Source organism: Polyodon spathula, chromosome 10 (assembly GCF_017654505.1).
Source record: "Polyodon spathula isolate WHYD16114869_AA chromosome 10, ASM1765450v1, whole genome shotgun sequence".
Lineage (NCBI taxonomy): Eukaryota > Metazoa > Chordata > Actinopteri > Acipenseriformes > Polyodontidae > Polyodon > Polyodon spathula.
Genome location: NC_054543.1, coordinates 7367335 through 7509681, shown reverse-complemented (window position 1 = coordinate 7509681; position 142347 = coordinate 7367335). Strand labels below are relative to the sequence as shown.

At 41.6% G+C, this 142347-nt stretch overlaps 6 protein-coding genes across 23 annotated transcripts in view; 2 read left to right on the top strand and 4 right to left on the bottom strand.

Moving 5' to 3' along the window:
- Positions 1 to 75148, top strand: part of LOC121321765 (cadherin-23-like) — a 162653-nt gene extending 87505 nt beyond the window's left edge. The window contains exons 15-67 of one of the 4 annotated variants that reach the window (XM_041260921.1): positions 34 to 139; positions 553 to 680; positions 3447 to 3519; positions 3764 to 3880; positions 4930 to 5042; positions 6353 to 6460; positions 9434 to 9623; positions 9967 to 10112; positions 10270 to 10489; positions 11073 to 11225; positions 11912 to 12025; positions 12399 to 12547; positions 18964 to 19024; positions 20226 to 20374; positions 20641 to 20776; positions 24609 to 24997; positions 25603 to 25704; positions 26561 to 26710; positions 27515 to 27643; positions 28109 to 28237; positions 28852 to 29079; positions 48870 to 49091; positions 49721 to 49840; positions 50679 to 50859; positions 51055 to 51188; positions 53728 to 53937; positions 54677 to 54784; positions 55139 to 55241; positions 55625 to 55750; positions 56032 to 56235; positions 58398 to 58856; positions 59391 to 59507; positions 59651 to 59875; positions 60757 to 60926; positions 61252 to 61389; positions 61686 to 61805; positions 62183 to 62360; positions 62556 to 62767; positions 62917 to 63111; positions 63417 to 63530; positions 64017 to 64146; positions 64739 to 65002; positions 65199 to 65360; positions 65626 to 65882; positions 66265 to 66362; positions 66774 to 66894; positions 67074 to 67153; positions 67696 to 67736; positions 68779 to 68839; positions 70452 to 70581; positions 71774 to 71896; positions 73088 to 73198; positions 73916 to 75148. In XM_041260921.1, coding sequence (XP_041116855.1) covers positions 34 to 139; positions 553 to 680; positions 3447 to 3519; positions 3764 to 3880; positions 4930 to 5042; positions 6353 to 6460; positions 9434 to 9623; positions 9967 to 10112; positions 10270 to 10489; positions 11073 to 11225; positions 11912 to 12025; positions 12399 to 12547; positions 18964 to 19024; positions 20226 to 20374; positions 20641 to 20776; positions 24609 to 24997; positions 25603 to 25704; positions 26561 to 26710; positions 27515 to 27643; positions 28109 to 28237; positions 28852 to 29079; positions 48870 to 49091; positions 49721 to 49840; positions 50679 to 50859; positions 51055 to 51188; positions 53728 to 53937; positions 54677 to 54784; positions 55139 to 55241; positions 55625 to 55750; positions 56032 to 56235; positions 58398 to 58856; positions 59391 to 59507; positions 59651 to 59875; positions 60757 to 60926; positions 61252 to 61389; positions 61686 to 61805; positions 62183 to 62360; positions 62556 to 62767; positions 62917 to 63111; positions 63417 to 63530; positions 64017 to 64146; positions 64739 to 65002; positions 65199 to 65360; positions 65626 to 65882; positions 66265 to 66362; positions 66774 to 66894; positions 67074 to 67153; positions 67696 to 67736; positions 68779 to 68839; positions 70452 to 70581; positions 71774 to 71896; positions 73088 to 73198; positions 73916 to 74248 — 8337 coding nt within the window. In that variant the 3' untranslated portion in view covers positions 74249 to 75148. Of the gene's footprint in view, positions 1 to 33; positions 140 to 552; positions 681 to 3446; positions 3520 to 3763; positions 3881 to 4929; positions 5043 to 6352; positions 6461 to 9433; positions 9624 to 9966; positions 10113 to 10269; positions 10490 to 11072; positions 11226 to 11853; positions 12026 to 12398; positions 12548 to 18963; positions 19025 to 19411; positions 19755 to 20225; positions 20375 to 20640; positions 20777 to 24608; positions 24998 to 25602; positions 25705 to 26560; positions 26711 to 27514; positions 27644 to 28108; positions 28238 to 28851; positions 29080 to 47290; positions 48781 to 48869; positions 49092 to 49720; positions 49841 to 50678; positions 50860 to 51054; positions 51189 to 53727; positions 53938 to 54676; positions 54785 to 55138; positions 55242 to 55624; positions 55751 to 56031; positions 56236 to 58397; positions 58857 to 59390; positions 59508 to 59650; positions 59876 to 60756; positions 60927 to 61251; positions 61390 to 61685; positions 61806 to 62182; positions 62361 to 62555; positions 62768 to 62916; positions 63112 to 63416; positions 63531 to 64016; positions 64147 to 64738; positions 65003 to 65198; positions 65361 to 65625; positions 65883 to 66264; positions 66363 to 66773; positions 66895 to 67073; positions 67154 to 67695; positions 67737 to 68778; positions 68840 to 70451; positions 70582 to 71773; positions 71897 to 73087; positions 73199 to 73915 lie in introns of those variants that run through there. The other 3 variants (XM_041260918.1, XM_041260919.1, XM_041260920.1) reach the window with 3 other exon arrangements.
- LOC121321767 (uncharacterized protein C10orf105-like) lies at positions 13573 to 16715 on the bottom strand. Its single transcript, XM_041260926.1, has 2 exons — positions 16610 to 16715; positions 13573 to 15254 (listed from the first exon to the last, which is right to left on the bottom strand). The coding sequence occupies exon 2, from the start codon at positions 15247 to 15249 to the stop codon at positions 14806 to 14808; it is 444 nt and encodes a 147-aa protein (XP_041116860.1). The 5' UTR covers positions 15250 to 15254; positions 16610 to 16715; the 3' UTR covers positions 13573 to 14805.
- Positions 34997 to 47019, bottom strand: LOC121321766 (V-type immunoglobulin domain-containing suppressor of T-cell activation-like). 3 transcript variants are annotated; one of them, XM_041260924.1, is made up of 8 exons: positions 46741 to 46829; positions 45778 to 46026; positions 40408 to 40788; positions 39683 to 39751; positions 38341 to 38451; positions 37064 to 37091; positions 36096 to 36274; positions 34997 to 35051 (listed from the first exon to the last, which is right to left on the bottom strand). In XM_041260924.1, exons 3-8 carry the CDS (start codon positions 40772 to 40774, stop codon positions 35014 to 35016), a joined length of 792 nt encoding a protein of 263 aa, XP_041116858.1. In that variant the 5' UTR covers positions 40775 to 40788; positions 45778 to 46026; positions 46741 to 46829; the 3' UTR covers positions 34997 to 35013. The 3 variants fall into 3 exon arrangements, with proteins under 3 accessions (XP_041116858.1, XP_041116859.1, XP_041116856.1); XM_041260925.1 differs by having other exon boundaries at positions 45778 to 45899; positions 46741 to 46828; XM_041260922.1 differs by lacking the exon at positions 45778 to 46026 and having other exon boundaries at positions 46741 to 47019.
- A 1137-nt stretch (positions 75149 to 76285) lies between the features above and the next one.
- LOC121321764 (prosaposin-like) lies at positions 76286 to 88983 on the bottom strand. Of its 3 annotated transcripts, none has more exons than XM_041260915.1 (15): positions 88858 to 88983; positions 85833 to 85966; positions 85454 to 85528; positions 85161 to 85286; positions 84034 to 84234; positions 83141 to 83284; positions 82433 to 82489; positions 81568 to 81573; positions 80521 to 80658; positions 79765 to 79857; positions 79198 to 79381; positions 78731 to 78894; positions 78476 to 78556; positions 77935 to 78045; positions 76286 to 77524 (listed from the first exon to the last, which is right to left on the bottom strand). In XM_041260915.1, exons 1-15 carry the CDS (start codon positions 88892 to 88894, stop codon positions 77489 to 77491), a joined length of 1587 nt encoding a protein of 528 aa, XP_041116849.1. In that variant the 5' UTR covers positions 88895 to 88983; the 3' UTR covers positions 76286 to 77488. The 3 variants fall into 3 exon arrangements, with proteins under 3 accessions (XP_041116849.1, XP_041116850.1, XP_041116851.1); XM_041260916.1 differs by having other exon boundaries at positions 78731 to 78891; XM_041260917.1 differs by lacking the exon at positions 81568 to 81573.
- A 736-nt stretch (positions 88984 to 89719) lies between these two features.
- LOC121321763 (nucleolar and coiled-body phosphoprotein 1-like) lies at positions 89720 to 100062 on the top strand. 5 transcript variants are annotated; one of them, XM_041260911.1, is made up of 14 exons: positions 89720 to 89859; positions 90483 to 90538; positions 90977 to 91107; positions 91226 to 91350; positions 91764 to 91887; positions 92036 to 92148; positions 92330 to 92486; positions 93066 to 93176; positions 93283 to 93366; positions 94346 to 94453; positions 94812 to 95699; positions 97124 to 97245; positions 97886 to 97969; positions 98635 to 100062. In XM_041260911.1, the coding sequence occupies exons 1-14, from the start codon at positions 89749 to 89751 to the stop codon at positions 98791 to 98793; spliced, it is 2373 nt and encodes a 790-aa protein (XP_041116845.1). In that variant the 5' UTR covers positions 89720 to 89748; the 3' UTR covers positions 98794 to 100062. The 5 variants fall into 5 exon arrangements, with proteins under 5 accessions (XP_041116845.1, XP_041116844.1, XP_041116843.1 ...); XM_041260910.1 differs by having other exon boundaries at positions 97121 to 97245; XM_041260909.1 differs by having other exon boundaries at positions 97115 to 97245.
- Positions 100063 to 102392: 2330 nt separating this feature from the next.
- On the bottom strand, positions 102393 to 141277 carry LOC121321761 (calcium uptake protein 1, mitochondrial-like). Of its 7 annotated transcripts, none has more exons than XM_041260902.1 (15): positions 141100 to 141277; positions 133567 to 133731; positions 132030 to 132213; positions 126895 to 127057; positions 123635 to 123678; positions 120603 to 120626; positions 120032 to 120043; positions 114595 to 114603; positions 112705 to 112819; positions 110506 to 110588; positions 110012 to 110209; positions 106785 to 106922; positions 105004 to 105112; positions 103406 to 103495; positions 102393 to 102770 (listed from the first exon to the last, which is right to left on the bottom strand). In XM_041260902.1, the coding sequence occupies exons 2-15, from the start codon at positions 133728 to 133730 to the stop codon at positions 102607 to 102609; spliced, it is 1497 nt and encodes a 498-aa protein (XP_041116836.1). In that variant the 5' UTR covers position 133731; positions 141100 to 141277; the 3' UTR covers positions 102393 to 102606. The 7 variants fall into 7 exon arrangements, with proteins under 7 accessions (XP_041116836.1, XP_041116835.1, XP_041116838.1 ...); XM_041260901.1 differs by having other exon boundaries at positions 133567 to 133734; positions 141100 to 141276; XM_041260904.1 differs by lacking the exon at positions 114595 to 114603 and having other exon boundaries at positions 133567 to 133734; positions 141100 to 141276.
- Positions 141278 to 142347: the final 1070 nt, after the last annotated feature.

The following is a 142347-nucleotide window of genomic DNA, read 5'->3' as shown; positions in this document are numbered from 1 at the left end:
AGCATATAGTTATTGTTTCTCTCTCAATCCCAGGCTACAGATGAAGACTCCCCACCCAATAACCAGATCACCTACACCCTCACCTCAGCAACTACCTTCCAGAGCTACTTCGACATCTCTGTCATCGAGGGCTATGGAGGTCAGGACCCCCCCCCCCCCCCCCCCCCCCCCCCCCGATGCGGCTGCGGTTGCTGCTGCTATTGTTTCTGTCATTCATGCTGGCTTTCTGGATTGCAGACTATGCCTTATGATTAGTTATAATAGAAACATGATGACGAGATGGACTTGCAGTGTTTAATATCTTTACTATTTAGTTAAGATCATAATGACTAACCAATGGGATTTTTAAAGTACTAATATAATATTTAACAACATTTCCAGGTGAAAATATATTTGGGAACAGAAATCTGATGGGTAATACCCTTAGAAAAACTCAAATCACAGTCCTTAATGTATTTCTAACCATTACCTTTAACTGAACCTTTATCCCAACACCATAGCCAGCCCCTGACCCCTCTCTTCTCCTTCCCTCTCTATCTCTCTCTGTGTCAGTGATCAGTGTGACACGCCCCCTGAATTACGAGCTGGTTCCGGGCGGAATCATTTACCTCACCGTCATGGCAAAGGATGCTGGGAATCCGCCCCTGAACAGCACGGTTCCAGTCACCGTTGAGATCTTTGTAAGTACAGACACTTCACAGCACAAATACCGTAGCAGTTTCATGTGTGCATACTTTTTTGGATTTTTCCCTTTGCAGTTTGTGAGTAGGGTTAGGGTTAGAGTTAGATTTAGAGGTTTAGGGTTAGGTTTGGAGTTAGGGTCAGAGTTAGGGTCAGGGCAGAGATGATGCTTTGCACACCAACTCTACAGAAACTTTTATTCGCAAACTCATAGGCCCCGTTTGATTGAGACATTTTGATTTGCGAGGATATGAAGACCCTGAATATGTGCATGCACTGCTTTTAATACAGTAATCTTTTACTGCATTACTTTTTTCATTTGCTAGAACTTTGTGTTTAGCACTGATGAAGGCATAAGCCCAAACTTTCTGCAGTCATGGCTGAGGGCGATATTGCCAATCCCTCTAATTAACTCCTTGCTTTACCATATGAGAAATAAACATCTTGAGAGTGCTTAAGAGACCTTTATTTATATTTATCAGGAGGTAATCACAGACTGGACTAACTTGCTTTAATAATAATTTTACTTGGAGTAAGACACTTGCAAGCTCTGCAGATTTATAAAAACTTTCCAATGTTCTGGAATTATGAAATTCATCTCGCTTCATTTTACTGTAATCTAGTTCATCTGCCTCGGATCAATGCCATGCTGTACACACCAGGGTTCAGAACTGAAAAATTGCAACAAAACTGGAAAAAAAGAGAAATATTAGACAGCGCTCAGCCTGATTCCCCAAAGGTTTAAGATCTTAAAAGTCTGATTGTTTACCCATGAGTGAATCATTTTTAATGAAGAAACAAAGTGAGCGTTGCAGGGTTTTAGTCTATTGGCGTCTCCTAAAGGTTCACAGAAGCAAGTGGGCTGAATAAAGGCCAGTAGCCAGAATTGCTGTATGCCGTCTTCCTGGGGGTCAAATGCCCTTTTTAAGCTGCCCTGGCTCCTGCCAAATTCTTCCTACTTTTTCTTGGCGGAGGTCCAGGGCTTTCAGTTGTTTCATTTGTGTTGTCTTTATCCTACATTCATTCAGTCCTGGCGGAAAGGTTTGAGTTTCTACACAACTTTCTAATCACCTTATTAAACCTGGATTCACTGTCCCAGTGTTGCTGTGAGGATTACCTTTGTACCATGTCTCAAATAAAAGACCTAGGCTTTAGAGAACCAGCATGAAGCAGAGAGAGACTCTGGGTAATGTTGAACTGCAGTACAGTACTAGAACTTAATTTGTAATTACAGTGCTGCAGTACCTTTTTTTTTGTTTTCTTGGCTGAGCGTGCCTGTGCACACATATAAAATGTTTCCCACATACAGTATCAAGCTTGAGACATTCACGTACAGGCTAGTGTCCCTTAACTGAAGCATCACAATTTGTTTTTAGAAGTAGTATTGACCCTGCTGCTCACGCTGCTAAACTGGGTGACTATTTCAGTGGCTGTCACAGACAGACAACAGCGAGAGTTGATGTTGAGTTCTGTAGGTACGTCCTGTTTGTTGGGTCCAGGTGCTGGATAACTCACACTGGCGGTGACTCACACCTCCTCTGACCTAGGTTGCGTTGTACTGGTTGTTTTGTTGTGAGAGCGAGAAACCAGTTTACCACAAACTGGAACTGGTCTGGTTAGTGGAGTTCAGTCAGTTGCATTCCCTTCCAGGAGTTGTTTGCCATTGCAAGTTGGCACAGAATCTCGTGTTTTTCCAAGCTTAATAATATACTATGCTTTGCCGTGGTTTGACAGGATTTTACTGCTGGATAACTCACCGCAGCAACTGTTGGGTGTTCCAGAGATGTGAGCCCTTAACTAAAAGTCAGTAATGTACAAATAATGATCTGAACGTTTTTGCGGGTATGAAGATATTTATTAAATGTATTTGTAGGTTATGTTTTGGTCCAGATCACTTATGCTGGCATTTTAAACTGAGTTTTGAGTTTCTTAAATCCGATTAGCTTTTAGAGGACATCAATCACAGGATAATGACTTCTCTACTTGGATCCTGATTGGCCGGAGGTTTATAATGAGTTTTCTACACCAGGGTATACCGCAAGGTTAGTCTTCTTTCATAATACGCTATGCATAATGCATTGCATATGCACTGTGTGACTACATCATGTTTTAAGTATGAGCCGCACTGCACAACGCATCTTAATTGCAGGTGCTCATAGGACACAAGTGTTAGGTTTCATGTGCTGTCAGTTTGTGGTTTTGTCTGGACAGTCTCTCATCCTAAACCAATGTGATGATTACAGAATTTCACGTCCTGTATTACTTACCCTAACCCCCCGCACTATAAAGACTGCGTGTCTGATACAGTTCGTGATCAGGGCACAGTTTATTATGCCTCTGCTAGTAAGTGACTAGGAGAACATGCAGTTCTAATGCTTCTTAATTGCCTGGATAATGGATAGTTGTTCCGTCCTTGTTAAGGACTGATAGCCAAGGCTTATATAATGCATACCTTTCCTTCTACCTTATTAGCACAGGCAACATTATCACTGGGTACCTTTAAAGCAGTTGCTAACCAAGACTAAACATCAGTTTTATTGGCAACATTTTTTATAGTTTTTTCCCTTGATTTTATATAAAATATGTGTGATCGGTGCTTGTTCAGTGATGTCTGCTGTGAGCAAATTAATTTCTCTTGTGACCTGATTAGCTGCTTTCGAACCCTGGCCCCCGGAGGTGAAGGGCAGGAGAGGCTAGTGAATTAAGCTGCTGTCTGTGCCACCTAGCCCTCGTCCTATTGTGCTTCTTTTTCTTCTTTCACGCAGGATGAAAACGATAACCCACCCACCTTCAGCCAGCCTTCGTATGTCATCACTGTGCCTGAAAACATCATCGCAGGTATGTTTGGCATTCCGGAGTGAGAAAATCAAAGACAATGGACTGGCACTAAATGAACCTGGTCAACACTCGATTATAAATCCGTAGCCATAACTTAAAAGATATTCGTCTATGTTGAAATTAAATAGACAAAACATATGTCTGCTCGACAGGGTAGTTTCCTATTTTCCCTTGTTGAGTCCTCTCTCCGTGTCCCTCTCGTCCCTGCTCCCTCTCCCCACCCCCTCTCTCCCACCCTCTCCAGGTGCCACCGTCCTGTTTGTCAATGCCACGGATTTGGACGCGTCTCGTGAGTTCGGGCAGGCGTCTCTCATCTACTCCCTGGAGGGATCCTCGCAATTCCGCCTCAACACTCGCTCAGGTACAGTGGGGCGAGCCTGGCCTGGCCTTCCCTTATAAAACAGATAAAGCACAGCAAAGTTTAATAAAGCACAGTGAAGGTATGGTAAAGCATAGCGAAGCATTGTAAATCACAGAGAGGTATGGTAAAGCATAAGGAATCATTGTAAAGCACGGAGGTATGTTAAAGCATAGCAAAGCACTGTAAAGCACAGAGAGGTATAATAAAGCTTAGCGAAGCATTATAAAGCACAGAGAGGCATAATAAAGCTTAGTGAAGCATTGTAAAGCACAGAGAGGTATGGTAAAGCATAGGGAAGCAATGTAAAAACACAGAGAGGTATGGTAAAGCATTTCAGAATCTAGCCCTATGGTCCCCATATCCAATACATATTTAAAGAAAGGTTTTTTTCAAAATCTATTTTTAAGAATAAAATAACATGTGATATTCCTGAAACTATTCTATAACTTTTAAATGCCTACATCATGCAGATCTGTATTAATAGTGTTATGCAGCCTGTATGAAGGCTAAGGGACTTTTTAAAGCTATTTGTTATATTGATACTGGTGCGAGTGAATCTGGAGGCATGATGCCATGCTGCAGTAACTCCAGGCAGCACTCCTTTTCCTGGTAACACCCTCGATTACTCGTAGGATATCTGCTGCTATGTTCCCGTCTCCAGCGCAGCTCACCCAGAGAGAATGGAAAGTGCCAATTGTTAATTAGCACCCAGTAGCTCCGAAATGATTGTGGGGCAGCATACAGAGCTCTACTGAACACACCTTCAATGTATTGCCAGTCCTGGGTGGGATGAACCGGTCTTTACTCTGGTCCCTGTTCAAAAATTTGACCCTTCAGTGAATCTGACTAGGTACAATGCATACTGGATGGTAAACGACATTGTATTGTCTTATGACACCAATTAAATTGACACAACCTAAGTATTACTGAAACAATAAACACGTTGCATAAATTGCAGATGCTACACTTTCTGCCTCAGTGAGGGGCTGGGGGGGGGGGGGAGCTAAAGGGACACCGGGCGCTCACGTTCTCCCCTGTTTGCCTTCCAGGTGAGATCACGACCACCTCGCTGCTGGACAGGGAACAGAAATCAGAGTACATCCTGATTGTCCGAGCCGTTGATGGAGGGGTCGGGCCCACCCAGAAAACCGGCATTGCCACGGTAACAACTCGTTAACTGTGACGACTAAAATTGCAGAAAAAAAAATGTTACTTTTTACCATTTCATTAAGCTCAGTAAGTGAGCCCCCCATTTCAGGGCAGGCTCCAGGCAGTGAGACTGAATTGCTTCTTCACCCCTAATGCCTCTTTCCCAGTGTACAACCGCACTGCGCCAGGGCTGCACCGAGCCCTCACGGGGCGGTTAAGGGGAGCCTGGGTTGTTTTTCCACTGCAGAGCCGAGCCGTGCTACTGAAGTCACACACAACGAAAGACAGCTGTTATTAATTATTGTTATTAATTAACTCAGTTTGCCAAAACATGCAAATAGATGATGTTCAAAAATGAATAGACCAACGGTATTGCTATATTTTGTAAATATATTTGGCAATTTATTTTAGAATCTTCAAATTTTACTGATTACATCAGCTTAATAAAGTTCAGTTAGTTCTGTTGAAGGGGAAAAAAGAAGGTTTTAAAAATGTGATTTGCCAAAGATATCCGGTTTTAAAGATAGTTGTTGTTTTTTCTAGGGTGTTTTTTTTTTTGGGGGGGGGGGGGGGGGGGGGGTTTTAAAAAAAAAACACTTACACAAGCACAATGAGACTGTAGCTGTGTGTATGGTACAGCTGTATTTTGTTTTACTATATTTTTGTAAATAAGTTTAGATTTTTTTTTCTTTATATTTGTATAATAAAGGTCAAGGATGAGAAATCTGGTAGAATTTTGTGTTTGAGTGTGTGAGTTAAGCATGCCTTACCCCGGCATAAACTTTCTCATTTCTGACACACAACTCCAGATCTTCCTGAACACTTTATCTGCCCACAGAGAAACTACAGCCTGCACTTCCTCAGAGTCCCAAGGCTGTACTTTTCTCTCATCACACTCGCTCTTTCTGGAGTGTACTGACTGATGAAACATAATGACGAAAATCCTTTCCCCTGGCTCTCCAGATTGAGATGTCTTGTGAGGCCGGAGTGTCGCGATTTGGTTCGGCTCGACAAATACCCAGTGGAGAATCATCCGTACTTGCACCGTACCGAGCCCTCACGGGTCGGATGTGCCAGTGGAGAAGGGGCGTTAGAGACTCAAAGAACCATTGCTTGTCCAAACAAGCCCCTGCTCTGCAGATTAAGAAAAAGTTTGCTCTAAACCAGCGTTGATACATTCAGAGATCTGCTGCCTGGTTTGGCATTGCGTAGAGCTCTTGTCTATAAGGGTTCTTTCTGCATTTGCAGGCAAATGGTTTGGTATTCCGGCAGTAGTACTAAAAACTACCTTTGTCAATCCACTTGCTTATTCCTGTTTTGCAGGTTAACATCACATTGTTGGACATCAATGACAACCCCCCAGCGTGGAGAGATGAGCCCTATAAAGTGAATGTTGTGGAAATGTCTCCGATTGACACTGATGTTGTGACAGTGAGTAACACACAGCCCAAAGCATCTCCAGTGTCCAGCCAGACAGGGGCAAAGCAATGGTTCTGCACTGGGGGGGGGAGCATAGGGCATCCACAATGGGATGAGGCTGCCGTTGGTAGACTGGTACCATAATACGATGACTGTACCCTTCCCAGATGATCTTCAGTGGCAATCCAGGCAGGGGCACCCAACAGTGAGAGTTGTTGTCAATGGCATAATTAAAATGAACTTCGAAATGAAAGCTACTGCTTAGAATGTTTTCTAGTGTTAATGCTACTGCAGCTTGTCATCCAACAGTGAGAGTTGTTGTCAATGGCATAGAGCAAAGCTCTGCCCTTTAAATTGGCAGGGATGGGGTTAACTACCTGCCTGCCTGGGTTTATTATGTTCAGGTGGCTGGGGTTGATACTGATTAGCTTAATTAACGATCAATCAGCGCCCAGCCACCTGACATAAAAGGAGGCCTCTGCTTCTCATTTGGGGAGAGGGAGCTGAGGAAGCAGGTTGGTGTTTGTTTTGTGGTTTTTTAATTTTCTATCCAGTGAAGGCATTGCCCAGCCTGGAAACTTTATTTTTGTGAGTTTTGTTTTTGCTTTATTTGTGTTTGAGTATTTGTTATTTTGCCCTTGTGCACTTTATTTTTGTTTATTTATAATAAAATAGTTATTTTTTTGAACTACAGTCTGTCTCTGGGCCTCTATCCACTCACTTCGGGAAGGTTCAATTACCCCAAGTTTCAACATACACTCCACCTCCCTTCGAACAGAATCTCTCCGACTCTCTGGAATGCGATACGGTCTCTGTCTAACTCTTAGACCTGGCGGAGTGATAATAGCATGTTCGATCAAATGCGTTCTTCCAGGCACGTTAGAAAACACATCACTGAACATTTTAATTAGATTGCTTACCTCTTCACGCTGATCAGGAGTTAATTGTTCCCCCATCGGGACCTCAATTGCTGACTCTGACTCAATTGAGGGTCCATCCTCACTCCTCTCTGGCTCTGGGAGCGACAGCAGATCCTCCTCCCTCTCTGGCTCTGGGAGCGACAGCAGATCCTCCTCCCTCTCTGGCTCTGGGAGCGACGGCAGATCCTCCTCCTCTCTGGCTCTGGGAGCGACAGCAGATCCTCCTCCCTCTCTGGCTCTGGGAGCGACGGCAGATCCTCCTCCCTCTCTGGCTCTGGGAGCGACGGCAGCTCCTCCTCCCTCTCTGGCTCTGGGAGCGACGGCAGATCCTCCTCCCTCTCTGGCTCTGGGAGCGACAGCAGAGGCCTCCTTTTATGTCAGGTGGCTGGGCGCTGATTGATCGTTAATTAACCTAATCATCTGTTACAGCACCATTAATTGGGGGGCGAGACCGTGACACCCTAAATGTTTTTTCGTCTCGAAACGGAGAGCGGTGTATCCATACCCTAAAAAACTTAAAGAAGGACAGGGATTCTTTTAATATAGTCAAGGCGCTGAGCCACCTGAACATAATAAACCCAGGCAGGTAGGGGAAGTTAACCCCATCCCTGCCAATTTAAAGGGCAGAGCTTTGCTCTGCCATATGTGTATATATTTTTTAATTCATTCTGTCCTAAGAAATTACCAGTTAGGCTGCTGTGGGCCAAAGGGCCACTTCTCAACCCCAAAATTTGTCACATGCTCATGTCTGAGAAACAAGTTGAGTTGCAGGAGAAAAGAGTTACATTCCAGGACATGGATATCTGTGCAATGACAGTTTATAATAACTGGGTAATTACAAGGGGTTTACTAGTAATGGTGTTGTTATATGGTAACGGCATTGTAAAGGTAAGTCCTGTGTAAATACACTTATTCCAGCAGTATACCATGTAAGAGCAGGAACAATAGGTAGCTACCAAGTTATTACAATGTTACTACCTGGTTATTTATTTATATATATGTTAGTATAGCGTGCACGGGGGAAGGCAGCAGCAGGGCTGGTAGGTGATGTAATCACATACAAAGACATAAGCCCGATATGCGCTCCTTGCAAAGGAGCCAGCTCTTTTGCACAGTGGTTTCGGCACCATGCTTTAGTGCGAGAGGTCCCGGGTTCGCACCCGCCCTCCACCTGTGTGTGGATTGCCTCGTCCTGTGTGATGCCTTTGTGGAACCAAGATCGCTGCATTAGCATTATTGTATTGCTTATCTCTTTGTGCTTCATTCAAACTATATCCCCAGAAGATGTAACTCAGCACTGTAGTTACTAGACAGAGATTCCAAATCTCTCCTCTTTTTTTAATAGAAGTTTTATTGAAAGTCTTTGGTCTCTTATTGTTCTGCTGATGAGAAACTAAACAGCTCTGCCACCAGTCCTTTGTTGAAGTTGTGGGAGGGAGGGTGACTACAGACAGTCACAGAGAACAACAAAAAGAAAACAACTAGCTCTGCTCGTTTTGGGAATTGAAAGAGTTTTTCATTGTTTATATACTCTAACGTTTACTCAAGATCGATTTGGGCTGTCACTGTAGATTTCCCCTTTGTGTCTGTTTCTTGTTTTTAATCTGAAGGAATGCGTCACGTTCTACTCAGTTCTCTAAAACTGTGGCAGGGCTAAAGGGACTCGGCATTTGTAAGAGCCAGGTGCCTACAGCTTGTACTGAAGTGGCTGTTCTGAGATAGTACCAGCAGAGGGCGGCATAACCTAGGGAATACCCCCCAATAGGGTCATTCCAGCTGACATGGTCCAAAGGCAGGTGCTTATCCGCTTATGGCAGTGACTTAATTGTGAGAGCAGACCATACTCTTACTGATGTCTATTTCCATGTTATAGAGTGGCACCGAATACTATTCAAAGAGTTATGTAGCGTCTTAGTCTGTTCGACATTTTTTCACTGTCCTGAAGAAACTCTTATAAAGAAAAGCTTGACTCTGAAGCTTCTGTCTAACTGACCTCTGTATCGCTCTCTCCCTCTCCTTTTCTCAATTTCTCCCTCTCTCTCTTTCCCTCTTGCTGTGTGTCCAGGTTCTGGCTGTGGATCCAGACCGTGCTGAGAACGGCTCTGTGGTGTACAGCATCAGCCCGTCCAACAGATTCTACACGATCAACAGCACCAGCGGAAAGATCCGCACCACAGGGGCCATGCTGGACCGAGAGAGCAGGACAGCGGGGGACCTGGAGCTCATGAGGAGGATCGTGGTGTCTGCCAGGGACTGTGAGTGTGTGTGCGTGTGTGTGTGTGTGTGGGGGGGGGGGGGGGGTGGAGTGTGTCTATCTGTGTATGTGTGTGTGTTGGAGTCTGTCTATCTGTCATTTTAACAATACAAAAACTTGCAAAAAAAACCTACTACCTGAATTGCTCCTTCCAGCAACTTAGCTGTCTTCCTGGTTTTATGGCGTTTTGAATTATTTTGTTCCTCAGCAAAAAAAAAAAAAAGCCTTTATCTTAGCACTTGCTAGTTTTTTTTTTTCGGGAATAGAATAATGAACGAAGTTTTATTTCGGGAATTATTTATTATTATTATTATTATTATTATTATTATTATTATTATTTACAGGCGGGACTCCCCCACTGTACGCCACAGCCAGCACCACCGTCCAGGTGAATCTATTGGACTTGAACGACAATGATCCCGCCTTCCAGAACCTGCCATTCATTACCGAGGTGCCAGAGGGTCTGCCCATTGGCTCTTCTGTCTACCAGGTATCAAACAGTAATTTACAACAGAAAGGCTATCCGTGTGAAGGTGACTGTACACTGACCAGTCTAGTCACTGCCTCTGTCTCTCTCTCTCTCTCTCTCTCTCTCTCTCTCTCTCTCTCTCTCTCTCTCTCTCTCTCTCTCTCTCTCTCTCTCTCAGGTGTCTGTGCTGGACCCCGACGAAGCAGACAATGGGCTGGTCAGTTTTCTGATGCAGGTGGGGATGCCGCGGATGGACTTTGTGATCAACGGCTCGACTGGTCTGGTGACCTCCACCGTGGTGCTGGACCGGGAGCGCACTGCCGAGTATTACCTGCGCGTGGTGTCGAGGGACGCGGGGCAGTTCCCACGCAGCTCCACCAGCACTCTCACCATCAGAGGTAACGCACACTCACAATGCAGATATTATGAAGAGATAAAAGTGATCTGATTATTATTTTTTTTTTTTTTTACTTTTAAAATAAAAAAATGCATTTCAATTTTTTTAAAAAGCACTGCCCCCATCTAGTGGTTAAACATTGTAATTCTTCATCACACTGTACCTGAGAAACAATGGGCCCTATTCACAAAGCTTTTACTTATTTAAAGAATCTTATCACTCCTATTAGCACTAATCTTACCTGACACTAAGGTAACATTAGCGAGTTCAAGATTAGTGCTATTATCATTGCTTCCATTCACAAACCAACCAAAACATCCTTGTCTATGCCTCTGAAAATAATCACGTGTAGTTATATAATATATATGTTTTTGTTAACGATATTCATTTTCCTTTACGGTATCCCATGGTGAGAGCATGGTAAAGCACAGTAAAAGCATTTTAAAGCACAGGTGAGTAAATCAAGTCAAATAAACCGGATGAAGCTGTCACCAAAAACATGTTACTCAGGTAGAAATGTATTCCTTGTCTGTCAATGGGGCTGAGAAGGGGCTGAGTGCTTTCTCCTGGTTCTGTGAATGCAGTACTGGATGTGAACGATGAGACCCCCACCTTCATCCCCTCCGTCTACAATGTGACCCTGCTGGAGAGCGTCCCTCGAGACCACACTGTGACCCAGCTGAGCTGTACAGATGGGGATGCGGGGCTCAACGCAGAGCTGAGCTACTTCATCACAGGTCCGATCTGAACAATCTGTCACCCACCTACCCTCCCCTCTACACCCCTCCACTCCTCTCAATACTCCATCACCTACCCTCCATTGCCCATACCCTCCCCTCCATACCCAATCCCCTGCCCTCCATACCCTCTCCTCTCATCTCCATACCCCTCCCCTCCCCTTCATACCCCCTCCCCTCCATAACCCATCCCCTCCAGAGGTATTTGGGAGGGGGAGGTATGTAGGAGGGAAGGGGAGGTATGGGAGGTCCCTTCCCTCAATACCCTCCACCAGTCCCCTTCCCCCTCAAGGAAAGGGAGGTTTCCCTCCAAATAAGGGAGATTTGGGGAGGGGAAGTAAATGGGGGAGTGGGGAGATATGTAGGAGGAGAGGGGGAGGTTTGGGGTGAGGGGGTTGGGGGAGGTATGGGGGAATAAAGGGGATTTACGGGGGAGGGAAGGGGAGGTCCCTCCATATGGGATGGGAGGTCCGTCCAGGAGGGGAGGTATTAGGGAGGGGAGGGGAGGTACGTTGAGAGGATGGGAGATACCGGGGGAGGAGAGGTACGGGGGAGGGGGGGGGGAGGTCTGTAGGTTCCCTCCCCTCCCTATCCCCTCCCCTCCCCAGTATAGTTGCCCGGGGTGCCGTGTTGGTGTGAATGGCGTGTCCTCAGTTCAGTCTCTGTTGTTATGTGCTCTCTGACAGACGGGAATCAGGACGGAAAGTTCAGTGTTGGTTTCAGGGATGGGGTTGTTCAGACAGTGGTCAGTTTGGACCGAGAGACCCAGGCCTCTTATTCCCTCATTATAGAGGCTATAGGTAAGACACTTTCTTTATCTTTCCTGTTACTGTACCTACAATGTTGGGGGGCACTTATTTTTTTTAAACTGAAGAAATTATGATTCATTGTACTGCAGGGAAGTTGACAAATGTTTTGTCAAATGACTTAATCAGTGTGGTAAGAAATGTTTCATTATTGCATATTTGAAATTATGGCTAAGCACTATATTGCTGCAACTCTCTCCACCATCTTCACCCTCTCCTTCTCCCACTCCACTCTTTCCCCCTCCCTTCTTACTTTCCCCCACCCTCTCTCCCCCTTCCTCTTCACCCTATATCCCACACCCGCCTCTCCCCACGCCTCTCTCCCCTTCTGACTCTCCACTCCCTTCCCTCCTCTCTCCCTCGGTAGACAATGGTCCTGCGGGGAGCAGGCACACTGGCACTGCCACTGTGAACATCATTGTGCAGGATGTCAACGACAACCGACCCATCTTCCTACAGAACAGCTACGAGACCAGCGTGCTGGAGACCATACCAGAATCAACCAGTATAGTGCAGGTACCGAACCAGTCCGAGCCATTATAGTGTGTTAATAACTCCAGTAATAATGGAGATACCAAACCAGTTTGAACCATTATACTGTGTTAATAACTCCAGTATAGTGCAGGAAACCAAACAAGTACAAAATGAATTGGAAACAATTTCACTACAGTGTCCTTTTAAACAGCTGTTTTCTACATAACGTACTGTGCAGTACACAAAACTGTTTATTATCTCTGGATATAAAAGGGGATATAAAAGGGTTAATAGTAACTTAAAGGATATTTATAAGTTATAACAGAAATATGAACACTGCTGTGCAAAAGTTAGACCTGTTGCATTTTTCTACTCTGATGCATTATGAGCATCAACAATTTACTCAAAGCCTCCACTTGTGTTTTCTACTATTATAACAACCTTGAGTGAAATGTCTTGCATCACTAGATTTTCAAGGTGTGGTGTCCGAAGCATAATCAACAAGTACAGAGAAACATCATCTGTAATGATATTTCACTCAATGTTTTTTCCTTCTTTATGCCAAAGTATATCAGTTTCAACATAATGATTTAAAAGCTTCCTGAATGCATCCACTCTACACACATACTGTAGTGCACTCTGTTTTAGATTTGTTTTCAGTAGCACTGCTTCCCAAGGATCTCTCTGAAGCTAGCCACCCTTTTATTTCGTGTTGGTTTTTTTTTTTTTGTTAAACTGGGTGAAGTGTTTGAATGCCCCCCGCCCCCCTCCTCCATCTCAGTGAACAGTGCCTGTTTCATGCCGGCCCTGGCTCCCTCTCATTGCCTGCCCTGTCTCAAAATCTGGAGCCCAGGGTAGGGGGAACACAGACACCCCCTGTTCCAACCACCCTCGCAGGAAGAAAGGGGGCCCTTGTAGTGCAAACTGCACTCCGCTCCCAAAACTTTCACTCTCAACACTCCCCCTGTCTCTTTTATTTCCTTAGAGAAACAGAGGAACCAGAGACTACACATTGAGCCTTTGTTATTTTGACTCATGCCAACATTATTTTATTTTCCTGTGTGTGTGTGTGTGTGTGTGTGTGTTAAAGGAAATCTCAGATATGTTTTCTAATATATATATAAATATATATTAGGTTTATATAGTTTAATCCTCAAAGGTCTAATTTTGATAGGACGCAAAAACTGTAAACTTCTTCAGAATGACTGCTACATGTAAGTTCACTTTAAGGTTTAATTCTGACAAAAACATATATGAAGCATTCATCTAAAACTATTTTATTAAAAAAAAAAATAATAATAATGAAAAGGCTACAAAATAATATCGTCCAGTAACAAGCTAGAGTGAAGCGGTGAAGAGAAAAAAGAAAGTGCAAGACAAAAAAGACAAGAACACATTTTTAAACCTAGTCTTCAATCCGTGCCGCAAGAGCCCATTCTCTGTGTCGATGCGTAACTTGCTGTTATCAATTGCTATTGCTGTGCCGTCAAAAGTTGACATTTTGATGACAGTGTCCATCTAAACTGTCTAAAAGTGTATTTTTTAGTACCACTGCATATGTTATGATGGAGCGTTTTAAAAGTAATGGATCACCTTCCTTTATAACAGTGGTCTGTTTCGTTTTAGTACTGCAGGTTATCTGCAGCACTAAATTCCAGGACTAAGAGCACTAGCTGAGGCCACGTTTACTGTACTGAACCAAGGATTTAAACCATAACAAGCAACCATGCAAAGGGCACTCCTGTCAGTCAGCCGCTGTAGAAATATGGGAGGGTTTTAATTTTCACCTGTTTGCTGCTTGTGAAATAAACATAAGCAATCTTAGTGTCAGCAAGAACAATCGCTATGCACTATGTGTCTTTTCTATATAGCATTAGAATATATCAGTGCTGCAGTTATTGAATTGGAGAAAATAATGCACACCCTGAGGTGCCTGCTCACTCTTATTCACTTCACTATGCTGTTCATTTTGAACCGTGTCCCAGCTCGCTACACCAACAGTTACAAATGAAGTGGAGATCGACTTAGGACAGAGGGCAGGAGACGTTTCTTCCCACAGAGAGTGGTGAGGGTATGGAATGGGTTGCCTAGCCATGCTGTTGATGTTGAATCACTGGGATCCTTTAAGACCTCACTTGACAAACCTTTGCAATCAATCAGCTACTGGGAACCAGATGAGCTTAGATGCGTCAAACAGCCTTCTCTCATTCGTACATTTTCTTTAATTTGTTTTTCTCTTATGTGCTAGCATTCCCAGCAATGCAGTGCATACACCCACTCCTGCTGGTGGAGGTCAGTGGTCACATCTTTGTAGACTCAATGATCTGGAGCTGCTGTTCTGCACACCGCAGGCTGAGCTGCTGCTGGTCGTGTTGTCGAGTCCTGCGCTGCAGGGGGCGCTGTGCCAGGGACAGGGGCCGGGTGCGGCGGAAAGAGGAGAGGGAGCTCCGGAGGGACCCCAGCCTCTTCCAGAGCCGTAGCTGCGGCTCGCTGGCGTCGGCGGAGTGGTATGGCATGCACTCGCGCGGCCCGTATCGAGCCTCCTCCAGACTGGCAGGCTTGCAGAGGGCCAGGAAGAGAGCGCAGGTGGTGAAGAGTAGGATGATGCACAGCACGGCCAGCAGGATGGGCAGGGCAGGGCTGGGCAGGAATGCAGGGGCCAGGCTTGGGCTGGGGGAGGGAAGAAGGGTCTGCAGGAAGCCCAGCGGAGGGACGGACACCGAGCTATTCCCTGCCGCGCTCATCTCTCCTGGGGAGTAAAGGAAATGCAGGGTTAGCCATTTAAACAGAAGACAATTTAGTTAAGTGAATATTAACAGGAGTTGACAAAGTTAACCCTAACTAATACTTTTAAGCGCAGCACAGAAACCAGGACTGTGGGAGCCTCTGGAGAACTTGTATGATCTGAGGATGTCCTCCTCAAAAATCCTGACAGTTAGAAGAGGTTTTCACTGCCACCCTTGCCTTGACATAGAGAAAGCAAATGAATCCTGGGCTGAAATATGTTTTTAAGAACAGAAAATACCCGTCGAGGTGGATTGATTTCCCTGCTTCACAGGTTTGTGCATGTTTTACTAAATTGAGTGTATTAAAAAAGCACAACACCCCCTCCCTCCCTGTAGCTGTGCTATTTGTAAATGTCAGATTCTAAAACGGCGTGACTTTGAGAGTGGAATACACTGGGACGTGAAATTATTTGAATGCCCTTTTATGCAGCAAGCCTCATTATAACATAATCAGCCATCCTCAAACAAACTGATTGCTCTGATTTAAATTATATTGAATACCAAGCAGTGTCTCTTAAAAACTTCAGTCTTTATACAAACTCCATGTGTACTCCATCTGTACATGCCGCATATGAGTATCTGAACCATTTCAAAATAAAAAGGGATCAAAGCCATTTGCAAGGAAAGTTAATAGCGTCTTATTGCACAGTGTCCCCTGCAGGGGTTAGTATTATCTGTACAAGAAGTGCCCATTTAAAACAGTGGCGTTGCATATGGGCAAGTATCTCAGCCACCTAACGGAATTCCCTTCTGGTCATAAACAAACACAGATAAGGCAGTTCGACTAAATAAATAAAGATGTGTATGATTAGAAACACCTTTGTTTTGATTGTGTAACTCTATATTCATGAATTGTGTGATTAAACTGCATTAAAAAGCATAATGTTTTTATAAGCATTGACAAACACACACACACAAACATTCTATATAAACACACAATACTAGATTCATTTATATCATTTTAATGTCTCCTGAAGTTTGGTATTAAAAGACTATAGTTTTCAGAATATGATTCTTTGTTTAATCTGTCAAAACAGCTACATGTAAACAGCCTATGGCACCTACATTTAAACATTCCAAACCTTTGCAGGTTGCAAACTATAATGCATTCTTAATCCGTGCCCCTATCCGCACGCACTGTGTTTGTGGTTTGTTTTGTGTAGAAGCTAAATCATTCTTTATTCAGGCTCATGGCAGAGAGCTTCTAAGGCTGCAGGTCAATCAGAATAGAAAGTTTTCTGAAGTAGATGAGAGAGGGAGAGAAGAAGAAGAAAGAACATTTGAAACGAGCTAAACAAAACAGAGATGTATTTGTTACCTGTTTTGCTTTTGCTTGAAGAAGATAAACATCTGCTTTGGCTCTGAGCTCCTGCCTCGCTCCCTCTCTCTCTTTCCTACTCCCTGCTTTTCTCTCTCTCCCTCATTGCCTGTCTAGCCTTTCTTTTTTTAGAAAGTGAGAGAGAAAAGGGGGGGTAGGGGGTTAGGTTAGAACTCCAAACTTTTTTTTTTTGGAAAACTCAGATTTTCATCTTAAAAGCAGCAGATTTTAAGAATTAAAAGTCAATTATGAATAAAAAAAAAAGTCTCTCTTATTTTCTTTTTAGATATAGGTTGTTTTTTATTTTAGTTGCTTAGCTCCCCTCCTCTAATAAAAGGTGGTACAGTCTGATCTCTGTGGTCCATTCAGTACCTGCCAACACCCCCCCCCCCCCCCCCCCCCCCCCCCCCACCCCCACTTCTCTCATGGTAATGAGGGTTCACAGATAGCAAGCAGGGTCTCTTTTACCTCTAAAGTAACTGTATGAGTGAGAACAGCACTTCAGATCACACTGAGAGGAGACTGGAACACCATGGGCTGCCAAATCCACTGAGCTTTTGTTTCCTTCATTAGAGTTCACAGCACATTCGACAAATAGGGAGAGTAAAATCCAACTGATTTCTTATAAAACTAGTGATGAAAATCTCTCAGACATATTTATAGGAGTCTTTAAACTAACATTTGTTTGAAGTTGTTTTATCTCTTTTTTATTTGTGTTTTACTACGTTTGTACTGGTCAAAAAGACAACCCCATTACAACTAATTAAACCGTGTCAGTCTCGTGCATGGGCAAGCCCGAGACTGGTTAACTTCTGCTGTGGGCAGTGGAGTTATAATTCTGCAGTTTAGGAGACTGCGTGTTGAAAGACTTCAATGGAAACAGAGACAAGCCTTCAGTATCGCGGACCTATTTTAGTTTTTATTGTATTTAGTGAAGTTAAAAAAGAGAATCAGCAAATAAATACACAAATAACCCAAAGGGACATTACCAGCAGCATAGCGAATTTTATCAACAATTTCCGATATATTTTTTTCTTTCGTCGTTTCCACCTGGTACAAACTATACAACATCAAGAGCTCTCAAATAGATGTGCTGCATCGAAATCAGGGTCTCCTGTATGTTGTGTGTAATTCTCGTTCCACACAGCAGCTGTGTCTGGTACGGCTCAGGGGATGCTTTCGACACTGTGTTTGCAAGTCCTGTAAACTGTGACGGCTTCTCTGATGCTGTCCAGTCTCCCTGCTGATCCCCCACACTGTTTAGATTTCCCGGGGGCCAGCCTTTGAGCCGGCCGGCGGGAGTGTGACAGAGATGGAGTGTGTTGCAGTCGGGGGGGGGGGGGGGGGGGGGGGGGGGGGGGGGGGGGTGGGGGGGTGTGGGGGTTGGGGGGCGAGGCGGGGTTGGTATGTGCATACTCAATCTATATGGGTTTAAAAATAGATTTACTTCTTCTAAACAAGGTAGTTCAGGACTCCCATTGCATAGCAGTTTGATACATTCCTGGTTTTGTTATGAGTTTAATAAGACAAACAATCAAGCCTGTAATAAAATCTGGAATGGGTGAAACTGCTCTGCAATAGGAGTTGCAGGGCAAGTACTGTTTTTTATTTACAAGACCAGATCACCGTCTGTAAACGGGCCAGAAAGTCGCCACAGTCAAGCGTCCGCTAAGGTATTGAGCGTTGAGAAGTAAATAAGGCCCCAGGGAAATACAAGAGTCGTGTGGTCGTCCAAAACCGAATAAGATGACGTCAGAGGGGAATTGGATACACTGTACCTCTGTGAACAATATCGTAAAATAAAAATAAAAGTGAATGTGTCATAAATGTGCACTAGTGGGTGCTGTGGCGCTGTTAAAACCTTCTTGTTCTTGTTTGTGAGCATTCCAGTATATATTTGTGTGAGAGGAGAGGGGGGGGGGGGCACTGCGTAGTTAAGGGCTAATGTGAGCTTGCTTTTTTTCTTCTGCATGTAGAGTATGTAGGGCAAGGGGTGATGATGATGGGTGCAGTGATGTTTTATAATTTTTTTAAACTTTTTTTTTTTTTTTTAATGTTTTTGGGTAAACAAAAAAAATCTGGTCACTCACATCTGATCACTCACATTTTTCATAAAGAAAACAAAAATGCTGTTTTAATCTGGTTTTATATCCAGACACGCACACAGAATAGGATGCAACCTGGTCCTATTTTCTCATAAAATATATAATTATACTTCCCTTTGAATATATTTTTTAAATAAAAAAAAGAATAAAACACCAGGTGTAATTTTAAAATTAATAAAACACTGTTTTAAACCATTACAAGCCCCTTAATTAAATGTTTATTTCTTATTTGTTTTTCCTTAATTGTAGGTCCAAGCCACTGATGCAGATGAAGGAGAGAATGGGAGAGTCCTGTACAGAATTCTGTCTGGTAGGCAATACAGACTCTATACTGAGTATTTACTGTCACAACCCCAGGTCTCCCCTAGTGTGCCATACGGTGGCCTAAAACCTAGTCTCCAGAAACCAAGTTCCAAGCCACAAAGTGGCTTTGTGTTCCCTCAGCTTTAGTCATGTTCTCTCTTCTGTCCCCTCTGTGCCCTCACTCTTATTGTTTAGTCGGGTCAAACTGAAACAAACTAAAAATTGAAATGAAGGACGTGGAGGTTTCATACGTGTCATGACGCAAGTTCAGAATGCTTGTTGTTTCAAAGTCGATTTTGCCTTTTACAAACTAGTGTCTGGTCTGGAGCATGTCAGATAGAGACAGTGCACAGTCAGGAAGGAAGCAGAGCTGCAGATTCTTTTAGAATCATTTGGCTTTGTTCCTTTTTTGTTTTGACTGTTAATTGAACATAAAGACTTTTCTTTGTATCTTGTTGGTTGAATATGTAAAGATGTTTTTATATATTTTTTGATGTAATGAAGGTTTGTTAAAAGTCAGAAGTAACTCAGAAAGCGTACATTCTACAAAGAGCAGCTAGGGAAATTTCCTGCAGTGACAAGGAGTTTTAATCAAGGACAGAGGAGCAGGAAAACAATTCAGGGTAAAAGGTTATCAGAGAGGATGGGGAATCTATTCATCACACCAAGGTTCTCACAGTTAGATTAGGAGGCTGCCAACTCAATTGAAGTGAAAATCCTAATCGCCCAGACAGGAGGTATTATACATATATCAAGACTGACTGTAGAATCCTCCCAGATAAATTGAGTTTTCACTTTTTAAAATTGTAATATATGTGTGTGTGTGTATGTGTACAACATATCGAAATGTTGGGCAGCTGGCTCTTTGAGATATATGTATATTATTAAATGTGTTTCCTCACAGCATAGAGGTGATATCTGGTTTCACCTTCTTTATAATGGTTATATTCTTCAGTAGTTTAGCCTGCACATTCTCGAGACCCTGTTTGTTTACATTCCTTGAAAGGTTCTTTTAGTTTTAGGGACCCCCCGAAACTTGTTTGAACCAGCCAGACAAAATGTAAGCCTGTTCCTATATTAAGCTATAGGAGCTTATTTTACAGAATTTTCCAGTATGTAAAACTGTTTTAAAAATATTTATTTTCTTTTTATCTCTCTCCTTCCTTTTCCTTCCTTCTCTTCTCCTCTTCTTCTTTTTGCTTTCTAAGGCAACGGCAACAGCATGTTCCGTATCCAGAGTGGGACGGGTCTGATCTCCAGGGGACAGCTCCCCCTGGATCGGGAGGCCGGCGCTTCACACATGCTGGAGGTGGAGGCATACAATAGTGACCTGGGCAGCATGCGGAGCACAGTGCGGGTACGAGACACTACTTCCTCATAGCGGAGCACATAGTGCCCTTACAATGTAAACTGCTTCACTGCTAAAATTACGCTTCTGGGGCCATCAAAAAGAAATGTCTTGTTTAGTTCAGTAGACTCCTAACTTTGAAATGACCGTCTATCTCAGCAGCGGTTGTATGTAGACTGGATTGAGCGAGCCTGTTTGTTTTTTAAGATCAAATGACCTTCCCATCCATTCATTAAAGAGGGTTTGTATCTCTATATCTCTGTTCCACTCCCCAGGTGATTGTGTATGTGGAAGATGCCAACGACGAAGCGCCCGTCTTCACCCAGCAGCAGTACAACCGACTGGGGCTGAGAGAGACCGCAGGCATCGGGACATCCGTCATTGTGGTCCGAGCCACGGACAGAGACACAGGTACAGTAAGACGGGCCACAGACAGACACATGTGCAGTTAGACGGGTCACAGACAGACATAGGTTCAGTAAGACGGGAGCCACGGACAGACACACAGGTTGAGTAAGACAGGGGCCACAGACAGAGACACAGGTATAGTAAGACAGGGGCCACAGACAGACACAGGTACAGTAAGATGGGCCACAGACAGAGACACAGGTACAGTAAAACGGGCCACGGACAGAGACGCAGGTACAGTAAGACGGGCCACAGACAGACACAGGTACAGTAAGACGGCCACAGACAGAGACACAAGTACAGTAAGACAGGGGCCACAGACAGAGACACAGGTACATTAAGACAGGGGCCACGGACAGACACAGGTACAGTAAGACGGCTACAGACAGGCACAGGTACAGTAAGATGGCCACGTACAGAGACAGAGGTACAGTAAGACAGGGGCCACAGACAGAGACACAGGTACAATAAGACTGGCAACAGACAGAGACATGGGTACAGTAAGACAGGGGCCACAGACAGACACAGGCACAGTAACATTAACACTTAGTTCAAATCTTTGTAACCTGTTCATAATTTGCTTCAATATAATTTATGCTGGTTTTATATTCTTTAAGACACAGTACAATTATTACAGTATTCTGACAGTGTACTGAACTTCTGTCATTTTTAACGGTAATATGTTATTTCAACAGTAATTACTGTATTTGTATAACAGTTTAACTTTAAATGATTTTATGACATGTATTTCTAATTCAGATTGTAATTTTATTTTACTCCATTGATATACACAGAAGTCATTTTTAATTAGGCACCTGCTTAGCAGCAAATGTAACCTTGAATATTAAAATTCAGGACTGCTATACTTTGATACAGACTAACATCTTCATGCAGTTACCTAAGGTTATTATATTAGGTTTCTTATCTTTAAAATTTCATATTTCTTATTTATTTAAATACTTTAGTTTCTTTCTTACTATAGTAGAACCACAAACCTATTTAAGTATAATTGTTCCTGGCATATTAACTGTGCTGCATAGAGTTTGCTATTCTGTTCTCGCTGGATCCGAATGTTTGAGGTTGAGTCTTATTAAAAAAGATGCCTGATAAGGGAGGTTTGGAACTTTCAGCAGGCTGGCATGACCATACACATTCACTAGTAATATTTTTCTACTGTTATACTAGAATAAAGAGGAATGTAGAATCCTACAATATTCTCATAGGGCTGTATTCTGATCACAGTGCAAATGCGAGTGCAAGCGCAAAACAGTGTTTGCCCCCGATTTGGTGGCGCAGAAATGGAGCTGAGACGTAAAAAAAGCCCACTGTGCTGAAAGGGTATTCTGAAGACATGCCGTCGTTATATAGCAGCTGCCCCATCACCACATATCGGCATAAATTTCCGGGTGTGATATCACTAACATATCTGCCGAAGCAATTCTGATGACAGCACAATGGGGTCCCAAATAGACAGTTGAGCAGTGTGTTAAGAAACACTGAAACCAGGTTTATTTAGTGGTGCAATCAGGAACTTTAACAACTGAACACACTATAAAAAGCAAAGTAGACCTATAGCAACTGAATGTTTTAATGGCTATTATTATAAGTCAAAATATTTCCATACAGTAGATGGAGATCAGAGCAGCATAACAGGAGCACCACTTCTGTATCTGTATGTGTGTGTCTATCCTTCCTTTCCCTGGTTGTTGCTGGTGTTGTGTTTGTGTGTGTGTGTGTGTGTGTGTATATCATGTGCAACTTTAAACAAGTTAACTGTTGTGTAAACTTATTTTACTAAACAATAGTCTCTACTATTGGCAGACCTCAAACAAGATATTGGTTTCGCTGCCTGATGATGTATGAGCTTAACTAGTTTGAAACATTATAACAAATTAGAAAATGGATCGGAGGTTTCCTTTAACCTGATTGGTCAATACAAAGGCTTAAATCTCTGATGAATGACCTTGAATGTTATTTTTCAAACTACGTTTAATCGCTGTTCCTAATCAATCCACCCGGAAATACATAAATACAGTATTCGTGTATTTTATCTTTTGCCTGCTTGTTGAAAGAAAGTATCCGTTCTTGTAGTGCTGCACAGGCCCTATGAATGTTGTCTGTCAGTGTAAAATATTCTGCTTCCTTGCTGTCCTATCTGTTTATTTAAATTTAGTATTGCAAATAGTTATAAAAAAAATAATAGTCGAGGGTGTTTGCTGTCAGTGGCAACCCGTATGGAACAAAAATATATATTTTATGTATAATAAGAAGTGTATGATGCTTATATTTTACTTGAATTAAATAGAATATAATAAAAATATATATTCTCAAAATATTTTATAAATTTAATACACCAAAATTATCCCCTTTTTTAGATATAAAAATATATGATATATGGTAAATATGTTTTATGTATTTAAATATATAAGTCTGTGTGTGTGTGTGTGTGTGTGTGTGTGTGTGTGTGTGTGTGTATATATATATATATATATATATATATATATATATATATATATATATATATTATAATATATTGTTAATGTTAAATATATTGTTAATGCTTTAAAATAGAAAGTAAATATACTGAGAATTATAAAATTCATATGATCATATGTACTTGTGTATGGCATAATAAAAAAAACAAATTATATTGTAGAGAAGTAGTGTAATTAAAATCACATTTATGGATCAATAAAGGAAGCAATTCAGCTTGTTTTAAAACACCAGAGTTATTTGGCAAAGATTGCCAATCACTAGCACATTCGCACAGGCACCTCCTCACTCTGGCGGGCGTACACATCAGGGTGATTGTCACCGATTAATAATAAATCTCACAAATACTCTCAAATGAACCATAAACATGTAAAACAATAACTTAAACAATGATTATCACAAAAACAGTAATCAAATATTTACAATAATCAACAAATAATCGTAGTTTCCACACCAAAATCCCAACCCCCAGCATCCTTTGAAAGCAACTAATTTACGTGAGTCTGCTCTGGGAATATTATAACATTTTTATGAATAGTGTGTTTTAACAATTTGTTTAATATTTCTGCTAACTTTATATTCCTTTAAAATACATTACAGTTGTTACCATATTTGTTGCAGTTTCACAAATGTTCAGTTGGTATCCCAAAGATCAGCCTGCTTCCAGTAGCTGTGACAGTCTTGGGTCAGTTTCTGCACTCAGTGAGTCTGTCAAAGTCACCACAGGTGTGGGTGACAGTCTTTAAAAGCCAGATACCTGCAGAAAACGTTAATCTTGTCAGCTGAGGTCCCATCTCTACATTCTCAAGCCCATTGTCAGTGGGAAGACTGAATAAATTAAGCTGTTTCTATCAAAGAGCCATCTGTCACTGCCGCATACACCTTTCACTTAGAAAAGATGCTTGCACCTTGTTCAAGGGAAGATGGGTTTTAGAGTCACTTGTGACAGCTGGCTTAAGAACTTAACAGTAAGAGGGCTATTAATGCACCTGCCTTTATCTTGGGCCAGCTTAACCAACTCCTCAACCAGTACGAAGTCTCTTGAACCAGCACGACCAGCTGAAAACCATCAAACCGCCCACTCTGACCAGCATAGACCAGTCCTAGAATTTCTTTAATTGTTATTGTGTACCGTAACTCTCTGAATAAAACATTTTTGGAACATTTTCTCTTCTTCTAAAGCAAAATTATACGGCAAAGAGCGACCAGTGATAGTTATTTGTGCTAACAAGAGGTATTTTAAAGGTTTGGTCAGCACTGTGATGTATAGAGTGCGTATTGTTTTATCAGTGGATAGTCAGCAGGGGGTTATTCACGATGCTGTTCCTCTGTTTGTTTCCAGGGGACGGCGGAGCGGTGGCGTACAGCATCGTGTCGGGGGCGGACAATAAGTTTGAGATTGACGTGAGCACAGGGCTGGTGACCACGCTCGATTACCTGGACTACGAGACGAAGACCAGTTACCTGATGAACGTGTCGGCCACAGACCAGGCGCCCCCCTTCCACCGCGGCTTCTGCAGCGTGTACGTGACCCTGCTGAACGAACTGGACGAGGCCGTGGCCTTCTCCTCCCTCGCGTACGAGACCGCACTGCCCGAGAACATCGCCACGGGGACCGAGGTGGTGCAGGTGCAGGCACACTCCGCCGACAACCTCAACCAGATCACCTACCGCTTCGACCCCGACACCGCCCCCCCCGCGCTGGCGCTCTTCAGGATCGACAGCGTCACTGTGAGTGGGGGTTATTGCTGTTATTATTGTTGTTTTTTTGGGAGGAGGGGAGAGATCAGGTTTAATCATCCCTTATAAAAGTTTCTCACTGTTTTTTGCACAGTAGTTTTCCAGTTTCCCCTCATGCTTTTCCCATTGTTATACTTTTTCTTTTATTTGCTTTGCCATACTTCTCTGTGCTTTGCAGTGCATACCTATACTTCACCATGCTTTCACTGTCCTTTATTACACTTTGCTATACTTTTATTATGGGAAGCCTTTATGAGGGATAGTACATCAAACTTCAGCAGAAAGCACAGTTGAGTTGTATGATAATTTCAGTCCTGAATGATAAACATTTTCTCACATTTTTTTAAAACTATAAACGTACACATCTATTGTACAGTAAGGTTGGCTTGCTAGTTGACTATCATCAGTACCACTGAATACAGTTAGACCACCATTTTCAATTAGACTTTCTTTCATATCTGTTCAAATTGTTCTTCCGTCTAAAGAGTCCAGTAACTGCTCTTTCCACTCCTATGTGTGTGTGGCTGCCAGCATTGCATTCTGTTCTATTCTTACAAATATGAGAAGCTGAGAATCCTGCCTGCTTTCCTGCCCAGGGTCGGATCACAGTGACTGGGCTGCTGGATCGGGAGAAGGGGGATTTCTATATGCTCACTGTGGTGGCTGACGATGGGGGGCCCAAGAAAGACTCCACCGTGGTAAGAACTGCATTATTAGTGGTAATAGTGGCAGTAATACGCAGATGAAAATAAGACTCCTGTTGCATAGCAGTTCCACCCATGCCAGGTTTTAAGACATGCTTGATTAGCCCCAATGTATAGGTAACAAGCCCAGGTCTATATTGTTAAACCCATAGTAAAACCAGGAATGGATCAAACTGCTATGCAATGTGGATACTATTCTCTATAACATTTACATGGCTTTTTTGTTGAACTTAATGCATTTCCCAGTATCTTAACTTTAAGTAGTTATTAACTAGAACAGTGAGGTGCAAAGGGGTACAGATTGAGAGAGTTGGGGGCTCTGTTACAGTACAGAGGGATACAGATTGAGAGAGTTGGGGGCACTGTTACAATACAGAGGGGTACAGATTGAGAGAGAGTTGGGGGCTCTGTTACAGTATAGAGAGGTACAGATTTAGAGAGAGCTGGGGGCTCTGTTACAGTACAGAGAGGTACAGATTTAGAGAGAGCTGGGGGCTCTGTTACAGTATAGAGAGGTACAGATTTAGAGAGAGCTGGGGGCTCTGTTACAGTACAGAGGGGTACAGATTGAGAGAGTTGGGGGCTCTGTTACAGTATAGAGAGGTATAGATTTAGAGAGAGTTGGGGGCTCAGTTACAGTACAGAGGGGTACAGATTGAGAGAGTTGTTACAGTAAGGTATAGTATTACATTAACCTTTTCTTCTCTTCTTCCCTTGCGACATGGGCTTGCAGAAGGTAAGGCATGCATTTTAAGTGACAAAGGATAGAGGGAAGCTCATATCTTAGACTGCTATTGTCTCCACTCCTCCCCCCTTCCTCTCTGACTGGCTGTTGCCTGGTTTATGGCAGGTGTCCATCACCATTCTGGATGAGAATGACAACAGCCCGGAGTTCGACATCACTTCTGATTTGTCGGTGGACGTTCGAGAGGACACACCCCCTGGAAGGAGGGTGGCGGTCGTGCTGGGGAGAGACAGAGATGCTGGGAGGAACGGACTGGTAAGAGAGAGAGATAGATGTTCATGAAAAAAATAAAGAAGCTAACAGTAGTGGCATGAATATGAAATGTAATGTATTTAAAAGAGAAAGTAACTTCAGTATAGTTGTATAGTTTTTCACTGTCGTTTATCTCTGAGGTTTGCAATCGTTCTGAGTGATTCTTATTATAAATATTTATTTATTTATTTATTTTATTTATTTATTGAACGTCGTTGGCTATGTATCCCACCCATGCGAATGTCGGAGTTCTCACAAAAGCTGGCCAGCAATTTATGGAAAACAATTTTGCTTTGAAGAAAAACATCAGGTCTAGCCAGGCAAGCAGAGATTCGCCTGTTTGAACAGACAAATGAAAACATTGCAGGAAGATAAATCAGCAGACCTCTGTTCCATACGGGGGCTCTAGAATTACATTTGCAGTTCTAGAGTTAAAATGCAATAACTGCCATGTATTTACATGGGTTTTTACAGTGACATTAATGCAACCTGAAGGAGTGATGACCAAGACCTATTGTCATATAACTGGTCCCCATATCAGGGTGCTGAATATCTTTTTGCTTCCCTATTCACTTATTCTAATTTTGTAATTTCTTTTTTTTTTTTTACTTTATTGGAGATATTCAAAACATTTAGTATCAAGCACTTAAGTTTAAGGGAGGAGTTGCTAGCGAAAATAAGAGACAAGGACATGTTAAAGCCTTGGTTATCAGTCCTTTAAAGAGGCAAGGAGTTGCTTTGATAATAAGATATAAGGAAATGGATTTATAGCCTTGGTTACCCATTCTGTGTGGGCTTGTGTTGCAGGTGAACTTCACCCTAGTGGCAGGAAATGTCAAGGAGGCCTTTGAGATTCGCACCATCAACAACACGTACGGAGAGGTGTACATCGTGAGACCACTGGACAGGGAGGCCATCGACCGGTACCTGCTCACTGTGAGTGCTGGAGACGCCCCAAATAAAAAACACCACGGCTAGTTCAACACGAGAGGCGTTCTGAAACACCCAACTCAACTTACTGATAGAAACCTTACCTATCATTCACAACAGAATAAATGTAACCTGCAGATTCCATTTACACTGAAGGGGAATTCACATTGCCTTTGACGACAAAGGGTCGTTAAAGAGAATAACATCTGTTGATGTTACAAAAGTGAAAAAAAGAACTAAAACAAACCGAAATTCAAAGTCAAAGTTTCGATGAGCAGTCGTTTTTAATGTCTTGAATAAATTTTTGTCATTGAACTTAAGTTCCTTTTAGTATTTCGAAACGAAAAATGTAAGAATACTGAAGAGCCTTTGGATTGACATCCTCGAGTCCTGTAAATGGCTGTGTGAATCTTCCTGTTGTCTCTCGTGATGGGGGTTGTGCTGGAGCGAGGTGTTTGTGTCTCTCGTCAGGTGCGCGCGACGGACAATGGCTCCCCTCCTCGGCGGACTGACAGCGGGCTGACCATCAACGTTCTGGACGTGAACGACAACCCTCCAGTGATCCAGAACCCAGGAAGATATAATGTCAGCATCAACGAGGTAATAACCAGATAACCAGACAACAGCCCTGTGGTTCCTTAAAGACCAGCTTGGAATGGGTGTGAAATAGCAGAGTTATCTTAATGAATGTATTCTTCCCGTTGTTAAGATTCACTGTGCATATCATTCTTTGTTTCTATCATCGCATCCTGGTGACTTTAAAAAAAAAAAAAGTCCAATTAACGTCTAGTTCATCTGTTACACCAGAGTGTAACCATTAAGCTGCCCCCCCTGCAACACTGTCTCAGGATGATGTAAGAAATACCATATTTGTTCTATGTGCTATTTCGTACTGATGAAACTTTACATCCACTGGCAGGGGGCACAGGTTAATGGTTCCACTCTGGTGTACCAGATGTATTTGGGGGTTAGACATGATTCTGAGATCTCTAATGAGGCTACAGGAGTACTTCAGACTTCTGATATATTTTAAGAAGTCAATCAACATAAAGAATAAATAAGTTAACATTTAATAATTAGTTACTCATTTGGGTCTAATGTTTGCCTGCATTGTTATACTTGTTGCATTATTTTGTGTGAAGTCCTTGGTATCTGCACCTTGAAGCTGAGAACTGAAGGCCTGTCTGTGCCTGTGTGTGTGTGGTTGGTTTCAGAATGTGGGAGGAGGCACGGCTGTCATGCGTGTTCAGGCTACGGACCGGGACATCGGTTCAAACGGCATGCTGTCGTACTACATCACCCAGGGCAACGAGGACCTGACCTTCCGCATGGACAGGGTCACTGGGGAGGTCGTGACCCGACCGTCACCCCCAGACCGGGAGAGGCAGCAGTTCTACCAGCTCTCCGTCACTGTAGAGGACGACGGCACCCCAGCACTGTCGGTGAGACACCAGACATTACACTAAATATACCAAATCCTTACACTGTAAACACCTCGCCTTTATATGATATATGCTTTTCTTTGTATCACCCATGCTGGGGGAGGTGGCGTTCTGCAGTATATATTTCTTATCACAGTGCTGCAGCAGGGCCCTGTCTTTGACTGTGCCTTTACCTTGGTATACTGCAGTAAACCCTTAGCAGGATCAGCTTCCAATTAGCAGTGTGGGAGAGGAGGGCTGTTGGTTGGTTACCCATCTCCTGAGGTGATGAGTAACTGCAGTGGCCATACACACTGTCCCACCCTGGCACCGTACTTATGATGCAGCTGTCGGACCACATGGCTGCCTTGTCCTGACTCGGTTCTATTTCAGTTATCGTCACAGTAGTGGAGCTGAATAACTCTGCACTTTAGTGCTTTATTGTTCCGCTGGTGTTCCTTTATCACAGGTGCGGTTTATTATCCCGCAGATTGCCTTCACTACATAGCGAAATGAGGTCCATGTAAACAGTATTTACTATAGATCGTTAAAATAGACCCAATATCCACCATATCCACCCATCATGTTAGCTTTTTTAAGTTAAATAAAAATCCAGTGGCGTGTCGGGCTCTTGAAACTGCAGCCAGCCTGGACTGACCCAGCACTTTCCTCTTCCTCTATTTCAACATACTGAGGTGTTGTGAAGTTCAGAGTTAAGAAATCAATTGAACTAATTGCTCATCCCCATTTTACAAACACTTCTGATGCACATCTGGTTTCTCTTTTTTTATTTCGCAATGTGTTTTTTATATATTTTTTTATGATGTATTATTTTTCCTATGACTCACCACAGCCAGAACAAAATGTCTCGTCCTTTTAGCAGATGATACAGACCTCTTTCCACTTTCTGTGTTGAAATAAAGTAAATCTTTTATCATGTATACATGTATTTGACACACCATCTGATTCTCTCCCTCGACTGATCAAAGCTGCCTGGCGGTTAGCTAAAGCCACCTGCTGAACAGCTGTGCTGTCTGAATGAATACAATCAAGACAGGGAAACTATTTTTAATTTTGATCATTTGTGTACTGGTGCCGGCAATCACAGGGGCTATACCCTGGAGATGTACCATCAATCCCTTACCAGTAAGGCTACAAGTAGTAACCTCCAGGTGGGAAGCTGTTGTTCTAAAAACTAGCAGGGAGACTCACTCTTTCACACTTCTGAAATGGTGAATAGCAGCATGTCGACATTCCAGTAGTGTATCACAGAATTCTATGATATGTGTGTAAGTGTTTACTTATTTAACATCCCTAGTGCCAATCAAGGCATGCCTGACCAACAAAGTGGTACCAAGTGATCTTGAATCGCAATGCAGGCAGTGGCCCTACAATTGGCAGGGCAACACCCAATACCCCTCACATTGTTTTCCACTTTTGAAATGACAAATATATAGGACAACACTGCGCTCTGCAAGTCTGGTGCAGTTTGAAGGAAACCACATATACCTGTGCTGTAAAAAGTACCTGGCTATGCCAGAAATCTTATTTCTTTACCAGGATTTCACTAGGGGAACAAGCAGCATATGGTTTTTGAATTTGGCCCTTGTGTATTTGTGGGCTGTGGTTCTGTGGATGAATCTACACAGTTAAATCGTACGATCGTGATTGATCCATTAAATGAAAGTATTGTTGACAACTGCAATGATTTCTACCGTATAGAGTGCCAGAAATTTTTCCAGAGTGTGACTAGAGCAGTTTCAGTTTGCTTCCTCATTGTGTGACAAACTTGTAAGACTTTATTTTCTGCTTATTTATCTATAGTGAAATCTCTTTGCTACAGCTGTATTTTTTATTTGAAAAAAAATATTGCAGTGGAAGAAATACTACAATGAAAGCAATTTTGTGTGAATGAGCTTACCACGCAGCTACTAGTGTTTGTTTCTTTGACATCTTTTCATTTTATAAGATTGATTTGAAAATGTCTCTTCACCATGGAGGGGGAACAAAACAAGCCCAGTTTTGCAGATTTACCTTTATAACAAAGCGTTTCCCTAAAGCACACTGAACACCCATTGATACTGTAGATCAGAGATCAGGCATGGCGCTTCCACTGCATATATCTGTTCCAGCCATGTTCTTAATTGTATAATTGACCCAATGAAACCTTCGTCCCAGTCTGAAAGCATTGAATTTGAATAGTACTTCATGATCCAAAGAAATCACATGATTCTGTGACCTTTCAAATTGGATGCTGACCCCACCCACTTCATGCTATCTTACTATGGACAAGGTGTGGTGACTGGGATTCTACTGGCACAGGCAAAGTCAGCTGGATTCAGATATATGAACAAAATATTCAGATTCAGTATTGGAGCAAAATAACCTATAACCACTCAGAATGTAAGATAAGGGAAATGTGAGAAAACAAAATACATTTATAAGCTGCTTCCCATTTAAACAAGTAAATGATGGTTTGTGAATGGTGCTGCAGGGGGCCCCAGGGCTTGCTCAGCTTACCCGTGTTTGGTATCTGTTTTCTGGGCCGGTGGTGTGACTGTTGGGGTGCTCGTGGGTGATACCTTAATGAATGGAAGGTGGCTTAATTAGTGCTGCAATGATCTGTTGACTTAACCAATTACCTGATTTTAAAAAAATATACCGACTCAAATGTTATTGGTCCTCACATTTTCAAGATGGCGAACGAGGCGTGTGTATGTTCACCTGTTCCCAGCAAAAGCAGGAATAAAACTTCAAAAGCATGGGAATATTTCACACCTTCCTAAAACAAAAACGAATCCCGAAGACTCTGCAAAGAGGGGTTTGTGTGTCACAGCACCACATCATTGCTGGAACACCTCCGAAGAAAACATCCCTGTGTGCTGAATGCAGAACGCAAGTCATGTGAGGAAGATGAAGAAACAGGGTAAGTTTAACCGAACGTTCTTTTACCTGATTTCCATAAAAACAATATATATTGTCAATAACCAGTTATTGACAATATTGTAACGTTCTTGGTTCTTTTCTCGTTTTTCTGACTTTAGTGAACGAAGACAGACATTTGCCCGTTTTCCCATTGGAAATAGTGATATTTTGAAATATCACTGTCCTGGTCACAAAAGCAAAGTTTGTGGGGAATAATAGCCATTTTCTATACTTTTGAGGCATAAGCAATTAGGAAATAACACTTACTACCCCGGAAAAAAAAATTGTTACACAGTGTTATTTTATTATTCAAAAGTTGCAGCCTTAGGGTTAATCAGTTTTGCCAGTCGTTTAGAAGCCCTATAAGGCCAGGCTGGCAAAAACACAGGAAACCACAAAAAGGTAGGTGTACTGAGAAGGAGGAAGTTGCATCGTACACTATTCGCAAACTTCTTGTTTCAAATTTACTGCTGGCTTTCTTTCCATGCTAGGGACAAGCAACTTCTGAAATGGAAAAGGTTAAGGTTCACCCAGCTTCCTGTTACACAAACCTGGGTCAGTCGACCAGAAGGGGAATAAGAAAGGGGGTGGTGTGGAGAGCTGTAGCTTTTCACCTTTTCATTTCACCTCCTGTTTTAATAAAAACACAGTACAGTCCAAATGGTGAGGGTCAGGCCAGTTTGTTAGGAACACCTCCCTGAGCTGTATCAGTCAGACCAGTGAGGGTCAGGCCAGTTTATTAGAAACACCTCCCTGAGCTGTATCAATCAGACCAGTGAGGGTCAGGCCAGTTTATTAGGAACACCTCCCTGAGCTGTACAAATCAGACCAGTGAGGATCAGGACACTTCATTAGAAACACAACTTTATTTTGGGGGCAGGTATTAAAAAAATAATTAAGAACAATATAAATAATTTAAGAACAATTTTCCTTTACGGGCCAATATATACTTGTCCACTCATAACAAATACTTTATCCAAAATAATTTTGTTTATATTTATTAAAATTCTTTGTTTATTAAACTAACTATAATAAAGAAATTGTTTTTCCTTTATATGTGAATAAGGGTATTTGTTTCGTTGTTGCTGACCCATACGTATGCTCAGGTCATATCCATATTCGAGCTAGCCAATCATATTATCTTCCTCTGTTACTGCATGACGAACCGTCACATCTAATAGCCTGTGTCCATTGTGAATACAGGTTATTTAGAATATATATATATATATATATATATATATAGATATATATATGTATATATACAGAAACTATTAAATATACGTGTCTGTACCCAGTGATTTACATGTATTGTCTCGTACAGACCGGACGAGCTCGACTTGCTCGTTCCTCGAGAGTTGGCTCTAGACGTCATTTGGTCATTTTCTTTGACAGATTGATGCACAGAAAGCTAAAGACATAACAGAGATACTGGCCTGCTCGAGCTGAGAGCAATTCAACTCTGGAGAGTCATATGACTGGAGAGACAAGAATCTGCCCTCAGCACTGGTCAGGTGTTTGAAGCACGAAGCAGCCTTTGCTCTCTTAACTCTTTCAGTCCTGTTGGGACCTGGTCTTAGTGGTGTTTGTAAAGCTATGCCGTTGGAACCTCACGGGACTCCTAGGTCCCAGTCTGAGGTCGTGTACGACAATATTTTTTGTCCTGTTCTCATGTATACTCAATTAAAGAGTTCCTTTTTGAATTGTATAGTTTAATTTTGCCAAAAAAAATGTTCAGGACTGAACGGGCTAAGTTTGATTATTTACCTTCGCTTCAACTGCACTAACTGTAACCCTTTTCAACACCCAGTATTGATGATAAAAAAGGTCAAACTTAAACTAAGGGACTGGTCTGATCAACCTGTTCTCAGAATAGATTTAGATATATAACATCAACCACATGTTATATGTGAGAAGGTGATGATGCCACCCAGGGGTACTCCACAGAGCTACGAAATGCCAGGTTTTTCCCTGTGGGGTATGGGTTGATCAAACAAACCGCTAAGTTAAGGATGCAAACATTTTGACTAGTGCCTTCATTAAAGTAGTAAGTCTTTAACTGAAAATTAAACATATACTGAAAAACCTTTCAAATACAACACATATATTTATAGATACGTACACACGCATTATGGACAGGTATTGAAGTTAGCAGAGGAATGCTATGTACAAAAGGGTGCTAACGTTGGATACAGTAGATGAGACTAAGTTAGAAACAAGTGTACACCTTAAAAGAAAAATGAATGTCCCTTCATTTTCCAGTGACATCTGTTTGTGACAAACGAGGCAAGTCCCATACAGACAGTATTCGTTATAAATGTTTTTGAGTATGCTTTAGCAAACCTCCCGGGTTTTACCATGCTTGCCTGTGCTTTACCTTGCTTTAACTATGCTTGTTACACTTGGCTAGGCTTTTACTGTGGGAAACTTTTATAAGGGATGTTCCGGGACATGCTTGGAAGGTGCACTGTTTACAGGTTCATCATAGGAACACATTGTATTATCAGCTCTCTAACCATGTCACATCTTGCTAATATACCGTGCCCTTTGTTGCATGGTGTTTTGGAAATCTGAGTCAGGTAGCCCTTTTTTAAGACTATAGTATGTGAAGGTTGGCATCCTTGTCCTGAGCCCCAGTTGGTTCTTCCATGACTGTCTTCTCCCCGGGTTTATCCGAGTCCATGCCCAGGAATGTTCTTGTTGTTTGTCTGAGGTGAGGCATACCAGCGTGCTGTGTGTTGCACACAAGTTCCCCCCTGCAACCGAGTACTTTGATAGTTTGGTCCCGTTTCTGTTATAGTGTTGCGGGAGCGGCTTTATCCCGCACAACACAGGAACCAGTAAGCATGAAACTGAAAGCCTTGCAATATGGCACCGCATACAGGTCACGTCTGTCTTTAAAACTTAAAAACCCTAAATGAAAGAACAGGTATAAATGTGGGGTTGACATGCAGTATGTTGCCTTTGAAAATACAGCAAGAATCTGTGGCAGTTGTACAGCTGGTTGTTTTTTTTATTTATTTTATTATTATTCTATACGTTTATTAAATCAGGTGATTCCGGAATGGGTTCTGAAAAAAAAATATACAAAACAGGATGTTAGTTCTGTGCTCTCTTCGCTAACGCGCTCTCTAATTAGCTGCTAACTGGCATCACGTGTACAAGGAGACAGCACTTCCCAGTGGATATAATCCGAGAGCCACTCAAGCTTTCTATACTAGAGGGTACGCTGGATGTCTAGTTATTGCTAGTTGGTCTTCAACATTTTTGAGGTCCTCTTTTCTTAAAAAATTTAAAATCAGTCTTTCGGAGACAGATTTGCCGTGCTGTCAATGGCAGCCTTTGTGATGTCCCTGTATATCAGCAGTGGGCAGTGTTCTCTACAGCATATTATAGGTAGACAGGTTTGGAATCCTAATGAAAGCGAATGACCAAGAGATTCCACTTCATTTAATACAATAAAATACCGATGCTCTCCAAAATCCGTGTCTGGTGTAACTCTTATACTATATTGAAAACAACATTACAGTATCTGTCTATCAAGTCGGGGGTGTGAAAAAATAAAGTAACACCAAGTCTATACATAGCCATACCACTGTGATTTACAGTTAATCATCAGTGGAACCACAAGGGCAAATGGACAAAGCACCTTCTCCCCATTCTTAGTTTTTGTGTTAAACACTTGGAACTATCACGTATCTTCTACGGCGTGGTGATAGTCACGTACAGGACACACTTGGAAAGCTTGGATATGTGTCACAGAGAGCGAGACAGACAGAGGTACATTGCAGTGTGCGCCACTTGAAAACCTGTTACTGCATGAAATGTAGCCAATACAGGACGTATGTTACAGTGCAGTCACACGCATGTCGTTTCATATCAAGTGCCTCCAGCAAAAGCAAGCCATCCTTCAAATCAGGTAGCTACTACATTTTCGACTGTATAAAACCAGCAAGAAGATACCCCAAACTAAAATTCAACTCCTCCTACGTCACCCGGTACAACTTTTGGTTACACTTCAAAGTCATGGCTGCTATTCCTGTTGTTCCACATGAACTCAGCAGGCTCCCTACCCCAGGGTGTAGACAGTGTGCGTGTGTGAGCAGCAGGGTTACCTTGCGAAGGGAAGAAGCAGTCCCCGAGTGCCGGCGGGGAGAGTGGGGTGCCGGGCTCAGACAGTAGGTGGCGCCCTGTCTCTGATGACTGCCTCGTCAATATCTGAGTGGCGCTGCGGGTCTTCACACTGCGGGGCGGCAACTCGTCGAAAACGGGGTTCTCTTGACCCACGGCCTCACTGCGGGAGATGAGGGGGCACACGGATCAGAACCAGGGTGATAAAGAACACCGATGACAGCAAAGATGGTAGGAATAATAATTGTTTAATATTATTACTACTGCTCCTACTAATAAAAATGATATTATTGATAGTGTAGGATAATTGTGACTATTGAAATTATGACTACTACTACTAAATAATAGAAATAATAATAATGAAAAGAATTCTTTGTGATCTTTGTGGTAAATGCAACGATGGCTGTAGGGGTGATGTCAGACCCGGGAGAACACAAAGTACTGAGGGTAGAATGAAAGGAATCCACAGCAGACTGGGGTAATGAATGCACTGCGGAGCTTTTATTAAATGAACAAAATAAAAAGGTTTTAACAAACAAAAAACACAAAATAAATGGCACGTCGGCTAAACGAACAGATGCTAACAAACAGTGGACGAAACAAACGAGTATCGTGCTGGTCTTCCAGCGCGGGTAGCAGTTGTTTTAATTCTAGTTTTTTCTCCCGTTCCTTCGCCTTTGAACACACCAACCCAGAGTGAGTGATCCATGCCTCTATATATACAGCTGTGCTGGGATTCAGTTACTAATTAATCATTCACTTGAATTCCAGTACGTGAATTATTTTGTGCAATCCCCGTGCCCACATTCAAATACACACTTTACTCTGCACGTGAAGTGACTGTGCCATCTTCGTAAATAAATACAAATATGCTAATGAAAAGGAGAGAAAGACGTGGAAGGAGGGAACAGAGGAGGGGGAGTGAGTGTGACAGTAAAGTCTGGGCTCTTACCTGTCCATCCTCACAAGCTCATGGGCTCCTGCAATCAAAAATAGAATCACACACACACTTTAATTATTTTGAATGTCTTTGTCCCCAATTCAGAAGCGAACCAATATTTTTTTTTAAATGAAAACATTGTCATTCAAGCGGGTTTCCATGCCAGGGGGGGGGAATCCCCCGTGTACTGAGTAAGCATATGCAGATTTTGGGGGGGGGGGGGGGGGGGGGAATTCTCTTCAAACTGTGTCTTTATGACATTGTGATTTCCAAACCACAGTACTCCACTACAGCCATAAAGTACTCCACATTTTTGTTTGTTTGTTTTTTTGTAAACTGTTGCAATACTGAGGGATCCTGTCACACGTTCCGCTTCTCCATTTGTCGTGGAAGTGAAACGTGTTGACAGGGTTTCTATAGTGGCGGGGGGTGTGGGGGGGGGGTTGGTTCTGACTTGACTTTACAACGACCGTAGAACACATAATAGTAAAGCACAGGACAGCAAAAATTGCACAGGGGCGCTTTACATGTTAAAAAAGTCACCAGGAATGTGATGAATGACACAAAGGGAATTGAAACAATGGGAGGAATGCATCATCAGATAACTCTGGTACTTCGTGCTCTTTTCAAGCCTCTTTTAAGCATGCAAGTATGGGTGAAGTCAACGTTAGGGTCGGGGTCAATTCCTGTTTTTCCGTTCCAATTCCCTTTTAAAATCAATTTCCAATTCCAACTATTTCGAAGGAACTGGAATTGATATTATAGAAACATAATAACTAGTGTGATTTCCTCAGCTGCTTTCATGTGAAGCCAATTCAGTTGACAGTGAGTTCAATTGAAGTAATGTGTTGCCACTGTGAGACACTCATCTGAACAAAAATTGCAATTTTGATCAGTGGTGTGTTGGACTTGATTAAAAGGGATAGTTAATGGAATTGAAAAATAAGTTGACCCCAGTCCTGATCAGCATTGCTAATTAAACAGAACGGACAGGTTGAAGACTGTCTGCTTTGCCCTTTCGTTCTGTTCAGGCACTTCCCATTACAATGTGAGCTCTTTTTCAATAACTGTCTCGAAAGTCCAGTCATTTTGGTTTGACTTTGTACTGCTGTGGGAGTGGGAGTGGGAGTGGGAGTTGGAGTGGGAGGGGGACAGGGAATGAAACCAATCTGAATCATGAAATATGGAGGGAGAACTGTACTACAGAAATCATCACAAACACTCTAACATCTCCTACTGTAGAACAGCAGAGCCAGGTTGTTGGATAGATCAGTAGAGACTGTACTCACGTCTGTTAGATACAGTGCTCTGCCTCTGCTTGTACACCAGCAGGAGGATGACAGGCAGGGACAAGACTCCTAAGATGCTCCCTGCTGTCGCTAAGCCCAGCGCTGTTGAGCCTGGAGTGGTGGTGGGGGGGATGACACACAGACACAAGATATCCGTTAGTCTGGTACAGGGAATTTAAAAGAGAGGTTTTAAAAATAGATAGCGCTTACTTATATCTGATTGAAATTCGTAGTGGGCTTGATAGGGTTAAACTCAGGAGCTGTTTAAAAGAATGTTTGTGCTGATGGAAGGTTTGATATTCATGAAAGTGTTCTAGAGAATATTGTTTGAAGAAACATATTTTCAAATCGGATCAAAAAATGTGCTTTATGTAACTGTGAATATGGCTGATTTAAAGATTTTTAACTGCTCTGTAGACTGACGCCGTGGGGTCCGGTATGGCATGTATAACCTCCAGTAGCTGCAAGGAAAAGAATGCACGTGCCTGTTTAGATCACAGAGTGATGTAGCTCCAGGCAGGAAAGTCTATGTCTCTCATGTGTCAGCTAACACTATATGTTATGCAATGTGAACTGTCTGCTTTCTGATATTGTACAGTAAACACAAGTCAAAGCAATGGAGGGATTCATTATGTTTGGGATGCGAAGGGTTAAAACACCCAAATGTTTGCTGTATTTTTGGGCTCAGTTTTTCATCCCATTGTTTGATCCAGTTTTGGGAAAAACTGCAGCTCTTAAAATAACAACCAAGGAAAGCAGGAGATTGAAGCTGAAAGAACCCATCCTGTACACTCCCTAACCCTCTCTCCCTACCATCTGTTCTCTTCCACCCTCTCCCCCTCACTCCCTACCCTCCCTCTCACTTAACTCCTCCCCTATTTCTCACTTTACCCTCTCTCTCCCTACGCTATCGTATCCACCCACACACCCTATCGCACTGCCTCCGGAAACCCCCTCACCCCCTACCCACTCTCTCGCACTCTCCACCCCCCTTTGTGTGCACCCCCTCCTGATCATGCCCCAGCAAGCCAGGACACCATGACTCACACCAGAAACCTTTTAATAAGCACAGCTTCAGCCCTGGAAAAATAAAGAACCAGCATGCCTCCTGTGTGTGTGAAGGGCAGGGTGGGGGGGATGGGGCACTGTTCTGCATCTTCTAAATCTCTTTCTTTCAGCAAGCTTTTGCAGGCTGCTTTTTTGTTAATTTGCTAATAGGAAATCAATGACAGAAGGAACCTTTGAGGTCTATGAATTTAGCCCAGTGTTATAAAGGAGAAGCCACACATTTAAAACAAAGCAAGACAAAATCTATAAAGTCAACAGAATCCCACGCTTGTACCGTCCTTGCTGTCCTCGGGAGTATGAGGGGCAGTGTGGGAGACACACTTCTGATTGGAGCTGCTGCCGTCTGTCACAATGAGAGAGAGAGAGGTCAGCATCACAATTCACATTGCTACGTAAGAGGCCCTACATTGCATGGCATTAAAACTAGCATCTGCTTTTATCAAAGGTTCCTGGTAAGTATTTGAATGAAGCAGTTATCTGTGGGCCGTGGGTCTATTTGAATGATCTAATCGGGCGCCCTATAGCCTGGAGGTCGCCAGTTCTAGTCCAGGCTATTCCACTGCTGAATGGGGGGGGGGGGGCTTTGGCTCACCGCACACCAGCAACCCCTGTAGACTGACCTGGTGCCTGCAGGCTTGCCTGTAAGCTGCCCAGAGCTGTGTTGTCCTCCGACGCTGTAGCTCTGGGTTGGCTGCATGGCAGGCCTGCATAGTGAAAAAAAGTGGTCGGCTGACGGCACATGCTTCACAGGATAGCATGTGTTCGTCTTCGCCGCTCCCGAGTCAGCACGGGTGGTAGCGGTGAGCTGAGCATAAAAAAAAATACAATTGGATATGTCAAATTGGGAGAAAACCTGGGTAAAATTAATTGCCGACTACTAAATTTTAAAAAAAGAGAGAACTTTCCAAGTATGAACTTGGAAAACCTGTGTTCTTCCAGATTAAGAGCACCATGAGAGTAACACATGGTGCATTTTGCTGTCCCTCGCTCAGCACTTACTCTTGGTGATGTTGAGCTCTATGTAGGCGTGCTCGCTGCTCAGCAGGTGGAGTTTGTTGTGCTCCGTGTTGATATCGTACACGTAGCAGCAGTAGCCGCCCTGGTCCGCCACAGTGAGGTTGGCGAGAATCATCCAGAAGGTGCCCTTGTGGTCGGAGGACAGGAACACCCCCGGGTGGGTGCCATTGTCCTTCAGGTGGCGCGGGTGAACCTTCTCCTTGCACTCAAGGCTCCTCCCTGCGCTGAAGAGCCAGTTCCTCCCCATTTTGTCATGCATGTCAGCCAGGTGGCCATGGAGGGAGCATTTCAGAGTGACATTGGCACCTTCAGGGCAGCTAAAGGAGACGTAGGGAGCCGTGACCTTCATAGACCCCACGTGACCTGCAGGGACCACAGGGAGGCGACAGTCAGGTCTGAATCGGTTAAACACAGACACAATACCCAGATAGAAACAGGTTTGCTCATTTTGTTTTGACTACAAAAAGAACAAAACTGGACCTGTTTGGATTATACCTCTCCCCTTTGAACACGAGAACAATTCTGGGGCTTAAAATCACCGCCCTACAATTTTTAAGTCTCATTTTTCTCAGATTAATACACTGTTTTTTCTTGTATTCAGTAATATAAATGACCCAGGCTGGGGGAAACACTATTAATATAGACCTGAGGGGTGACTATAGACTGCTGTGCGACTGTGGCAACGTTGCCCCGCCCCTGTGTGTATTTCTGTGTTGTATATTGCGTGTTGTGCGTTAATGTTCGTGTATTGTCATTGGTACATGGGATGTAATATGGGTTACGAGCACAAGTGTTTAAAATGTATATTTGTATTGAGGCACGTGGATTGCACAGCACTTCACGTGCAGGTAAAATGTAGTAATATGTGAGCACAAGTAATTGCACTTATTAATTCATGTGCCGTTGTACCGAGACTCCAATTGAATGATTGATTAGAAATCGAGTCTCGATACAGCTGCATAAAAGCAGGATGTTTGCACTCACTCGGGTAGTGAAATATAGTTCGTCCTACAATGCATATATTCCCCAAGCAGGATATATGCACTAACTATATTATTTTGGTGATAATATATATTTATTATTATTGATATTCTAAGTGACAAAGTAAGCCCATATCTATTTTTATAAATTTCATATATCCTATATATATATAATAATATATATATATATATATATATATATATATAATATATATTCTATATTTGGTGATCTATTTTTCACAAACACACAACAAACACACACTGTCACACACTACACAATAACACACACACACACATTTCACACACACACACACACACACACACACACACACACACACACACACCACACACACACACACACACACACACACACACACACACACACACACACACACACACACACACACACACACACACACATTCCTACAATGTCAGTCTCTATACCCCAGTCCAATTAAAGCTATCTTAGCTCCACAAGCTATCTGAGTGAATCATAACAGCACTAATACCCTTCACATCCTCTGCTAGATAATTGTCATTTGATTATCAGCTATTCACACCCTTGTTTCAAATATTCTGCATGATAAACATGGTCTTGAAGGTCTTAAATCTCTCTGAATGGACTTGGCGTGGGTTAGGGCTAGGGTCCTGCACATTTGTCAAGTAGACAAACTATTTGTGTGGAAGGTAACTGGCAGTCATATAAAAGTATATGCAGTCATAGATGTGTTAATAAAGAAACACAGAAAAAAATGATTTTGCATATACCAGCAAGAGGGAAAAAAAATTGCTTGTGGATCAAACACACACATACACATGTATATACACTTCAATAACAATATGTCCGATATAAGCCTCCTAATACAAAAATAAAAAATGGCTTTAACATTGATATCTGGTCTGCTGTGTATTATGTATACAGCACAGTGGTGCTCCTGAATTGTAATGGTGCAAAATCAGCCACAAACAACTCCGTTACAAGCAGTTCATTTATTTTTTCTAGTGGATTCCTGCTAGCCTTTTTTTTTGTTTGTTTAGTTTTTTTCTGTTTAAATGTTTGTATTCTTCACTGACAATTTGCCTTTGCTTCGAACCAGCGCACTATATCTCAGGGAACACCAGACTGAGGTATCCCGGACCTGCAGCGCCTCTCCAACGTTGCATTGTTTTTTCAAATTTGACAGCTGCACTGTTTATCAGCACACTTGTGGTCTTGTGCTTGTGTGTTGTTCTCTTTGCTGGGATGGGGCCAGGTGTATTTGGAGCAGACTGTGCAGATCTCTCCAGTATGCATGCAGGCAGGTGTGAACTCACAACGGAAAAGAAGATACACTTCCTGTGCACAGCTAAATCTTTATTTTAGCTGTTTTTTGTTTTTTTAGGTCAGTGCACTTTGTCAGCTGTGCAAGGTACAGAGATGTGAAAGACTGATTGAGGGATGTGGCTGCCTCACCGCTAAGGCCGAAAGTTCATCACTTTTACATCATACACGATTAGAAAGTACTTATCACTCCAGTGGGGTGAGGAATACTGATTCCCATTGCAGTGCAGTTTGATCTGTACCTGGTTTTACTCTAGTTTGCATAAGCCTTAAGTGTGTGTGTGTGTGTGTGTGTGTGTGTGTGTGTGTGTGTGTGTATATATATATATATATATATATATATATAAAATGTTTCTTTCTTTATGGTTTCTGTTCGTATTGTAAGGGTCTCAGTCAGGCTTAAATTGTTTGAAGTGAAATCTTTGTAAATGTTTCACTTTTTGTGCTGCGTTTTAAAACTAATCATAGCGATGGAGACAGAGACCCTTACTGGTCAGACACCCGACGGGTTCAGCTGGAGGGGTCCCAGGCTGCATCAGCAGCTGCCTAACCAGTAGAAACAGCTGCATATTCAATGGACTGAATCCTTATTTTTTTAATTTTGTGACTTGTCATAGTCCAGTTAAAAATAGTAGAAAAGGACACTCTGCAGCGTGTTACAGCAGAATAAGATACAGCATGAAGTCATTATTGAATTCCTCTGCCAAAAAAAATAAACACACTGGTCAGGGATCTAAATGTTTCAGTGGGCGATTTCTGAGTGCAGTATTAACAGGCTGCTGAAAGATGTCTATTTCCTGAGTCTTCAATTGACCCTGGGGGGAGGGAGATGGCTCTGGGCTCTAGCTAGAAAAAGCTACAGTGTTATCTAGGAAGGAGAGGGGGCAGCGCCCTGTTCTGCTCCGAGAAAACATCTCGATGAGAATGATTCCTCTCTATTATTTCCAGAACTGGGGCACGCAGCTTTGGCTTGGGCAACAGTGTCCTCTTTTTGCGGTTAAGTGTTTAATATTCAGATTTCAGAGGCATTTGCATTACAGAGCGCAGCTTAGCAAGTTTCCCTTCACCAAACACTCTTATCCAAAAGTTTCCTTTACACTGGTCCTAAATGACACGAAAGGCTTTTGTGGTCTGCAGAGGAACGTTTTCAATTATACCCGACAGCTTCTGGGTTTCCGTTTTAATAAGCAAGTGTGTTTAGACTTAATAAGAACTGGGGCATGCCTGAGCTCTCTGATCTACATTGATGTGTTTGAGAGCTAATCCAGGATCCAATTCTTATAGGGACTGAACTCTTTGCTACCCTTGTAACCAAGCGGTTAGCACACTCACCAGCGGAGACTCGTAAATCTTGTTATTTGAGATGCAGGGCTATGGAGTTTAGGGATTGGTATAACAAGAAGGCTGATGTCCATACTGGTGTAAATACTTACAACAGTGGTTTTGAAACAGATGGGCCCAACTGACATGGGGACGACCAGGGGATCCTCAGGAAACTCTTAACTCAGAAATATAAAATATTCTTAATCATGAGGTAGAGGTATTCTGTTATTGTTTGAACGGTGATGTACTACACTGGTTAATATTTACTTTGCATTCAGTGAAGACATTCTTCCTCCTCTGGGTAGCTGTTAAGTGTGCATCCCATACACTAGCTAAAATGTTTAGTTCCTTACTGCAGCTCATATGTGCCTTTGTGATTTCCCTTTCCTTAGTTTTAAGTTCCTATTGACATTTAATTTCTTTCTTGTGTGATTAAATCGGAAACACTTCAGAACCTAAGCACTCCTGAACACGTCAGAAATGCGGGACTGTGGGTTCTGACCCGGAGGCGCAGACAACTTGCCTAGCTGAGCTGATATTTGCTACAGTCCAATCTGCAACCACAAAGAGCCTTATCTCATCAGACTGTTAAAAGTGAAACTATGAAACTCATTTTTGAAACATCCCAGATCTCAGTAGATCTATCTAGCTGCTTAAATAGCTTTAAATAAATAAATAAATAAACGTGCTGTGGTGAGCATTGCAGTGTTGCACGTTTACACAGGAGCCCCGCAATGGGGAAGTACTGCAGTCTGATCAGCAGAAATGTCCTGTCCCTTCCAACAGCAGAACTGTGAAGTCTTGCAATAAAGGCAGGAGGGGGAGCATGTTGTGCAAACAGCGCATCATGAAAACCCCATTTCAAAACCGCTGATGCTGAAATACTCTGGTGTCCAACTGCCCTGTTTAGCCTTTTTGGTTTGTAGAGCTCTGAGATGCTTCAGAGACAAGAGGACTAGCAAAGTCCTTTGACAAACATCTGAAATGAAGATGCTGATCCAAGGCTTTAAGGAATTGTACTGGTCTCTGAGTATTTCTGCATATCTCACAGTGCGTCATAGAGTGCATACGAATGTCTTATAAGAGTCAGACGTTGCTGAGTAAGAGTGAAGTAGTTCCACACTGTGGTTTGTGATCCTCAATCATCTGTCGCAATGTACTGTTACTATTTACTACAGATATAGTAAATACTTTGTTCAGCTTCAATGACAAATATTTTAACTATCAGTCAGTCTGCATCTCCGATGAAAAATAATTCAGTCCCCAATTCACAGTTTTGTGTGTCCTCTTTGGAGAGCTCCCAGATGACTTGTCAATAACACAGCGTACAAACTTTCCTATTTGATATTCATGTGCCGATGTAAAGATACGCACAAAGTGATTTGCGGCTGGAAAAAAAACCATTGCTAGTGTTAAATGATACTTTAGCAGTCACTAACAATGCATCGTATGTAAAGAATGGTTTTCACCTGCCGTTCTGCACCCGCTATCAAATTAGCTCTTTACTATCATTAATCCATTTAAATGATATTGAAATGTATTCAAATGAAGAAAAGAGCAATTGGGCAGGGATCTGGAATACTAAGCGGGCACAAACATTATAATGAGATGTGGGGATTTTGCCTTGCACTTGGGCAATTGCTGACCCTCCAAAAATGTTGCACCTCCTCTGACAAGGTGCAAATCATTGTAGAAGAGAGTAATTAAATGCTATATAAAAGCACACACCTTCAGAGACCTGTCATTGGCCTCGGGATGGGTGCTGTGGTGCACTTCCTCATGCAGCAAGGCTTGGCTCTTGTTGAGGGCAGGCAGGTAAACCTTCGGAGAAGTTCAAGATGGAGAAGACCCTGTATATTCAAACCCAGGGTCGCTTTATTTGGGATGGATTGTCCTCTCTGCTTGCCTCATCAGTGCTGTCAGCTGTGATGTAGATGTGCTCCACAAATGTCATTCAGTGCTTGCTGCATCGTTTTGCTGAAGGTTCATACTCAGTTGAAGCAAAGCAATCAATATGATAACTAGCAGAAAATGCACAGACACTGCTCCCACAAACGAGTCTCCTTCATTTTGAACAGGAGTCTGATCTACAGGTTAATTTACCACTGACAACAAATCAATGATTTCCTTCAGCACTAAACCATGTATTCTAGAAAATCAACTGCAAGATAAATATTTAACAAGCACCTGGAGCTATAGTGGTTTCTGTTCGCACTGTAAAATTAAATCTGTCGACAGTCTTTTGCATTCAGTTTTGTCAAAGAACGAAAACCGCTAAGCCGTCAGTATTCGTCACGAATGCTAAGAACGACTCTACTATATATATATATATATATATATATATATATATATATATATATATATATATAGTAACCATTTCCAGTTCAAGAATAATAAACCCAAAAAAAAAAGTAAAAATGTAGCAACAAAACAAAAAAACGGACTCAAAATAAATTGTATAGCTTTAAACGAAATTGAAATGCGAGTTTTTTTTCGCGTTTAGATGTTCTAATATCTTTAAAAAAAAAAAAAAAAAAAAAAAAACACGGAGATGTCAACAATATTGTGAGTCATCGCCTTGTTATTAAACAGACATAAACTATTAAGTAAAGCAGCCCCAGTCGAAAGTATATTTTTAATCGGGCACACAAGTATAACGTGGAAAAGAACGGTGTTTTTTTCAATGCTTACCTGATATTGCTGAAACATTTATGCAGACGCAGATAAGAAGTAACCAGCGAAATTCCAAAATAGTAGGTTTTTTAGTTTGTAAATCCATGTCTATACGACCCTGTCTCAGTTAATTAACTGATGTAGAATCTCAGAAATTACTAATGTATTAGAAAAAGGAAAAAAAAAGTGTATATAATAAAAAAAAAAAGCAAACGAAAATTGCGTCTCCAGCAAGCCGATCGACACAGGAAATGTGCAAAGGTTTGGCAGCTTGGCATTTACATACTCTTAAGATACTGTACTGCGACCTCCTGACCATAAAACCGATCTTCAGTTCTTCGGTTAACCGCAGGGGGGAGCGTGTTGTGTTATTGTGCAAAATACAGAACGTCAAACACATCTCATTACATTCTACAAACTTGTATAACCTTTTCCATTAGAACAATTCAGACAAACTTTCTAATTCCAGTCTCCTCCTACTCCTCCATATTCTTTTTCTTCTCATTATTATTATTATTATTATTATTATTATTATTATTATTATTATTATTATAATTACATAGAAAAGTACAGTATATTGCATTTATTACAGTATATTGCATTATTCCATGTAAAACCGGAGAGAAGAACGCTTCGCCACGCAGCAAACGTTTGGACAAAAGTGTCTTTTGTTGCCAAAAGTCATATACACTATAAAATAATGCAGTGTTTTTTGGCTGATTGATTTGTCTACCCCACTGCCAGGATCAAATAAGTAAACCGGATTATCAGATACATGTAAAAAAAACAAAAAACAAAGGCAGGGTAATAATGAAGCGAGATAAAGATTGTGCAAGTGTAAACGCCTTATCTTTTCAAGGTGGTTTCTCTCAACTGTGGTTCTCCAAATGCAATTGGGAGTGACTCATGATGAAACTGACCATTTGGATGAGCAGATCACCTATCAGGGTTGAGAGGGTTGTCAGAACAAAGAACTGGGCAAGGAATGAACACATGTATTTCTTTAAGAGACTCTTGGATTGGAAGTCACTCTTATTTCTATATTCCTGGTGTGAGACCCTTGTTTTGAGGCACCACTGACTTTTCAAATGAATCCTGTAAATCGTTTTACCTGCTGTGGAAGGGAGGCTGTAATAGAACAGTTCTCTTTATCTTGGTGGGATACTGTCTACATACTGGGTGCTGTGTTTGGGCAGGGGGGTGTGGATATGGGGGAGGGAAGAGGATAAAGAGTCGCATGGCTGCAATGACTAGAACAAGATTATCTGTGTTTTGTTTTTGTTTGTGTTTTTTTTTTTGTATGTTTTTACTTCAGTAGTTTCTAATGCTAAATATTTTAAACAACCAAAAATGAGCATTGCTATTGGAAAAAAGGCTTTTGTTGCCCCTTCAGACTGGAGTAAACTACACGTATAACTCACAGCATCACTTCATCATTTTGAGAGATTGCTGTTTGATCATTTGAATCTGCCTTGCGATAGCGCTTGAAGTGCGGAGGGTAGAGTAATACTTGGATTGTGACACGGTGACCTTGCTGTATGCTTGTGTGTCATTGTAACTTTCTGTTCCCACTGGGAGGGACGCCTGTGCAAACAAGATGCCTGCAGATCAGATGGCTTTTCCACTGAATGCAATTTTAAATAAATAGATCAATCTGCAGCGATTCCAAAGACAATGCTGGATGAAACATGGCTGCTGCTTTCATGCATATGTAGACAGATAAAAAAACCTCTTCTTTTTTTTATAGGGAACATGTGGAAGATGACAACCTCATATGTGGATGCTGTTTTCTTTCCATATGGAGCAATGGAAAAAAATGTCAATGAAAAATATATATATTCTTTGTCCAAAACTACTTGTTTCAGCTATTTTCCATATTTCATGCATGAAATCCAATGATCAGTTTGTCCATGGTTTTGTGTTTGCATACCCTGAAATAAGAAAAAAAAACAAAAAAACAAGTGAGGAATCAGAAGACCAGTACTTATAAGAATAAAGATAGTTAAACATTGGTTAGAACTTCTAAGGAGTCCTAGTTAGAAAAAGTCTACAATGCTTGTAAGATTTTTTTCAATTGATTGTTGATTTTTCTAACCTTCGCAACCTTTATCAAACTACAGTCCTGTTTTCCCCTCGCCTCTGCCCAGGCCACCACCACCGTTTTCGTGACCATCCTGGATGAGAATGACAATGCCCCAGTCTTTAAGCAGCTGGTCTATGAAGCCACGTTCCGAGAGGGTCCCAACACGGCCAACTCTGTCATGCTGACAGTCAGTGCCACGGACCGAGACCAGGGGCTCAACGGGACCGTCCTGTATCACATAGCGGAGGGGAATGTGGACAGCACCTTTTACATCAACAGGACCACAGTGAGTCACGCAACCCTGCCCCCGTGGGCCCACCGCTCTTTAAATACCTCTTGATTCAGTAATTGTGAACATAGCCAGAAGATATAACATAGAAGAAGATATAACTAAAAGAAGAAACAACATTACAGGGGAGTTGATTCCAGACCCTCACAAGGCACTTTTTTACACAGAGAATTGTGAGGGTCTGGAATCAACTCCCCTGTAATGTTATTGAAGCTGACACCCTGGGATCCTTCAAGAAGCTGCTTGATGAGATTCTGGGATCAATAAGCTACTAACAACCAAACGAGCAAGATGGGCCGAATGGCTTCCTCTCGTTTGTAAACTTTCTTATGTTCTTCTTATGTTCTAAAACTAGTGAAATAAATAAATACATACATACATAAATAAAATGTTTGCTGAATAATAAACAATATCCTTGGAAAATCAATAGACTGCATTCACAAAGCATGCTAATGTTTGTTATTGGCCTGGCAAGTCATACAAGTATTACCGAAGATACTGTATTAAATGTACAGAAATATTGAATGTATATATATATATATATATATATGTGTGTGTGTGTGTGTGTGTGTAATAATTGAAATGCCTCTACTCTGCACTTTGAATGAATGTCTCTCTGTCTGCAGGGAACCGTGGTCACACTGAGAGAGCTGGACTACGAGGTCAGCCATGGACGCTACACCCTCATCATCACCGCCACTGACCAGTGTCCGTACCCTTCACTGAGACTGCAGTCCAGCGCCACGGTATGTACATGTATGCCAGTGTAAACAATCCTACCCCCCCACCAAGGTTATACCACCACCCTTTCTGTCAGCCATCTGCCAGTAGACCTTGCCAAAAATGTACATCAATGCAATTTATAGGTTATTGTTATTTTAAATGTCCCTTGTTGTGTAGAATAATACATAGTTTTGACTGCTCTAGTGCAGTTTTATCGTTTACCGTGTTCTGAATGACCTTCGGTATACTGCCACCCTCGCTGTGGTTCCAGTTTGGATGTCTGCCTCATACTTGATGGTGTAATGAGGGAGGACTGTACAGATTGTGTACCTCAGAATTTTTTTTCTGTTTACACTACAGTTTGGGTGTATGAATTCTAAAAGAAGTCTAATAAATTCAATGGCATTGAAGACATTGAGAAAGACTTCTCGTGAAAACGTTGGTTGTCATTGAATTTTTTAATTTCTAAACTCAACACTATCGAGGGTTTGATAGTTCTGAAAGATTTTACTGTAGGCAGAATGAGAGAGAAGAATTTTTCATTTTCAGGGAATGTAATTAATATTTAAATTAAAAACAAAGCGTGGAGAATGAGGGTTCCCTCACACAAGTTTACCACAGTAAAAAACACAGCAAAATATGAAATCTAAAGCACAGGTAAGCATTGTGAAGCAGAAGTATGGTAAAGTATGTTATACATAGTAAACCAGGGTAAACTATTTTAAATTCATGCTATAACAATGGGAGAAGCATGGTGAAACTGCAAAGTTCTTGTGCTACACTTTCCTGAAGGTTCTCTGATGGGTCTCGTTGAAATGTTGTCCGAAGTGCGCTGTTATGCTCGTCCATGTTTCTTCTCAGGTGCTGGTTAACGTGATAGACATCAATGACGTGACGCCAACCTTCCCACACTCCTTCGAGGGGCCCTTTGACATCACTGAGGGCCAGCCGGGCCCCCGGGTGTGGACCCTGCGAGCTCAGGACGAAGACTCGGGGCCCAACGGGCAGGTGGAGTACAGCATCATGTCTGGAGATCCCCAGAGTGAGTCTTACTAACTCTTCATTTCCTGTGGACATCATTCATAGCGATGGTTAGGGTTCAGAATATACTACGCTGTGTGTGTGCGAATGAAGAAAACAGATACAGAAACTCAGTCTCAGTGCTGTGCAAAGAAACTGTTGGTATACAGCCCTGTAAAAACATAAGCAATGCTGTGTGGTTGTGTTTCCTCCCCAGATGAGTTTGTGATCTCCCCGGTGGAGGGGGAGCTGCGTGTGCACAGGGACGTGGAGCTGGACCGTGAGAACATTGCCTTCTACAACATCACAGTGCAGGCAAAGGACCTGGGCGTGCCCCCACGCAGCAGCACGGTACTGTCTGCTGCCTGCTAATCACCCTGTCTGGATTAATAGTTATATATTAGAATCTGCCTGGGTTTACATCATTTAAATAGACCCCGATAGCTATACCCTGCCATTGGTCATACACTCAAAGTTCCCTCATTTAATTCAATATTTCCATTTCTATCTAAACAGTGGTTTCTGCGAGATATTGCAGCTGCTGCAGAATGGTCAATTTTTGAAACAGTTTAAATAAATCGCACTTATTCAAACTGACCTGTAATCTGAACCATGCTGTCCTAATTAAATTCTGTCTGACAACAGCTGAACTTCAGTGTTGTAATTCTGTCATGAGAGTATAATCCACTTAGGCCTGGATTCTCAATATACTCCAAATTGTCAATTATCCCCCCCCCTTTTTTTTGCATTTCTAAAATGGATAATAAATGGCTTTAGACTCCTCACAAGCCCTGAAATTAAGTAACTGAGTTTTTTATTTTAGGTTTGCTAACTTCGTTGGTTGCGTTTCTGCTTTCTGAAAAAGAAACATGGAAATGACAATTTGGAGTAATCAGCTCTGAGAATCTGGCCCTTACAGTTGTCTCTGTATGTTGGATTCAAAGGGTTTTTGTTTCATTTTTTGATTAACTATAAACATGAAAAACATAAAAAGAAGATTAGATCATGTATTATGAGTCTGGAACACATTGGGACCAGTGACTGTGAGTGCGTCTCTAATCTGAGCAGGGTCAGATCCCAACGTTTCAGATCAGACAGAATCTACTGCTCTGAACATTATTTCATTAGAGACTTCTTGTTTCTCACAAAAGCATGCCGATTAGCTGATGTAACCGTCATAGATAACGTTCTGGGAAAAAAAAAAACATGATAATCGTAAGTTAGCGTCATGGTTCCTCACCATAAATTTACATATGGTTTCTGCAGAGCTGCATTTTCCACTTCTGCTGTTTTGGGTTAGAACGTATTGTTTTTGACATTATTAGCTGAAACATTTAACCCTGTTTCCAAACTTTGCAGTGTCACCTAGCATCCTTCCCCACCCATATGGATCAATAATATATTGCAGTATATGTCAAAGCAATAGAAGTGTATTTAAAAATACATGGTAACATCTTGTCATCTCTTTCCTAAATATAAGCTGTATAGTGCAATATATATTTTTAATATAGTCTCATACATTTCAGAAAACATTCAAAATACACTGCAGTACATTCCTACAAGAATACAAGATATATTGTATAGATGGCAGAATACAAAAATATATTTTGGATTTCATCAAAATATATTGCAATACATTCTAAAAAAAAACCCAAAAAACCAGGTAGCAGTCCAGCATCTGCTGTCTAAGGTGCTGAACAGACTGCCATGAAAATTGCCTGCAGTCGTGGCAAATTAGTTTTTAACTGATGAGTAACTGAAACAAAAAGATCACGGCCTGTGATCAACCACTTCTCGGCTTTCTAGCAAACACAGGCTGGCATGTATCAAACCATGTCTGTCGGGTGTCGCCGCATGTGTGTCAAAATAAGGGCCTGCTTTGACAATTTTATATAAACATAATGCAGATTGAAACACAGCTTCCGAGTTCAGAGACGGTCTGCTGAAAAATCTGTGACAGGTTGGAAAAAGCATGTGAACGAGCGGAGTGGGAGCACAGCCAGGCTGCTTTTTATTGTACTGTGTGTCTGTTTTCCCCCAGGTAAAGCACTCCTCCACAGTCCAGTAATGTGGTGCATGCTTCCCATCACTGTAAATAAAGACCAGCCTTTTGCTGCAGGGCTCTACAATGCAGCATGTTTAGAGAGCAATGCACAGAGCAGCTAGCAAGCAGCATGTTTGCATAGTGTTAGTGATTCACCTGCCACGTGAATTGGTAATGAGCTCATTACAGATGGATAAGGTCTGACAAAAGCAGATTGATGCTCCAAGACTCTATGCTGTATGTTTCCCTTTCCAAAAATTAACTTTAGGGTTTTTTTTTTTTATTAATCTTGAAAAATGAATCAGCCTGTCAGATTACCATATGTCCCCTGCACTTGCCTCCCTGCATTGGCTGCCAGACTGGTGTTTGCTTAAAAATATCAAAGAATCACTTAAATAATTGTATAAAGTTTGTTATTTATTGGCTTGTACCCAAATGCAACCTGAAAGGTCTTAAGGAGGCTAAGAGTCAAGGATGCTGATCAACATCGGGCCTAAGCTGTGAAGGGAGGAAGGTCTTCAATTGAAGAAGATGGATGTGTTCAGGTCTGTGTGGAGAATCAAAAAGAACACAAACACAGCAGCCTGGTGGGCTGAAGGACCTTCTCTTCTTCCTCTCTCCACTCTCCACTCCGAAAGCAGTGCCACACAACTGTTAAGAGTCACACAATGAAAAATAATCTTTATTATTAATTAGTTGTTTAGCAGACAAATAATTTAGCAGAAAAATAATCAACTGACAGTGAGATGTTCCCACTCATTCCCACTCATTCCAGGTACACGTTGCCGGGCTCATTGTCTGTAAAAAGACAAAACACTGAGACGATTGTATTTCTCTGGGCGGCAGGTGCTGGTGAGCGTGCGGGTGCTGGATATCAACGACAATGACCCGATACTGCTGAACCTGCCCATGAACACGAGTGTCAGCGAGGGTGCCCCCGTCTCCACCTCGGTCACCCGCGTGCTGGCCTTCGATGGGGACAGCGGCCGCAATGCTCTGCTGACCTTCAACATCACAGCCGGAAACACAGACAACGCCTTCTACATCAATGAGACGGTACGCGCTCCGATACGGTTCAACCTCTCTTCAACTAGAGTGACTCCCAGTCACACACAAAGACCAGCAAACCGTACAGGGTCATTTGATAAGTCTATGCAGAGGAGGCTCAATGGTTCTGAGTGAGTAATGCAAAAATAATTGCAATAACAATGTACTCCAGAGCACCTACGAAGAACCATCATGTCGTCTCTCTATACCATGCACAACAAAATGTTTAGTCATTATTATAGATTTAATTCATATATTTTTTGTTGGATGGATTAAACATTGTCGTTTGCTGTGGGTAGCGCTGAATTCAAAGCTTGGCAAAGCCGCTATTGTGACGTCACACTGCTACAAGCTGGCCGTTGAAATATGAAAACACACCCAAACCTTGTGCTGGTGCTGTAAAACGCTGCAAAGATTTCAGATGTGACTCACCAGGGTGTGGGCTGATCGAATCTACCTCTTAGTTACTTACGAATGGTTCCAAATTCACTAAGAAGCACACACAATGAGAAAGCAAAACTAGCATTGTGTGATTAAACTCTGCAGTGCTAAAATAGAGCTCCCTAATAATTAGACACTAATCTTAGACTGCTTACTGTTACCAAAGTAGTCCATGATAAGATAACTAATTGGAGGGTCTATGAAGCTTGAGGAAACTTTTGAAGTCATGGGAAAGAGGTACAAGAAAGTGGATTTTAAAAGCTTGGTTGTCACTTGATTAAAATATGTTTTTGTGTTTTCTCTGCAGACAGGGGTGGTTTTGGTGAACCGGCCTCTTGACCGGGAGCGAGTGTCCGAGTACAGACTGACCGTCACCGTAAAGGATAACCCAGAGAACCCGCGCATCGCTCGCAGGGTATGCCACCAAGCCCATATGAAGTGTATAGGTTTTGACTGTGCTGTTAAAGCTGGTTTCAGCCCATGAAACCAGCTTTAAAACAACACTTGTGTCATTTGTCTAAAGGCATCCCTCACATGTAGAAAATGAGATCAACGGAGTGGGCATTCTTAACAACCTTCAGACATCTTCTCACTATGTGGGGGGCGCATGTGGTTTATTTCTCAACATCAACCGCAAACGGAGGAGAGCACTCCCCTGGATTCGAGCCACTCAAGATGGAATGACCCTGTGGTTGACTACACTGCACACTGATTTTACCCTGGCATACCACATTCAAATAATTGAGCATCTGTCCGTCTCTGTCCTCAGGACTCTGACTCTCTGCTGATCTCTGTCTCCGATGAGAATGACAATCGCCCACTCTTCACCGAGCCCAGCTACCGAGCCCAGATCTCTGAGAACTCCCCCGCAGGTGGGTGATGGAGTGTGGGGGGCAAGCTGGGGCTTCAGACTGAATCTGAGCGAAACAACACAAGCTAGGACCGGGATTCAGAAATATGGAGAGACAGGGGCCATTTGAAAACTTGTTAAATATTAAAGCAATGATACTAGATAGCTAGATATAGACAGAGAATAAATTACATTATTCAGCACATTTCCAACAGCACTGTTGAGTTATGGATGATAGGTATTATATTCATTAAACTGCTCTAGATTGGGGTTGGTTTCTTTGAAACATTCCAGAATAGTTTCTACAGGATTTATTTATTTAAAAACATTCTTAAAATAACACCCAAGTTAAAGCTTAGTAAATAAACCAGTAAAAGCAGTAAGACATCTCTTTCCTTCCTGAAGGCACTCCAGTCTTGGTGCTGAATGGTCCCATCCTGGCTCAGGACAATGACCTGGGCCCCAATGCAATGGTTACCTACCGGCTGCTGGGGTCAAGACTGGACCTCTTCACTGTGGACAGCAGGAGAGGTCAGTTTGAGAGACATTCTTATCATTGGGGTGGGGTTGGTCTCTTAGTCCCTTATAAAAGTTTACCACAGTGTTTTTGCATGGTATTTATTTCAGTTTTACCCTGCTTTTTCCCATGGTTATATTAGCATTTACCATAGTTTACCCATAAGATGCTGTTCTTTACAATGCTATACTTTATGATGCTTTCGCTGTGCTTTATTACACTTTGCTATGCTTTTATTATGGGGAGCTTCTATAACGGGTAACCCTGTCTGTCTGTCTGTCTGTCTGCCTCCAAGGCGTGGTGTCTGTCCGGGGGGGAGCGGTTCTGGACCGGGAGGCCCTCTCAGACCCCAGGCTGGAGCTGCTTCTGGTTGCAGAGGATGTAGGCCAGCTGAACAGCTCAGTCTCTCTGAGCATCACGGTTCTGGACGAGAATGATAACCGACCCATCTTCAACCCGGCCATACTGAGTGTGAGGCTGCAGGAGAACAGCCCGGCTGGTGAGTAAGGCAGGGGAGAGAGGAGAGAGAAGGGAGGAGGAGAGGGAACGGGAGGGAGGGGAGGAGGTGGATAAATGAAAACTAAGTTAGAGTGTTAGAGATCCCTTGTGCAGTAAAGCCGACCTGGCAGAGTACATTTCCAAAAAACAGGCAGGTCCTAATCAAATACAGAAACTGCAGGGACCACAAGCTGCAGATTGAAACTGATTGAAACACAAATTAAACTGGAAGCCCATAGAGGCCGGACTCTGTGACCAGTGCGTCAGTGGAGAGATTCAATCTGAGACACTGTTCCAAATACAGAAAAACATTCGAGAAAGTTGCAGAAACAAGTGGGAGTTTACTGATGGCGATGGCACACCGCAAGTGAGTATCTTAACCCACCTCACCTCATCGTCAAAAGAGATGAGAAAAAACACAAAGTACCATTCAGGCCTTTCCATACATCTACTGTGTCCTTATTGTTTTTATGTTTCAGTATATTTTTTGTACTGACTTTGGTAACGCTTATGTGATTTGTCATGCCAATGAAGACATTTGAATTGGGGGTGAGGAGGGCTGAGTATCTCACATGCCTGTTGAATTAGGAGAGACAGTAGTTATTAAGTTTACATGCACGAGAAATGTATCCTTTTGTTTAGTGCAGAGTTTATGCATGCCAAACTCAATGGGCTGATAGACATGCTTCTAAACCCGTGTGCACTAAAGTCCTGTTGAAACGCCCCCTGCCAAAACACTGTCTGTCTGAGAGGCCAGACAGGTGAATCTGTCAGAACATCTGCATGATGTTACGTTGCCATGGTGACTGCAGACAGTCTGCGAGTGACAAAGAGAGCCGGATGAGTCTGGAGAACATTTACTTCTTGATCTGCACTGTTTTTTTTGTTTTTTTTAATCGTGTGAATGAGTGGATTTGTATGGGCGATGATGTGTGTGTCTTCATTTTTAATTTATTTTTTATTTCGTCTGCCTGCTTCTTGTCCAAATTGCTCTTGTGAAAGAGATTTTAATCTCAATGCGAATAATGTTTAATAAAATTCTAATTGAATTAACAGACAAGCCAGTAAGATCGCACATTGCTGCTATGTACAGCAACCCTGCTCTCCAATAATTAATAATAGAAAAATTGCCTTAAAAGCAGCTTGGTGCTGTATGGCTGTGAAATATCAGCTGTATTCTTCAACTTCCTTAGACTCATCTTGCACCATTTTCTGTTTCAGTCATCACATCCTATTGATTTTTTTTTCATCTCCCGTGGCCTCACTAGTGCTCTCCAAATCATGTCTGAACTCAGTCAGTGTGTACCCATTAACCTGCCCCCCCGCAAAACACACTCATTGATACACAAAGTACAATATTTGCTCTAGGCGGAAGAAATGCAGCATACAATAACATTGGCTCCTGCCTCCAACAGTGTGATTTCACATTGACACCACAGCGATCCAGTTTACACACAATGCAAGACAGTTATCAAAATAGGCCAGTCAGCTTAAACTGTACTGTACTTGAGATTTTTCATGGAAATATGTAGGTTGTTCCCTACAGACCAATACCAAATACGTTTCCAATCAGTCATTGGACAGTATGGGTTAAGTTAAATTCCTGTGTTAGGAGGCTGCAGACTAAATAAAATACAAGGCTGCCCCCTGTTGGTAAACTGAAAAAGTACAGGATTGCACTTGTCAGTTGTGGAAGTTTAGATATCATGCTTTATTTTAATGTTAAACAGTCGCAGATCTTATTTACTCCTTAAATATTATAAACCTGCTCTCTCACAGTCCTTCTGTGATATGTATGTAATATGTATGTGTGTGTGTGTGTTTTGCCTGATATTGTCAAGGCATGCTATACACATTGGTGCATAGTGCAATACACTGACAATGATACCCAATCCAGGTTGTACTATGATCTTGATTAGCCACTGTGTATAGGCAACAAGCTTGGTTGTGTCTTATTGAACTTTCAGTAAAAAAAAGGAATGGATCAAACTTTTATCTCATGGGAGTCTTATTTCCATCCCTGCAGTATCAAATCTGTGCTATTACCTTGATTAACACTGATCATTATTCATTGTTTTAAATCAAACTTATATACTTCGATTGAACAATAAGTCAGTCAATGAAGTTTTGTAACTGCCCCCCCTCTGTCTCTTGCGCTCGCAGGTGTGGTGGTCACCCAGGTGTCGGCGAGTGATGCGGACTCGGGTGCGAATGGCTGGCTGACGTACCGCATCGAGGGCGGGGCCCAGGACCGCTTTGTGATGGACGCCAGCTCGGGGGCACTGCTGGTGGGCAACGCCATGCTGGACCGCGAGGAGCGTGACTCGTACCGGCTGATCGTGGTGGCATCAGACCACGGCACCCCCCCCTTGTCAGGCACCGCCACCCTGTCTGTGGTGCTGGAGGACCTGAACGACTCGCAGCCTGAGTTCCTTATCCCCGTCCAGACCGTCAACATCAATGAGTCCACCCCGCCAGGGGCCGTCATCACCCAGGTGACTGCCACCGACCTCGACCTCCGACCCCGGCTGGAATATTACATCATTGAGATCCAAGCCAGGGACGACACCAACTCCCTTGTGGCAGGCCAGCAGGACGTGTTCGGCATCGACCTCCACTCCGGTGAGAAGAGTGTGCCCGAACACGGAGTCAGCACAAGGCATTGTGTTTCCTGGAGGGCTGGCTGAGTCACGTGAGCGTGGAGCGAATCCTGTTCACGCTAACTTGTTGTTGATCTTGGCTGGAGAAGCACATGGATATGCCTTTGGATGGAAATAACACCCATTGCTTTTGAGTTTGAACCATTCCTTTTTTTACTAAAAATTTAATAAGACACACCTGAACTTGTTTGCCTGTAAACTGGGGTTGATCAAGCTCATAGTAAAACCTGAAATGGGTGAAACTGCTATGCAAAAGGAGTACTATTTCCATACCTGCTTTGCTGTCCTGCTGCGTTAGGGAGTGAGAAATCATCATGGGATTCTGTCCTGGTTTCACTGAGTTTAAGCTTGTTATAGATACACTGTGTCTATTCAAGTTGTATTAAAATCTGGAATGGGTTTTAAAATTGCTATGCAATAGGAATGTTATTTCCATCCCTGGGGTTGTATAATGTAGACTGTGTGAGTGTGTGAAATGTGTTTCTGGATTCTCCAGGCGCAGTGTTTGTCAGGACTCCACTGAACAGAGAGCTGGTTGCTACGTTCGACATCACTGTCTCCGTTCACGACAACGCCAGTGATGTAATCGAACAGTCTGTCAGTGTTCCAAATGGTAAGCTTCTCGCCTTTACTCCATCACTACCCCAAATCAAATAGTGAAGTAATATGAATACAAGTGTTTCCACCATCTCCAACTACTCATCAACTACTTTTCTCATATCTCTCTCTCTCTCTCTCTCGCGCTATCTCCCGCAGCCCGATTGATGGTGAACGTTCTGGATGTAAACGACAACACCCCGAGGTTCCGTCCCTTCGGTGTGACCAACTTCACAGAGAGGATCCTGGAGGGGGCTCGTCCCGGGACCACTCTCATCTCCGTCTCGGCTGTCGACCCGGACAAAGGTCCCAACGGGCAGGTCACCTACCAGCTGCTGAACCTGCCCCTTGGGGGGTACGTGAGGCCCGAGGACCCCAGCACAGGTGAGGGGCAGCGGGGGAGGGTGTAGTTCCCTACTGGATGGCTTGTGTGGATGAGGGCTCAGCACTGTTCGCCTTTTGAAGTATCTCATTTAATATTTCTAGTTTGAAAATTCTGCCATGGCAGTCTGTAGTTTTAGGTAAAAGGCAATTAAAGTCAGAATGCAGCAAATTGTGATGTTGTGTTAGAATAAACATGCAACATGTTTAATGAGCAGAAGCCTGCTGAAACAGTGGTGTCAGTGTAATTGCTTTTATTTAGTCAGCTTTTCAGTGAACTCAACTTTTTTTTATGCAACTCCGAGCTCTGATTTAGACGACGCTGAAGAAGGGGAGCTTCACTGAGAGGAAACATCTTGTATCCAGGGGTGTCCTGCCTCTGTCTACAGGGCAGGGGAGCTGAGGGCTTGATTTATTGATTTATTTAGGAGAATTAGCCAGGGAATGAGTTTATCCAGGCCAGAACACTCAAGACAAGTCAAATGAGTTTGGTTAGTGGTCCTAACCCTGCCCCCCAGTGGACACTAGTGTGTAATCAACATGACAAAACACACTCCTCCACGCAATTCCGCACTATTGTAGAGATGGAAATAAGACTCCCTTTGCATAGCAGTCCAATCCATTCCTGGTTTAATAAGACAAACCTTAGCTGGTTACCTATATGTTGTGGGCGAAACTGAACAACAGGCAGACAGGTAAAGCTGTGAGGGGAATCTGTCATGGAGACTGTCTCTGTCTTTGTCTTTTCTGCCTGCCTGCCTGCCTGCCAGCCTGTCTTTTCTGTCTGTCTGCCTGCCTGTCTGTCTTTTCTGCCTGCTTACCTGCCTGTCTGTTAACACTGCAATGAGCACTGAATTCCCAGGTTGTTGTGTTGTCTTTTCCAGGGAAGATCATAGCGAACCGGACGGTGGACTTCGAGCAGGTTCAGTGGCTGAACTTCACGGTGCGAGCTCAGGACCAGGGCGCTCCCCCGCGTTTTGCAGACCTGCCCGTCTTTCTGCAGATTATTGACATCAACGATAACAACCCCGTCTTCAGCCAGCCGTCCTACCAGGTACCGTCCTACCACACGGGGGAGCTCCTAAGAAAGAGCCTGGGGCATGCCGGGTCAACTACATAGAAGCACAGTATTCAAAATCTTCAGATTGCATGCAAATTGAAACAGACAAGGGGAGTGTTCTGAATGAATCTGGTAGTATAGGGGATGTTTGCTGTATACAAGTAGTAGGATGCTATGGACCATGTGGGTAGCTATGGTCTGTTTTGTCCTCTGCTCTCTTACTCCTCTCTCTCTCTCTCTCTCTCTCTCTCTCTCTCTCTCTCTCTCTCTCTCTCTCTTGGTTTCCTCTCGCTCTCTCTTTTGCTCTCTATCTGTTTAGAAATCTGTGTTTGAAGACATAGCTTTGGGAACGGTCATCCTGCGGGTCAGTGCTACGGACGCAGACTCGGGTCGCTTCGCTCTGATCGAATACGGGCTAGTCGATGGAGAAGGCTGTTTCGGAATGAATCCCTCGACGGTAAAACTGACCAAACCAAAAAAAAATAGAAACAAAGAAAAGTAACTTTACAGAGTGCAGTAAATTAGAGCTACTGAAAGGGAGTGATATATATATATATTATATATATATATATATATATATATATATATATATATATATATATATATAATATATCATCTGCAATTGATCTGAATCAAAACAAGTGTTTTTAGTGGATTGCGAAGGTGTTTTCCATGGAGACTCCGGGGGAATGTGGCAGGCAGGTTTTCTCCTCTGCCGAGGCGGCTGTGTAACGCTCTGTTTCTTCACCACAGGGGGACATTTACATTCTGTCTCCACTGGACCGCGAGAAGAAAGATCACTACACCCTGACCGCTGTGGCCAAGGATAACCCTGGGGACAGTGCCAGCAACCAGAGAGAGAACTCAGTGCAGGTGTGGCAAAGAGCAGATTTCTCTAACAAAAAAAAAATCCAACTGTACTTCTAGAAGATTCAAATAAATAGATGATGTGTTTATTTCTAATTTTGTAATTTTATCAGCTAGAGTCATTTACATTTTGCAGGGAAATTAAATGCTGCCTGTGCTGGACTGTGTTTGCTTTGTAATGAATGTGTATCTGTAGATGCTGAGTGTCCTGTGTGTATCTGTGTTGTACATGTTGAGTAACCTGTGTGTAACTGTGTTGTAGGTGTTGAGTAACCTGTGTGTATCTGTGTTGTAGTTGAGTAACCCATGTATATCTGCATTGTAGTTGTTGAGTAGCCTGTGTGTATGTGTGTTGTAGTTGCTGAGTATCCTGTGTGTTACAGGTGTTGGTGACTGTCCTGGATGTGAATGATTTCCGACCCCAGTTCTCAAAGCGTCTCTACAGCACCAGCGTGTTTGAGAACGAGCCCGGGGGGACCTCCATCATCACCATGTCAGCCACTGACCTGGACGAGGGGGACAATGGAGTGGTCACCTACTCACTGCAGGGGCCTGGCGCTGGTACAGCAACCACGCCCACACACACACTGAGACGCACACACACACACACTGAGACGCACACATACACACACACGCACTGAGATACGCACACACTAAGAGATGTGCACACTCTGATCTCAGTGTATGCGTATCTCAGTGCGTGTGTGCACACACACACACACTGAGATACTCTCTCTCCCCTCTCCCTCCCTGCAGAGGCGTTCTTGATGGACCCGGACTCTGGCCTGGTCCGGTCTCAGCGGCTCTTGCAGTCCTTCGAGCATTTCAACCTGACAGTTGTGGGGACGGACCGGGGGCTTCCCCCCCTGTGGGGCACCACGTCTCTGCAGGTCGATGTCATTGATGTGAACGACAACCGACCCGTCTTCGTGCGGCCTGCCAACGGAACCATCTTGCACATCCTGGAGGTGAGAGGGCTCCAGCCCAGGCTGCTTTCATGCAGGAGATACAGTACAGTGCTGGGTTTATCATGTAAATCCTGAACTGGCTCATTACTGCTCTGCAATGGGAGCTTCATCCCCCTCTCCCTCTCTCCCTCCCCCTCTCTCGCGTTTAGGAACAGCCCCCGGGTCTGGTTGTGTACGAGGTCTTTGCGACGGACCGTGATGAGGGTGTGAACGGGGAGGTCCGATACTCCTTCCTGCAGACGGGGGCCGGCAGCAAGGACTGGGAGAACTTCAGCATCGACCCTGTCAGCGGGGTCATCACCACTGCCGTCCGGCTGGACCGAGAAAAGCAGGCACTGCACAACGTGAGGATGAGGTGTCCAAGTGCCTGTTTGCCTGCCTGCCAGCCCTGTGTGTCTTCCTGTCTGCCTACCTTCTGTCTACCTGCTTGTGTTTTTACCTGTGTGTGTGCCTAGCTGCTTGTGCATCTACCTGTCTGTCTGTCTGCCTTTCCTGCCTGCCTTGCCTGTCTGTCTGCCTGCTTGTGCATCTGCCTGCCTTAGTGTCTGCCTGGTTGTTTGCCTGTCTTCCCCCTCCCCCTTTCTCCCCACTACCACTTCTCTCACTCCCTTCTGTCTTCTCTCTCTCTCTCTGCCCCTCTCGCTCCCAGTTGATTATAGTGGCCTATGACCTGGGTCAGCCGGTGCCCTATGAGACCACACAGCCCCTCCAGGTGGCGCTCACAGATATCGATGACAATGAGCCAGTGTTCCTCAAGCCCCCGGTGAGTAAAGTGCAGTCTGCTAGATTAGAAACGAATAGCAGCCGCTGGCCCTGCTCCAGATATTCTCAAAGCCCTTTACTCCAAATTGGCATTAGCACATTGCCAATAAACAACACAGATGTTTCATTTAGGGGCTTGTTGTGTAAGATGTGGCAAGTTGTTTCTTATTAGTTGTAGCATTGTAATTGTATGGCCCTGTACAGTATGTATTGAACAATGAAAGTAACACACTCAGGTGCATCTCTGCTTTATAGAGAGTCAGTCTCCCATTACCATACTCTGTCTTAGACGACTGACTGACAGAATTGCTGACTGTGATATTGTGTGTTTGTCTGTCTGTGTCTGGTCTGTGTCTTTGCATCTGTGTTTCGTCTGTGTGTGTGAATGTGTCTTGTCTGTGTGGTGTGTGTGAATGTATCTTGTGTGAATGTGTCTTGTCTGTGTGGTGTGTGTGTGTCTTATCTCTGTGTGTATGTCTGTGTGCAGAGAGGCAGTCTCCCCTACCAGGCTCTGTTTGTCCCAGAGCACTCCAGTCCTGGGGTGGTGGTGGGGAATGTGACGGGGGCTGTGGACGCAGACGATGGCTCCAACGCGGTCGTCTACTATTTCATCGCAGGTACCGTCACTCCAGTGAAAATTAGCCGTGTCACACATCGCTCTTTCCAACCTTTCCATTGCAAACATGTCCAAGAAACTTTCAGACGTTACAATGGACACATATATTTAGAATCAGGATGGGTTATTAATTTGCTAACAATGTCTGTCCATAACCTGAAAACACGTCCTGTGTCTCCAACTCTTACCCCCAGATCTTTGCTGTTTACATACCCTACTGTCACGTTGATTTGGCGTATACTATTATATTAAGGTTATATTTTTGGGTTTATGTTACACAACAAAAATACAAAAAGAGTTGTTCTATGGGGAAAGTCACAACTTTTGATGATGAATGCAGTTTGGACCAAATGACAATTGCCTGACCCGTTCTTTACAAGAGATAACAATTTAAAAAGAAAAGGCGTTGGACTAGACTGATTTTAAATCCAAACTCCATGATAGACTTTCCAGCGGTGACGGATCGGCCATTGTTTACTGTTTCTACTGCTCTTTTTCTGCTCTGTACTTGTCGTGCTGTTGGGGAGTGGGGGGGCAGACCTCTGCCTCTACGTGTCAGCTTCCTCTCAGTCACTTCTCTTCCCTGGTTCTAGGAGGCGATGGCAGGAATAACTTCCAGCTGACCCGCGACGGGGTGCTGAGGGTCACGAAGGACATGGACCGCGAGGTCACGCCCTTCTACTCCTTCATCGTCAAGGCATCCAGCAACCGCAGCTGGAGCCCGCCGCGAGGTCAGAGGTCATCAAGGCAGCGCGCCCTGAACCCCAGCACTGACCCCACGCTGCAGGAGGTGCGAGTCTTCCTGGAGGATATCAACGACCAGAGCCCCGTGTTCCTCAAGCCAGAGTACACCGCAGGTACAGAGACCCGGGTTCAAGTGAACATGCAGGGAGCAAGTCTAAAGCAAATGCAAAATTAATCTTCCAAAAGGTAATACCCCCCCCCCCTAGGCCAGTTTGTCATTTAATTTATTCAGTTTATTTTAGTTTTTCTAACTTTAGCACTATTGAGTGTTTTGTAGTTATGGATGAAGTGTATCTCTTCGCTCTGCAGGTGTGGCGGCCAATGCGAAGGTGGGCTCTGATCTGATCCAGGTGCAGGCTGTGGATACTGACATGGGGAACAACAGCCTGGTCCTCTACCGCATCCTAGCCATCCGCTACTTCAAACTGCAGTCCAACGACTCCGAGGACGTGGGCAATGTCTTCATCATCGGTACCGTCCCACGGCCTTCCTCCTTCCTGTATTCCTACCTTTACCCTTTCCTCCTGATCTTCCTTTTTTCCTCTCTCTACCCTCTCTTTTCCCTCACTTCCTCAGTTCTTGCTTTGTCCTTACTCTTTCCTTCCCTCCTTTTCATCGTATCCTCTCCCTGTCACCCCCTCTCTCCCTCCACTTTATCCCCACCTCTCTCTCCCCTTTCACCCCTCTTGCTCTCCCCCATCTCCCCTCTCACTGTATGTCTTCCCTCCCTCCCCAGGTGAGACGGATGGAATTGTGCGCACCTTTGACCTCTTCACAGCATACAAGCCAGGGTATTTCGTGGTGGACGTGCTAGCGAGCGATCTGGCGGGACACAGCGACACAACCACCCTCGGGATCTACATCCTGCGTGATGACCAGCGTGTGAAGATCGTCATCAACGAGATCCCTGAGCAAGTACGCCAGTTCCAGGAGGAGTTTATCAACCTGCTGTCCAACATCACCGGGGCCATCGTCAACACGGACGACGTGCAGGTCAGTCCAACCACTGACCTCTGCATAGGACCCTGTCCATTGCAGAAGACACTGTCCAATGCCCATCCACTGCATGGGACACTGTCCAATGCCTGTCCACTCCACTAGAAACTGTCCAACCTTCTTTAACTAAAGAGACACACAACGTCCAGTATGCATTACACTGGTGAAAGCATATCCGATAAACATTTCCACTGTCTTCTTGACTTGTTATTTATGAGTCTTATCAACACAGTGTCCAACATCTGTCCTACACACAGCAAATTATCCCCAGTCCTGTGCATAATCACAGGAGCTATTGTTCTGATTACTTCACAAAACTAATCTGTGCTTTATGCTTTCACACTGGTATACCCCTCTGTCTCTCTCTCTGTTCTCACAGTTCCACGTGGATAAAAAGGGGCGCGTGAACTTCGCTCAGACTGATATGCTCGTCCACGTGGTCAACAAGCAGACCAATCGCATTCTGGACGTGGAACGGTGAGCTGCTAATACTTTACATTGCAGTCTTACAAGTCACATTCATTCAGATCCAACGACAGAACGGCTGGGCAAATTGCACAGTTCCAGATTACACCGCCAGATTACCAAGCAGATGCAGAGCTCGATCGAAGTAAATTAGATTTCATTTAGGGTTAAACTTTCTTTTCCATGCATTGTATTCGTTAAATAAACAGAATACTCCGAGAACGCTAATGCTGAGTGCTGCCTTCAGTTCCCTCATGTGCAAACCTGTGAGCTTGTCTGGTTTGTCGGCTTCCTCTTTCATGGATTCACTACAGCTTTCCAGGGTTGTTCATTCAATATTCAATTTCTATCTCACAGTGTTTCTCTATCGCATGCAGCACTAAGACTGGGTCCGGCGCTAAGTTGTGTCATTTTGATTGGCAGGGTAATCCAGATGATTGACGACAACATGGAGCAGCTCCGGAATCTCTTCCGGAATTACAACGTGCTGGACGTGCAGCCCGCCGTGTCCGGGAGAGCCCCAGATGACCTCACCGCGCTACAGGTCAGAAAGTAAATAAATAATGCATATTAGAGGTAGGACTAACAAGTACTAACAATGCTTGTATTTGAAAGGGAGTAATTGATAAGGGAGTTAAATTTTAAAGTCTCTCTTTCTCTCCCCTTCCTTTCTTCCCATCCCCCCCCCCCCTCTCTCTTTCTCTTTCTTTCCCCCTCTCACAGATGGCAATCATTATCCTGGCTGTGCTGCTGTTCCTGGCTGCCATGCTCTTCATCTTCATGAACTGGTATTACCGCACAATGTACGAGACATATTTTATATGTTTTCATTCATTTATGAAGTGATGTGGACCGATTCCCACTGAGAGCTAGGCTGTGACCTCCAAATTTGTGACCAGATTCGATACAGGCATCAGCTAAAACATTTGCCTGCTTGCTTCTAATAGTTTTCTAATACATATGCAGAATAATGTTTTAGTACTTTATGAAGTACTATGTTTATGAAGGATAAACAATATTAGACCATTATTAAAAATAGCAAGTTATAGCAATGCAGTTCTATAAAGCATGCTACTAAGCTTATTGTTGTAGAAGAACCCTTATAAGTACTCTTTGAAATAACAAGATTTTTACACCAGTAATACGAGGGAGATATGTTATTGTGCCATTATGTAGTTGTAAACTCTTTTTCATTTTTAATAAAAATCAACACGTTTTAATTGCACATTTATAGATGTTATATTCATGGATCTTTTAACTACATTACAACCAAACATGCTGTGCAAAGTCCTACTGAATGATCATTAATAACCAATCTGCTATATGTTTCATTATTTTTCCACAGACACAAAAGGAAGCTAAAGGCAATCGTATCTGGCTCTACAGGTACGTTAAACTATTTTAAAGAATAAACTAATCACAGTCAAGCATTTGTCAAAATTGCATTACGTATTCTATCAGTTAATGTGAGGTGTGCAGGGCATCTCTCATTGTAGAAGAGATGTTATCTCGTGCAGTGTGGGTGAGAGGAGAGCTCATTCTATCAGTTAATGTGAGGTGTGCAGGGCATCTCTCATTGTAGAAGAGATGTCATCTCGTGCAGTGTGGGTGAGAGGAGAGCTCATTCTATCAGTTAATGTGAGGTGTGCAGGGTGTCTCTCATTGTAGAAGAGATGTCATCTCGTACAGTGTGGGTGAGAGGAGAGCTCATTCTATCAGTTAATGTGAGGTGTGCAGGGCATCTCTCATTGTAGAAGAGATGTCATCTCGTGCAGTGTGGGTGAGAGGAGAGCTCACTCTATCAGTTAATATGAGGTGTGCAGGGCATCTCTCATTGTAGAAGAGATGTCATCTCGTGCAGTTTGGTTCATGTAATTAGAGATCCTACACACCACTATTTATTAAATAAAAGTGTAGCCGGAGAAACTAGTGACAATTTTAAGAGTTAATCGGGTGATACGTTTTACACAAGGGACTAGGTATGTGTGTGTGTTTTTGTTTTTTTTTCCCCCAATATTGAATTAACATATTTGCCAACATTTGGAAACTGTTCAGCTGGACGCTTGTGCCCTGGGAGGTGTCATACGCAAAAAACACACTATCATATAATAACAGACGTATCCCCTCAACTCAACACTGCACGACCAGCATGACAGTAAACAGACGCAATGAAGCGTTCTTACCTTTGTATACCGGTAAGTTAGTGATCACCAGATGTGTCAGCCGCACGAAGAGCACAGGTGTTCTCTGCACAGGATGACAACTGCACACAGAGTAAGATGTACTGGAATTTGGGCAAATGCTTCACTGTGATTGGTTGATTTTTGATCTGTGATTTATAATCCCGTATACAGAAGTTATCCCATGCATGGAACATTCCACTAAAAATTCGTCAGTTTTTTGTCTTTGTCTTTCCGCTCTCTTCCAGGCAACCAAGGATTCATGGACATCTTAGACATGCCCAACACCAACAAGTACTCCTTCGAAGGGTAGGGTCAAGATGCACATGCTCTGCATGTGATCCTGCTTCCAAACCAGTTATTAGGCCTTGGAGAGTGCAGTTGAATGTGTGTGTGAATGCATTTTTCTAAAGTTTATTTTAACATTTGTTTATGGTTTTTGCAATAATGTTGTTGAGGGTTTCAATGTTATTTTGTTACATTTGTCATTTAATTAAATTTCATTAATTTAATTAATTTCAAAGCTCGCTTTTGAAAAGCCTCCTCAAGGCTGATCATGGTGGGGGGAAGCATATCAGTGTTGCACGAGGCTTCAGCTGGACGGTCATTTGTTCCTTTTTCAGTTGATTTTGTAGAATCAATCAAATGGAATCAAAGCATCCTTCTGGAACGTCACAGGGGAGTTTGCCAACCTTGCAAATTTAGTTTTTACTGACAAACAGACTTACTGTGGCGTTTTTCTTTCCTGACATCCTTTTAAAAAAATGAGACAATGAAAGACATTATAAAATAAATTAATAAATAAAATGTTATTTTCATGTACTTACATTTTTTATTTATTTCTTATGGTCATACATGGACACATTTGCAGATTGGGTCATTTGTAGACCCCTGTGAAATTCTTTGTATTTTTTATAATTTTTCGTAATATTTTCCTCAAATTTTGTTTTATTTTAATGTCGTTTTATTACACATACACATTAATAAAACAACTCAAATAGATGTAAATCAGTAATAGTATAGTGTACATTATGTTTTAACTACATACATTTTTTTTTATTAAACTATCGTTTTTTTTTTTTTTTTTGTTTGTTTTTATTTTGACGGACAACTAATTTAGTTACCATTATTTCTCATTAGTTTAAGTAATAGTAACGTACAGTTCCTCACTTTTTTTTAACTGCCTGTTTACATTAAATGCTGCCCATGCCCTCTATAAAAATAGAATAAGATCAAATAAAATATATATATTTACACTGCCCTGCTACTGTGGGGCTGTCATAATAATAGCACACACGGCAATCCACCCATTAAAAAACCGATAGGAATTGTATTTCAATCCCGTTGTACTGAAGCAGGGCTCCAGTATACAGCAAGCTTGGGGTTTCTCAGTATTTAAACACTAAGCAAAGCAGATTCATTCATTCAAATCAATTCAAAACCAAAACAGCATTTGCTCCAGTGCAAAGTTGCCACCACTTGAAATAAAACAAATAAATAGCATACTGATACAAAACACAAGCAAACCAGCCATATTTTTCCCAAAATAAATAAACAGCTAATGCTTAATAGCGGTATCTTTTGACTCCTGTTCCAGCTGACAGTTGCAAAATCTGCACATCATTATTTTGTCACCGTCAGCTGCATACATCCCCTCATGCTCAAATTCTTTGCAGTGTTGTTTGATTGTTAAACTCGGCTTAGGCATTTTATTAACTGACGTCTCTTCTCTTCGATCACAATCTGAATTCCCAAACGATTTATACATCTGCTAGTGCTAGACAGAGCTTCCTTTTCCCTTCAGACCGTGTCTGTGGTAACGGCTGAGCCTTGACAACATGCAGACATTTACAACCAGACGAGTTTTAACTGTGTCTCACTGGCCCTCGCTCCTGCTTATTCCGCTGTTTATTGATTCCAGGGCAAACCCGGTGTGGCTGGACCCGTACTGCCGCAACCTGGAGCTGACCGCGCAGGCAGAGCATGAGGACGACCTGCCCGAGAACCTGAGTGACATCACCGACCTGTGGAACAGCCCCGCCCGCACACACGTACGTACACACGCCCGCAGGGACTCCCTCACCGGCGACCACAAGTGAAGCAACACACTGTATGCAGAAGTATTACAAAAGAGTTTGCGTCGGGGTAACATCAATAATGCCCGTACAGAAATGATGAAGTTGTTATTGGGTAAATACAGTGTAGTTAAAGAGGTAATGTTTCAAACACACACACTTTTGTCCCAGTGAAACAAGGCCAAGCGATCTACATACATACCTACATACATGCATACATGCAAAGCTACTTGAAGTCTCTTGGGTGGCTCTGTAATGGTGAGGATATCATGTTTTAAATGAGTGTATGGTAGGATCTACTGCAACAGAGCACCCTGCTTTATATGTAATGGTGTGTGGTTACACTGTGGCCCTTCTACAAGTTTACCATGGTATTGTTGCAATTTTACCATGTTTAGATTATGTATTTACTGTGTTTATTAATATGCTTTACCATATCTCGCTGTTCTTCACAATACTTCACTGTGCTTTATTACACTTTGCTATGTTTTTACTATGGTAAACTTCTATATGGGAGATGTGATGCAGCTAAGCCCCAGTGACTCTGCTGTTGCACTGTTTCTCCGTGCTGCTCCTTCACTGCGCTCTGCCCCTCGTCTCTCCCCGCTGTGCTGCTCCTGCACTGCGCTCTGCCCCTTGTCTCTCCCCGCAGTGCTGCTCCTTCACTGCACTCTGCCCCTCGTCTCTCCCCGCAGTGCTGCTCCTGCACTGCGCTCTGCCCCTCGTCTCTCCCCGCAGTGCTGCTCCTTCACTGCGCTCTGCCCCTCGTCTCTCCCCGCAGTGCTGCTCCTTCACTGCGCTCTGCCCCTCGTCTCTCCCCTCAGTGCTGCTCCTTCACTGCGCTCTGCCCCTCGTCTCTCCCCGCAGTGCTGCTCCTTCACTGCGCTCTGCCCCTCGTCTCTCCCCGCAGTGCTGCTCCTTCACTGCGCTCTGCCCCTCGTCTCTCCCCGCAGTGCTGCTCCTTCACTGCGCTCTGCCCCTCGTCTCTCCCCGCAGTGCTGCTCCTTCACTGCGCTCTGCCCCTCGTCTCTCCCCACAGTGCTGCTCCTTCACTGCGCTCTGCCCCTCGTCTCTCCCCGCAGTGCTGCTCCTTCACTGCGCTCTGCCCCTCGTCTCTCCCCTCAGTGCTGCTCCTTCACTGCGCTCTGCCCCTCGTCTCTCCCCGCAGGGCACATTTGGTCGAGAGCCACAGGTGTCCAAGCCTGAGGATGACCGTTACCTGCGTGCAGCAATCCAGGAGTATGACAACATCGCCAAATTGGGCCAGATCATGAGAGAGGGGCCCATCAAGGTAATCCAGAACCAGAACTGGAACCAGGCTCTTAGAGCAGCAAACCACAGGCAGAAATCCCTCTGACTCCCAATTACAGGGATGGAAATAAGACTCCCATTGCATAGCAGTTTGAACCATTTCCCATTTTTTTATGAGTTTAGTAAGACACACCTCAGCTTGTTACCTGTACACTGGGGCTAATCAAGCACATATCAAAACCTGGAAAGAGTGAAATTGCTATGCAATAGGAGTCTTATTCCCATCTCTGCAATGGAGCTTACGCTGGAGTAACACTGTCAATAAACAGCCATTATTACACAGAGGTAGTTTTATAATTATTGGGTAAATACAGTGTAATTAAAGGAGTAGTGTTTTTAAATAAATGTTCTTGCTTCTTATCTTAACTACCAATGCAACTGCTGCTGCTGCTGCTGCTGCTGCTGGAACATTATCACGTAAAGGGTATATAAGGACTTTGTTTTATTATATTGTGTTATCCCATGTGTTGCTACAGCTGTTTAAGTAAGGTGTGTGTATTGTTTCATTTATTTTTTTTTTTTTTACATTTTGACCACTTTTTTAAATTGTATTCCCTGCCTCAAGATGGCTTCACATGTACCTGCATGGACCTCTCAGAACTACATTTCCTGTCATCCTCCTGCTCACTGGTAAATCCATCTCAGTTACATATGTGAGCAGGAGGATGATGGGAAATGTAGTTCTGAGAGGTCCATGCAGGTACATGTGAAGCCATCTTGAGGCAGGGATGCTATTTAAAAGTTTCAAAAACGTGGTCAAAAAGTAAAACATAAATTTTAAAACAATACACACACCTTACGTAAACAGTTGTAGCAACACATTGGAACATGTAACACAATAAAATAAAAAGGTCCTTATATACCCTTTAATTTACAAAATGAATGACCAAATAAAAAAATAAAAAAATCAACACTAGAGTAAACGCTTTGAAAATATTCAGGAATATTCTTTCAGTAATGCCAGCTATTGCTACAGAAACACTATGACCTGCTGCAAATGTATTAAAAGTTACAGTGGTCTTGAAAAAAAAAATTCAAATGATGTTTAATATATTTGAGTCCTGCACTCCCATGGAAAGAACACCTGGCAGGGAATTCTGTCTCAGGTCTGTACCCCGGCTCTCTGAACGTTGTCTCTCGCTGCTCCTAATACGGATCGTGTTGCTATCAGGGTTCGCTGCTGAATGTCATCCTGGACGATTATCTGAGGCTGAAAAAGCTGTTCGCAGCAAGACTGGTCACCAAATCAACCAGCAATGGAGACCAGTCCTCTGTGACTGAGGTGGGAGCTGAGTGCAGCGTGCTCTCCTGTCTCGCCCCAATCTCCTTCCATGCTCGCCTTCCAGTGTGCGTGTGTGTGCTGTGTTCACTTTCAAAGGGTTTTACTCTCCTGAATACTTTAAGGCACTCCATTCTCAACTCCTGCACGGTCACCCTGCACCTTAACAGCAGTGACCACTGGTTTAAACAATATTCTCAGCTCTCCAGCACTGTCATTAACCCTGAAACGTCATACTGAGCACTTGTTTAAACACTTTGCAATACACTTTTCTCTGGGTCTAAAACCATCTTCTTGATGCCTCCTGTCTCTTATGGTATAGGAGTGTTCCTTCCAACACTATCCATTATCCTCCAGTGATGCATGGGAGTCTGGTAGTTTTAGAAATACAAACGTTTCAACAAGAACTCTTTCTGCTTTTAGTATTTCTAAATTTAGCACAATTTGATTGTTTAATGTGATTGCTTGTTTAAAAATATTGCTTTTAAAAAGGGAGAATCTGGTTTCAGTGGAAAACAAAACAAAGTCTTTACAGTCCTACAAAAAAGAAAAAAGGCTGGACTCGAGTCATGCAACTCCAAGTATCCAGTACTGCGCACAGCACTTACGAGGCTGTATGCTCTGGACTGGGTAACAATGCGTGTATGTGTGTTCTGATAGATATGAAGGTCCAAACCCTGAAGTGTTTGTAACTGCTGTCTCCTTTGTCTGTCTGTCTAGCTGATCCAGAGCGACCTGGATGAGGACGAGCAGCAGGAACGCAGTCCTGGCCGTGGAGGGACACTGCGCTTCAAACACAAGCTCCCCGTGGAGTTCAAGGGTCCCGACGGGATCCACACCGTCCACGGCAGCACGGGCACCCTGCTCACCTCCGACCTCAACAGCCTGCCCGAGGATGACCAGAAGGTGCTGGTGAGGTCCCTGGAGGCCCTGCACAGCGAGAGCGGGCCCTACAGCGAGCGCAATGCGCGCACAGAGTCCGCCAAGTCAACCCCGCTGCACAAAGCCAAGGAGGGGATCTCTGGGAGCCCCCTGGAGATCACGGAGCTATGACTAGCGGAGGCCTCGCTGGTTTGATAGGACGGGGGACCCTCCGGCTAGGGGGGTCCAGGACAGTAGGGTTTGTGTGCGGTTCGTGGGAGGGTAAGTTTAAAAAAAAATGGGGTTGGCACGTGGAGCTATTGTTGAGAGAAAGCCTGTTGGACGTTTGTGACGGAAATGCACATTTCTTAACGCTAGCAGGCAAACTGTTAAGACGACAACACAAACGCTTCCATGTGCAAACCAGAGAACGATACTTCAACTAGACTGTGCACAACCAATCAAACCAGCAAGAGGCCAAACTTAGTTATTTTAATTAATATTAAGGGTGAACGAGAATCCCCAATAGGGGAAGAACCCATCGAAAATAGGACAGATCTCGAGGCAGCAAATATATAAGATATCGCTTTGGAGAAAACATTCAGAATGGAAAAGACTGACAAGCACAAATATAGTGACCAACAATAAGACCTGAATAAGCTTCTTTCCAGAGGCTTGAGAATACGATTTTAAGAGTCGTTGCCTCCAGCTGCAGTAAAGAGCAGTCCTGAGTTTATTTTTATGGGACCTGGTTTTCAGTGCAGGGATTAAACGCAGAACTGCAAATCTGGATTGCCGTGCTTGGTAGGAAAAAGTTGTCTATACTAAAGATTATGGTTTAATAAAACTGGGCTTGACTGTTGCAACACCCAGTAGTTGTTGGACCTTGATGCTATGAGAAGATCAACTTGAGATCAAGCAATTTTATTTGACTATCTCTGCATACATTTAAGAATAATGAAGCATTTTTATCCAAATCTCATCGCGACATAAGGACAGTTATTCTCCTCACCACCATTTCTTTTGGTAATTTCTATTTATTTATTTTTAAATAAGCTATATTTAAAAGACCAAAACAGAGATTTAATTTTTTTTGTAAATATTGTATCTATTATTTTTTAGAAGTTGTTGTTTTGTGTATGTGTGTGTGTGGGCAACTTAATCCATTTGTATTCCCCCCGATTTTGGTTTTGTATATTTGTTTATATTTAAGTGTCAGGTATTTGTTGCAAATCATGTTGAATGAACTGTACTAATAAAAAAAAAAAAAAACAGAAATAAATATTCAACAGGTTTTGAGAAATCCTTTGGATAGGTTCAACAGCTTTATGTGCTTCTCAGCCTGGCCAGAGAAGAAAGTGTTGGGAACCTGATTAGACCTATTGAGCTAAGCAGAAGCATATTGTATTTAGAAATGCTAAACGAAACATTGAAGACATTGAGAAAGACTCCTAGTTGAAATGTTTATCAATACTTCTTGGTGGTAGATTTTGAAATACTAAAAAGAAACAAGCGTTTACTAGTTATGGCAACTGTAGTAGAAGAAACAAGGACAACATTTTTACTGTAAGCCTTCCTCAAGGTCTGAAGACCCAGTTGTTCGGTTTGACTGGTAAAATTGTTCCATGCATTTATTACTCACTGGCTTAAGCGATTCCCATAGGTCCATCAGTCCTGAACTAGACTCCCAGAGGGCTGCTGCAACAATGTGAAGAAAAGTTCATCATGCCCACATAGGGAAACTTAACTGGAGCACTCGGTGGAGGTGCAGCCACTGACTCGATTAAGAATACCTTGTGATCGTATTTAATGTATTACTGCTGTAACCCTAAACTGACATCTCAGGCGGTGGCGATAAGCAGGGTCGGTGGAAGAGGTCAATTCAAAGCATGGCTCCAGACTGGAAAGGGAGGTGGGGTTATATTTACCTGCATGATTACTATTGGTAGCTGTCAGTTTGTCAGACTTCAATGTGCGAGTTCCCTCCTTAGTCCAGTGTATGCTCGAGTTATATTAACTGTTAAAAGATTTTTCCTGCCAAGCAGATGTTTATAGATGTGAACTTAGAGTTGTTTCTGAAGCCTATGCATAGCTTTGCAAATAGGATGTAGGTCCAATGCAAGGTGTGGAAACATTGAAACGTGTGCTGTGTATCTAATATGATTAACATTAACTGAATGGACAAGTGAATATGGTCAGAAGTAAAAGAAAGAAAACCAAGAGACCACAAAGGTTTCAGAATAATTTATTTTTATTATTAAGAGTCTGTCAAAACAGTTAGATCAGGAGTTGAAAGCCAGATGCACACTCTTTGATTACAGACATTGAGATCTGAACAGAGAAACAAAACAAACAAAAAAAAAAAAAAACACACAAACAAAGCTTTATTTAGTTACAAATCTGCAGGTATGAATCAGATCACAAATTGATACTGGTATGCCATTACGACTCCAATGCCTAGGATTAGGAAAGATTTACTTTAGCTCATTAAAAACACCACAAATCAGGATGCGCAACAAAATTACTGCCAAAAAAAAATAAAAAAATGAATAGAAAGCTTGTATTAGGACTTGTGACTTGAATTAAAATAAATTCAAGTCGCATCCATTTCACCAGTCGCCTCGAAATGCAGTTCCCTAGCAACTACAGGTCCTTCAATCTAGTGGTTGCCAAAATTGCAGAAAAAAAATGCTAGTATCTCAGCTAGCCAGTCAGAATGCCTGAAAATAATTAACTTACATTTTCAGTAGTCTCTCAACCCTTTGTGTACATCAGGTTAGCAAATAACTTGTACCTACACACTGCCTTTCTGCATGTAAAAAGGATGGCAAATTCCTTGTAAAATAAAAATTGGAACAGGGATGGAGTCGCACTGTTTCACACAAAGCAGTGGTCACAATAATAAATGTAGTCATTGGTTCAGTCAGATTCTGGCACCTCAACTTTGAAGTATATTGATAAATCGTTACCACCCAATCTCTTCACACAGAGAGAGACATGCCTATAAATTGGGCTTGGCCATCCAGTAACATTTAAAAGCCAAATATACTCACAACCTAAAAGCAGAATAGGCTAACTTCAGTGGTCAGGTTCAAATGGCCCTCAACCAATTCTTATCTAGCATTCAAAATCTCCCATTTCATTCCCTGTATGCATCCAGTGCATCTAAATGGAGAAACAGTTACTAGTTACAGTACAAGTCTCTTTGCTTCTACAGAAACACAAATCTATAAAACATGAGCTCACATTCCCTCTCATCCAAAAGTAATTGACAGTACCATGTTAGCATGGTATTGTTGCGCAGCCAGGTTATAAGCTAAATGCAAGAGCCCGATTCTCTTAAAAGACGAACAAGAAAAATTAAACTAAATACAACACTGTCATTTTGAATCTAATAAAAAAAAATTCTTCCAGTTGTGTTCATTCAGTATTTTAGTTCCACACATGGCGCCTACAGTGTTCAACAGCCTGAATGGGGGGGGGAAAGAAAACACAATTAACTACATTGATTTTTCTTTAAAGATCAAAAAAGTTAAAATACGTTGAACTGAGTGGTTTACTAGTGTTACAGGACTAACAGTTATGCTGCTCAAAACAATTATATTAATAGTCATAGCATGTGTATGAAAGCAATACAAACCCCCCAAATCCAGTACCGAAATATCCTCAAATCGAATCCGGTTGACTGCAACACGCAAATATCATGCAAAGAAGTTTATGCTGGGAAAGGAGTCCCTATTGCCCTTCACCCTCCAGAGCGTCACTATGGTGTTCGATCACCACAGTACACTAATACAGGCCTGGCATTTAATTATGGACACTGGAGAAGTGTGTTGAAGAGCCTGCACTGAGGACGAGGAGGTATGTAGTTCACTCACATTGCAGCGGGAGGCAGTGTCCATGTTCTTGCACCAGAAGGACGGTCCCCAACTGCACTGTTCACTTCCCAGCAGGTTGGGTTGAGATGCACTTGGGCAGGCACTCAGTTTCTGAGAGAGAGAGAGAAAAAAACAAAAGTTTCAGGTCAGAAGATGATTATCATACCAATCAGATTCAGCAGGGCCCTCGGTTAGGAGGGTCTTCATTCCAACTTAAGCTCTCAATTAATAACAGCTCTAACTTGTTCAATTGGACATTTATTTGTCAAGGTCTTTTAGATGAAGATTTAAAAATGCACTTGATTTAAAAAGGTGCAGTACCTATGAAATTGAGGCATGGAGAGAAATGTTAAATTCATCCAATTAAATAACTTTGCGTTCGGGTGGAACGAAAGCTAGAAGACATTACAGCCCTCCAGAAAACACCTGTAACATCACGAGTAAATAAAATAGTCCAGAATATATTATATAAAATATATTTTAGATACACATATGCATTAAGTTTCCTTGGGTCACACACAGGCTGCAAGCATCTACTCACAGTGCAGACGAAGTCAGGATCCAGAATTTGCAGCAGGAGCTGAACGAGCATCGGCTCATACTGCTCCACCAACTGGTCACACTGCAGAAGAGAACAAGCCAACAGATAAAACCACCAGCTCATAATTAAAATGGGACTGCAGTCGTTTTACAACTTAATGCCACAAGATGACACCAAAGCAGGGAGTAGGACACTTCACACAGAACGTTGTTGATGCTGAATCTGCTGGATTCCAGTCCCACCAGCCCCCCTCACCTCCTCTTGCATGGCTGCAGGCAGGAAGCTGCACACTTTCTGCACAGCAGCCTCGATCTCTGCCTCAGTGGCATTCTGCTGCAGGATCCCATCGATATATCTCACTGCCATCTGGCACACCTGGCAAAAATCGCCTGCCTTGAAGCGAGCCTGGTCCATTGCCGCTGTGGAAATACAGAAGAGTTCAGAACACAAGTGTAGTCTCAGACACTGGACACTTACAACACACTACAATAAAATTACAAACCAACAGAATTCCATATTTACATTTTACAAAACAAGTGGCATAATACAGCACGCTTTACATCACTTGCTGGTACATAATGTTATAGTCCAAAATATATATAAAATCTTACATAGCTGATACAAGCCATCTGATGCTCAGACATTTCAGATGTCTGTACCACATCAATGGCAGGGTCTAGTGTACATTATACATTAGATCAGATAGAGCGGGGTGCACTCACGGATATAGAGGCGGCTGGCGTCCTTGCAGAGCCCCAGCACAGTGCAGATGGTCTTGGGGTCAGCCTCCTGAATCAGCAGCTCGATGATGGCCTGGCCGTAGGATTCGATAAGGTCACGGCACTGGGCAGAGAGGGTGTCAGGCAGGATGGAGCAGACCACCTTAACAGCATGGATTATCGACTCCTGAGAGAGCGCAACAAAATAAATTAAAAAAAACACACTGTAGGAACACTGCGAATCTGGAGTGAGCTAAACCCCATCCGCACCACTTTACAAGCGTGAAACTAACACTAGGGGCTATGCTTTTGCTCATCATGTCAGTAACAGTAGGGCTATGCAAATATGGGCATTAAAGATCAGACACACAGGAAAGGAAAACTTGCATAAGAAAACTTGAGTATTAAATACAACACTTCAGGATACATTTCCCTTAACTAGGATTTTGACATGAGTTAAGCTACTTTCTGCAACACCCTTAAACAATGAGAAAATAAAGCAAAAACTGTACTTCAGGCGTTTTCTGCACCCACGGTGTAAATACTGTATATAAAAAAATCCTCCTGTACCTCAGTCTTCTCCTGCTCCACCATGCTCTCAATCTCCTTCATAACATACTCGCAGACAGCACACTGTGGGGAATCACGGACCTTCACCAGATTCTGCCAGGAGGGAAGAGAGAAAAGGGGGGTCATCATACCACCATAGCACTGAGACAAATCTATTTAGAATAACTTCAAAACTGAGCTGGGGGGGGGTGGGTCCTCCTTGTGGTTACTATTATTGTGACCTTTCTCCTTAAATAACCACACAATGTCATTAATGTCTAACGTATTCAATATTGAGTAGTAAAATGACAAGTTCATCTGTCCTCCAAGCACACAGGTTAATTTAGAAGCCAAATGTTTTTCCAAGAGCTACAACTAAACATTTATTTATTTAAAATTCAGACAAGAAAATAAAGCGTTTGATATGAATAAATTCGCTTTAAAATGTGATAGGAAATGTTTTCAGAAAGTTTCAACAGTTATGAAGGCATGGGAACAACAGGTTAACAGAATATAAACTGTTAAAGTACATTTTAAAAAGCTTTGGGAACTACCCCTTTAAAGACAGTTAATAATGTGTTTGAGGAGGATCATGGTGCAGTACAGATTAGAACTCTGTGATAGAAATAGGACTCCTGTTGCACAACAGTTTGCTCCATTCCCACTTTAATGGGGCACCTGAGCTTGTTACCTAACCCAGCTCTTGCCAAAACCTTGAATGGGTGAATCTGCTATGCAATAGCAGCCGTATTTCCATGCCTGTAAAAGTGGAGGTACCTTGGCAGGCGCAGAGACCTTGGTGGCCTGGATGACCTTTGTAGCTGGGAACAGCTTAGCAGCAACGAGAGTCTGCATGGGCACAGACTTCACAGAGGAGGCACAGAACCCAGCTCTGGCACAGATGTCTTCAGGTTTCTGCAACGCAAAACAAGAATAAGTATGCAAGAAAACAAAGATCAGAAAGAAGCATTAACCACAGCTTGAAAACAAATTTGCTTAGCTGTTATTAGCATAATAATGGTCTAGTTAATAGAATAACTAGTTGAACAGCAATTAAAATATATACATATTAATAAATCCCCATTCTGTAGTCATGGCAATGGCATCCGATTAAACGGAGGGGAAATGCTGAAAGCCAGCCTGCATTATCAATGCTGATACAATAATCTGAAGTTGCAGGTAGATGAAATGACTTTTCCTTTAGTTCAGTTGAGCTATTTCAATTATATAAAATACACTCACACATCTATATATAAAAAACGAACAAGCATGACATTTTAGCAAAAAGGTCATGCCCACTGTAACACCCTGTTTCACAGGCATGCCATCGCTACAGTGACAGAAACATCTGTAAGCCATTCCAGGAGCCTCCCTCATCTCTGTGCGTTTACTCGAGTGCCAGGGGTTTCAAAAACAGCCATGCATCAGGAGCACTTTTACCAGATACAGCAGAGAAATCAAATTATTTACCTTGCATCTCCTCAACCTCTCTGCACCACAGACCACTAAGCTATCCAATTCCAACAGCCTTTTACAACCGCCCCTCCCTCATCCACATATTTGTATCTGGTACCAGGCTTTTATATATAAAAAAGTAGCTTTCGAGTTAAGTGGAATGAAAGCAGTGAAGAGAGAACAATGTGTAATTAGGAAATATGCAAATTTCAGCATTACAAGAGCCAATCAAATCACACAAGTCGCCTAGTCATTCACACACACAAAAAAAAAATAGGTACTACTAGGGAGAAGCAAAACTATACACTACACCACAGCAAGTGAAACAAGTAACTAGGGGTGTGGCTACTGAGTTTTCAGCAGACCTACCTGGTCCTGTAGTTCAGAATGGGACAGAGTAAGGGAGGAGGATGGGGGACAAAACAGAACAAAAGTAATTAAGGTCACAAAGAGATATTGCCAGAAGAGTAGCGTTGTTATGATGTTCTCCCAACATTTGTATAAAATCATAAATTAGCCCCCTCCCTCTTTGAAAGGACAATAGATTTATTGCATCTGTTTTGTCCCCATGTAAATTGCTTTGTTTTTTTGTTTTTTTTTTACTGAAACAAAGGTTACATTCTTCTTCAGGTTTACTGTTTGGTGCACCCAAATTATATAACACTTTCTGGTTTGCATACACCCATGAAAGGTCATCCGAGCTGCATGCAAATACAAACTCCCTCCTCTCTGCAAGCTTTGCTGTAGCTTATAAAAGGCAAAACAAATGCACTATATATTTCAGAAACGTATGTATAACTTGTATAGGGTACTGCATCTAAAGCTGGAAGGTATCAAATCGTAACAACGCCACTGGCAAAGCACAGATTTAGTTTTAGCAGGGTTGCAGCTGCTGTACACTCTGGTGACAGAGCTACCAGCTCATGTTCCACACAGTGGGACTACAATTACCATTGCTTTAAAGAAAATTATCAAGTTTTTCAAAGTATGTCTAAATTAAATTAAAAAAAACCCTGATAAATGAACGATGGAGAGAACACACTGAAATGACCAGTTATTTATAAAACAAACATTTTATAGAGCTCTTGAAAAAAAGATAAAACTAGGGCTGAAATCATTTTGTCTGTCAACTAACCCCAGGATTTCAAAGTCTCCTTTAGTCCAATCTTAGTAAAATGATCTAACAAGGATGCAATTTATATTCTCCTCCCCGTCCCAAAATAGCGTCACTTACCATGGACATCAACTGCTGGATAACAAGTGGAGCATACTGGCTGACATACTCTTTGCACTATTAAAACAAAAAACACAGCATTCAATAACTCAGTAAAAAAAAAAAAAAAAAAAAAATTGTCCATTTTAACCGAAACCCAAATATGTTTAATGCATTAGTTTAATCTATTTAACACATTATTACAATCAAAACCAGTTTAACAATGAAATGGCCTAATGCTCTAGAACTCCAACCCTGGTCCCGGAGCGCTACTGTGGCTGCTGGTTTTCATTTCAACCAATCTGTTACTTAATTGAACCAATTATTGGCTTAGTCACAATTAACAGGTATTCCAGATCTTTAGCCACTGATGATGTAAAGACACCTGTAAAACCTGCTGGATAGGTGCTCCCCAGGACCAGGGTTGGAGACCCCTGCTCTAGAACCAGCCAGACAAGAGCTGCATGAAAGAGCTAGAAGCTCATCATTGGGTTCTCTTTGGAAAGAAAGAGACACAGCCTCACGTGGGGTAAACTTAGCACAGGACGAAATGGTTTGTGACTGACACCAAATGCAACACACATTCAGAGGGATGTATGGTTGTGTCACCAGGGATACACGTCCCTTAGAAGGGATCACAAAGAGTCTTGCAAGGGGCCGATTCTATAGCACTGCGTTTTCTAGAGACATGCACAGCCTCATCACAGCTCTCGCCCACGTGCTGCTCACCAGATCAGCCATGCCAGACCCCAGCAGGTCACACTGCTCCTTGATCTGCTCGACGATCCTATTCACAAACGAGGAGTTGGCCTTGGCCTCTGCCTGAGCATCGGAAACCAGTGTCACGCAATCTTTGCACACGTCTCCATCCTCCTGGGTGCGAAGAAAAAAAAAAAAAAATCATGACCTGGGACTTGACCTCCCATCCATCACCTTACATGAGCTGCCATCCAAGACAGTGGGCTGCCAATTCCAATCCTGGAGGGACAATCCACTGCAGGCACTTAAGCGCCTTTAAGTTTTATAAGCAATTTGAAACACTACATTATATTTGATAGATAGATATTAGATAGATAGGATACTTTTTTTTTATTAAAAAAAACACACAAGAATACATGTTCATAGATAAACCATGTTACTTGTGCTCTCAGCACATCACAGCAAAAAGCATGTGCTTTAATACTTCTTGAAATACTGCAAATTCAGAAACAATTAAATAAAAGTTCCTTTCTTGCACAAGTTTGGCTGTTCAGTATATAATTCAGTAACTATAGGGTATAAACAGTATATTCCAAATAATTTAAAAATTGTCGGTTCATGAATACTGTATATCCAAAGAATTACTAAAACAGGCTTCCCTTCTAAAACTGAAGTCTTAAATATAAATATTGTATTTAAAACATTTAACCCACCCCTGATTCTGGGCCCCTGATCAATTGCAACAAAGCTAATTCCACTCACTCGTATCAGAATGGCTTTGAACTGCTACACACACAATGGCAGTCGTACTTCCATCCCTGGAGGGGGTTCAGGATACAGCTAATACAAGTGAGATATGTATGAAGGTTCCTCCCCTGTATCCCAGTTATCCCTGAGGATAGCTAGTCCTGCTCTCTCCTTACCGCAGGGGGGGCCTCCTCCGTTTTGCCTTGGGGGTGCAGCAGCAGGGGGATGTTAGCGATGAAGGGGGACACCACCTTGGAGAGGTCAACCTTGGGAATCTCATTGGACAGGATCTGCTGGGCAGTGGCGGCAGCAGCACCCAACTGCTGCTGCAGGGATTTACACAGGCCCAGGGCACAGCAGGTTACATTCGGGTCTGCCTGCGAAACAGGAGTTACAACATCTTCAGAAAAGATCAGGAGGACATGGAGTGAATTACACAAACAGACCTACCATCCCCACAATGCTCTAAAATCGCTCAAGTTTAGCAAAAGCCAGGATTAATAAAAAAAAAAAAAAAAAATTATATATATATTTAAAAAAAAGTACATTATGCAAGGAATTCCAGAGTTGGAAGGTGCAGCGACAAGACAAAAACCGCAGCCAGGGGCACACAGACTGCAATTGAAAATAAGACTGCCTCGATTTAACAACAAATCTAATAAGGTTTGAGTTCTTTGGTTTTCAACCAAGAATCACTTTTCACAAATAAGCATTATCAGACCCCCCTCCCCGGGGAAATCAGCGCCAAGCTGAAAGCAAGACGCACCGAGGCGATTTGATAAGCCAGTCACGTGCACTGGCCACACCACTATGCCTACTGTTTAAAAAGCTGCTGCTAAATGAGTCCATTCATGACACCAACTAGCCACCAATTTGGATCCAATTCAATGTGTATTTCCTGTATTAAGATAAATATGACTTCTAGACATGAGCTAAATGCGTTTGCAAAGCCATTTAAAAGCCTAGTTCCAGATATCATACTACTCTGCAGGAAAAAAAAAAAAAGTTATTCTCCCAAACTTCCTGTTCTGCATTGCTATTAAACTAATAGATGATCATTCCTTCACCGACAGATGTTTGACTAAATCATATTCATTTTTGCAGTGTAAATATTAAATGCTTTCTATAGTTATAAAAGTTCCATATGAAAATGAGCCTTACAACCTGTATACAATACTTGCTATTTCTGACACTACCTCACTAATACCTCTCAAAGAGATGGCTTAGAAGTTGAACTGAAGCGTTTAAACACGCTGCAATATAAGCCACTAGACACGCACGAGATTCACCAACAGATTCTTACCAGCTCTCCCTTGATAATGGCCATGACAATGGGGAAGTAATTTTCCACCATATCCTTGCACTCATCAGACATGCCCTGGTCTGGGATCAGTTGACATGCCTTCTCCAGGTAGCCCAGGATCTCCGTCTGCAAACAGACAGACAAAGTGAGAGTGAGGACACCTGTTGGCGAAGGGTGTAAAGATGCATCCGAATCACTATACAATACATATCACACTATGCTGGTTGTCAAAATATCATATGCATCACTAGACGTGTTATGGTCCTGCAAGGCCAAGCTAATTAAAAGCATACCTCCGTCGCATTGTCCTTCAGCAGGTTCCCAACGACACCGAGGACTTCCTTGCAGAAGTCACATGGCACAGATTTCTTTAAGAGAAAACAAAAAGGAACTTAAATCACTTTGCCAGAACCCTGAGAATGTGCATTTGCTTTCTATAACAGAACGACAGCATCAGAAAACAAGCAGTTTCACATGTAATCTAAACTTATTTAAACAAAGTACTATTATAATTAACATGCTTTTGATTGAGTGTTAAGTCAAGGATGAACCGCACAATTAACTTTTACAACAGTTTCTGCTGGTCAAAAGATTCTCACACAGCAGCCTACTAGTTATTGACTTGCTTGTTAATCAAAGTAGCATCTTCTAATCTGCATGTCTGATACTCACTGCAGTTGGCTTGTTCCAGATGTTTTGCTGGCAGTGGGTCACAGCCCCACACTGAGAGGCTATCTTGACATTCTGGCACCAATAGGGGGGGCCCTTTGCACACTGCTCCTTCCCCAGCAAAGGAGAAGCCACAGCTGATAAGTGAGAAAAAAATAAATACATGAGGGAAGGTTAGATTTGGGGTATACAAATCTCATGGGCGTGCAAAGCCTTTGCATGATGCTTAAAACATTGCTAAAAAAACAAAAAAAACACATTGTATTAAAGCCAAATCCCCCCCCCCCCCCCCCCCCCCCCCCCAAAAAAAATACTAATCTAGATATTATCGACAAATACACAACCTGCTGGAGAAAAAAAGTGTTATATATATACGATATATATATAATATCTAATTATATCTATATTAATGTGATGTTCTACAACACACACACACACACACACTTTTAAAGTATACCCAATCACAATTTCTCCAACTTATTTACAATAAGACATTTAAAAAGACGCATTCTGAAGAACTGTATATACTATAAATATACAAGGCAGCCGGGTCACCTTTTTAACCTGGACAATATTCAGTATTTCCTTATGGAGGTGACATTGCACTACTGTCATTGTCTTTTCTGCAGGAAAAGGGGTGGGAGAGGGGGGCGAACCAAAGTGTAAAGTTGAGACATAGGAAGCTAGTTTTGCAAAAGCACAGAATGTGTACAAAAATGAATGAATGAAGGAATACAAGTTCAGTCTTGAAATACTTGAAGAGATGACTTGACACTCACATGACCAGTCAGCCACTGTTCCGCATACAATAGAAGCGTAAAGGAATTCTATTGCAGTTAGTGACACACCAAGCTGCAATTTATATTAAATGCAATCAGTTCATCAGTAGCCTGTGCTTCTGACCCCTGCTGCCAATTCAAAAGTTTAAAATTAGCTTTATGAATTATTCAAATTACAAACTTCAATTATGGATTTGAAAACATACATCGGAACCACCTTGTGTCCTGGTACCCAGCAGCATGGTAGTTAGGACTAGATTGAGGTCATGTAATTACACCCAGTCCAATTTAGAGAACCAGATGTTTCTCGCATGCAAAACTTGGTTTGTTTGTTTCCCTAAAACTGCTTTTAATGGCACAGGAGCTTTTAAAATCATCCACTTTTGAAACAAACGTTACAATCTACGGAATATAATAGCTATATTGCACAATATGCTTGCTAGAAAATGTAATGGAAATACATTAGAAGATAAACACTTGACTAGCAAACAAACAGCCAGGTTTAACTCCCAGGCCTATTGCTCACAGCATGCAATATCCCTCGTCAGCTCTTGTGTGAAGAAGGTAGGCTGACCTCAACCCGAAAGGGAGGATCGGCTTTATCAAATCTGCTCAACAAGCTTCTAAACAGGGACATACTGTACTGAAGACTAAGAGGAAGCAAGTAGCACACAATGAAGACATGAAAGACAAATCTCACTTGTCTGTCAAAAGAATAAGAAAATGAAATAAGCCCACCGACAAAGGCTGTCACACTCCATGGAACAGTTTGCCTCATCCCAGATCCTTTAATAGGAAACCTGTCGTTTTGAAGCAAAGAGGATAAAAACATCCAAATGGAAAAACGTACATACATACAGTATAGTTCCATTATTTAAATATATAATACCCCCATTCTCCACACCAAATAAAGATTGGCGGTTTACTATCTAATAAAACCGAAACCATTTACATAGTAGACAATCTTTGACTGGCCAGTACACACCAAACATGCCCAGTTGGACAGACAGACTAGAGTAATTCTGAAGATAGCAAAATCACACAACTAAAATAGTTAAACCAGCGCACTGAAGTGGAACAAAACAAACTGAACCGAAACCAGATGGGGGAAGCGTACTGTGCTTTCCATCTGACACACAAGACATCTAGTCAGGTGGTCATCCATTTAAACTAGGCAATGGATGAGGCATTAAACATCACCCGTCACAAGGGAAAGACACACGAGGGGTATGGGAGAAAATAATGTTATGCTAATACAATTGAAGGCTTGATTAAGCTTTAAACTTTAGCGCAGGTGAGATTGCTCATTTCCAGTAAATGGCACAACTCATATACAGTGGAGTGCTTCCTGGAAACACTCCAAGCAGAAACACCATAACATACAATTAAAATCAGTTCTCTTACCGAGTTTTAGTTCAGTAAGTTAATTTTACCAAACACCAGCAGCACAACCCAAAATCAAAAATCCACAGAACTAAACTTCAGGATTACGGCAGGTCATTAAAAAGTTATTCGTATTTTGGGCATGAAATAGACAACTGTTCCCAAATATGATGCAAGCAGATACTGAATACCAGTCTCAGAAGCGCGATTCTTCCAAGTACTTGGTATACCACGTTCAACATAATGTACAATATGTAACAATACTAAAACGAGTTTTGTTTGTTTGGTTTTTTTTTTTTATCTGATTAGACTATAATGCAATAAAATGTTTGGGTAACACGATTGATTAACTTGCATTAACAATTAACTACAACAGTAGGGCACAGTACTGACAAATTACCGCACCTAGACGACTTCGACTTTTGTAGGTCAGATAAATTACAGAACCCGAGTCAGGCCATCATTAATATATTTTTAAAATTACAAAAGAAGCCATACTTTCCTAATTGTTCTTTTTTTTAAAAGCTTTGTTTCACCCGATAATTAAAGAATGCTCTCCCGAGTGTTGTTTACGCCCGCAGAAATACCCTTACCTGGCACATCTTATGTCGCAGATCAAAAGTATAAACAAACAAAAATAAAATAAAAATAGAAAACGCAGTAATTTCTCCAAAAACACAACAACAAAACAAACGTAGTAAATACAAAAACATTTAAAAAAAACAAAACGAAACTAAATAAACACACATCAGTTCGTCTTGTTTGCTACACTGATCTGCTTCCAGCTTGGCTGTCTGTTGAATAACGTTTAAATATTTAATCAAAACCTACTTAGCGCTAATATATTAAAGTCTGTATTAGTGTACCTGTGGAGATTAACAGAAGGGGGAGGAGAAGTATCATCTTTGCGTGTTTCTGGAAGATAATCTTATCGCTGCCTGCTGCTTGTGCTCTGCGTGCTGATGCTGCAATGCGGGTTACGGGTTCGGCGAGTCAGCTGATCTTTAATACAGTGGGTGTGTTCACAGACAACATTCTGACCAATTTAGCCAATTATCTTCTAAGAATGACCTCTGTGAACGCACCCATTGGCTAAATTGGTCAGCTGCTGCACTGAATCTGCGCAGAAACGTCTCAGTGAGCGCGCCCACATACTGCTCGTCAGGTGACTGTAGTGTGACTGAACAAGAACAGGAGGGAGGAAACCCTCAAGGGAAAGGACAAACGAAGCCTTGCTTCTGTACACTGCCATCTACCGCGCTGGAGGCAGAAACACACTACACACACAGCTTCAGGCAAAGGACGGTGTTTTCAAGGCGTTTCCTCTGTTCGTTAATTTAATTTATTTTATTAAAAACAATAATAAAAACGACTAAAGTATACCATTTGAAAACGCCCCAGGCTCAGGCTGTTTTGTATTGAGACACATAGTAAATTGCTTACTAAACTAGTTAATAGCTGGTGTTTGGTCGCTGTCGTCTCTTGGCTCATCTGTAATGTTTAGCATTTGCGGGGGGCGGGGGCGACCATTATAAGACATAACAACATACACATGCAATATTTAAAAACGAATCCGTATGTTATCAGCTTTGTTTTTCACATTAGAAGGCTATAATAAAGTGTGCTTGTGCGCTCACCAGAACAGGTGGGGGAGTCGTGGTTGTTACGTCACTAATTTCCGCGCCCCTTCCAGCGAAGGATTTCCTTTGCGCCGCCATCCTTGTAATTCTTCCTTCTTTCCACAAGTCGAGTCGAAGATGGCGGACAGGACCGTTGTGCCGAGCGAGCTTTTTCAACACGTGTACTCTTTTCTGCTGGAAAACAAGTTCACCAAGGCCGCACAGGAGTTTAGTAAGAAGGCTAAAGTGGTGAGTTTGTACCTTCTACTTCGGAGACGGGGGGAGTGAGTTTGAAAGATTTACGGTGGTAGGGACGAGATAAGCCGGCAAAACGGGGCGATAGTCAGTGTTCTTTCAAGACCAGACACGTGTGAAAAACACTGAACATCAAGTCTTAAATGCATTAGTAGTATATAAAATAGATGGGCAGGTAATAATGTGATCGGAGAATCAGCCGGACAGGCATGCTTTACAATTCGGGAATACCTGTGCAATTTACACTCATTCTCTGAAAAGTGTTGCACGTTTCTTTGTTGTGTGTGTGTACACTATATTGGCTTAATTTTAGATTCCACCTTAACATAGTACCAAATGTTGTTTGTGGTTTTTTTTAACGCAAGAAGTAAACCAGTCAAGGTTTACTAGCATACAGCCCCAACACCAGAAGTTCGATAGTTTTGTGTGCAGCAGTACACTGCTTCCCCGCACGTGTACCACGTTAGTATAACACAAGCCTCTTGGAATGGTAAATTACCCCAATCAGCACCAGTGACCCTCAACTGGGGAGAGCGTATTCAAATCTGTTTGTGCAGCTCTGCTGGATTAAAAAAAAAAAATCTAATCTTTTAGTTTTTTTCTTTCTCTTCAATCAGAAACCTCTGGACACTGAAGCAACGAATCTTGTAGATGTCTTCAACTTCTGGGTCAAGTAAGAGAATGTTCTTTCCATGAGATGCTGTTGATATATCTGTTGATATATAGATTAACTTTTATACAGAAGGGTTTAATATGTCACACATTTGGTGAAAAATGTGATTTATTTCGTATTTTACTTTTGTATTATGTTTTTTGCTTCAGATTACTGTTGTTTACAATTAAGGTAATGGGGAAACAGGTAATTTAATAAATTCTGTGTTTGATTCGTATTTTAATGCTAAAAGAAGCAGTGGAATCATCATGTGATTGCACCCCTTTCATAAATTCTGCAAATGTGTTGCTTGTGTTGAAAGTGTGAAGCCTGGACAGGTTTAAATTTTAATAAAGTAAAATGTCAGTGCAATTAATTTAATTTGAGAGTGTATTAAACACTATTAAAGAAGAGCTTTGCTCAGTGACCTCTTTTTTTGTCATTGTTGCTTTTTGACAGGTCTCCCGAGGCTAAGAAAAGGAAGACGGTGACCAATGGACCAGCGGCGAAGAAAGCCAAGCAGGAGGACAGCTCGAGCAGTGAGGACTCTTCCAGTGAAGAGGATGAGCCAGCAAAGAAGAAACCTGCAGGTACAGCCTGTCACCAGCGTGTGGAACTAGTTAAATGGGCAAAGATAGGTCTATATATTTCAGTTAACCATGCTTTAAAACTTTTTTTTTTTTAATGCCTGCAATAAATCTCTTGCAGTGAGCAAACCTGCCACTCCTGTAGCCGCTAAGCCTGCTGCTAAGTCTCCAGCTACCAAGAAAGCGGCATCTAGCAGCGATGACTCTAGCGACGACTCGGAGGATGAGAAGAAGCAGCCAGTCAAGGTGAGCAGTCCTTAGGGTATTGTTACACATTGTTTGGCCACATGCTTTTTGCCAGAGTTTGGTCAGATCCTATCACTAAATGTTTCATCCAATTGCAGGGATGGAAATAAGACTCCCATTGCATAGCAGATTGGTCCATTCTTGTTTTTAGCTACAAGTTTAATAAGACTCACCTGAGCTTGTTGGCTATACACTGTGGTTAACCAAGTTCGTATTAAAACCTGGAATGGGTAAAACTGTTATGCAATAGGAGTCTTGATTTCCATCCCTGAATTAGATAAGGAACTTGACACGTCTGCTGGCTGGTTAACCCTTGTGATGTAGAAAGCATCAAATTAGACAGCAGCAGTGCTTTTTAAAAAGAGCCTTATGTTAACCTGCATCATCATTTATTTTGTCGACTCCTCCCACAGAAGAGCACCCCTGCAACGGCTGCTACGAGCAAGACCCCCCCTGTAATGGCGAGGAAAAAGGACTCTAGTTCAAGCAGCGAGGATTCGGACAGCGAGGAGGACGGGAAGCCAGTCTCTAAAGCAGGTAAACGGCAGCTTTGATCATGCATACCAATTGGATTACTACTGCCTAAATAATGTGCAATAAGGGTATAGAAACTCTAGTTTACATTAATCCTGCACATAGCCCTGGATTTCAGAGCTCACTTTAAAGTGATGCTTCTCTTTCTCAGCCATCTCTAAGCCAGCTCAGAAAGCAGCTACCCCCACGGCTGTCAACGGCAAGGCTAAAGAAGACAGCAGCAGTGACGATTCCAGCGACTCTGAGGATGAGACGCCTGCAAAGGTGAGTAATTCCTTCAACTGGAGGGACATCGGATTGAGTTAAACCCTATTAGTACAGCGCTTCCTTGCTATTTCACCGTTCGGTAATTCACACATTGTGTCAGTTCGTAGTTAATCCATGTAGATTCCTGTATAAGGTTATTAATAATTTTTTTTTGTTTGCTTTTGTTATTCCCTCACAGAAGACCATCACCCCAGCTAAGACCCTTGCTTCTGTGAAGACCCCAGTGAAACCTGCCGCTGCAAAATCTACCCCTGTCAAAGGGGGAGCCGCAGAGTCCAGCAGCGAGGACTCCTCTGACGAGGAGGAGAGTGCCCCCAGCAAGAAACCAAAGCCTGGTGAGGGGAGGGGAGGGGAGGCGGGCGGGTCCGAGTGGTAGGCATATGGTGTACAGGAAAAGTGGTATTGCCAGACAAGTACAGTTTGTGCACAGTGCTCTCAGATCCATTTTGAGGAGTTTCAAGATATTGCCAGTCGTTTTCCATAGTTTCTAACAATTCTAAAACCTGTTTTTCTATAATTGCTTGATTTATCTGAAAATGTAAGCTTTCAGTGCAGCACAAGTTGTCATGTAAATGAGTGGCTCAGGCATCAGTAGAGCTTTTGAGTGCAGGAATTTAGGGTTAAAAAAAAAAAAAAGAAAACCTGTACCCTTGGTTTCAGAAATGCCTTCTATTAAAGTTTATAATAAGAATAAAAGAAAATCTACAAGTGAGAGGAGGCAGTGTGACCCCTCGGTGCTCGTCTGGGTAAGTGATCTGGAGCAAGGATTGAGTGGTATTAAATTAATAACTCCTCCCTGGCAGGTGAATGAAAGACATGTTCTCGCTTGGTTAAGTGCAAACTCTGGCTTGATTTAATCTAGAGCAGGTACTAGCAGGGCAGCTGCGCCTCTAACAGGGATTTTTTTCTTCCAGGACCCTACAGTGCCGTCCCCCCTCCCACACAGCAGAAGCCCTCCACCAAGAAGCCTGCGAGTAAGAAGGAGACTGCAACGAAGAAGTCAGCCGGTGAGCTGCACAGCTTCAGTTAGTTTCTTTACTGTTATCTTGGGGGTGATCCGGCCACATGGATTTGCAGCAGTCCATGCTGTGGTACTTGCCTGTAGACTAAACTCATTTTGTTTTATTTCAGCTAAAACTACACCTGTTAAACCAGCAGCCGCAACACCAAAAGCAGCAGCTTCAAAGAAAAAGGAGTCAAGTTCAGACAGTTCAGGTAACTCGTGCTGTGTGTAGTGAGACAAAAGGAAATCTGCGTTTTTATAGTTGGCCTTCAAAAGCTGTATTTATATAACTTCTGTTCAGTGCTACCTCAGGGTTTTACTTTTGTAATGAAGTCATTTTTAGATTAGAACGCTCATCAATTGTATATTTAAAAAAAAAAAAAAAAAATAGGTACTATTATCCAAGAATACTGTGCCCCTCATACATAACAAAGAAATCCTCCTAGTATTTTTGAAGGTGTGTGATGTACTCATTACATTGAGTCCCTTATACAGTGTAATGTATAGGGCATTTGCAATTTACTGAGAATGAAAAAGGAGCACAAACAATCTAATTTGAATTGGTTGGTTTTGTTAAGTCCTGGAAAACACTGGGCTTTAAAAAAAAAAAAAAAAAAAGATATCTATATATATATATATATATATATATATATATATATATATATTAGATCTCTCTCTCTCTCTCTCTCTCTCTCTCTCTCTCTCTCTCTATATATATATATATATATATATATATATATATAATAATACAGATACTGTAGATATATATATATATATATATATATATATATATATATAATATATATATATATATATAGTATATATATATATTATCTACAGATAGACATAATATATATATATATATATATATTATATATCATATATATATATTTATCTACAGATAGACTATTATATAAATACAGGTAAAGATCTATTATATATATACACTCTGTTGATATCTAATATATAGATCTATTATAGATAGATGGATAGATATATATCTCTCTTATTGGGCTTCATCATAAAGTAATCCAGACAATGAGAAATAGACAGTGTCCTTAGCCATGCTGCTAGCTCACGGCCTGTCTTATAAAGGGACTGTTTCACCTTTCCATTTGGGTCCTGTAGTTGGTGTCTAGTCTTCTGTGTTGACTGACTTCACTGTTTCGTGTCTGTCTTGTTTTCTGACAGACTCAAGCTCTGAGGATGAGAAGGCAGCCCCTAAGAAGGCCACGCCTGCTAAAGCCACGCCTGCTAAACCAGCTGCAGCCAAGAAAGAATCCTCCTCCGACAGCTCAGGTAACACACTGCGACTCCTGGGCAATGATCAAGCCTGGCATAGGGCTTAGACGGGTTAGCATGGGGATGCATACCCCTGGACTGGAAACAGGGTAGTACATTTACAAACTGCCGAGAGAACTGGGCATCTAATTGTCAGTTCAAGAATCTAGTTTCTGTCTTGCGCTGCCGAAAGCTTATTCTTTTGAAACTTTGCTTTGATACAAGAATTAATTCAGCTCACAATCCATGTAGATTGAACCACAACTGAAAAAATCGGGGTTTCTATTATATGTATGTACTTTGCAGAGGAGATATGAATGTTGCAAGCACAGTACAGTATCAACCCAACTCCCTTTACAATTCCCCCCCATCTCAGACAGCTCTGAGGACGAGGCACCAGCAAAACCAGCTACCAAACCTGCTTCTAAACCAGCTACACCGGCAGCCAAACCCAAATCACCTGCTCCTGCCAAGAAAGCAGCCAGCAGCTCTGATTCAGACAGCAGCTCCAGCGACTCTGAAGAGGAAGCTAAGAAGAAACCTGCAAAACCAGCCGCAGCTAAAACACCAGGATCTAAACCTGCCACGCCAGCCACCGGCAAAAAGACAGTGGCCGTGGAGAGCAGCTCTGAGTCGGACAGCTCTTCGGATGAGGAGGAGAAAAAGCCCGCTGCCAAGCCCGCTGCCAAGCCCGTCGCCAAGCCCGTCGCCAAGAGCCCTAAAGCTGCCAAAGGAAAGCCTCCCGCAGCTGTAGCCAAAGAGTCGAGCAGCAGCAGCTCGTCGGACAGTGAGGAGGAAGCACCAAAACAGAAACCAGCGGCGGCAGCAAAAACCACCCCTGTGAAGCCCACCGCCACAAAAAAGCAAGAAAGCAGCAGCTCAGAGTCTGACAGCTCCGAGTCGGAGAGCGAGAAGAAGAAGAAGAAGCAGCAGCTCAGCGGGAAGCCCGCAACCCCAAAGACCCCCGCTGCAGTGAAGTCAGCCACGCCCAAGCAAACACCCGCTTCTGCAAAGAAGCCAGCAGCAGAGTCCAGCAGCAGTGAGAGCAGCTCTGATTCAGAGGATGAGAAGGCTCTGCAGAAGAAAGGCAAGGCTGCGGCTCCGGCAGTGACGCCCACCGCGGCAAAGAAATCCCCGGCAGCTTCGGCCAAGAAATCCCCAGCAACTTCGGCAAAGAAGAAGCAGGAGAGCAGCTCCTCTGAGGACAGCTCGTCAGAGGAAGAGAAGGCAAAAGCGAAACCAGTGGCAACCTCCACTACAAACGGTAGAGTTACACACTTTTATTCTAGTTAAGGTCTATATACTGTACATCCCGTTTTTGAGTTTTGCATATCGCAAATTTCCTTTCTCACGAACTTGTGAAATTTAATGTATACCAAAATGGTATTGAACTAACAGTATTGTACTGCAGTGCAATATGTAAAAAACTGAAGTAATTTGGGGGCTCCCAAGAGGAGCATCCAGTAAAGGCACTCCACGTGGAGTGCAGGATGCGCCCTATAGCTTTAGATCGCCAGTACGAAACCTTGTTTTGTCACTGCCGGTAGTGCATGTCTTGGAATTGTGGGAAAATAATTGACAACTCCAAATTTAAAAAAATAAATTAAATAAAAAATTGGAAGTAATCTGATCCCCTATCAAATGCCAAGTGGCTGATGAAGATTTTGCTGATCTCTGTGAATACGAACATTAGGTTAAGTGGCTGGAGAGCTGCCGGAATCGGTGATGCTGTTCACACCCAGGACAGTGCCACACATACTGGGAAGTGAAAATAAAATCACAAATGCAGCGTCAATAACACTGTACTGTAGTGGAATTCTCTGATTTTAAAACCAAATCTGTAATTGAGTACAAAATCTTCTGTGTATTACTGTAGTTATTGAATATTAGTACTAGTTACAGTATTATAGTTGTGTTAGTTATTGCAGTTGTACTAGTTAAGCCCGGGTCAAAACCTGCCCGAGTCAGGACCCGGTGTCATACGTGTCAGGTATGCTATTTCACACTGCTTCTGATAAAGCAGGGTTGACCTGGGTGATAGACTCAAGTACACAATCCACATATCAATGCCCCGGAGGCAGCTTATTACTGACTCGTTCATCCAAGCTTCTCTGGATTGAACAGTCAGACCAAATGTTGATTAATGCAAATGTTTCTTCATCCCTGCTGCAATCTGGCTCATGCTGTGTCTCGTCTGTTTGAAATAACTCCCAAGTATTGCTTCTTGTAGTTGTGCTCTTGGTATGTTAAATTTACCAGCAAATGTGTTCCAAACTGCACTGAAAGGAACATTTCGTTAAAGTATGTTATACTTGTGTTGAGGTGAGGCGGGGTCACAGGGAACCTTTTGTGTATCTTGAAGAATGTAGTGACCCAGTCAAGCGACAAGGCTAGATCTACCCCTGTTAATCACCAATTGATTGATTGTGTTCTGTTCAATAAAACCAAAATCATAAACTTTATAGTCTACTGTCACACAAAACACACAAGTAGATTTTTCTAGCCTTTTGTCCCTTGGACAGTTTTTTCAGAAATTGCGCACACCTCCAGGCAGTACTCGAGTGCTCAAGTGTGTAAGAGCAGATTGTTGCTTGTAGTTTACATAAACGTTTTACAAATCTGAGTAAATCGAGAAGCTTATACATTGTAATATTTTCATGCGTTTCATTTTGAAAACAGGCACAGCAGAGAAAAGGAAAAAAGATGCTGACTCTTCGTCGGAGAGTGAGGAAGAGAACAAGGCTCAGACCCCCAAAAATAAGAAACTGGACGCACAGCTGCCACACTCCTTCCCCAAGACCAAACACAAGGTACAGACGCCTGCATTCGGATCAATCACACACTTGGCTGATCTAGAATAAACTGCTGTTACTAACAGCGCCCAAAACACAGTGTACCTCCAAGGATATTTCCAACATATCTCATTTAAATGAGCAGTCGTGATTTAAATAAACTACCTGCATTGTGCAAAATATAATTATGGCAAAGGGAATTTGTGGTTTGGTTAAGTATACTTGGGTCCTTTTTTCAGATGTGTTTTTCAAGCATCAGAATACGCTACAGGGATGTGAATAAGACTCCTGTTGCAAAGCAGTTTTTCACCCATTCCAGGTTTTACTATGAGCTTGATTAGCCACAATGTATAGATGTGTCTTATTAAACTCGTGGTGAAACCAGGAAATGGGTCAAGCAGCTATGCAGTGGGAGCCTTATTTCCATCTCTGGCAAAGCTGTAACTTCCCATGACTTGTTTGATGTCTCCTGGGTGTAGAGTGGTATTGCAAATCTTCCTAAACCCTAACCTTCACGATCACACCAGCAGCACAATGTGGATTGATTACAATACAGCGTGGCTGATTGATTGCAGTGCATTTTGGGTGATTTTTAAATGTATTTCTACTTGTTTGTGTGTTTTTTTGTTTTTTTTTGTTTCTATGTGTTTATTTAAAGACTGCCAATGCTCCTTTCCGTAGAATAAAAGAAGAGGAGATTGAAGTGGATCCTCGATTTGCAAACAACAATTTTAACGCAAAGGTAAGGTGAACTGAACTCTGCCTGGGGAGAGTTCGCGGTGACACAGGGTTCGTTTCTGTGGTCTCCACGTCTTGTATTTGAAAACAGGGATGTAGGTTTTGTACTTTACCTTCCACTGCAGTTCTGGTACAACATATGCCCCCTAAATGGTAGTTTTTAAACTGTTAGAAGGGGGAGAATGAGTGCTTTATGTAACTCTCAAATGATTTAATGTCTTAAATCAGTTCCTGAACAAAACTGTTTAAAGGTGATCGCTGTAGTAAGTAGTTCAAAGCAAGACTTGCTGAAGTGAGCATTTTAAATGAATCCTTTTGGGTAGATGTTTCTACACATGACTTGGTGCAACAGCTTGCAGTTTTAATTGTTAATTTCTCACCTGTATGTTTTGGTTACACAGCTGCTGAATTGCACTAATCAGTTTCTCTGAAACCAGGCCTGTGTTACAATGTCATGATTTATGTATAGGTACAGTTAGTGCTGCACAATTTGATTATTCAGATCCAAACTAATCCAAGCAGCTGTTTCACTTGGAATGGTGAATTAGCATGCTCAATCCTAATGGCGAGCTTGCTCCAAATAATTGGTTTGTGCAACACTAGTTTTGTAACTTCCATTTCTAATAAAGAAAACCTATTGTAAAATTCCTCTCCTCCCTCGTTTTGTAGCTTGGCGCACAGGGTGACTGGGGGGAGAAAGCCAATGATGTCCTGAAATTCACCAAGGGGAAGTCGTTCCGTCACGAGAAAACCAAAAAGAAGCGTGGCAGCTACCGGGGCGGGGCCATTTCCACCTCAGTCAACTCCATCAAATTCGACAGCGATTGACACAGAGCTGGGACGCCCGACACCTGATCCACACTTTTTTTTGTTTTTTCTTTAATTAACCAATTGCTGAGCGGTATCTTCTTCGTTGTGCATTAATTTCCCTGTCTGCTTATATTTGCGTTCCGTTGTGTGACTGTGAATGACTTGTGTGCTTCAGTACGGCTGCTTGTATTTTTTGTTTTTGGTCTGAAACGGTGCACCTGAACCACTGATTTTCATAATTGTTTTATTTTAAAGAAAAAAGTAATAAAACAAGGTGATGGGAGAGACCTTATCTCTTCCTGACTCCTTTGTTTTTCTAATAGTTTTGTTTTATGCAATGCAAAAATAAAAATTCTGAGAAACAAAATGTAATAGAAATGATTTAATAATGTTGGCAGGCTTGGCTGTTTTAGATTAATAGAGGTCTCCTTGCAGTTTCATTATCAGGGAGTCTAGTTTGCATTGAACACCTGCCACCCAGTGGTTGAGTATTGGCACTGCAGTTTTTTCTTTGACACTTTTGGGGCCCCCTCCCCCAAGTCCCCCTGGTTTTATGTATATAGTTAAATTAAATGATTTAACACCAAGAAGATTGAATTGGTTCAATTTAAATAATTTTGGGCTGAGGTGGAACAGAGCAGGAGGGCTACGGACCACAAAGACCAGAACTGTGGCCCCCTGATCTCGTCCACCATTTGCAGTTCTCTAACAAGGTGCTTGGACGGTAGTTGAAGTTTCAATTTTACGGTTTGTGGCCAACTTCTTATCAAGAGCTGATATTTACTGTACATTGACTTTTGCCCAGTTCGGTTACAATCTCTAATTATTCCTCCATGTATTCAGTCTAGTTATCTCTGCAGAGATTTGTTTTGTCTTGTTCAAATTTGCAATTGTTAAAATATTACTTTATTGCTAGATGGATTTTGTTTTTTGTTTCCTTTGAATTTGTACCAGAAGTTTGTAATGTAGACAGACAGTTAAAAACGGAATAATAATAAATACAACTTGTGTAAGAATATGGTAATTTAAGCAAATGAGTGTGCAATCATGTGAGTCTGGTAACTCAAAACCCCTACTCTGCTGTGGCTCTCACCTGTGCATAGAACGCAGGTTTTACCTCTATTTCAAGCAGAAATCAAATGCATTAACATCGTTGTAGATTATTGAAATGCATAACAGTTAAATGGGGAGGTGGTTCTACTGTAGGTACCAGATACACTCTATTTTAAACACCTTTCTTTTTTTTTTGGAGGAAGATCTCTACTGAAATTAAAAGAAAAAAAAATGTCTGGTCTCTGCTGTTGTCATTCCTTTATGGGGCGAATGGGAACATTTTCTTTAAGGACACCAAAAAAGTGACCAAATGGCTGTCTGTTTTAATCAATAAGCATTTTTTGGATTGAAATATGCCATGGACAATAAGACGCTGTAGATTGCGGAAATAAATGCTGAGAATTATTTAACTTCTACTATCAGTTATGGATGTGTCATATCCCAAAACTTAGATTTGACAAATGGTTTCGCAATGTAAAAATGCCACTTTTTTATATTTGTTGGACATTGTTACTGCTCTGAACTCCATTTGAAGACAATTCCATGTGGCAGAGCAGCAAATGTTTAAACTATGTTGTTGTATTACATTTGACAGACCACATGTGATTTATTATGGGCAGTGGGGACAGAGGCAGGGTGTTTTGGGGTCTTTCCCAATTTGAGGATACCTTGTGACATGCAGCTTGAATGTGATTGGCTGTAGGTGCAAAGCATGTGTTTGAGGAGGGGAGGGTAGTGTAGTGTGATCAGATTCCACTAGGCTACAGAATGGACCATGAAAGTCCAGTGCTGATTCTGAACACTTGTCCTGCTTCCACCGTCAGCAATAGGTGTAAGTAGTGTGAAAAACTTCTTTCAAGTATAATCCTGTCAAAGCTAAAACACCAAAAGGTGATCAGCATAACACTTGTTAGTACAAACACAAAGCTTTCTGGAAACACTTCTGTGAGCCACACCTCTTGTGAAGTCAGGGATTGCTCTACTGCAGGATAACTTGCTGTAATATGTCACATTGTCCACTAGGTGGCACTGCTGGAGTACTGCAGAACTGATCTTTCTAGGAAAGCAAAATGTTAAAAAATAAATTTTAATCTTGTGCCTACAAACATTCATGTGTCTTTTTTTATGTAACATACAAGTTGGGCAATAAATCAGTAAGTATTTCTCGGCAAACCAGCAGACTTCATTGTCATTAGAGGGAGCTTGTTGCGAACAGAAAGATGGTATTTACCTGGTAATATATTCATAGTACTAATTATCCCATATGCATGCATTTCTTTGGCCAATACCAGTTGTAAATTATAGCTCAAGTTATCTCCTATACCACCATGCATGTTGCTGTATGTTACTAAACTTGCACCCGAGAAGCATACGCTGGAGGTGGATTGGAAGGGGCTCATGCAGGCCTGTGCCTTGGATGAAGGCCTGTGCTGGATTCCGCAGCCTTGTTATACTATAATCCCTGTCAGCAGTGTCTGAATTGGAGCGGGGCTGGGACACAGAGAGCACAATCAACACTTACGGCTGACTGCTAAAGAATAACATTGACTTTCACAGGCACTGCATTTATAACCCACGCGCGAGCAATTTCACCAGGTGATCTATTACTGAGCCTGTGTGTTTTAAACAAAGGGCCGCTGCCTCCCTCCTTTGTTATCTTTTACAATTGATATTTGTAGAAAAAATTCAGTCACGTCAGAAAGCAAACAATTAGGAAAGAAAAAAGCAACAAAACTGATTACAAAACAATATAGTCAAAATAAAAAAAAAAAAAACACATTCCTAAGAAGCATTTAGTTTTTTTGTTTTGTTTATTTTTTTAACAGTAATGTACATGCAAATGTAATATTTACACTAGTGACATTGGAAGATAAATTATAATTAACTCACCACACACCCAAAGGTCTTATTCTGGAATCTGTTAACAGAAAATGTTTGGTTGCCACTAATAAAGACATGGGTTCCATCAGGAACTATCCAGCCTGACACTGTCACTGCAGGGCTATCCGGCTAATGCTATTGTCCCCAGGTCAAAAATGTTATCAATTTATTGTTTATATAGCAACTTTCATTGGAAAGCCTCAAACCACGTCACAATCAAAAAAAGTTAGGGTTAAAACCACATTCTGAGGTCACACGAATCACACACGCGAAAGGAGGGCTGTTTTAAAATGTTCATTTCTCTAACTGGTCAATATTTCCTGACATTCTTACGGTGTCGAAAACTAATTTAACACACCTTTTAAAGACGTGCTCGGAACAACTAGTTGGCATCATATATACAATTAACTATTAAGTTCATTAACTACAAATGCCACGTGTCTAGTAACCTTACAATCGCAGAGTTGCGTGACTTTAAATTGTAAGGTACTCGACTCGCTCACCTGGCGCAAACACATTTGTTAGACAAGAATGGCTCTCAAATATTATGAAAATGTCTTTGTTTTACTAGGTGGTAATATTTTTCCCTAGTTTTTTATGTGCATACATGTGTGTCTCGCTGTACATATTCCTGAAATTTCTAAAGCCAGGGAGAGACGAAGGTAGACACATACACAAAAAAATCATGCATGTCAAAGCTTTACTTTAAAATTACATTTGCTTTAACAGAGCACATTGAAATACACAAACAACTGCTCAATTATAAGCAAGCTTCAGCAGCACACTTTCAGGTCTGTCGATTGGAAGGCAACATCAAGACCTATTTGTTATTCAAAAATCCAGGAAAAAACAAACGTTTAAGTCCTTTGATTTGGTTCCTCCTCTCTCCTGTCCTCTCTACTGCTGCTTGGGCATGGTGAAGTCCCAGGCAGTCTCCTGTGCGCACTTGAACATGGCTCTCACGAGCCGCGTGAAGCCCATGTCTTTTGGTTTTTCCAGACCGCGCATCAGCCGCTGCTTCATGATGGAGATGAACTCCTTGTTGCTCAGCTCTCCGTTGCCTGAAGAGGGGCACAGAAAAAAAGACAGACATGGTGACAGCAGCCACGCAACAGCACCAGGTCTCCTGTATTGCTGAGCAGTTTCACCCATTCCAGGTTCTACTACGAGCTTGATCAGCCACAGTGTACAGGTAGCAAGCTCAGGTGTGTTCTATTAACCTCACAGTAAAACCAGGAATGTATCAAACGCTTTGCAACGGGAGTCTTAGTTCCATCCTTGGAAAGTATCGTGTAACTGTAAATACACTCTGCCTTGTTCCAGCTCCTTGAGAAGTGATTATTTCCACCTCTAAGCCTCCCATGAATGACAGCTTTAAACACAGTCGGGCCGCGCTGTCTGTTCCACAAAGGCAGAAAGTGACAGACAATGATGGGATTACAGCCCGCTTTACTGGACTGGAGTGACCTTTTCAACAGCAATCGCTGCTGATTTAGCCTTTTCAATTCCTGGTCCATGACAAGCAGCCCAGCATTACTGCAAGACCAGCTAGTCATTTAATAGCGGTGTTACTTCATGTCATTTTTTATTTTTTTAAATTATTATTGTGATTTGGAAAGACTGATTTGGACAGATAACGGCTTATTAAATACAATGCTTATATGTATTAATATAATAGTCCTACTGGTTTCCTTACCGTCACAGTCAAACAGTGCAAAGACAACATCACAGACATGGTCAGACAATTCCACCTTCGCCACAGTTCTGGCGACCTGCTTCATCGTTGCTGAGAGAGAGAGAGAGAGAGTCAAAATCAATGCAGCTGGAGCCTCAGCTGGGAAAAAAAAAAACACACTAGATGAATCCAGAACAATTATTGATCTGTGCTACACCACCAGACTGTGGTTAGTGGCATCTTTATGAAAAGTGTCTAAATGCATGGAAATGTCCCAGCTTCATCATCACTGTTTATTCATGGCTTTTAAAATAATAACCTAGTAGTGCCGTTCCTTTGCTTGCACCAGACAGCTTTCTAAGGCTTGTCTCTTATAGATGTTTAAAGATGTAATACCAGAGATCTGCAGATGTTTTTTATGGTCCACTTGGCACATTTCACTGTGTGCTCTTTTTAAAGTCCAATCAAAGAAACTGCAGTTTTATTACTCCACCACCAGTGGCAATGCAAAGGTTCTAACTGAAGATAATGTGTTAATGTCAGCATAACAATTAACAAGGACTGCATATAGCAGCTGTATTATTGTTATTATTATTATTTTTATTTTCTGTTGTTTTTGGACATCATGTTCTAGCAAAGAAGCACAAAAGAAACACTTTGGTTGCACTTTTAAATACCTCACTTCAGCAGACTCAAGTTACTTAAAGAATGCTTTGTAACTGTTTAGTTTCAAACTTCGTTGAATCCACTTTGAAAACAGACAACTATACTAGGAGACACTTCTTCACACAGAGTTGCGAGGGTATGGAACAGGTTTCCTAGTCACATTGCTGAATCACACACTGAATCATTAGGACCCTTTAAGACCCAAAGGCTTGAGATCACCATAGATACTAAGAACTGGACGAACACTGATGGGCCAACTGGCCTCCTCTTGTTTGAAAAGTTTATGTGCTTACAGTATGTTCTGAAATAGCTTCAGTATCTAACTTAATATTATGCAAAAAAACCCAATACAATAAAAAATAATGGGACCCGATTCCCTGCTTCAAAAAGGCTGTGGACATGAACCCAATTTTCTTTAAAATGGGGCTGGGAGCCCTTCCAAGTACACAGAAAGCTCATGTAATTGACCAGCTGTAATATCATCTGGGTGTACTGAAGAAAGGCAAGATAAGCTCCTGTACACAGTGGATAAAAGTACTTCATGTTATACTTGGAAACAAAGTTTCACTCCCGTGATTCAGATCAGAGCACAGCACAGGGCTTTATTGAGGATGAGGCCATTTTAAATGACTGTATCTGATGGGTCTCATAATTCTACTGGGTATCCTACCATATACACCAACTACCATTTCGGGGGCATCTGTTGTACCAGAACTGCAGTGGAAGGTAAAGTACAAAACCTACATCCCTGTTTTCAAATACAAGACGTTGAGACCACAGAAACGAACCCCGTGTCACAGAGAACTCTCCCCAGGCAGAGTTCAGTTCACCTTACCTTTGCATTGAAAGGTAGTCTAACCCAAATTAACGCTAAATATCCACAGGGACAGGGTGTGCGCAGGTTACAGGAAACAGACAATAATGCATGAAGACCACGATGCTGTGCTTGGTACCTTTATCAATGGAGGCTCCGGCCATGTGGTAAAAACTCAGCGCTGTGTCCACGTCATTCACATTCTTCAAGAAGGTGAAGAAATTCTCCACCTCGTCAAATGTTATTCCCTGCAAAAAAAACAAACCAAAAAAAAACCTTACATGTATTAAAAAGGATATGTGAAAACAAAACTGGTGTGTTGTCTAGACATCTGTATCCTTTTCCATTGTAACTGCATATTATCAATGTTGGCTCCCTATACTACAGTATATAGCTCAATAGTTAAAGCACTTGGGTCTAGAAGGGGTTTGTGGGTTAAAGCACTCAATCCACTATTAATTGAGGGTGGTGGCAGGGTGGGGTGCTATTCTGAGTGGTGTTGGGGTCCCACAGCACCAACAGCTTCACAACTACTACTAATTGGTCCTGTTGAGGGTTTGAGGCACGCTTGTGTGTGTTGTGCTGCTCGATAAACAGAGAACATCAGTCTCCAGGGCCGGTACTCTGGAAACTTTTACCAGCATACTGGGCTCAACACTCCCAGGGGTTTTTAAAAGCATATTGCCTTTATTCCATGGCAAGGCATCTTTTTGTTTTCAAGAGGACATCACTACCGGGAGAGCAGTTTTATCAGTCCATTTTCTTCCCTATTCTGGCACTGTGCCTTTTTAATCCTTTGTTTAGAATTTGAAAAATATGCATACCTTGAAAATGCTATTAAATCAGCATACAAATATATATTCAACAGAACAGTGGGGGGTGGCAGTGCTGGTGATACTAATTAGATACCACTTGTTCAAAAACAAAGAGAAACTACTGCATTTCCAGCTAGTTTAATGCAGACCACCACGTGCCAGCCTCCATCTGAAACACAGGCATTCAGTACCATCTGTAAAGAAATTCTCAGCAGGAATGTCTGCAAATTAATGTTTTTCACCCTCAGGCTTGCCTGCACTTTTAAAGAACTACCACAGGCATTCATTTGATGATGATTATTATTATTATTATTATTATTATTATTATTATTATTATTATGAATAATTATTGTGCGTGGGTTAGGGAATTGATAAAAAATAATAAAAAGTTTTTATCAAAAGAAATCTCTACTGCAGCCCATGCCGCAAAGCACCAGAAAACATATCTGAAATTCTTTTGCTTTTTCAATTAAGTTAATAAACCCCTGGTGCTTATTTATACCTTTATGGGACTGCAGCACAGTCGAAATCAGGCATACTATTACAGTCAAGACACGGGGGTTACTAGAGAAGGGGAGAGAGCGCCCTGCCATCATCCAATGATAGATTACAATAACTCTCACTTCAGCGTGAAATGATTTCAATAAATCGATCTGCTTTGGAGGGAAAGCTTGTATGTGTGGTTTTCTCTGTTCAAGCAGCACTTTCTTTCCAGCCTCACTTGCAGTCCCCAGAGGGTGGTCAGGGAAATTCACTGGCACAGATTAGGTTTCTGCATACAGTGTTTGTAAGCATGTAGCTGGACGGGTGAGGTTACCAGCATACATTATAGGCTATCTACCAATTCTTTTTTAATATACTTTTGAAAGATCATTTTCAAATTGACCTGCACTTGTTTATGTGTGTGTGTGTGTGTTCCAGGATACTGAGATACTGAGCGAGCAAGAAAGGGGTCAGAGTCATAGTGGAAAAATGACAAACAAAAGCCATGCAGCCCAACTGTTTTGCATTTAAATCGCCTGTCCCAATGCTTGTTGGAGGCTAGTGCTTCCTACACAAGAGAGTTAACTCTCTTATATTATGCTTATATTTGTTGGATACATACCGGCCCGTCTTTGAACTGCTTCTTGAGGTTTTTCAGCATGACTGTGAGTTTGCGGGACTGGACTCCGCTGTAGGCCAGCAGCATGCTGCCAAACTGGCGCTCTGTGATTCGACCATCTACTGGGTCATTGCGCTCAAACTGGGAGAGAGAGAGAGGGAAAGAAAGAAAAAGAAACAGAGAGAAACAGGTTAGTGTAAATCCAAATCTACACCAAGGACACTTTCAACTGCTTTCACACACCGCGATTAGCACTCGAATCTTACAAAAACATGGAGGGCAATTAGCATGTGTACTTGAGTTGGCTTGACTATGGAAACGAGGTGTAAGACAAGCAGCTGTTTCTTCACTTTGAATGGTAAATAAGCCCAATCAACACCAATGACCCTCACCTGATTTATGTGCTGCGATTAATATGAACAATTGAATAATCTGTTCGTGCAGCACCAGAAAAAACACCACAGTGCAGGTGCAAAGTGGAAGAATGTCGTCTAAAGTCCACAATAATTTACACTCAAACAGCCAGCCACTAGAACAGTAGCATTAGAGATAGCCTTGATCTTGAGATGGAATGGTCCCAGATAGTAGCGATCGTCCAAAATGATTTGCCTTCAGTTCACTGACAAGTTATTCTGCTTCGTTTGATGCGTTAACCCTTCTGAACTACAGCATCAGCAATAGAAGAAACAAAAAGGCAAGGTAGAGTCTGAGCGATGCAGGCGGCAGATTAGAGAAACAGTGAAGAAGAGTAAAGCATGATCAAAAAAATAAATGTGGAAAAATAGTCACAAATCCTGTTTTTGACAACCCCTGTAACCCAGCCTGCTCACTTTCAACCAGATAAAAGAGGAAGGGGTAGATAGGGCTGAGTAATCTGACTGGCAGACTCAGTACGAGAGACCTTCTTCATACGCACAGCAGGGAATGCACTTCTACATTTCTGAGATTAAAAACGCACAGCATCAAGTGGAGAGAGAATTGAGATTCTGGGGGATTCTTGGAATAAATATCGTAGAATCTAATACAATCTAGCCCTGCAATGTGTCCATCTTATACCCTAATGAAAGCATGGTAAAGCATAAGTAAGCATTGTGAAGCATCCTGACATCTTGACAATCCGATGGTAGCCTCTTGTGGTTTTCTGTTCCTCCTCTCAGGACAAGTGTTTTCTCTTAACTGGGTTTCACAGAGAAGTAATCTGGCTTTTACTCAGGGGCCTGCGTCAACTTAGAAATAACACAATTGCATTTTCTGCATTTTGATTTCTTCTGGGTGTACCCGTTCGATTTCATAACAGTGACTGCCGGGAGGTGTGAATTGCTTTTGTACATGCTGGTTTCAGAGTCACTAATCCTGCTTTCTCCCTACAGAAAATCTAACCAGTACCATTACTTTATACAATGAAAACAGTAATACATGGAGCACAAAAATTATTTCAGGGCATCACTCAAATTATCCACCAACGTTTAGATAATTTCAATAGAATATAGTGAGTCAAACATTAATTTCTAATCAACTGAATATTCCGGTTAGCTATTTGTCACTCTATTTATACTAAAAGATCAGCATTACCAATTCCACAAAAAAGCATACTGCTGCAAAGAGTAGTACATGAGCTACATCAAGAGAGGGTAACTTTATTTTATTTTACTTTTGTACACAATTCATATTAACTATAATCTATAAATCTACAGATTGAATCTTAGGTGAACTGTGAGTATTGTGTTTTGTTGGAGATGGAAAGAAGAGCTTTTACACAAATTTTCCACAAAGGCAGTGCCCAGCAAACATGTTTTGAGCATGTTAAAACCAGACTGGTGCTCCTTAAAGCAGTGGCTGAGACTGGAGCTGACCAACCCAGCAACACTACAATATGGACCAATAGGGACTAAAGCTATTGCAGTCTACTACTCTGAGCTCTCAATCTGTGCTTTCGTGCCACTTCATAAATCTGTCTTTTAACGTTGTTATATTTTACATTTTAGAATAAGTGGTTTATTAAATGTCACAGGAGAGACAGCAGAGTCGATCAGGAATTCAAACCCAGGATCTTCTCACTTCTTTGCTCTGACTCTATCTGATTGCCCCCGAGAAATATTCACTGGAAAATAAACATTTTTTCATAGCAGTCAGCAAACTTCCACTTACCAATTGCAACTTGATTAAAAAGACAGTAAAAGGGTCTGTAATATTGATTCCTTTGACTAGATTGGGACCATAAATTAGTTTTAGTAGATCCTGTTATGGTTTAGAGACCAGTTCTACATTTTATGTTGTCTGACAACAGATAGGAAAAAAAACGGATGAAAAAGAAGTCTATTTTCTGTGATTTTGAGATACAGGCTTTACCATGAGATTACCTCAGCTGTGATATGGAAGGGGGCTTTGAATTTTACGCTATTCCTCAATATTCTTCAATAGCTGTGTGTGTATCATGCTTATCAACATTGTTCCTCTTGTAAAAAAAACAAAAAAACAGAAAAACACAAATAAATAAAATAAAAACAAGATAAATTGCATTTAAATAAATATAGTGTTGACCTACTAATCAAAAAACTGAAATACTGAAAACAGTGAATCAGTGAAGGACCCTTATACAGGAGAATATAGCGCATAAACAATTTACTGTCAATACTGACTAACCATGAATTAACCAAAATTAGCAGATTATCGAAAGGTGAAATACTGAAGGAGCACTGTGTAAATAAATACATACTACACAAATAAGATACCATTCTGTCCAGTTAAAGGTGATAGGATTTTGCAATATTATTTGGGTAAGCAGAGTACTGAATCCTCTTAATGGAGGAAGTGTGTTTAGTTATATTGTAGAACTCGCTGCCTTTTTCTATTAGAGACACTGCAGTGGTCAGTATTTTAAAGTCAAGATTAATGATTGTTAACCTGACTTTGAAACATAACTGTTTCTATCTGTTTTACTTAGAACTCATTTCTGTGTTTTCAGTCGTTGAGTTGTATCTGCTGTTCTTATTCACGTCTTCAAATGTTATTTATTTTGAATTTTTGTTAATGATAATAATAATAATAATAATAATAATAATAATAATAATAATAATAATAATACTGTTATTTTGAAATTTCTATACTTCTTTCACATTCTTTAGTTCTGGTTTAACAGTCATGTGCATGGAAAGTGCTTTGAGATACTGCGCTGTATCAATAAAATGCATTGCTGGTGAAACGAACGAAAGCTGCAGTCGCCGAGTCACCTCCAGTTTCAGGACGTCGTGCTGCAGTCTGCGCTGGAACTCCAGGAAGTTCTTGATGGTCAGCTTGCCCTTGAGGTCCGCTCCGAAGAAGTAGGTGGTGAGGGCGGAGCTGAAGGCCGTTTTGAGGGTGTTTCCCGTGGTGGAGCGGTCCCGGTGCCTCATGCCCATGCTGGTCTGCGAGCGAATGATGCTTTGCACCTGAGTGGAGGGGAGAGCAGGAGAGTTTTTACAGCATTCTACAAGGGCATGGGGCCACTCACCTGGGTCATTTTCATTCTCTCTTTACACCTCAGCTTTTCAGAGTGAGTGGATGACAGGAAGGGTTCTTATGCTTGGGTGGCTCAAGGTATAATGCAGTGAAGGTGTGGCACCGTGTTGGATCAAATGCAGACTGCACTTCCTTCAGCAATAGGACCCAGGTTCATCAATTGGAAGGAGTGTCGGGCGGGTGGGGTGAGGAATGCAGGGGGTGTCACAGGTGCTCCAAAGCTTACCTGTTCAAACTCCTCCATGTCTACTTCCCCATCTCCGTTCAGATCAAACATCTTGAAGGCGATTTCGAAATTCCTCTGAGGAGCTGAACAAGAGTCAGATCAATAGTGTGAAAACTACAAAACTGGGGCTACAGTTCAGATACAAAAGCTATAAAAAAAACTCTCTGGACTTCAAGGACTTACCCAACCCCAAACCATTCCTTTTTTGTGCTGACTGTGAATGAATGACTAATCTTGTTTAAAACCATGTTGATTGCAAAACAAAAACTCAATTTCACAAAGTATTCTGTAGTGTTGGTTTTACTGCTATTGTTAAGACAGCAGGTAAAACAATTATTATCACTGTGAGTTATGATGTTACAGCAGCCGTTGTATCTAGTGCCCCTTGACTCTTACCATGCTTTTATCAATTTTATAAACGCTATCTCATGTGCAGTTTTTACAGTGGTTTTCACAAAAAAATTTGATTATGCAAAACAACTGTTGCCAGTATATTCAATAAAGTGGAGGTTGTTGTTTTTTTTCAGGGGCTGTCAGTAAACATTTTGAAACCAGCCATCAGTTTGATATGTCTAATTGCTGGTTTATTTTGCTTTTTTAAATATGGCAACTAATTAAAAACGAGACACATGCTTACATTCTGCATTCCTCAATGCCAAATAAAGAAGGTGAATTCTGTACCCAAGCTTTCAGCTCTACTGTCCTTAACCATAAGTGTAATACATTTTATACAGTGTATGCTTGCTGTTTTTGATGAGATCCCTGCAACAACAATTTCCAGCGATTTTGGATGTGCTGTTTTTTCTCCCCCCAAACTCAATTTAACACTCTATGTAAATGCTTTCAATTGCTTTGATTCTGATTAATTTGTGCTTCCTAAGTGCATGCATCAATTGAATTAAACTGTTGTATGCTTAATATCCATCAATAGACAGAGGGGCATTGGGGTCTAAGATAATGATGCAAATTCAGACAGCCTTTTTAACTCCACGTTAAACTGACTATTATTCAGGGATTGGAAATACAGAGGGGCTAGGGATCCACCTAAAGAAAAAATCCTCCTTTTAACAGGTAGAATTGGTATTCTGCGGAGGGGGGTCTTTTACCACACACCTTTCATTTTTAAAGGATAGAGATGAATAGGAATGGCCTTAATGACCACGTTCTGTATCTGGCACCCCCTTGCCCTCTGCCCGTCCTGGCTTGACCAATCCTGTATTAGGAGCTGGTCTGCAGCCAGTGGAGGCAGGGACTGCGTGACTCAGTCCCAACTGTCATTTCTGTTGGCTATTAATCCTCAATGCCAGAACCAAATTAATAATCTGGACCTAAAATATGTACCCTACCTGACAGCTGTGCTGCTTGACAGAGCAATCAGGCATAATTTACTCTTGCGCATATCACATCTATGTAAGGAGGACAGTTTCATGTCACTCTCTCGCCCTCTCAGAGTCTGTGCTACGAGTTTAGAAGCACAAGAAAACCAAGAACCAGCAAGGGCCAAGTATTTATTCTTTCTCTTGCAGCCATGCTAAGTGATATTCTTTGGAATCAAAGAGATCCAAGTGCTTAAAAAAAAAAAAAAAAAAGGATTTATCAAATGAGGGGGAATTTAACTTAGAATTGTTAAAAAATGTGGTTTTCTCTAAACTAGCATTTTGTACTAGAGATCAATAGAGTACCTACACGTTTTTGTCGCCGTCTTTATTACAGGCGTATGTATAACTTCAAAGCAGAGGATCACATAGTCTCTCTAATTCTCTCCAAGCATCTGCTGGTTCATCAACATTAAACAGCACAGCCTCCCTCATTTCAGAAAGGCTGCAGTTGTGTCTGTAACTCTTCTACCCGCTGTCGTAACTTCATTTTTGTGGTTCCACTAAGGTGACATGTTTAAGCATGTCTCCTCTGAAGCACTTTAGTTCAAGGAAAAGAAATTGAAGTGTGTGTGTGTGTGTGTGTGTGTGTGTGTGTGTGTAGATTGTTTAAATTTTAATAAAGCTACACACTGTGCAGTAACACTCACTTAATAAAAATTTTTGGTAATTGTACATACAGGCTTGTTAGGACAGTGATGAATCAGAGTGTTCTTGTCTGTGTGTGTGTGTGTGTGTGTGTGTGTGTGCAAGCACGCTCACCAAGCATGGGGAAGTGTTACAAGTCATTAAGTCCCATTTATCACCCAGCATTGCTACTTACTGGAGAGAACGGTGGTGAGGAATATGTAATCTGCAAAGGAGATGAGCCCGCACTCGCCCAGACTGTGAAATATACTGTCCTCGTCTGCAAACTTCTCTCGCTCCTGGGAAAGCTTCTGTTATGGCATGAACAAGAAAACAAAAAAAACAAAAAACAAAAACAGAAAAAATAAAAAGTTAGCACAGCAGTTAGCAGACAGTAAAAAACACATGATTATCACCAACAACGGTGCAAGGTAACCCCATTCTCAAATAAAAAAAAAAAAAAAAAAAAAAAAAAAAAAAAAAAAAAAAAAAAACTTTTCAACTTCCCCCACACATTAGTAGTTATAATCTCTGGTACTGAAGATCCAATGGGCTCCCTTTTCATCTGTGCATCAAAGTTACTGTAGACAGTGTCTCAGTAGTCAACCTCTTGAAGTACCTGCTGTACTTTCATGGTTCCCTACCTAAAACAGGCATGACAAACACCAAAATACCTCCCTCCTAAAATCTGCCTACATTGGTGAACAGTTTGAATATCTAGGATTTTATTATAAGAAAAAAAAAAAATGCTGACTGCTCCACTGAAAAAAAAAAAAATTCCTGGGATTTATAACTGTGTTTTTTCCTTCATTTCTGCATTTCTTAGAAACAACATCAAATCAGAATTCAGGCTATTGTCAATCCTGTAGTGTTTAATTCATAGTGGTCCGCACCTTGAAAGCTTACTGGTTAAAGCATGCACATGTCACTGCTCAGGTGTCCACGGCTACCGCTTGTGTTTGAAGTACCTGGTGTACAAGACACTTTGACCAGTAATTGTTAGAACCTCCCTCTAGATCAAGCACTGCTCTGAGCTCATCTACCCACTCCAAAGCACTGCATACAACATCACTGAGCACATTTTCCGTACTCTGCAGAACACAGTCTAAGAAGTCAGATCATTCTGAGGGGGGCATTAAACATTAAAACACTATAAACACTGTCTGGACATTGCTTGCGCAAATTAAATGACATTTGCAAGCAACTCAAGGGCTTTTTAAAGATCTAAGAACCAGTGTTAAAAAAAAAAGGAAAGTTTAAAATCATTCTGCTAAAGCTTGCTGACATCTGTTACTCTGCAGTTCTCATATGTATAGTGTCATATATAAGCTCCCTCAGTATCCAGGAAATGTTGAAGAAATGCCAGGAGCAAAATAACAAGCACTGTAGATCAACTCAAATGCAACATCCTATAGGAGTGGGAGATAACCCTACACTTCCACTATTCATGGGATCATAATAACCTTGACGGAGACATTAAGCATTGTGTGGCTTGCCTAACCTACTGTATAAATGACAGTCCTGTAGCCAGACAGCTCCACCACAAGATGCACTCTTGAGCTTGACAACCAGTATAAATCTAAATGCACACTGTAACATCTCCACAGAGCAGAACAGATGGGGCATCCCAGTTCTAATATATTCAGGTCAGCATCACTCTCCCTCCAGAAAACATACCTGCCAGCCTCGACATAAAGAGGGCTACGTGCTTGGCAATGCAACCAGCACATTTGATAAAACAGGGGGGAGGGATCTGCAAATGTTTGCAAAACAGTAGTTGACTCTTCTTTTTTCATTCAGCGCTTTAAGAGTGCAAACAGTTACACTTACAGAAGGCTCTACAGAAACACAGGAGAATAAAGAGAGAAATAGAAAGAGAAACACACAACAAAAACATGCAATGCAAAAACATGTCATACAGCAGGCCAGACAAGGAAAGATGCAACTTTGTACAGGAAAAGACTATAGAGGACGGTAACTACTGCACACTCCCCCACACGCTGAACCCCCACCCCCACCCCCTCCGGCACACACACTGCATGCCAAGGTCTGGTTTGAGCACAGACCCCCCCCCCCAGTTGGTTACCTCTGTGTGCTGTGGATTCCATTAGAGGAGGGGAAGGAAAGAAAACTGATTAAAATCACAAACTTACAACAAAGAGAGAAACATTTACAGGCGATAGCGGCAACTGCTAGCAATAGGCCAGCATTGTATTTGCTGAGAAAGCTCACGGATAAAGTGGAAACTCATTACACTGCATTCACTGACCACTCTAGTATAAAAAAGGAAAAATAAACCAATCCTAAAAAATGAATCTCTCGTACCGGTGTTAGCAGCATTATCACTGCTGGTATTACCAGTGTTAGCAGCATTGTCACTGCTGGTATTACCAGTGTTAGCAGCATTATCCTGCTGGTATTACCAGTGTTAGCAGCATTATCACCAGTGTTAGCAGCATTATCCTGCTGGTATTACCAGTGTTAGCAGCAGCATTGTCACTGCTGGTATTACCAGTGTTAGCAGCATTATCACGCTGCTGGTATTACCAGTGTTAGCAGCATTATCGCTGCTGGTATTACCAGTGTTAGCAGCATTATCCTGCTGGTATTACCAGTGTTAGCAGCATTATCACTGCTGGTATTACCAGTGTTAGCAGCATTATCGCTGCTGGTATTACCAGTGTTAGCAGCATTATCGCTGCTGGTATTACCAGTGTTAGCAGCATTATCGCTGCTGGTATTACCAGTGTTAGCAGCATTGTCACTGCTGGTATTACCAGTGTTAGCAGCATTGTCGCTGCTGGTATTACCGGTGTTAGCAGCATTATCGCTGCTGGTATTACCGGTGTTAGCAGCATTGTCGCTGCTGGTATTACCAGTGTTAGCAGCATTGTCGCTGCTGGTATTACCAGTGTTAGCAGCATTGTCGCTGCTGGTATTACCAGTGTTAGCAGCATTGTCGCTGCTGGTATTACCAGTGTTAGCAGCATTGTCGCTGCTGGTATTACCAGTGTTAGCAGCATTGTCGCTGCTGGTATTACCAGTGTTAGCAGCATTGTCACTGCTGGTATTACCAGTGTTAGCAGCATTGTCACTGCTGGTATTACCAGTGTTAGCAGCATTGTCGCTGCCGGTATTACCAGTGTTAGCAGCATTGTCGCTGCTGGTATTACCAGTGTTAGCAGCATTGTCAGCTGCTGGTATTACCAGTGTTAGCAGCATTGTCCAGTGTTAGCTGCTGGTATTACCAGTGTTAGCAGCAGCATTGTCGCTGCTGGTATTACCAGTGTTAGCAGCATTGTCGCTGCTGGTATTACCAGTGTTAGCAGCATTGTCGCTGCTGGTATTACCAGTGTTAGCAGCATTGTCGCTGCTGGTATTACCAGTGTTAGCAGCATTATCGCTGCTGGTATTACCGGTGTTAGCAGCATTATCGCTGCTGGTATTACCAGTGTTAGCAGCATTGTCGCTGCTGGTATTACCAGTGTTAGCAGCATTATCGCTGCTGGTATTACCAGTGTTAGCAGCATTGCATTACCAGTGTTAGCAGCATTATCGCTGCTGGTATTACCAGTGTTAGCAGCATTGTCACTGCTGGTATTACCAGTGTTAGCAGCATTATCGCTGCCGGTATTACCAGTGTTAGCAGCATTATCGCTGCTGGCATTACCAGTGTTAGCAGCATTATCGCTGCTGGTATTACCAGTGTTAGCAGCATTATCCTGCTGGTATTACCGGTGTTAGCAGCATTATCGCTGGTCCCTTTTTCATTGCACTTTGGAGGTTACTTTGCTGCTGCCTAGTGTCTGATCACAGAGGTAATTAGGAGCCTCTTCAGCACAATGAAATGAGGGCATGTACTTTAGAAATAATAATAATAATTAAAACTATTGCCATCAAAAGTCTGAATGCCCATGCATTAACTTCAGCTGCTTGTACAGTATCAATAAGCAATGATCTAGGAATATTCTGCATCACTTTTCATAAAGCAGAATCTTAGGGCCACAGCTGGAAGGATACATGATGTGAAAGGTGCTTCACAAACACCTCTTTTACTACACTGTGCAGAAATCAATACTAACTCTGTGTGACCCTTGGTTGGTCATTCTCATCTGCTGGGACTGAACTGAACATTTAATCTGCTGCAAAGCAGGCCCAGGGTCATGTTTTGCTTTGTGATAATTCAACCTCTACCACCTTGTTTCACTTCTTATTTTCCCTCCCAATCCAGAGGTTGAGATACAGGTCTCCCCGGTGGCTCATACAGTAAAAGCACTGCAGTTTGGAGTTCAGAGCGAGAGCTTGTCTGGGGACACACATGGAGCGCTGCATTGGCCTGTGCGTTCCCACTGTCTGGGGAGAATAGTCTACTGGGTGCTAGTTTCCCACATCATGCTTCAGCTGGTTCAGGCATCTGAGGAGCCTAAAATCATTTTCTGTTGCCGTTATTAGGGGCCCTTAAAAATCAACGTATCACGAGTCATTTTTTCTGGTGGTGAAATGTGTTTGGTTTGTTTTTGTTCAGAAAACACTAAATAAAATCCTGTAACAAAAACATATTACACAAATCCAAATGTATTATTAATTTTTTTTTAGTGTTTCAAGAGTTCATCCAGCTGACTGATCTAGAGCACTAACTCCAGGGCTTTGTGGACAGACTGTGATGTTAAATCAATGGGTTGTTTTCTCCTCAGTAAGATCCAATCCCTCTTATCTTGAGCCGCACCACTAGCTGTAGAGAGTGGATGCACACAAAACAATGTCTTTTACCCAGCAATCCCCCTGAAGGCTTTCTTTCAAACTTTCTCGATTAAATGTTTTTTCCTCTCTTTGTGTACTTAGACTGGTATATGTGCAGAGTCTAAAATAAGTTACGGAAATTGAATTACCATGATAGGTGGTGATACGTACATGTGAGACACCTCAAATCTACCTTAGAAGGTGCTTTAAATTAAATATCCCTTGACTTTTTCTATATATTTTTTTTTAACTTGTAACAAATACAACACAGGTGGAATATGGTTTCAAAGTAACCTGCGTAGTGAATATTACACTTTGGTATACTTTTACTATGGGACACTTTTATAAGGGTATTTAGTGTTCCAGACTAGGGTTTCTTTTCATCACCTGTGCTGCCAAAACACAGAAAGCTTGTATCTGTGGAAATTGCTGCTACAAAGTTCAAATGCTTAACACTGTATTATTAAAATTTTAAGTAAAAGAACATGAACAACTATATCGTGCTGGTAGTAGATTTCCAACCATAGACCCATTTGGTTTTTCTTTTATCTCCGCACAGGCATCTATGATCGATGTTTGCAGCAGCAGCAGTTGCTTATCATTTCAGAAATTTGGCAGAACAGAAGACAAAGAAAAATGTTTTAATAAGGCATAGTCTTGCCTGTTTCTGAAAATGGATTTTAAAAATTGCACACTATTCCCCCCTGCCATTACATTTCAAGAGAAAACTGGTTGCAGGGAATCTGCCATGATTGTTATCACTCGGGCTAGGTAAAGGGCAAACACATTAGATTTTCTCTTGAGGCAATAACAATAATAAAAATAGCACCAGGCGTTGCTGGAACCTGATACGAGACATACATTAAAAAAAAACAAAAAAAACACAAACACGTTTTGCTATATAATAACCACCCTAAGCTTGTACTAAACATCCTGCTCACTTAAATGTTTTTTTCAATCAGACAAACAATGGCCATATTGGACATTTAATTCATTTTCTGAGTGTATTCTACAGGATCCAGACACACCTACGGCAACAGCAGCACCATATAGTGTTCTCAGTGGTCTAATCAGACTTATTACAGTGAATGAGCACATCTTCAGTTACTTCCGTTAGCCACACCAGGCATGTGAATATTGATGAAAACAGCAAATGAGGTGTTCTCATGAGCCTAGGGAAAACAGCACTGCTATAATGTCTAACACAGAGGGTATAAATCCAACTTAAAAGTATAGGTAACTGCTGAGCAAACATAATTATAGAGGTGGCAATTGTTGTCGTATAACATTGCGGCAGCAGCACTCATAAATACAGTTTAGAAGTCGTCAGCTAGGAACGATGTACTCGATGATTCACACTTCTGTTTTGTGAAATAGTATGTGCACATTCAATCCTAAAACCACCATCTGCAATACACCTCTAAAACAACAATTAGGGTTATTGTCATGAACCACAGGGCTACAGTACTTTTCCCCCATTGATGCAACTAGTTGTGTACGATAAGAGTTCAGCTATTATTATTTGAATCAGCACAATTCTATGCATTGCAAATATTGATTAGTATTCTGCATACTTATGTAGAATATAAAGTCAATTTAAACTGTATATTGGCAGCCATATTCCTCATATGAGTGTGCCACCTTTGCTAGGTGGTATGTCAGCAGTATGCAGAATACTAAAAATCCCTTTTTGCAGTATATGGAGCATACTGGTGGAATTCTCCTAACAGGACAGGGCAAGAGATACTTTGTTGTTTACATGAGATTTCTGCCCATACGTGTTATCACTCAGCTCAGCACACAATCAAGGTTGCATGTAAACAGGGGGATTCTAGAAGAACGACACATTCCATATACAGAGTTTATATTCCACACACTGCATTACGCAGGAAAACCAAGTGCATGTAAGCGTACTGTTTGTGACTCGTGACAACATATTTAGACGTTTGCCCACCCCCCTTCCGTCCGTCAGATTGGAAAAGGAATATTTATTATTTTCTGAAAACAAAATACAGATAAGGTTACAGGGATGGTACAAAGACTGGCATCCTCTGGAGCAACACCTGCAGCATTCCACTAGTGATGAGCAACATGACGACTTCAGCAGAACTGTGCCACAGAACTTGGTATATTCTGCGTTTACTTAATGATTATTTAAGTGCCTATCAGTCCAGGTTTTTGTTTTTATAAATTCATTTTTAATCTACTTTTTTTATTTTTTTTTATTTGTAGTGCAGACTGCAGAGAAGTGATTTGGTGGTAGTCTTGAGAACACTGTCATGTTGACCATCGCTAACACCAACTTGACGTCAGTCTTTCCTGGAGTCTCAGGCAGTGGGAGCAAAGCATGCTGGGCAGGAGCAGTGGCGCAAGAAGCAGGGAAACAGATGCCTGTTTTTATAATGGATTGGTCTGGCACTTTCAAAACCGACAGGGGGGCAGGTCAAAGTTAAGTTGACATGTTCAGCTAACAAATAAAAAGATAAATACAAAAAAAAACCCCAAAAAAACAAACAGCGCAACGAATAATTTCAATTAGTCTACATTATAAATTGTATAATATATTAAACAGAAATTGCTAGCTGATGCTTATCCTCACAAAATGTATCCTTACGAGTATTTTAAGTGAGAAGCGCTGGATGAATGTCCATGCTTCCCCACGGATTCTGAAAGTGCTTCTTGTCCCTTTATGGGGAGAGGAGGGGAGGGATGAACTTTATACTGATGGGTCAGAGACAGTGCACACTGGCCAAACATACATGCTTAGTTCACACGCCCCATACCTGCCAAAAATCCTGATGGGAGGGTGAGGGCGGTACAGGAGGAAGGGGAGAGAGAAGTGAAGAGAACAGGGATTCGTTGGTTATGAAAACAAGAGAGCAGCACACGAAAAACAAAACACAAAATCGGAACCGTCACATAGACAAACAGGGAAAGCTGTTGTGGAGGGGGGGGGACAAACCAAAAAACCAGGGCTGGAAACAGCTGATCTTGTGTTGAAACCAGTCGTCTTGAGCTCACCTCAAACAAAGTAGAGACAGACACACTTTACTGTTGAACGGTCCTTGTATACTGTATAGAGGAAACATGGATTCTTACATGTACAAGTATGCCTAATGTTACTCCAGTGGCATCAGCAATACATTCTCCACTGGTAAATCCTTAATGTTAACAATGCTATTAGTAATAGCAACACACTTTTAGCAGCTACAACTGAGAATAGTGTCCTGGCTTTATTAGTGTGCTGCATTAATAATAAAACACACACTTCACTTATATTATACTCTAATACAACATTAGAGCAGTAATTCATAATTCTTATACTTTATTAACAAAAAAATAAAAACAACTAACTTTTATACTGTGCCTTCCATTCGTCTGGAAGCATGTATTAAAAAAGGAAGAAAGGTTGTTTAAATTCCTTTCTCAAAAAAGGAGTACCATTACTGTTTGCTTTATGAAAACCCAGTTGCTCTCAGTAGAACAGGTTGACTGGTTTCTGATAGGTTTCTTAACAGTTTATTTATATATCCAAAACACTTTTCCCATTGATGAGACAAAGAACAGCCTTTCCTCTTTGTCAAATTCGAATTGCTTACCAGCAAACCTCTGTAGATTTGGTACCGGTACTGGTAAAGGGGTCTGTGGATAATCCAGTACTAGCTTGCCTTGTATCAAACTGTAAATCGATAATGATTGTCACGATATAAAAATGGTCTACAGGTCCTCTTCTAATAAAGTGCTCATTCTGGAACTTTCTTTCCAGTTGTGCTGAGTGGAGGTTGAGATTGGTAGCCCCCCTTCCCCCCCAGTGTTAAAGGCAAGAGAGACAGTACAGAAAGCTGAGGATGCAACGCCAACAGTTAAATGGTCACAAATAGAGGGAAATCCAGGGGGTTGGGAATGGAGGGGGGTCTGTAGAAGAAAACAACATTAGAAGCAGGCTGTGAAGTCCATGGGACAGGTTAGGCTTGACCGTTTGTTTGCTGGATGTTAAAAAGCATAATATGCCTGCTAAAACATGTTTGTAGAAGTCTCGACTGTACAGCACTGTAGTACTGAGACGTGGTTCCCCCTCTTTACTATGCCCAAGCAGTGCTCCAATGAGGCCCATGTTAGAAACGGACAGGATTATAAGAGGGCTTATGGTAGAGGTTTACTAAAGCTGTACACCAACTCAGTGCAGCCTAGCTAGAAATGGTTCTATTACTGTAAAACAATGGCCCTCCATACATTCTAAAAGGAAACCCATAACTATCAGGGTTGGAAATAAGAATACCATTGCACAGCAGTATGGTCTATTCCACTAGTTTAATTGTGAACTTAATTAGCCACTGCGTATAGAGAACAAGTTCAGGAGTGTCGAACTGGGTATCTATTCTCGGGTTTACTGGCTGGTTAGAGCAGAGCTGGTGACCTCTTATCTAAGGCAACAAATCCAGCTGGCAACACAGAATGCAACACGTACAGCCTGTAACTTTGGACATTTCTTTAAGTTTCCACTATACAAGCGGGTGAATCCTGTTCATAATAAGCACTTCTAAAGCCGGCTGTTGAAATAGCTGAGAGGTATGACACAGAACAAGATTTCACTTTAGGTCCGACCAGCAACAAGTCACATTCTGCAACTTGTATTATCAGCGTGGCTGCAATTCACAATTTTCTTTTTTTACCACGTGCACCTCTCCCATACAAAATCTAGATACGAGAGGCTAATTAAAACACAAGAGAATGAAAAAACAAAATACGTCCACATAGATTCCTGCTAAAGCATTTGTCTGTTTTAAAAACTAATCCAAAGCCGAACCAAAACACCTGCAAACGATTAAAATATCATTTAAAAAGATTACTAGAAATACTGTGTTTTTTCATCTTGAGTGGGATATCTTCTGGGCAAACTTGCAATGGCTCTTATGTAAATTGATTGTCTTTTCTCATTTGGACAGATGATTTGATTTTGCAAGTAATGCTGCATAATGCGGAAAATAATTGAAACCGACCTGGTATACCCTTTTATGGGAATTGTAATCATGCCTGTAAAATCATAGCACTACTCACAGATCACAATTGCAACTAATTTTCTTGTGAACTACTGCCAAGCAATTCCCAGTATTGTGAATGTATTGTGTGTCTTTTGTACTTTACTGAAAATCAAAAAAAAATAAGGGGCAGTGATTCACGTTTTTTAAAAAATGGCCAATAAGAGAAGCTTATTATCTTTGCTTTTCCACTTGTTTTGTATATAAGCAATGAACCTCAAACATATTTAAACATTTATTTTTAAAAAGGCGTAGGTTTTGAAATCCATTTCAATTAAGCTACTCTTAATTAGATTCTGTGCCTCTAAACGTACAGCAGAGTCTGAAGGTACAGTGCTATAGAGCAGCCCTCTGTGCCATGTTGGTCCATATGTATTCAAGTCTCCCTGTGCTCCCTGCGCTGTACGCGGTGTCCAGATGGAACAGCATGTGTTGAGTGGGGATCTAACTGCACAGACAGTCTATGTTTGCCAAAGAATACATAACATGATATTATGAGGGCTGGAAACTCTTACTAGTCCTGTGTTTCCAAACCTTAAACCTTGGGTATGCCCTGGGTATGTTCTCATACCATGTAATGCCTATTTTCTCAATGTCAAATATACTGGACACTGTGCAGGTTTAAACATAAGGTGTAATACTGAATGAATGACCATGTGCCAGGAATTTCAGCAGTCAGGTCCCTGATGAATCTCACTGCTCTGATGACAGTGTGGATAAGTCTCACCTGAGCCTGGAGGTTTACTAACAGAGAGCTGTTTCATGCAGGATCTTTGGTCTGATTGCTCAAACCCTGGTCTAGATAGCATATAAATAGCATACTTAACTGAGGGTTGTTCTGAAACCCATGACTCATGCAGGTTTCTAACCCAGATATGTGCGGACCAACCATGAAGGACAGTAATGCTTTCAAGCAACGTGATGGCTTTTACCTTTCACCTTTGCCTCCCACTACAATAAACAAGCTTTTGTCTTTTTTTGCATGCACACACATTTTTTATATATATATATATATATATATATATATATATATATATATATATATATATATATATATATATATATATTAGTAATATATTAAGTCCAGGTCTCTCATTGAAGGATTTCAAACTATGTAAATTCAGTTGTTCCTGGAATCTGGAAGCATCAATTGACAGTAGACCTGTCTCTGTATTATACGCTCCATCAAAACAACAACTTAATTGAGAATAATTATTTAATTTGCAAAACCTGTTTCTTGGGGGGGAGAAACAAGAGTGATCACCAGTCTGAATTAAATCACCTGGTTCTTTGCTCGTTCTTTTAAATAAGAAACAGAAATATTAAAGCTCCTCTAATACTGCTTACCTTGCCATCGTATCTCTTCACCAAGAACTGATCCAGCCCCAGATCTATAAAACAAAACAAAACAAAACACACATGAAATAAATGATCATACACACAAGTGATAACAAAAACAGGGATGGACTCCTATTGCATAGCAGTTACACCCATTCCAGGTTTTAACATGTGTTTGATTGGTTTTAACATGTTTAGAGGCAGTACATTAATAACTTCAGTAACCAAAAGGGTACAAAATATACCACAGCAGAGCTACAAATGTGCCTGACAGTGAATGCACCACTTATTGCTCTCCTGCATATGGAATAAGGAATCATGACCTGGCAATGATGCTCACTTTCAAGAACAGTCAAAGAACCAGCAAGAATGGAGCAGCCACCCCACCCAAAGTGACTTGAATAAAAATGAGTTTTCATACCTCACTCCTGCCTCACTACAGTTTACAAATGAATACAGAAATTCAGTGCGCTGCCCTGGCTAGCTCCTACATATTGACGTAACATTCACAGGTTGGTTTGGAAAACTGCCAAACTAACGCTGTGCTTCTGCTGAACAAGCGAGTCAAAGAGCAATTAGCCCTCAAAAGGCAAGCAGTGTGTAAATGTCGTTTTGATTCACATTTTAAAAACAGTCCTCTTAACCTTTTGTGCTGATTGTAATTTGTTCTGCTTTTTTTTTTTTGCACTTCTTTGCTCAGTAGCATTTTTTTTGTTTTTCTCCCCCCATGCCATGCAAGAGCTAAATTAGCCAAATTATAGCTATAGCTCTGCTATAGTATTTCATGTCCTGTTCTGAAGATTCAAGCTTGAGGTTGGCTAGAAATCAGGTAAATGTTAAACTCACAAACTACAGAAACACAAATTAAGAACAAAAAGAAAACCAAAATCTAAAGTGAAACGGAAAAAAAGAAGCTATTCAGCAGCAAGACAATAATCTCTTGAAATCTCCTCCCACGAGTTTTAAATGAGTTTGGAAAGGTAGCATTAACTTTATAACCAAAATGTACCCGATAAGACCTCTAGTGCGCAGCTTCATGTGTCAGCATTAGGGGACTGAAGACTCCACTAATGGAATTTATTAAGCTGTCAAGCAGGTGTATAGGATTTTGGAGTAATGGAAACTTCTGCTCTCTTTACTAAATATAGCTGGTTTATAACTGATGGCCAACCTCATAAACAGGTCTCTCCAAGGCACCAAGACTTAAGACATGCCAAAAGTTGGGAGTTGCTTTAGACAGGGAGACAGCAAGAGTCAATTTGCCAACTAAAGAACTAAGGCAGCTTTATAAAGCATGTTACTTTAATTTTGCACAACCAAGAAATGCTACCCAAGCTATTTAGGATACCCAAGTTTAATCACAATTGGAGGAGTGATTGGAGATATATATATATATATATATATATATATATATATATATATATATATATATATATATATATATATATATATTATAGAGCATGTATTATAAACTGGTGCACAAAAAAGTGTTTTTGTGTTCGTCGTTTGTGTGTATACCATTTAATGGGAGAGAATTTGACAGGGAGCATCACAGAAGGGTGAAGGCATGTTTATATCCAGTTGCTAAAACCCATTTCTGCTCCTGTGAGCTACAGCTACATAACATGCAAGCTTCAGATAACTGAGTCTCAGCAGTATGCAGCTGCTGCTGGTTTTATCACTTTGAAATCCCATGTCTTAATGCTGCCACCTTGAGCAAGCATGATTAAAATTTATCCTTTGAACAATGTGCCACGTTTCTTCCATGAACCGCTCTGAGTAGCTTTATACTAGCTAGTAAACTAATGTTATTCCACTCTAAAAACAAGCATGTCAGTAACACTAATCCCCCTCCACAAATGTAAATAAATTACAATGAAAACTGTGATGACCATCACTTGTAAAAGCCTACAGAAGCGTACAGAATTAGCAAATCTTGTTTTCTTCAAAATTTGATATATACTGTACATATGTAAAAATGACATCGAGACAGGTGGGTGAACGGACAGACACCCAATCAATATGCTCATAATCTGATACTGTTACTAACTTATGCTAAATAATTCTATTACTGAGTTTCATGAAAATTGGATAAGCGGATTTTGTTCCCTTGTAGGACATAATCAGCCTGTGCTTTTCTTGTTGTGTCTTTTATAAAGAGCTTTTATATAGTAATATCACATAACCAGGAAGCTAAACAGCTCAAACAACCATGCAAAAGATCTTCCAGTTTGCTGTTACATCCCTCCCCCATTAAATCTCCACATCAACATACATACATACATACATACATACATACACACACACACACAGATAGAAGGCATCAAAACAAAACAGCCCACTCCTGAACCAAGCCACCTGTTCTCAGCCCTTAAAAAAGCAAATTAATCAGATGCCAGAGCTTAGTGTGTATACCACGCTTAAACAGAAATATTCATCTGCCATCTGACTTAACTTAATATGCAAGTCGAGAATCATTGCATAGAATGCAAGTCTGGTGACACTATCTGAAAAGACTTGTGGTGACGCTCCTCAGGTTGCAAGGATGTGACTGAATGATCAATCCAGACTGCGGCAGTGGTGACACAGCGGGAGCTTCAATACTAGTACAGATCAAACCCAAAACACTACACTACACTATTTTTCTTGTAACATTTTCAGCTCCTTCATGCCCTACATACACCAGGACTAATTCAATATACTAGGATTTCCCTCTACTGCAGTTATGGCAGTGGAGATGAATGCTATTAAAAGGCTCCCCAGCTGAAACTCTTTTTAAAAATTGCAACACTGTATTTCAGTACGCTCGCTTCGGTGAGTGGCATGTAGGTGGTGAAATCAGAGGTGTGGCTCATCTGTTAGCCTCAGAGCTGGATTTTCAGTTTCTGTTTATTACAATGGCTCCAATTACTTTTTTTGTTTGTTTGTTTAGACCTTCTGAAGTTTTCCCTGCAGTACTGAAAGTGAGGATCACATCAATTCTAAATAGTGGCGTTTCTAAATTCCCCCCACTGTTGAGAAAACCAGCATTTACGACACTGCGAGAGTCACTGCAGAGTTTAAAAGTAAGCAAAACATTAAATTCAATGTACGTGTTCCTTTCCACCGTCTACTTGTGTTCTGTAATAGAGCTCTTGTTGTTTCTGCCGTGTCATTTATGTAATCACCCTGTATACTGCATCGTTACTTTAATGCACCGTGCGCCCCTATTAAAGCACCAGCGAGTCTCCAGTGTGAGATGTCATTGGGGTCTGTGAGCTGTAACTTACTCTCTGGTTGTTTTTCGTTGGGTGTGATCGACCGGACGAAATCCTGGGGGGTCATGTAGACCTCCGAATCTCCGTGCTCGCTGATGATCTTCAGCGTGGCGAAGTATCGGAAGATCTTATCAGGAGTGGAGTAGGCACGGATACGGTTCTCGTATTCCATTACCTAGAAGGAAAAACATATATATGAGAGACAGAGATTGAGATTTTTTGTATGCTATTTATAGTTTAGTCATCTTTGCATTACAGCAAAAAGTTCTCTGTGATGTCACCCTTTGACCTTTTGATTGATTCATTCTACGAATCAACATAAAAGCGAACAATCGCAATGCGACAATCATTTCAACAAATTAGTTAATTACAGTATTACACATTTCAAATGTAACACTTAGAAAAGGGCTTGCATACTGTTTGGTAAAAGTAATTATTATACATTAACACAATGTAAAAAAATAAAATAAAAAATATGAATTATAAATTAATTTCCACATAAACTCCCCCCTCCTAATTTTTTATTCACATGTCTTCTAGATAGGTTCAGGGATGCCAACAATTTCATCACCACTTAGTAAATCTTCATCAATTACACGGACGTTACATTTAAACTTCATTTCTTTCTCTTAATCATTGTCCAAACAAGCTTACAGCCCATTTACATATTGCACAAGTACTTCTCGAAAACCGATCGCTGGCAGTGATTATTATTATTTAATTATTTAGCGGCCGCTTTTATCAAAAGCAACTTACAGAAAATTAAACAAAATATAAAAGTATACAAATTAAAGGCAATAAAAATGCTAAATGATAACACATATATACACATTATATACAAAATTATAAATAAAGAAAATACAAAAAGATTTATGAATAGGAATTTACAAATAAAGCTTGAATAAGTGGGTTTTGAGAAAGACTGCAAAAAGCAGTAAAAGACTGAACAGGATAACCGGTAGCTGGTTCCACAGTGGGACGAGGGAAGAGAAGGAGCAAGCACGGGAGGAACGAGAGTGAAGAGAAGGCATTACAAGTCGGCCAGTAAAGGATGAGCAGAGAGGGCAAGAGGGAATATAAAGAGACACGAGGGATTGGAGATAGGAAGGGGCGGTATGATGAATAGAGTGACAGGCAAGAGCAAGGGTCTTAAATTGGATCCGAGCAGAGATAGGTAGCCAGTGGCGAGTGTGAAGCATGCGAGTATAGGGGTTGGGAAAATACCAGATGAGCAGCAGAATTTTAAATAAACTGGAGGGCGAATAGCAAATTGATATTTAGGTCTTCATCCATTTTAGGTTTGGCAAAACAATCAATAAGTTTAATCTCTGCTCCTGGTTCATATTCCTTTAGTTTGGGCATTTTTTAATTTTCTAATGCTAAATTCATGTTCTACATCTAAAACATAGATGAACAGCAAACAAAGACAATCCAGTTGGTTAAAATAGCCCTGACTGGCACCCTCCACCCCCACTCACCATAGTAAAAGCATAGCAAAGTGTAATAAAGCATAGTGAAAACATGGTAAAGCATTGTAAGTACCAGCAAGGTATGGTAAAGCATATTAACAAACACGGCAAACCAGGGTAAACTGCGGTAAATGCGTAGTATAACCATGAGAAATGCATGGGAAAACTGCAAAATATAATGTGCAAAAACACCACGGCAAACTTTCATATGGGCATGCACAAAAATAAATAAATAAAAATCCCTTTTCTTCAGCTCTAGGGTTTATTTATTAAACTGGTGCCACGCCTCAGTTAACAAATGAAGCCCTCAAGAACCAAGATTTCACAATTCTATTCTGTCACATCACCGAGATGAAATGCAACGGGCTGTTCTGCATCCAGCCTCTGTGTCGACTCCATTTTCATTCTTGAAGTGTGTTTATGCAAGAAGCAGGAGAAGCTTAGAAATGCTACGCTTTGAAATGTGATTAAATTCCCCTGTCCTTTATTTGGCTTCTTTCCTGAGAGAGTACGTACTATGTTGATGCTGACACGAGTGCAGACATACCCACTGAATTAGTAGCACACAACTCCTATCACACAAATACAGGGATTGAAATAAGACTCCTATTGCACAGAAGTTTCACCCATTCCAGATTTTACTATGAGCTTGATTAGACACAGTGTATATGTAACAAGCTTAGGTCTATCTTATTAAACTCATAGTAAAACCTGGAATGGATCAAACTGCTATGCAATGGGAGTCATATTTCCATCCATGCAAACTTTTTGTTTTGATGGGAAATAGCTTTAGGAATATAATTAATATTTACCCAGCATTGTGTTTTAATGATGAACTGTCTGAACTGATTTCATTAAAATATTTATAGTGTGATATAAATAAAAAAAACCTTCAACCCTCCTGCAAAAGAAGCCTGAGCAAAGTGTTTAGGAGGTCAAGTTTGTCACTGCTTTTCCTCGAGAAAGCTGCTACTACTTACAGCGATTTGTTATATTGAAGTGGATTTATACAAGGGAGACCTTGGAACTTGCTTATTTCCAAAACAGACTCTACAAACCAGGCTGTTGTAAATAATGTTTCAAGTGGTGATGTTTGAACAGGGGACCCAGACAGACATCCCTGATCTTCACCAAGAGCTTTTGCATCCAAACCATCCACAAAGCAAAATTAGTACCATCCCCCGCCTGCGGTTGCAAATACACAATGAAAGCAGATTACTGAAGACCCATTGATATTTGCTTGTACCTTATTACACTAAAAAAAACTAAAATAAATCCTGTACCCCATTACAGTACCTATTCTCAATGAAAGAAGAGAATACAGTATAAAGGGTATAGTAATATAATGGGTGTGTTCAGTGGCGAAACTGATATGTCAAGCAGTGTTTGCTTGAATATGTGAATATTTGTCCATCACTAAAAATCTGATTCATCAGTATATAAGTGGTGTTTCTATCGCATGGAAGATTGGTGTTTTTTTGCACTGCAGTGTAATAATGTTATTCTGGCAGCACAGCAAGCCACTAAAGGGAGCTGGTAGCCAAGTATACATGTATGAGCTACTGTAAACAACCATTTGGATACAGGTGCAAGGTTTTTTTTTTATGCTCTGATATTCAGGTTGGCTTCATTAGATTAGAACTTCAGTAAATGCATGGCAGGTCTACCGTGCACCTCCTGGGACAGTGCAGTGTTTAATGAATACGGCTCAGTTAGTGTAAAGAAACCCTCAACAAAAAAGGCAGCCCAGCTGAAGCTTCCCAGTGATGATGCTTGTCCTGCTTTTAAAAGCATACAGGCTGAGTTCATCATTTCCCCAGCTCTAGTTCTTTCCAATGCTCAGTACTGTAGCTGTGCTTGCCAGGATTTTGCATTACATATATATTTTTTAGTAGTGGCTTGCTACAGTGCAAGGCTTCTTTGGTGCCAATACTTGAGATTATTCAAGTAAACTGACTGCCTGCTGTTGTTTCCAAGTGTGTCAGTGATTATAATTATCATAAAGAAAGTACCTGCATGATCTTCATGCATAGTAAGTTGCATGTAAAAATGTAAGTGATAAATGCATACCATACATAAGATATACAACAAACAATCGATTAAGCTATGGCTTTTTTGACGAGGGTCAATTAAACATTCATTGACTGATTTATCACCCACCCTACATCATCACAATTTGCAGTTTTATAGATATCTGTAAAAATGAAAATGCGACATAAGGACAGACAGACTGCCAGCATACTAGACGGTTACCTACACATGCCTCCACTAAATCCCCATTGCCAGGGATATGCAAATAGATATCTGATGCAGAATAGCAGGCAATGCATTTTCTGGGAACTTCTCTCCGTAAAGGTTTTTATTCTCTGTTGCCATTTCAAGCTGCAATGCTTTTTAACTTCCAATCAATCATATTCATAAAGCAGAACCCACGCACACACTAAAACATGTTTTTTTTGTTTGTTTTTTTTAAATGCTGTTTCTTTGAGGTAATGGAATGAGTGAAAAGGGAATTCACTGTCACTAGCCCTCCCCCGATACAACACATAGCAGAAATGAATCGCGGGAAGGATATTGAACTCCCACGCTGTCGTTTGTGCCTCTGATCCTGCATAATTTCCACTACCAGACTGGGAAGAGTGGGGGTCCAGTACAAGCTTTTTAATTAAAAATGAGCATTTGCAACTGAAGTGTTGTTTGACACCTATATTAATTGCATCGCGCCATATAGCGGTTAGACAGCTGCTTGTTTGGGTACAAGGGGCTCGATTCTAGGCTTTGCTTTTTGCTCTCTCATTTGTTGGCTGAAATCAATTGCCCTGGAATCAATGTTATATACAGTGCTATTTAAAAAGGAAATAATCAATTCAGTTTAATCATTCTGGTGCTAGATGCAAATATACCCTACACTCTGTCCCCTATACCGTCTGCTGAATGCAGTCTTTTACAGTCTGCTCTTTGTGAGTCTCTAACTACGCCACTTTGTAGATCAATTGAATACAAATCTTTAAAAATGCTACAGACTTCTTTTATTGGTTGGCAAAATTGCATCATATTAGAAAACTGTAAAATGGGGTTTAATTTCAGAAGTGATGCAGCAGGAGCCCAATTAAGGAATTTCTTCAGGGGGAAAAAGGGGATTAACTCATTATTCTGCTACAAATTTCATGAAAAACAGGGTGCAAAATGATTATCTCCCCTAAGTCAATGTTACACAGCAGGGGGATTTCCACAGAAACCAAATAATATGATCGCAATTCAGTGGATTCAATGATCACTTGTCAAGCCAACTAGTGCAGGTAAGCAATGATCAAATGTCACCGCACTATCACTCTCATGTCTCTCTTCTCTACTTAGGCCCTGGAAATCTGTCAAGACAGAAATGATTAAATGTCTCTGCGCTGAAGAGTAAACAATGTAATTTGTCTATTGCGTCTGCCCTACATTCTCACTGCTTCGGCTACCTTACTTTAATACTGTGGCAATGCGTAATCACGCATTGTTCCTACAGGGTAAGCAAGTCTGAACACCAGCTGATGCAGAACCGCAGTGGTGAAAACTGCTGCAGAGCAAAGGACTTCATTTTTATATTGTACCCTTGGTATAATGAGCAACATTCCTACTAAACAAAGCGTATTGGCTACTATAATTGCATACACCTTTGTAACTGGAAATTACCTTGCGATCCCTGAAGCCAGATCGTGGTTTCTTCTTTTTCACTTCAGGCTGCCCCTCCTCTCCGCTCGACTCCATCGCCTTGTCATCGTCTAACTCCTCCCCCTTCACAGGCTCCTCCTCCAGCGGGGCACTGCGCTCCGTCCTGGGGGCGTGCTTCACTGAGGAGGCCGCCTCTGCGTTGGCTCTGTGAGAGACAGACAAAAAGAGAGAGAGAGAGGCCATAGAGTTTTGGGACCTCGTTTCCCACAATCCACAAACCTACATCATACCTGAGCAAGTTCTGTGCAAAATGTCACTACAAAGCAGTAACTTGAGACAGTCTTATTTCCACCCCTGTCTTGCTTTAAAAAGTATCGTCATGGTAATCATAAACTGGAAATAGCAATACTAACAGGAGAGCTTCCCAGTGACGTACTCAACCACAGACCAGTTTTTCCTAAAAGCAGCTGGAAAACTACTTTTAAGTTTTAAAAATGGGAATTCCTTTGTCTTGGCCAAAAATTATCTGTGTTTTCTTTTAAAACTGATAACACTCCCCCCTGATCTTCTATGTTTTGTTTAGCTTTTGCAGGGATTTCCAGCAGCTAGGGAAACTCCATGCTGTCAGTGAAAGAAATTCCTTTTAAGGATACATGTGACTGCATTGAGCAAATGCCAAATCTAATGCAATAATACTGCTCTGTTATACAAAAATGTGGTCCACTGGAGGAGGAAAGACCCAGTATTGATTTTTATTTTTAAATTTTCCCAAACCTCAATAGTGCATGAAAATGTGTAACTATTTATTTGAAATAAAAAAACAAAACATTTTTCTAAAATCAGTGGATCTAATCTAAAAGGAGTCCACTTACTGAAGCTCTCAGAATTTTCATTAGGAGGAAGCAAGGGAAAGAAAGTTTATCCAGCATCAAAAAGAACCAAATCAGTAATAAAACACAGCAGTCTGTGCCAATACCACAGGGTGAGGAGAGCAACTTATTAAAAGGTAGCTGGATCTGCACACAACAGCACAGTCTCTCACCTGAGCTCAATATAAAGCGCCAGCGTTTCCAATAACAATCCACATTTAGTGTTTCCAATAACAATCCACATTTAGTGTTTCCTATAACAATCCACGTTTCGGCTTGTTCCTCTGCCTGTCAGATTCCATGCAGGCTCTCGCATGCTTGTAAGTTGTGGTTTGCTTGTCTGTCTTCAGTTTGTTTCAGTTTCAGTCTATATCACCCTTTTCTCATCCCCCCCCTTCTTGCAGGTAATTACTACAGTACTTTTCTAGCTTTCACAGCTAGTGCCTGGAATAGTACACCTGAAACCATTGGGCATGCCTCTAGACATTGCTGGTGCTTTTGAGTGTTCATATTGCCTGCACCAGTGCTTGATTAGCCACAGGGTGTAGGCTCAGGTGTGGCTTATTAAACTCACAGTAAAACCAGAAATGGATCAAACTGCTATGCAATATGTGAGTTCTATTCCCATCCCTGTAAATTCTATGAAAAATGTTTTGACTAAAAGCTTCTTGCAAGCTGGTGCACTGTACCTTTTCCACATCAGTCCAGTGCTGGCCGAGGCAGCGGTCACTCCAACTAGTGCAGCCATCATCAGTCTCCGACGGCCGGGGGTGGGGTTGGTAAAGCCACGATAACGTCGGGACACAACGGCTAGCCCCACCGAGGCAGCGGGAAGCAGCCGGAAGCGAAACATCCTGCTAGGAGACAAAGAAGCAGAAACTAGTTCACAGTGAGCGCTTCACACTGACAGTGCACCAAAGCTTCAATGTGTGCTGTATCATTCATAAAGGTCATAAAACTGTCTGCTCTATGCCACTGTTCTGATGGACTATTCAGATGACATATAGTACAGAGAAAAAGTTTGTGAACCCCAGTGATAATTATGGAAATTCCATAGTTTTACCATGGTAGCCTTCTTGAATCAAAACCTTTCTTAAATATCCAATAGGTTTTATATTAACAAATTCCATGTCTTTTGAAATAAAATGATGTATGAATTAGACCAACAATGAGTAACTAAGATTCAGGGTATGTGAAAAAGAAAGTGCACCCCTGGTTTTATCAGCTCAATTAAGGGGATAATTAGAATCAGGTGATTAAATAATTAAGTATATCTTCAGGGGTGAGTTTGAGAGACCCACCCTATATAAAGATCAGAAAATTTGTGAGTTTGGTCTTCACCATACAGGTGTGTGGAAACATGTCATACCACAATCAAAAAAAATCTCTGAGGGTCTCAGAAAAATAGTTATTGATGTTCATCAGTCTAGAAAGGGTTACAAAACCATTTCTAAGGATTTGGAGCTCCACCAATCCACTGTCAGTCTACAAATGGAGAAAGTTCAAGACCACAGTCACTCTAGCCAGGAGTGGTCGTCCTACTAAAATCTAAGAACAAACTGGAAAATCATCAAGGAAGTCACAAAGAACCCCACAGTAACATCCAAGGATCTGCAGTCACTCTCGCCTTGGCTAATATTAGTGTTCATGATTCAACTATCAGAACAATACTGAACAAGAATGGTCTTCATGGAAGGATAACCAGGAGGAAACCACTGCTCTCTAAAAGAACATTGCTGCCCGTCTGAAGTTCACCAAAGAGCACATAGATGATCCACAAGACTTCTGGAACAATGTTCTCTGGACAGACGAGTCAAAGGTAGAACTTTTTGGCCTCAATGAGAAACGCTATGTTTGGCGAAAACCAAACACTGAATTTGAACAGAAGAATCTCATCCCAACCGTCAAGCATGGTGGTGGGAGTGTGATGGTCTGGGGCTGCTGGACGGCTTGCCATCATTGACACAACCATGAATTCTGCACTGTATCAGAAGATTCTTGAGGAAAATGTCGGGCCATCCGTCCGTGAGCTGAAGCTGAACCGAAAGTGGGTCATGCAGCAAGACAATGATCCTAAACATACAAGCAGATCTACAAAAGAATAGCTGTAGAAGAACAAATTCTGCGTTTTAGAATGGCCTAGTCAAAGTCCGGATAAACCCCATCAAAATGTTGTGGCAGGACCTCAAGCAAGCTGTCCATGCAAGGAAGCCCTCAAATGTCACCAAGCTGAAGCAGTTCTGTAAGGAGGAATGGGCCAAAATTCCTAAAAACTGATGTGACAGACTGACCAACAGTTACAGGAAACGCTTAGTTGAAGTCATTGCTGCTCAAGGGGGTGCCACCAGTTACTGAATCTAAAGGTTCACATACTTTTTTACACATGGATATTGAATGTTGAATCATTTGTGGATAAATAAATGTTGAAAAAGAATCATGTTTTTGTGTCATATGTTTAATCAGGTTATCTTTATCTATTATTAGGACTTAGATTAATATCTAATAACATTTTAGGTTTGAAATATGTGAAAATCCTAAGGAGTTCACAAACTTTTTCTCGGCACTGTATACCAGCATTAAGATATTTATTATGACTGACTATTTTCCTAAAGCTCATGAATCATAACTTTGATAATAAATATGGTTACGGGAATGGAACCAAGACTCCCATTGCACAGCAGTTTGACCCATTCCTGATTTTACTACGAGTTTAATAACACACACGAGCGTGTTTCCTAGATCTTTTTTCAAGGCTGACACACCTTTAATCATACAGTTATTCATACTGTATGTTAAATTATCTCAGTATTGAGGCACAAGAAGCTGTGATTTGAATCCTGATTCTTGCAAGGCACATAGACATACAAATAAATTAAAAGAGATAAATCTCTTTTCTTTAGAAAGCCACTTAAGCCTCTGGCCTAAAGTCAGTGTTTTGTTCCTTGCTTACATTGTGAAGGGCAGCTGTGAATGATGAATGCTATGTTTAAATTCACAACCTGTCAATATTCCATTATAGTCATACCTCCGATTTCACACTTGTTCAGTAAAAAAAGACAAATGTTCTTATTTAGTCAGTCGTCCGTAACGAGGGCATCTAGTTGTTGATGCAGGAAGATGTTTGTATCCTGACTACTCGTTTCAAAACTCTCATCGGTGTATATGGGTATACTGTAGCAGAAACAGATATAAGACTGCTCTTTCAAAGCGGTTTGATACATTCTTGGTTTTACTATGAGCCTAATAAAAGACATATGAGCTTGCTACTAATAAACTGTGGGTAATCAAGCTTGTATTACAACCAGGAATGGGTGAAACAACCATGTAACAGGTGAATTATTTCCATCCCTGAGATAGAGATACATAAAACACACATACGTGTTAAAGATACCTATAGTGGGTCTCAAAAGTATTCACCCCCCCCCCCCCCCCCCCCCCGGACTTCTCCACATTTTATTGTGTTACAACATGGAATCAAAATTGATTTAATTAGGAGTTTTTGCCACTGATCAACAAAAAAGTCCATAATGTCAAAGTGAAAAATAAAATCTACACATTGTTCTAAATTAATTACAAATACAAAACAGAAAATAATTGACTGCATAAGTATTCACTCCCTTGAGTCAATATTTGATAGAGGCACCTTTGGCAGCAATTACAGCCATGAGTCTATTTGGATAAATCTCTACCAGCTTTGCACATCTGGACACTGCAATTTTTGCCCATTCTTCTTTGCAAAATTGCTAAAGCTCCGTCAAGTTGAATGGGGACCTTTGGTGAACAGCAATTTCAACTCTTTCCACATATTCTCAATTGGGTTGAGGTCCGGGCTTTGACTGGACCACTCCAGTTGACCTTTTTGTTTTTAAGCCACTCCAATGTGGCTTTGGCTGTATGTTTGGGGTCATTGTCTTGCTGGAAGATGAATTTTCTCCCAAGTCCCAGATCTCTTGCAGACTTCAGCAGGTTTTCCTCCAGGATTTCTCTGTACTTTGCTGCATCCATTTTGCCCTCTATCTTCATGAGCTTTCCAGGCCCTGTCGCAGAGAAGCATTTCCATAGCATGATGCTGCCACCACCATGCTTCATGGTAGGGATGGTGTTCTCAGGATGATGTGAGGTGTTAGGCTTGCACCAAACATAGCGCTTAGCGTTGAGGCCAAAAAACTCTATTTTGGTCTCATCAGACCATAGAATCTTCTTCCAATTGGTCTCAGAGACTCTCACATGCCTTCTGGCAAACTCTACCCAAGATTTGATGTGAGTTTTTTTCAACAATGGCTTTCTTTTTGCCAATCTCCCATAAAGGCCAGTTTTGCCTATTGTTGCCGTATGCACAGTGTCTCCCAGCTCAGCCGTGGAAGACTGTAACTCCTTTAGAGGTGCCATAGGCCTCTTGGTGGCCTCCCTGACTAGTTCCCTTCTCGCCCGGATACTCAGTTTTTGAGGATGGCCTGTTCTAGACAGATTCACAGTTGTGCCATATTCTCTCCATTTCTTAATAATGGACTTTACTGTGCTCAGGGGGATATTCAATGCCTTGGAAATGTTCTTATATCCTTCCCCTGATTGGTGCTTTTGAAGAACCTTATTCCGGATTTGCTTTGATTGTTCCTTCATCTTCATGATGTAGTTTTTGTTAGGAAATGTACTAACCAACTGTGAGACCTCCCAGAGACAGGTATATTTAACCTGAAATCATGTGAAACACCTTAATTGCACACAGGTGGACTCCATTCAACTAATTACCAGAGCTTATTTAGGTGTGTCATAGCAAAGGGGGTGAATCAATTATTTTCTGTTTTATATTTGTAATTAATTTAGAACAATTTGTAGATTTTATTTTTCACTTTGACACTTTGACTTTTTTTGTGTTGATCAGTGGCAAAAACTCTTAATTAAACCCATTTTGATTCCATGTTGTAACACATTAAAATGTGGAAAAGTTCAAGGGGGGTGAATACTTTTGAGAGCCACTGTATATTGAATGTGCCCGTCGCAGTGCACCACCTTGTTTGCAATGATGTCCTCCTCACTAGAAATAGATGGCTGGCCAGGTCAGGTCAGGTCAGATTGTTTCTTGGAGAACCTTTGTATGTAACTTTGAACGTGGGTCTTAACTAATCAATTAAGGTAGGCTATCAGAACTGGAAAACAAGTTCAATCTTCAGGAAATGGGCGTTTAGACAACCAGATGGCTTCAATATGTAGGGAATATCAATATTTTGCAACAATTAGGAAGTCTAATTGACTGGAACAAATCACCCCCTTCCTCACACTGTAACCGAATCATCCCCTCCTCACACTGTCCTAACCGAATCATCCCCTCCTTACACTATAACCAAATCATCCTTTCCCAAAACATCCCCTCCTCACAGTCCTAACTGAATCATCCCCTCCTCACTGTCCTAACCGAATCATCCCCTCCTCACACTATAACCGAATCATCCTCTCCCAAAACATCCCCTCCTCACAGTCCTAGTCGAATCATCCCCTCCTCACACTGTCCTAACCGAATCATCCCCTCCTCACACTATAACCGAATCATCCTCTCCCAAAACATCCCCTCCTCACAGTCCTAACCGAATCATCCCCTCCTCACACTGTCCTAACCGAACCATCCCCTCCTCACACTAACTGAATCATCCCCTCCTCGGTCCTAACCGAATCATCCTCTCCCAAAACATCCTCCTCCTCACACTGTCCTGACCGAATCATCTTCCTCCTCACACTGGCCTAACCGAATCATCCCCTCCTCACAGTCCTAACCGAATCATCCTCTCCCAAAACATCCCCTCCTCACACCGTCCTAACCGAATCATCCTCCTCCTCACACCGTCCTAACCGAATCATCCCCTCCTCACACCGTCCTAACCGAATCATCCCCTCCTCACACCGTCCTGACCGAATCATCCTCCTCCTCACACCGTCCTGACCGAATCATCTGATTGATTATGAAGTATACATTGGATTTAAAAGCTTAATATGTAAACATTTCATATTTAGACCTAAATATTTACAGAAATAGTACACTGACAAAAGTGCTACCTGAATTGATTCTCTGCTAGCTGTTGCAAAAATATCCTTGCAAGCGCTGATTAAATGGGGATCCTCAGTTTTGGCACTGGAACATTAGCAAATGTGGGACTTGAGAGTTTTTTTGTTTTTTCTATTTAGTGGGCCCTATTATTTTACCCCTGATTTTCTTCCCAATTTGAAAAGTGAGCCACTTGGGGAAACTGGGCTTCAATTTTTAAGAGCTTCAGAAATTTTTATTTCGAAAGTGTCAACCTAGCACAGCTACAAAGTTTGAGTATTTTATTTATTTATTTATTTATTTACTTATTTATGTTTTGCGTCCTTGCCAATTATCCAGTGAGCTGACATGCCCTGGCACCTTGCATCCTGAGTGGCTGTAAAGCAAACGCATAATGCTCTCAATCTGACAGCTTCATGCAATGCTGAGACCTCTGAATGAATATTTATGCAGTCTCTCAGTTCACTGGAGTGTGTTCTGACATTTGTGCTTATACAGAGACTCCTGTGCTGTCAAATGAGACACTCATTCAGAAAATTTCTCATACTTGTCCTATATAATTTGGGCCCAAAAAGGTTGGCAAAGGGATATTATTCATGGAAGGACAGCGATGCAATTAAGACTTCCATTGTACAGTAGTTTGATCCATTTTTGGTTTTACTATGAGTTTAATCAGGCACACCTCAGCTTGTTACCAATACACTGTGGTTAATCAAGCTTGGAGGAAGACTTGGAATGGGTGTCTTGGAATAGGAGTCTTGTTTACATCCCTGAATGGTATTTGTAAGCAAATCTATTCCCTGCAAAGAAATAAAGTTATTTATAAGAAAGTAAAACAATATGTAAAAAAAATATGCATCCCTGATATGACAAGTATGCAAGATGCTTAACTCTTTTAGCACTAACTAACTTTCTAAAAAGACAACCCTGCTACAGCAATTGGAGAGAAGTCATACAGAGGTATAAAAGCATAGCCAAGACCAGGACCAATGAACTGCTCTGCTGTGTTAAGCGAGTTATTTTTCGTAGACCTCTTTGCAGGCCTGCAGTGTTGAAAGAGTTAAATTGTTCTGGAGATAAATCGATGGTGAAACATCAGTAATTTTAGCAGTCATGAATACGGAAGCAACTGCCATCTGAACACCCGCTGTAAACTCTCTTTTACAGATAATGTACGTTTGTAAGTGTTCGGTGGCTACCTCTAATTAAGCTGAGAGTGTATTTCTCACACACTATACTGTGTCAGGCCCGCGAATGAAGCAAGTCAACTGTGTCATACAAAGCGTGCAAGAGAAAGTACACGCTCAACTTAACTAGAGGTAGCCACTGGACACTTATAAACATATTATAAGTCATTAAATCTAAATAAAAAGCAGACAAAACACTTCTTAATGTACTTAATATGTTTATATAGATCCTGTTGTGGGTTAAATGTTTAATACTTTGCCATTGACATTCTGAGTGTGAGATTGCTGCCAATGGGTACGTGCCTGATAACGTTACTGTAAATTACCAGCACAGGGAGATGCAGCTTCTATATATTACAGAATATATTTCAGAGGTGATATTAAACAGTAATCGTGTGAAGGATGTGCTATATATTGAAAATTTTTCTAAAACAAACTGGGAGACTCCTACTGCATATAAATGCAAGGCAACAGGAGTCTTACTTCCATCCCTGAATTACAGTAGTTCCAACGCAACCGAACTAGACGAGATGGCAGTTCTAACAATTGTTTAAGGTAAACTGCTTATATTTTATTTTAAAACAAAAGGATGCCAGTCTCCGAACAAAACAGTGAGGTAGCGTATGGGATTGCTGACAGAAATATTATAAATTACAATACCGCGTTTTTATAACTCGCAACACACTATTGCTTAAGAATCAAAATAACTCAAAAAAGTGCTGGCGGTATTGCAATATGTGAAAAAGTGATTGTAAAATGTAACACCCTCAAAAAAATTATGAATACCCGTTTCAATTATTGAATACAGTACATCTTCACTACACAATCTACGTAAAAAAAAGTATGTGAGTACCACTACGCAAATAAACTCACGTCACTGGCTCTGTGAATACCCCAGTGTCAGTCTTCTTGTACATACGACGAGCAAAGGCAAAATGGTTTCATTATAGGCTAAAACTCTCTATTACAAAAAAAATAGCAATCGATGAAGTACTTACTCTTGCTCCCTCTGTGGCTACAGGAGCTAGCAGATCCACAAAATATTGGGTTTTAACTATAACAAATACTTTTTCGAGCACATACGCGTCTTCCCTGCGTTAATCGCCAATTATCCTGCACTGGCTAGTCAATCCCGTCTCCAAGCAGGCCGCATACGCCTCCTAGTAACTCATCAACTTGGAGGGAGGGTTTGATGAGGTCATCACGTTCTAACGCCGCTCTTACACTTCATCCTCCCCCCGGTTCTGGTGTGTTTGTTAACACACGAGTGGGTGCGGCCACTAGGGCGTCATTGCTGGGGGAGATTCCTGAAAAAACATGATAATAAAGTCACTTAACAGGCTTTCGTTAGTGCGTTTAACTGTATGGGAGCCGAAAGTCTCATTTAAAATCATGCTACTGTGGCTGTACTTAATCATAATTGATTAAAAGTTACTAAAGGCAAAACAGTTGTCTTTTATTTCTATAATCCTTTTATATATCATGTGGGTAAGATATTTCTACCCTAATATTAATATAATACTATTATTATTATTATTATTATTATTATTATTATTATTATTATTATTATTAATAATAATAATAATAATAATAATAAATTAGGTTAATGTAACCATTTATTGTTTAAGTCCAATCTCAAAATCCCAATAGACTTAACTTTGCTTTGCTGTCTGTGTAAGAAAGAAAGAAAGAAAGAAAGAAAGAAAGAAAGAAAGAAAGAAAGAAAGAAAGAAAGAACAATGGAACGTGACTTTAGCAATGCTGCAATTGCACTATAGTATTGTGTAGCACTGTACCAGACTTATCAAGACCACTGCTGTATTTGTTTCAGATCCACTGTGTTGCCATTACTGTAAAGCTGTGTTTCTGTTCTGTACCACATCATGGTTTGGTATATTTACCATGTCAGTGTGAAGTCTAAGGTCACCAGCACATTGCTTCACAGTAGTTGAAGGGTTTGTTTCATGAGTCATTTACAGGGCTTTTCTCTCCACACTTCACTGTGGATTTCCAGCTTAAAGTGCAAGCGTATTGTATGCCATTTGCCAATATGCGATACACCAGTGCTTCCTATTTACATTGGTGTGGTGTATTTCATCACATTCTTGGGGTCAGTATATGGGGGCATTAGTCCACCTGTGCTGTATGTCAAACATGTGCAGTCAAGGTGCTCTATTTCTGTATTCACAGCTTTGGTAGGAGATGATGCGTAATCAAAAAACAGTCTTTAAATAGCACATGGGTAA

What these genes read in the sequence shown, in the direction of transcription:
- LOC121321767 (XM_041260926.1), bottom strand. Translation starts at nt 15,249, where the DNA reads ATGAGCGCGGCAGGGAATAGCTCGGTGTCCGTCCCTCCGCTGGGCTTC.
- LOC121321766 (XM_041260922.1), bottom strand. Translation starts at nt 46,828, where the DNA reads ATGGATTTACAAACTAAAAAACCTACTATTTTGGAATTTCGCTGGTTA. An exon ending in AAATGTTTCAGCAATATCAG is followed by an intron (nt 40,789 to 46,740) that starts GTAAGCATTGAA and finishes TGGTCCCTGCAG; the next exon opens with GTCACGTGGGGTCTATGAAG. An exon ending in CTGCTTCTTCCCTTCGCAAG is followed by an intron (nt 35,052 to 36,095) that starts GTAACCCTGCTG and finishes TTTTTTTTTCAG; the next exon opens with AACCCATTCCGGAATCACCT.
- LOC121321764 (XM_041260915.1), bottom strand. Translation starts at nt 88,894, where the DNA reads ATGATACTTCTCCTCCCCCTTCTGTTAATCTCCACAG. An exon ending in ATCCTGACTTCGTCTGCACT is followed by an intron (nt 78,046 to 78,475) that starts GTGAGTAGATGC and finishes TCTCTCTCTCAG; the next exon opens with AAACTGAGTGCCTGCCCAAG. An exon ending in ACACTGCCTCCCGCTGCAAT is followed by an intron (nt 77,525 to 77,934) that starts GTGAGTGAACTA and finishes CCCCCCATTCAG; the next exon opens with GCTGTTGAACACTGTAGGCG.
- LOC121321763 (XM_041260909.1), top strand. Translation starts at nt 89,749, where the DNA reads ATGGCGGACAGGACCGTTGTGCCGAGCGAGCTTTTTCAACACGTGTAC. An exon ending in CAGCAAGAAACCAAAGCCTG is followed by an intron (nt 92,487 to 93,065) that starts GTGAGGGGAGGG and finishes TTTTTCTTCCAG; the next exon opens with GACCCTACAGTGCCGTCCCC. An exon ending in CGGTGAGCTGCACAGCTTCA is followed by an intron (nt 93,177 to 93,282) that starts GTTAGTTTCTTT and finishes GTTTTATTTCAG; the next exon opens with CTAAAACTACACCTGTTAAA.
- LOC121321761 (XM_041260902.1), bottom strand. Translation starts at nt 133,730, where the DNA reads ATGTTTCGCTTCCGGCTGCTTCCCGCTGCCTCGGTGGGGCTAGCCGTT. An exon ending in ACTGGACTGATGTGGAAAAG is followed by an intron (nt 132,214 to 133,566) that starts GTACAGTGCACC and finishes TGTCTCTCACAG; the next exon opens with AGCCAACGCAGAGGCGGCCT. An exon ending in CGGAGCCTCCATTGATAAAG is followed by an intron (nt 103,496 to 105,003) that starts GTACCAAGCACA and finishes TCTCTCTCTCAG; the next exon opens with CAACGATGAAGCAGGTCGCC.